This window comes from Durio zibethinus, chromosome 5 (genome assembly GCF_047325235.1).
Source record: "Durio zibethinus cultivar Kanyao isolate XHJ-2024 chromosome 5, ASM4732523v1, whole genome shotgun sequence".
Lineage (NCBI taxonomy): Eukaryota > Viridiplantae > Streptophyta > Magnoliopsida > Malvales > Malvaceae > Durio > Durio zibethinus.
This window is the reverse complement of record NC_143166.1, coordinates 31,107,049-31,244,153: the sequence shown is the minus strand read 5'-3', so window position 1 is coordinate 31,244,153 and position 137,105 is coordinate 31,107,049. Positions and strand designations below refer to the sequence as shown.

At 33.3% G+C, this 137,105-nt stretch overlaps 16 protein-coding genes, 1 long non-coding RNA gene, 1 other non-coding gene and 7 pseudogenes across 45 annotated transcripts in view; 12 read left to right on the top strand and 13 right to left on the bottom strand.

Annotated features, from left to right (window-relative positions):
• The window catches only part of LOC111281795 (4-hydroxy-3-methylbut-2-enyl diphosphate reductase, chloroplastic-like), a 4,424-nt pseudogene extending 900 nt beyond the window's left edge, over positions 1–3,524 (top strand). The window contains exons 1-10 of the transcript XR_016342317.1: positions 1–471; positions 599–795; positions 923–1,102; positions 1,243–1,374; positions 1,527–1,601; positions 1,688–1,793; positions 1,880–1,910; positions 2,140–2,325; positions 2,445–2,531; positions 3,101–3,524. The exon at positions 1–471 is cut by the window's left edge and continues 900 nt beyond it. The product of XR_016342317.1 is annotated as a 4-hydroxy-3-methylbut-2-enyl diphosphate reductase, chloroplastic-like (transcript). The remainder of the gene's footprint in view (positions 472–598; positions 796–922; positions 1,103–1,242; positions 1,375–1,526; positions 1,602–1,687; positions 1,794–1,879; positions 1,911–2,139; positions 2,326–2,444; positions 2,532–3,100) is intronic.
• Positions 3,525–4,381: 857 nt separating this feature from the next.
• LOC111282501 (transcription termination factor MTEF1, chloroplastic-like) lies at positions 4,382–5,439 on the top strand (annotated as a pseudogene).
• Positions 5,440–9,109: 3,670 nt separating this feature from the next.
• On the bottom strand, positions 9,110–11,092 carry LOC111282543 (UPF0496 protein At4g34320 pseudogene; annotated as a pseudogene). Its single transcript, XR_016342316.1, has 2 exons — positions 10,584–11,092; positions 9,110–10,510 (listed from the first exon to the last, which is right to left on the bottom strand). The product of XR_016342316.1 is annotated as a UPF0496 protein At4g34320 pseudogene (transcript).
• A 5,582-nt stretch (positions 11,093–16,674) lies between these two features.
• LOC149518907 (putative lipid-transfer protein DIR1 pseudogene) lies at positions 16,675–17,133 on the top strand (annotated as a pseudogene).
• A 492-nt stretch (positions 17,134–17,625) lies between these two features.
• Positions 17,626–17,760, top strand: LOC149518906 (small nucleolar RNA snoR83). The gene has a single exon (XR_016342534.1). It is a non-coding gene; the product is annotated as a small nucleolar RNA snoR83 (small nucleolar RNA).
• Positions 17,761–18,974: 1,214 nt separating this feature from the next.
• LOC111282103 (NEDD8-conjugating enzyme Ubc12-like) lies at positions 18,975–22,188 on the top strand. 2 transcript variants are annotated; one of them, XM_022870051.2, is made up of 6 exons: positions 18,975–19,114; positions 20,158–20,271; positions 20,702–20,810; positions 21,300–21,378; positions 21,474–21,590; positions 21,668–22,188. In XM_022870051.2, exons 2-6 carry the CDS (start codon positions 20,163–20,165, stop codon positions 21,803–21,805), a joined length of 552 nt encoding a protein of 183 aa, XP_022725786.1. In that variant the 5' UTR covers positions 18,975–19,114; positions 20,158–20,162; the 3' UTR covers positions 21,806–22,188. The 2 variants fall into 2 exon arrangements, with proteins under 2 accessions (XP_022725786.1, XP_022725789.1); XM_022870054.2 differs by lacking the exon at positions 18,975–19,114 and adding an exon at positions 19,189–19,282.
• Positions 22,189–22,267: 79 nt separating this feature from the next.
• LOC111281640 (putative NAD(P)H dehydrogenase (quinone) FQR1-like 2) lies at positions 22,268–24,460 on the bottom strand (annotated as a pseudogene).
• Positions 24,186–27,528, bottom strand: LOC111282102 (deSI-like protein At4g17486). Its single transcript, XM_022870050.2, has 4 exons — positions 27,285–27,528; positions 26,320–26,565; positions 25,290–25,577; positions 24,186–24,749 (listed from the first exon to the last, which is right to left on the bottom strand). The coding sequence occupies exons 2-4, from the start codon at positions 26,522–26,524 to the stop codon at positions 24,508–24,510; spliced, it is 735 nt and encodes a 244-aa protein (XP_022725785.1). The 5' UTR covers positions 26,525–26,565; positions 27,285–27,528; the 3' UTR covers positions 24,186–24,507.
• A 2,184-nt stretch (positions 27,529–29,712) lies between these two features.
• LOC149518905 (uncharacterized) lies at positions 29,713–31,605 on the top strand. Of its 2 annotated transcripts, none has more exons than XR_016342315.1 (3): positions 29,713–30,387; positions 30,505–30,610; positions 31,184–31,605. It is a non-coding gene; the product is annotated as an uncharacterized LOC149518905 (long non-coding RNA). The 2 variants fall into 2 exon arrangements; XR_016342314.1 differs by having other exon boundaries at positions 29,713–30,427; positions 30,559–30,610.
• Positions 31,033–33,894, bottom strand: LOC111282566 (arabinosyltransferase RRA3-like). Its single transcript, XM_022870698.2, has 2 exons — positions 33,531–33,894; positions 31,033–33,055 (listed from the first exon to the last, which is right to left on the bottom strand). Exons 1-2 carry the CDS (start codon positions 33,705–33,707, stop codon positions 31,937–31,939), a joined length of 1,296 nt encoding a protein of 431 aa, XP_022726433.2. The 5' UTR covers positions 33,708–33,894; the 3' UTR covers positions 31,033–31,936.
• A 648-nt stretch (positions 33,895–34,542) lies between these two features.
• Positions 34,543–38,252, bottom strand: LOC111282040 (HVA22-like protein k). Of its 3 annotated transcripts, none has more exons than XM_089761108.1 (9): positions 38,091–38,249; positions 37,712–37,867; positions 37,373–37,431; positions 37,180–37,277; positions 36,609–36,660; positions 36,113–36,176; positions 35,731–35,826; positions 35,323–35,395; positions 34,543–35,051 (listed from the first exon to the last, which is right to left on the bottom strand). In XM_089761108.1, the coding sequence occupies exons 2-9, from the start codon at positions 37,727–37,729 to the stop codon at positions 34,972–34,974; spliced, it is 540 nt and encodes a 179-aa protein (XP_089617234.1). In that variant the 5' UTR covers positions 37,730–37,867; positions 38,091–38,249; the 3' UTR covers positions 34,543–34,971. The 3 variants fall into 3 exon arrangements, with proteins under 3 accessions (XP_089617234.1, XP_022725680.2, XP_022725681.2); XM_022869946.2 differs by lacking the exon at positions 34,543–35,051 and adding an exon at positions 35,102–35,164 and having other exon boundaries at positions 38,091–38,252; XM_022869945.2 differs by lacking the exon at positions 38,091–38,249 and having other exon boundaries at positions 34,543–35,032; positions 37,712–37,879.
• A 4,490-nt stretch (positions 38,253–42,742) lies between these two features.
• On the bottom strand, positions 42,743–46,195 carry LOC111282038 (LOW protein: PPR containing-like protein). Of its 2 annotated transcripts, none has more exons than XM_089761107.1 (3): positions 43,887–46,195; positions 43,216–43,348; positions 42,743–43,124 (listed from the first exon to the last, which is right to left on the bottom strand). In XM_089761107.1, exon 1 carries the CDS (start codon positions 46,024–46,026, stop codon positions 44,002–44,004), a length of 2,025 nt encoding a protein of 674 aa, XP_089617233.1. In that variant the 5' UTR covers positions 46,027–46,195; the 3' UTR covers positions 42,743–43,124; positions 43,216–43,348; positions 43,887–44,001. The 2 variants fall into 2 exon arrangements, with proteins under 2 accessions (XP_089617233.1, XP_022725676.2); XM_022869941.2 differs by having other exon boundaries at positions 43,247–43,348.
• A 124-nt stretch (positions 46,196–46,319) lies between these two features.
• LOC111282039 (pseudouridine kinase) lies at positions 46,320–48,852 on the bottom strand. Its single transcript, XM_022869943.2, has 8 exons — positions 48,684–48,852; positions 48,501–48,603; positions 48,226–48,273; positions 47,787–47,884; positions 47,576–47,690; positions 47,351–47,433; positions 46,654–47,206; positions 46,320–46,534 (listed from the first exon to the last, which is right to left on the bottom strand). Exons 1-8 carry the CDS (start codon positions 48,798–48,800, stop codon positions 46,476–46,478), a joined length of 1,176 nt encoding a protein of 391 aa, XP_022725678.2. The 5' UTR covers positions 48,801–48,852; the 3' UTR covers positions 46,320–46,475.
• Positions 48,853–51,002: 2,150 nt separating this feature from the next.
• LOC111281641 (uncharacterized) lies at positions 51,003–52,536 on the bottom strand. The gene has a single exon (XM_022869323.2). The coding sequence runs from the start codon at positions 52,376–52,378 to the stop codon at positions 51,422–51,424; it is 957 nt and encodes a 318-aa protein (XP_022725058.2). The 5' UTR covers positions 52,379–52,536; the 3' UTR covers positions 51,003–51,421.
• A 3,428-nt stretch (positions 52,537–55,964) lies between these two features.
• On the top strand, positions 55,965–59,829 carry LEW1 (Undecaprenyl pyrophosphate synthetase family protein). The gene is made up of 8 exons (XM_089761106.1): positions 55,965–56,265; positions 56,350–56,401; positions 56,855–57,125; positions 57,231–57,292; positions 58,091–58,289; positions 58,389–58,485; positions 59,032–59,114; positions 59,469–59,829. Exons 2-8 carry the CDS (start codon positions 56,354–56,356, stop codon positions 59,474–59,476), a joined length of 768 nt encoding a protein of 255 aa, XP_089617232.1. The 5' UTR covers positions 55,965–56,265; positions 56,350–56,353; the 3' UTR covers positions 59,477–59,829.
• An 895-nt stretch (positions 59,830–60,724) lies between these two features.
• Positions 60,725–64,476, bottom strand: CLPP6 (CLP protease proteolytic subunit 6). 3 transcript variants are annotated; one of them, XM_022871320.2, is made up of 9 exons: positions 64,294–64,471; positions 64,120–64,181; positions 63,755–63,824; positions 63,181–63,382; positions 62,992–63,057; positions 62,713–62,853; positions 61,658–61,711; positions 61,367–61,459; positions 60,725–60,935 (listed from the first exon to the last, which is right to left on the bottom strand). In XM_022871320.2, the coding sequence occupies exons 1-9, from the start codon at positions 64,377–64,379 to the stop codon at positions 60,888–60,890; spliced, it is 822 nt and encodes a 273-aa protein (XP_022727055.2). In that variant the 5' UTR covers positions 64,380–64,471; the 3' UTR covers positions 60,725–60,887. The 3 variants fall into 3 exon arrangements, 2 of the variants coding, with proteins under 2 accessions (XP_022727055.2, XP_022727056.2); XR_016342313.1 differs by having other exon boundaries at positions 60,880–60,935; positions 61,624–61,711; positions 64,294–64,474; XM_022871321.2 differs by lacking the exon at positions 61,658–61,711 and having other exon boundaries at positions 64,294–64,476.
• A 1,024-nt stretch (positions 64,477–65,500) lies between these two features.
• Positions 65,501–71,263, top strand: LOC111281866 (Phosphoglycerate mutase family protein). Of its 5 annotated transcripts, none has more exons than XM_022869620.2 (10): positions 65,501–65,640; positions 67,155–67,216; positions 67,371–67,478; positions 67,631–67,710; positions 68,495–68,657; positions 69,028–69,102; positions 69,225–69,313; positions 69,888–70,007; positions 70,695–70,739; positions 70,853–71,263. In XM_022869620.2, exons 2-10 carry the CDS (start codon positions 67,157–67,159, stop codon positions 70,959–70,961), a joined length of 849 nt encoding a protein of 282 aa, XP_022725355.2. In that variant the 5' UTR covers positions 65,501–65,640; positions 67,155–67,156; the 3' UTR covers positions 70,962–71,263. The 5 variants fall into 5 exon arrangements, with proteins under 5 accessions (XP_022725355.2, XP_022725358.2, XP_022725357.2 ...); XM_022869623.2 differs by having other exon boundaries at positions 65,575–65,640; positions 67,304–67,478; XM_022869622.2 differs by having other exon boundaries at positions 65,605–65,640; positions 67,294–67,478.
• A 123-nt stretch (positions 71,264–71,386) lies between these two features.
• FAAH (fatty acid amide hydrolase) lies at positions 71,387–78,248 on the bottom strand. Its single transcript, XM_022869615.2, has 20 exons — positions 77,892–78,248; positions 77,663–77,772; positions 77,485–77,545; positions 76,912–77,102; positions 76,704–76,833; positions 76,490–76,567; positions 76,246–76,393; positions 75,958–76,070; positions 75,795–75,870; positions 75,542–75,613; positions 75,273–75,324; positions 74,759–74,839; positions 74,580–74,663; positions 74,350–74,453; positions 74,094–74,186; positions 73,350–73,418; positions 72,931–72,995; positions 72,776–72,837; positions 71,923–72,018; positions 71,387–71,830 (listed from the first exon to the last, which is right to left on the bottom strand). Exons 1-20 carry the CDS (start codon positions 77,968–77,970, stop codon positions 71,768–71,770), a joined length of 1,827 nt encoding a protein of 608 aa, XP_022725350.2. The 5' UTR covers positions 77,971–78,248; the 3' UTR covers positions 71,387–71,767.
• Positions 78,249–81,335: 3,087 nt separating this feature from the next.
• Positions 81,336–83,492, top strand: LOC111283027 (uncharacterized). Its single transcript, XM_022871379.2, has one exon. The coding sequence runs from the start codon at positions 81,887–81,889 to the stop codon at positions 83,336–83,338; it is 1,452 nt and encodes a 483-aa protein (XP_022727114.1). The 5' UTR covers positions 81,336–81,886; the 3' UTR covers positions 83,339–83,492.
• A 6,925-nt stretch (positions 83,493–90,417) lies between these two features.
• LOC111282725 (transcription factor GTE7-like) lies at positions 90,418–93,671 on the top strand. Of its 2 annotated transcripts, XR_002689268.2 has the most exons (4): positions 90,418–92,094; positions 92,202–92,406; positions 92,507–92,658; positions 92,771–93,671. XR_002689268.2 is itself a non-coding variant. In XM_022870962.2 (3 exons), the coding sequence occupies exons 1-3, from the start codon at positions 90,655–90,657 to the stop codon at positions 92,563–92,565; spliced, it is 1,704 nt and encodes a 567-aa protein (XP_022726697.2). In that variant the 5' UTR covers positions 90,418–90,654; the 3' UTR covers positions 92,566–93,671. The 2 variants fall into 2 exon arrangements, 1 of the variants encoding a protein (XP_022726697.2); XM_022870962.2 differs by having other exon boundaries at positions 92,507–93,671.
• Positions 93,672–94,086: 415 nt separating this feature from the next.
• LOC111282726 (uncharacterized) lies at positions 94,087–102,196 on the bottom strand (annotated as a pseudogene). Its single transcript, XR_016341997.1, has 11 exons — positions 101,901–102,196; positions 100,517–100,589; positions 100,402–100,455; positions 99,682–100,283; positions 99,194–99,329; positions 98,989–99,150; positions 98,205–98,429; positions 97,008–98,105; positions 96,344–96,631; positions 95,568–95,972; positions 94,087–95,350 (listed from the first exon to the last, which is right to left on the bottom strand). The product of XR_016341997.1 is annotated as an uncharacterized LOC111282726 (transcript).
• Positions 102,197–103,071: 875 nt separating this feature from the next.
• LOC149518904 (heat shock 70 kDa protein, mitochondrial-like) lies at positions 103,072–106,487 on the bottom strand (annotated as a pseudogene). Its single transcript, XR_016342311.1, has 6 exons — positions 106,058–106,487; positions 105,525–105,586; positions 105,336–105,434; positions 104,796–105,254; positions 104,113–104,717; positions 103,072–103,895 (listed from the first exon to the last, which is right to left on the bottom strand). The product of XR_016342311.1 is annotated as a heat shock 70 kDa protein, mitochondrial-like (transcript).
• A 947-nt stretch (positions 106,488–107,434) lies between these two features.
• LOC111309058 (uncharacterized) lies at positions 107,435–111,312 on the bottom strand. Of its 2 annotated transcripts, XR_016342310.1 has the most exons (6): positions 111,107–111,312; positions 109,917–111,003; positions 109,272–109,351; positions 108,529–108,793; positions 107,977–108,422; positions 107,435–107,770 (listed from the first exon to the last, which is right to left on the bottom strand). XR_016342310.1 is itself a non-coding variant. In XM_089761104.1 (5 exons), exons 2-5 carry the CDS (start codon positions 110,671–110,673, stop codon positions 108,163–108,165), a joined length of 1,362 nt encoding a protein of 453 aa, XP_089617230.1. In that variant the 5' UTR covers positions 110,674–111,003; positions 111,107–111,312; the 3' UTR covers positions 107,435–108,162. The 2 variants fall into 2 exon arrangements, 1 of the variants encoding a protein (XP_089617230.1); XM_089761104.1 differs by having other exon boundaries at positions 107,435–108,422.
• A 4,180-nt stretch (positions 111,313–115,492) lies between these two features.
• On the top strand, positions 115,493–123,155 carry LOC111283135 (oligopeptide transporter 4-like). The gene is made up of 8 exons (XM_089761103.1): positions 115,493–116,163; positions 117,349–117,369; positions 117,573–117,582; positions 117,901–117,923; positions 118,928–119,491; positions 119,825–120,077; positions 121,750–121,932; positions 122,427–123,155. Exons 1-8 carry the CDS (start codon positions 115,586–115,588, stop codon positions 123,036–123,038), a joined length of 2,244 nt encoding a protein of 747 aa, XP_089617229.1. The 5' UTR covers positions 115,493–115,585; the 3' UTR covers positions 123,039–123,155.
• A 758-nt stretch (positions 123,156–123,913) lies between these two features.
• Positions 123,914–133,002, top strand: LOC111283137 (methylmalonate-semialdehyde dehydrogenase [acylating], mitochondrial-like). 11 transcript variants are annotated; one of them, XR_016342309.1, is made up of 21 exons: positions 123,914–124,125; positions 124,598–125,308; positions 125,426–125,520; positions 125,704–125,775; positions 125,878–126,039; positions 126,122–126,200; positions 126,307–126,461; positions 126,791–126,854; positions 127,439–127,518; positions 127,822–127,887; positions 129,046–129,096; positions 129,208–129,359; positions 130,280–130,370; positions 130,593–130,673; positions 130,815–131,063; positions 131,625–131,702; positions 131,824–131,859; positions 131,963–132,006; positions 132,094–132,172; positions 132,484–132,574; positions 132,681–133,002. XR_016342309.1 is itself a non-coding variant. In XM_022871561.2 (21 exons), the coding sequence occupies exons 2-21, from the start codon at positions 124,756–124,758 to the stop codon at positions 132,785–132,787; spliced, it is 2,055 nt and encodes a 684-aa protein (XP_022727296.2). In that variant the 5' UTR covers positions 123,914–124,125; positions 124,598–124,755; the 3' UTR covers positions 132,788–133,002. The 11 variants fall into 11 exon arrangements, 8 of the variants coding, with proteins under 8 accessions (XP_022727296.2, XP_022727290.2, XP_022727288.2 ...); XM_022871561.2 differs by lacking the exon at positions 130,815–131,063 and having other exon boundaries at positions 124,598–124,880; positions 124,962–125,308; XM_089761102.1 differs by lacking the exons at positions 123,914–124,125; positions 130,815–131,063 and adding an exon at positions 124,211–124,352 and having other exon boundaries at positions 124,598–124,880; positions 124,962–125,308.
• Positions 133,003–137,105: the final 4,103 nt, after the last annotated feature.

Genomic DNA, 137,105 nt, shown 5'->3' with positions numbered 1-137,105 from the left:
AAACCAACGATCTCTGTAAAACAAAACGACAAAACAATAAATAACAAAGAAAAATTACGAAAGTAAAAAAAAATGGAAAAAAAAAAGTCAAAATAAAACCACGATAAACACGGGGAGCTGCACTACACTTGTCCAAATATAAACTGCGCATCCCCACTTCTGTCGACTGTCTCAGAAAACGTGCGACTGTTTTCCCATTTTCGCTCTCTAATGGGAACTTCTCTGCAACTACATTGTCTCTGCACCCGTACCGGTTCCGATAATTTTGGCGGAAGAAATGTAGCTCTCCCTTTCCGGAAGCCTATACCGTCAGATGCTCAGGCTATTCCGCTTCTTCCTCTTCCGTACCTGTGGATCCCGATAACTTCGATGCCAAGGCTTTTCGACATAACTTTACGAGGAGCAAGAATTATAATCGGAAAGGATTCGGGCACAAAGAGGAAACTCTCGAGCTCTATCGAGAGTACACCAGTAAGTTTTGCACCAAATAAAATCCCGCTTTTTTTTCCCTCACTTTTTCCTATCTTTATTGAGAGGGTAAAAAAAGGGTTTAATTTGAATTTTGGTAAAAAGTTTTGTCTTTTCACAAAAATTTCAGGTGATATCATAGAGAAATTGAAGAACAATAGAAACGAGTACACATGGGGAAATGTTAAGGTGAAATTGGCAGAGGCATACGGTTTTTGCGGGGTAGTTGAGAAAGCTGTCCAAATTGCTTATGAAGCCAGAAAACAGTTTCCTGATGAGAGAATTTGGATTACCAATGAAATTATCCACAATCCAACTGCTAATAAGGTCTATCCTTTGCTCTTTTCTCTACTGCTAGTTTTTTTTCACTCAGTTTCTATGATATAATGATAAAATGTTGTTGGGTTTGTTGGTTTCTTTACATAAAGATAGTTTTTTTTTTTTTTTAATGCAGCGGTTACAGGAGATGAAAGTTAAATATATTCCTATTGAAGAAGGGAAGAAACAGTTTGATGTAGTGAATAAGGGTGATGTTGTGCTTTTTTCTGCTTTTGGAGCTCCAGTAGATGAGTTGTTGGTTTTGAACGACAAAAATGTGAAAATTGTTGACACAACTTGTCCTTGGGTATCAAAGGTATTTCCTTCCAACAGTAATCTGCTGTCATAACAACTAATTCCTTGCAATTCTTTAATTATTTTTTGTTGCAGCTTTCAGTGTTCCGATCAATGAGTTTTTTATTTCTTTTGATGCTGAAATGAATTCTTTCTATGAAGTTTTGGAACACTGTAGAGAAGCATAAGAAAGGAGACTACACTTCAATCATTCACGGTAAATATTCTCACGAGGAGACAGTCGCAACTTCATCGTTTGCTGGAACATATATCGTTGTGAAGAATTTGACTGAGGTATGTCCTAAAGTGGCTAGTATTCTGTTTTCTTGTGGTATCTTATAAATAAAATATATATATATATATATATATAGGAGGCTGCAACTTTGGCATGTCCTTTATTTTATCGAATAAAAATTGTTTGTTTTCGTGTTGTCTGATTTGTGAAGGCAATATATGTTTGTGATTACATTCTTGGAGGTGAACTTAATGGATCTAGCTCCACCAAGGAGGCATTTCTGGAGGTTTGGTCTTTGTTTCTTATTTTCTTCATATGTAAAATGTAATAAGCATTGTGCAAATGTTCAGATGATTATTGTCTCTTTTGCAGAAATTTAAATATGCTACTTCAAAGGGATTTGATCCAGATCACGACCTAGTAAAAATTGGCATCGCAAATCAAACTACTGTGCTGAAGGGAGAGACAGAGGAAATTGGTTAGTGGCACTTATGCACTTATTATATATCACTTCTTGTTTTCAAGGAATTGCTACTTGACACACATTACATTTTGGTTTAACAGGAAAATTAGTTGAGAGGACAATGATGCAAAAGTATGGAGTGGAAAATGTCAAAGATCACTTCATAAGCTTTAACACAATCTATAATGCAACACAAGTAGAATGAATGTGACAGTTTGGTTTTCACTATAAATTTGTGAATATATTTTCTTATGGAAGACTTTACAGCATATGCTGCTTCTTGTATTCTACCCCTCAACTGATAGCATACTAATTTTTGTGTTAGTCATTGAATTAAAGCTGATTTATCATATTTTTTCAGGAGCGACAAGATGCAATGTATAAGTTGGTGGAGGAAGATCTGGATCTTATGTTAGTAGTTGGTGGGTGGAACTCAAGTAACACCTCACACCTTCAAGAAATTTCAGAGGACCAGGGGATTCCCTCATATTGGATTGACAGCGAACAGAGAATAGGTCCAGGAAACAGAATAGCTCACAAATTGAAAGTAAGTCTGAATGCAAAGTAATCCAGTTCTTGATCAACCTCTAGTTTTCTCAGCCTAGAAAAAAGGGTATTCTCATTGCAATTTTTTATTCTAATTATGTGAATGCTGTGTTGTACCAGCATGGCGAGCTGGTTGAGACAGAAAACTGGCTACCAGAGGGTCCCATCACAATTGGTGTTAAATCTGGTGCCTCCACACCAGATAAGGTAATTCTCTTTCATGTGACAATTTTTGATTCTTTATATCTATTATATACTGCATTCCAAGGCTTTGCTTGGTAGGATAGAAAAGTGAGGAAAAATAAGAAAGATGGTCATTTTTCACTCTTATTTGTCAAAAACAAAATTTTCCAAATTGGAAAGATAAAGATAGAGAAAATGGAAGTGGTCTATGTCAAATGTTGCATATCTACAAGAATGTCCATCAATATTTATTTTTTTATCTCAACTTATAAAAAGTATAATGGTAAAATAATATAACTTTTATTATCTTTTGTTTCATTTTTCAACTTTCAACTTTACCAAGCAATTGATGGAAAAAAAATTTTCTATCAACTTTCTCATCTTTCCAACCAAACACACCAATAGAAAGAGAAAATATTTTTAATTCCATCTTCACTCTTCTCTTCCAATTTTCTATCTTTTCATTTTTCTATCCACTCCACAAAGTAAGGCTTAAATGTTCTATATTTGTCGTATAAACTGATTTTTTTTCTTATAACACCTAAACAGGTTTATATCATGTAAATTTTTTTTTGTCTGATGCCATTAACCAGGTTGTGGAAGAGGCTCTAATCAAGGTGTTTGACATAAAGCGCGAAGAAGCCTTGCAGGTAGCATAAATATAGGTTGCATCAACAGTTGATGCCCATTTGATATTACACTCTTGTCAATGTATGCTTAGAACAGGGGACTTTTTGTCTTAGGATCAGACAGTGTAATCGCATGTACCCTTGTGTTGTAACCATATATGATAAATGTTTTATGGATGTATGTAAGTTTTCAGTACTCCTTTCACAGTCTCACAGATCCTGACCTGGGTGAAGAGTCGTGTATCAGTTCAGTTGTCATGTTTTTCAAATACCCTGCCCGCGCACTTATCACTGAAGGTTTTAGTTGGATTCTGTTTTTCTTCCAAGAGAAATTTAAATTGATGTAAATCCGACGAAGCAACATGGAGTGAACCGAAGTTTCTTTTAAGATACTCCTCTCCCGTTCTAACTTAAGCATTTATAGGGTAAAAGCAGATTTGATAATTTGTATCATCATATCGTATAAAATATTATATTTGTGTTATATTTTATATAAAAATTATGTGTTGTAATTTGTATCGATATAAAAATATAAAATAATTTTTTTTATTTTATTAAATTATTTATGATTTTTTTAAAAATTTTAAGTAATATTAATTTTTTATTTGTATTATTTTTGTATTGTGTTATATTTTAAATTGTTAGATATAAACAAAAATAACTTGACATAATAAATTATGTTGTATTTTAAATTATCATAATGTGATATGATGAAGTGTTACTAAACTTTTAATTTCAATAATCAGAACAAATCATGAAATCTAAAATACCTAAAAAACTTAAGCATTGAAAAAGAGGGTAGTTTTCAATTTCTATCTAAAAAAGTGACAGGTTCGAACCAAAAAGTAAAAGTTTAAATCAAGAGTCCAACTGCGTGATTTACTGATGAAATCCTTTTACAAGAAGTTAGCAACAAGAGATGAAAGTAGTAGGCCAAATCCAAACACTCTTTATCCTATGCCCAGCCTATTGCCTACAATTTCAACTTTCAAGTGTAATTAAATCAGCCGTACTCTTTGAAAACTAAATAGTTTGGTTTTTGATTTTTGACTTAACCCATTTTCTTAATATGAAAGCAATGTTTAAGAACTATGATTGACCTATAATCTCATATATTTATGTAAAAAAACTTAAAAAGAAAAAGAAAGAGAAGAACCTTATCTGTCCAAAGCCCACGTAACAGCCATTGCAGTTGGTTCACCTTTTCTCCCTTTCCTGCCCGCGAACACAAGAAAAACAAGCACAATGCTGCTGCCATCTCTCCAACTCCTAACACCCAAAACCCTGACTCCCCTTTACCTCAAATTCCATACTTCTCACCGTCAACCTCAAAGCCATAGGCATTATAGACTCCAATTCTAAGCCTCAAAACCTCCCATCCCCTCAAACTGTCGACCAGCTTCTCTCCACCATTAAGTTCCTCAAGTCCAAGGGCATCCATGACCAAGACTTTTCGCGCCTCGCCTTTCTTTTACCCCAACTTTGACACCTCCGAAATTCTTGATCATTTGCATGCTTCTGTCCATGAATCAGGGACGGATGCAAGTATTGTCCTGAAGTGTACATGGACATCAAAAATTAAAAAAAAATTTTCTTTTTGAAGGTTTATTACTCCAAAAATTTTTCCTAAACACCCCAAAAAAATTTTTTTTTTTAAAATAATTGATGGTTTAGTTTGTGAATAATTGTAAATATAACAATATATTATTCCACTTTTAGTTTACAATTTTTTCATTTATTATAAATAAATATTTTCAAAAATATTTTGAATCTTTTCGGACGTGGAATACTGTTTGAGGCCTACCCTTGAGAATCTCAGGGGATTAGGGGTGGAGAAACTGAATAAGCCAAACAAACATTAGGCGTTTCTATTGAATACTAGGGTGAAGAAGCTAAGGGTCAAGATTAGGTTCTTGAGGAGCATACAGTTAAGATATGAAGAGGCTGCAAGTTTTTGTGCTAGAATGCCTGAATTGTTTGGGTACAACATTGATGATAACTTGAGGCCAAAGTATGATTTCTTGGTGGAAGAAATGGAGAGGAGTTTACAGGAATTGAAGGAGTTTCCACAGCATTTTGGGTTTACTTTGCATACGAGGATAGCACCAATGCATTGGTATTTGAAACAGATGAATGTTAGGATCAAGTTGAATAGGATGTTGTTTTAAGATAATGAAAAGTTTTACTCAAAATGGAAAGAGAAATTTGGAGTAATCATTATTTCCTCACATCCTTTAATCATACATTCCCTATACCATTTCTTTCTTTTTCTTTCAGTGTTTAGGCATTTTACCAAAATATAAACACACTTTTTTAAGAGGGGGAGGGGTTAAAATGAGAACAAATGAGTAAGAAGAAAATACCAGTGATCCAATGGCAACTAAGCTCGGAACCTTGAATCAACTTCTAGATTTTCCCGTTCAGCAATGCGTGTGAAAAGGGAAAAGGATGGGTAAAGTTCAGGATTTCCATCGCTGAAGATCATTAGTGAACAAAAAGATCATTGCAGTCCATTGCCAACTAAGGAAATACTACATTGTGCACAGGATTAAATTTTTAGGGAAGAGACATCCAATCAGGAAAGATGAATTCAATTCCAAAGTTAGGGAATAATAGTATAAGACAAACCTCCAAAGCTGCTGAAAGAACATGAGATTGGCATTCTTCGTCCTTTCAGTTAGCAGCAGTTCGTAACTGTGAAAGCACACATATGATTACTTACATCAGAGAAAGTGATTCCCTGTCAATAGTCAATGAAAACTAAAAAACATGTAAGTAACAAAGCAACAAAGCAATTATAAAGGAGATAAAACTAACAAAGTCAACAAGAAAAAAAACAATGCGGCAATAACGTAGTAACCTCCCCCCCTCCCCCCCCCTCTCCCTGTCTTCAACGTCAACACCTACAGAAGTGAAAAAGGCTAACTAAAGACAAAAAGAAGTCCGCTAGGAACTTTTAGAACAAACAATATACAAAGTCACAAATCGTTTCACTTAAATAAAACCCATGTGTGCATATTTACATAAACAGAATGCTTACCTCAGTATCAGGGAAGCATAAGCCAACTGCAAATTCTTGTTTGGAGATGCGAGACAACTCGAAATTGCATCAAGAATCTGCAAGATAGCAGAAAATAAAATCATCAGAAAATATTATTATATTTTTTTCTTTTGTTTGATGAAGAAGGGCTGAACCCTAAAGTAAAGAGGAAAACAAAAGCTAGTCTACGCCTAGCAGACCAGAAACACCTGTTAGCAGTACCAAAATCTCAGAAGATAAGACAATACAAAAGCACTATTAAAATGCAAGACATGCCGAGCAAGAAATATACGCAGAGATTATCCTAAGAACTATTTTTTCAGTCAAATGATATCCAAGAGAAGATATCAAGTAGACTACAGCATTATAGATGCAAATATAACGTGCGAAGTAAAGTTCAGAAATATAATTTGCAGGTGCCCTAGAGTCAGAAAATTAGAGATTTATTGCCTTGATGTCTTGTATATTATATAAATCTTTTTCCTTTTATGATACTGTTAACATCCAATGTGCAATGCAAGCCCATCAAACAAGCAACGGACAGCAGTAACAGTTAGTCACACAGGAGAGTAAATAAACAAATCAGACTACAGCTGACAATCCAGTTAGCTGGCAAATCAGTGTTTCACCAAACTTTTGGTTAGCATCAAGAGTATATAATTAGCACCCATTAAGGCCATGCAAATATGAAATTTTATCTGCTTAAACATTTATTGAAAAGAAAAGAAAAACTTAAATTTCTAACCAGAACTGCAAAAACAAATAAACAGAGTGGAAGCTATGCACATTATTTTCACATCCAATGACACTAAAAGGCCACGTCAAGGCTGTAAAAGGAGACTTAACTGCCAAAGAAATTCACATTCAAGTTATAGTCAAAAGACCAGTGTCAAAAACCTTGATGATTTACTAACATTTCAATGTTACTTCTCATTGAAAACTTGTAATTAAACTCAGAATATGCTAAAATAGGAAGCAAACTCACATCACTGCAATGCTTCTGCAGCCAGCCATAGGACCATGAATTCGTGAAAAAATTAGTTACAGCACGGATGCTGGTTAAAAGGTTTGCAAGAAGTGCAGCAGGATCTGTTGTGACTTTCATAATCATTTCCATTACCACATCTGGTTCAGCACACAAATGTGAAGTTAAAACTTAGTTGCATACAACATTTATCTACTACTAGATGTATAGATTTTTAAGGGCAAATTTTACCAGAGCAACTTGAGGCCCAACAGGCCATCTCGTTTATCAACCAATCCATTCGAGGTTTTATCAATAAAATAGGAGCTAACCGGTTCATTGGAGTTTTGTCAATAAAATTGGGCTAGATTCATTTATAAAATTTACAGAGCCAGTGCCAGTTGCAACAATTAATTTTCAAAGAGAAAGGCAGAGTAAATAGCAGAGAAAATCTTTAATCTAGATACCATTCACTCCAACATGCCTGAGAAGCATAATCGCCCCATCAGGGTGCAGGACGATCATCCTCAGAATGTTAATAACTGCTCGGGAAGAAGCACGCAGCTGGAAAGGTTAATAATGAACTTCAAACATATAAGAAAGGAAGACTATAGTCAAAATAAACAAGCATATAACTGTAAAAGATCAGAAAGTATAAGAAAGGATAACCAATAAATTCAGCTTTTAACATAGAGGTGGTGCTTCAATTTAAATAAGAATTATGGTAAAAAAAGCCCTAACTAAAATTCAATAATCATCCAAGCCTCAAAAAAATAATTATTTTCATTCAATTGAGGGTTTAATTGAGTGAAAATATATATTTAAGGGTTCAATTAGATGAAAATAAATGATTAAGAATTCAATTGATTCGAAATATAAAATATAAGGCTTGATTGATTGTAATAAAATATTTAAAACTTAAATAATTATTGAAGTTTTATTTGAAGGCTTTTTGATCCTTTTGCCTTTAAATAAAAATAAAGTGTGACAGCCTCTCCCGCAAAGCAGAATTGAAATTACACCACCATGCCTGAGAAACAAACTCAAGGAGAGACCACAAATTATAAGCTTAAAAGTTTCTCCACACTAACCAGGAAATATCATTGCTAGTGGCCATGATTTCAGCAATTTCAGTAAGAAGGCAATGTCAACATCAGCAAAACTGCTAGAATGGTAATGTGATGTGTCTGTCAGAATTTTAACAATGGCACCAAGTCTAGATATCTCCGGCTCCGTCAGAGACAAGTCCTTTTTTTCCTTCACAAGAATGTGAATTGATCTCTTATACAGGAAACTCAGTATAAGAGAACCACAATGATGTAACAGAATAACAATGATGTAATTGGCAGCGCAGTTGGCATTCCTTGAAATCGATTTCCATGGAACTCATCGGGGTTTTAGAAAGTGAAAAAATTGGTGAAAATCTCAGTGGATACAAGAATGAAGTGTTTTTTAAATGGAAAAAACAGCCGTCAAAGAGTATCGCTTGCTTGCCAAACAATTCCCTCTTTTTTTTTCTTCTCCGTCTCGTTTCTTGACGTGAGATTTTTTTCCTTTTAATTCTCTCGCAAACTGTTTTTTTTTTTTTTTTTTTCATAAATCGCTTCGCCTAACTTCTATCAACGGATAAAACTAGAGCCGTTATAAGTCGGTCAAAGCAATAAAGCAATTTTTTAATTAAAATATTTTAACTAAAAAATTATCAATTTAAAAAAAATTCCGATTTTTACTGCTGATTTTTTTCTTTACCCTAAACTCAGAATTGAACCAATCTATATAAAGTAACTCATTTTCCCTTTCTTATTTCCAGATAATTTTCATTTTTTATATGCTTTTTTAAGAAAAAAAAAAAACTGTAATTCTTGTGGAACTGTCTATCCCCCACTTAACATTTTGAAGACCCCGTCAAAAGTTTGGTTGAAGAGTAAGAGTGTGCTCGCAAGGGAGATTTTCAGGTCAGGTAGGCAGCTTTTCTAGTCATATTACATAGAATAATTACATAGAAATATTCAATAATTACATAGAATAAAAGAACATTTCCAAAATGGAAATCAACAATATCTGTGACCTAAACATATATAAAACGAATGAAGTTAATACTAGTCTTCAATTATTTTCTTAGAACATTAATCTGAACAAACATGTAGTGTCTAAAACAGAATGTTGGAAATTAATCAATTTAGTTAACATGGAAATGAAGAAGGCAAATTTCTAGGACTTATCAACAGTGACCAGCTCAATATTTCAGTTGTTGGGATGTTTTATGATCCTTTGCAGAACCACGGTCCTTGCTCTCCTGATATCCCTGCTACAAATATCAGCTTGTTGCCCCAAATCCTCCACATTTTTCATAAACACTCCCAGCTTCTTTTTTATTTCATTTATCACAATTTTCACAGCTTCTTCGTCTATTGCAAAATCTGCATTCTGCAAGAGGGCTTCAATTTCAATCTCCAATCGATCAATGAGAATCCGGATGTTATCCAAGTCTTTAATAGCCACATAAGTTCCTGCTTGCATGGAGCTAATCACTTCCTTCTGTCCTTTCAATGAATTTTCATAGTTTTTCCAGAGAGAATCAATCCACTTCCCCATTGAACCCAACGGGATAGAAGTTGCTGCAGCAAGAGCTGCAGCTACTGGAGGAGCAGCCATAGCTGCTGCCACAACTGAACAAATCAACACAGCAGCAAATGTGGCAACAAATATCATACTTGATACCTTACGCCAAGCATGAATGTATTTGAGCTTCTTGTCAAGCTTGTTCTTTCGAAGTTGCAATTTCTCGAGCATTGCTGTTTGCTGTCTATAAACAGATTGAAAGATTTGAAAGAAATCCTCAGTGAAAGGATCACCAGCTGCCTTGAAATTCTTCAATTCTTCCAATGTCCTCACAAACCGATTCCCACCAACCTCACTTTCTTCTTCGAATTGTTGTAATGCAACAAGGATAAGCAATTGGCTATCACGAGCACGCTTTAGACACTTCTCTAATGCAGAACAAAAATCAAGAGTTTGCAAACTATTCTCAAAGTACTCTTCGACCAGCTCAAACAATTCTTGATTCTTCCATATATCTTTCTTGCATTCTAAGATAACTTTAACGACCTCTTGATTCATCTCCAAAAGACATTCCGTTACCTCTTTTAGTGAATCAAATGAAAGTGCTCGGACTTCAACACCAACTGCCAGAGTGTTGATGACTTGATTGGTTCGAGCTTGGACATTAGTGTCAAAGGTTTGCAAGTCTCTGTCTAGCTTGCAAGCAGCTTCATAGGAACTCAATTCAGTTGTGTACTGCAGATTGCCGCCAAGATTGATAGCTGATGATGTTTCAGTTGCCTTCTTGCTCGTATGATTTCCCATAGCTCTGTCAGATCAGATCTATAAGCAGAGAAAAATTTTTTTTTAAAAAAAACCCAAATCCAAATTCAATTCAACACCTTTTCCAATCCCTGAGCTTGAAATATGGTCCAGAAAGTTTCAATCTTTTTCTATGACAAAGGCCTCTACTTTACCAAACTAGACCGCCCCACCAAGAAAAAATCATTAGGATTATGAACACTTCTAATTTTTACCGGAAAGAGAATCTATAAAACCCAAACAGAAAACAAGAAAATGAAGGGTTTTGAATATTATCAGAAGAGAAATATTACGGGAAAGAAAATGAGCCAGGAAAGTTGATGGGTTATCTTAAAAAAAAGAAAGCATGCAACAAAAAAGCAATTAACGATGGATATAAGAGAAAAAATAAGTGGAGGTGAATGAAAGATGAAGAAGCTTAAACGAGACTTCAAACCGTTAAGAACCAAGAGATTAGAACAAAAAAAAAAATAGAGCTTTTAAAGAGATTTGGCAATAGCTTGCACGCATGCGAAAAATGAGAATTGAGGCATGGAAAACGTGGGAAGCAATGACGTTTCTTTCTCTCTCTATCTCATCTCTCCCTCTCTCTAGAAACTCTTTCTTTTCACTGTTTTAACGCGCAAAGCAACGGTTACCAAATAAAAGGAAAGAGCTTTGTTATGGCTAAAGCCTACAATTCAAAGAAAGAGAAGCTACAATTTTTTAAAAAAAACATTAAAGCTTTGATCTTTTTGAGGGTTTTTTATAAGGAAAAAAATTTGATAGAACATTTGGAGAGAGAAAGCTCAAGCTCGAAGAAAATGAAGTTGACATCTCATATGGAGAAGACTACAAGTCTTTGCATTTGGAAAAATACGAACTTCTGTTTGCATTTGGTTAACCAAAGGCTGCTGCATATCCTTTTGTCAAATTACTACTATGCCCATTTTTACTTGTCGTGCAATTCTTTTTTTGGCTGACTTTTTTTTATTTTCAAATTATTAAAAATAAAGCATTTTTCATTTGGCTAGGGTTGACAAGATGGCATCATAAATTAGAAAATTGGTAAATGGTATTGGTTTTTTTTTTTTTTTTTCAAACTATGGTGACGGTTCTATTTGTGTTATTGTTTCCTCTTTCAAACAAAAATCCTTTTCGCAAATTTGCTAGAAATTAAATTATTTATAGGATTTTAGGGTCAGGTATTCATCTTTTAAGAGATATACAAAACAAAATTTTGCATTACGTAACACTACTTCAATGGACAATTATGCTATTTGGATTAAAAATAATTTTTTTATTATTTTAAAAAACAATAACAAAGATTTTTACTTGGATTCAATTTGCTTTAGTTTTGTTAATTTCATTTTCATTTTTCTTAAAAAAATTAATATTATAAATAATTCTTAAATTATAATAAAATATTTAATATAATATTTAAATTATTAATTTATTAATTAAAATAATATTTATTTTTAACGTAATTAATTTTAAATGATAATAAATAAAGAATAAATAATTATTCAAATGTTATATTAATTAATAAATTTATAATTTAAATATTATAATATAAAATTTTAAAATTTAGATATTAAATTAAATATTTCATTATAATTCGTTAATAAAATAAGGCAATGGCAATTTTGTGAATTTTTGAGTCAAAAGGAGTGTTTTACAAGGAGAGACTCATTATAGAACGCCGAACAGCCGATGAAGAAGCAAAGCGAGTGGAAAATATGGTGACAGTTGCGCCTGCATTTCGGGGAAATATATTTTAACCGGTTTTAGAGACGACACGTCATTAACAAACACGTGGCGAATATATAGTGGCTGCCGCCAATTCAACATTGTTTCCACGCCACGTCACAAAAGAGATATTCTTGGCGTCACGTGCTTCCCGCTTCTCTTGCTTTGCTTTTCTTCTTAAGCCACGTGTTTTTTTTTTTTCATTTTCGGTTAAAAAAATAAAAAATATTTTTTTTTCTAAATGTTCAATAAAAGATTCAACCTTTACTTCATTATTAAGGCTCAAACTTATAATATTATCTAATGTGAGATTAAATATTTTCTGGAATTTTATAATTGAGGATATTCATTTAAGCAAATTTAATAAAATTAATTGATATGTCATATATTTAACCACGGTCAACATAGATGAATAAAAAATACCCAATAAACGTGAAAAAAAAATTATTTTAATTTATTTGATTTTGCTCAGCTTACGAAAAATTAATTTTAATTAACTTTTTGTTAGATAATTCGTAAGTTGATATACAGAATGAAAGTCTTTTTTTGCCACAAGAAATGAAAGTATTAACCTGCATGATCTTTTTAACTAGAATTGATCAAATTTTGACACGTGTTATTTTTGTATACTAATAATTTGAATTGAATAATTTCATATACTGCGACGTACTACTATATAATATATTTTTAATTTAAGACTAGTGATTAGAAGAAGTCTATATAATGAGTAAAGGCACCCTTATGATTAAAAGCTTAGGTTGTGTGCATAATATAAGATTATATAAAATTAAAATTCTAAAAGTTTATAAACTTTGCTTTTACAAATAATATTGAAAAGCAAAAGCCTCCAAATTGTTTAGTGCACATAATAATAATAAAATGTGTTTGATATTAGAAAGAGTGTACGTAAAAGAGCTTATAAGGGTAAGGACAATTAGACAAACCTTGCAATCAAGCCTAGCCAGTCCAATTGATGATGTATAGAATTCAGCAAATATAAATATATATTTTTAATTTCCTGTAATTCTTTTAGTTGTTATATATATATATATATATATATACTTTAAATGAAATGTATGTACAAACTTAGGATTTACTTTAAATGTTTTATCCATTTTTCTTAAAAGGTTGATTCAAAAGTTCTAATTCAATTTTATAATTAATATGGTCCCATTAATTGATGCACTTTGATAAAGATTTAATTTCATTTTTAATATTATTTTTTAGGGTAAAAGTAATAACTTAATATTATTAAAAAAATAATTACTAAAAAATATGAGCTAGAAACTATCATACTTTTATAAGATTTTTTTTTGTTATATCAGAAAGATAAAACCCTAATTTAAGTAAGAAAAAAGAGGAAAAAATTGATTCGAAACTACACCTTGATGTCTCCTCAAACGTCTTTAATCATTAGATTAAAAGCTTATGGATCATATTTTTATAAGATCGATGAAATATTTAATTTTAAAATTTTTCATTAAATTCACGTGACAGTTTTGTTTTCCATGACGTAAAAGATGCGAGATGTGGGTTAAAATTTTTTTTTTTTTTTTATAAAATCAATTGAGTAGTTAGTTTTAAATTTTTTATTAAATTCACGTGACAGTTTTATTTTCGTGCAAAAAATGTTAGATGTGGGTAAAGAAATTTGTTTTTTTTAATTTATTTTTAGGATATTTATATTTATTACTACATCAAAGGCTCAATACTACGTATAATTTGGTGGTTTCGTAGAGCAAATGGCATCTGATAAGGATGAAAAGAGTTTCGAGTGTCTAAGAGAAAGAGTTACGTAAACTTAAATCCGAAATTGTGATTCTGAGTTGGAAGAAATAACGGATGAGGTTAAAAGAATATACTAAATATAAAGTGGTTGATGTACGTCTGAGCAGAAGCAGAGCACCGGCGCACTTAAATCCAACAGAAAAGCCGGTAACTACCCGGGGCCAAAGCCCCAACTTTTTTCTTGTGCGAGTAACCTCGGCTAAAGAATCTTTGCTATAATTCTTCTGTAACTTCGTTGACTAAGGAACTAGTGTTGAAGGAGAAAACCATAGCACATGTTATAACCATCGATTGGAGCATTGCGGCTTTTAAAGTAATGGTCATCTTTCTCTTATTTATAATTCGTTTATCAAAAGACAAAATCGAGAGAGATCACGTCAGATTTCATAACCAACAATATCTTATAATAAGTGCAGTCCAATAATTTTTCATCAACATCCAACTCATATGCCATTGAAAGAAATTGTTTCTGTTTGGGTTTAATGTCTTGAACAATTTCTGAATTCTCGTAAAATGTTTAATATAGTCTCTAAATTTTAAAAATTTTTAATAAGTTACTTGAATTATAAAATTTAATTAATATAATATTTATCTCTAATGATATTATTTTCAAATGATGACATGTAGTTAACAGATAATTTTTAGATATAATTCATCAACAGTAATTCAACTATAAACTTTATTTATTTAAATTTATGTGAATATTGATTTAGACGATATATGATTTTTTATGGTTCCTAAAATTTAGGAATTTAGTTTTTAAAAACTATTTAAATTTTGTATTTCATATATAGGTAAGAGTAAGGTATGAGATATGTTTTTTAGATTTAAATTAGGATAAAACTTATATATTTTGAAAGACTTGGATAAATGTAAATTTTTTTAATCTTTATTTTTCTATGATGTAAAATAAAAGAGAAATATATTTTATATCAATTTAAAATTACACATTTAAATTTAAAATTATATTTTGACCAAATTATTTACAATTTTATTTAATAGTTAAAATCATAAATCTTAATTTAAATCTACAATCATATTACAAAATAGTACATTTTTTCTTTAAAAAAATATATAAACATATCATGTAATAATTTAATATATAAACATGTAATCACAATTCATATAAGCCACTTTTCTTTTGATAATTTTGGCGTTTGAATACTATCTATGTTGGTTTTGAAATGTTAAATTTAATTATGATTATTGTGAATCTATTTGATTTTTATAAAAAATTTTGAATTCAAAATCATATAAATAATAATCTTTACCTCCATTAATTGGATGGTAAATCCTAATTATTAGGTTAGATTTCTTTTTATTTTCATTTAAATTACAAATTAAAATTTATAAATTTACTACCCAAAAAAATTTAAAGAAAATTAAAGTTTTCAACCTATAAATAATATGTCATATGTGTAAATCTTAGCTTTTACACTAAAATAATATATACTTTTAAGAGTGTATGTAATTATGAATAAGAGACTGATTTTTTTTTTTTAGTTTTATATGTAATTTTACTCTCACAATTCAAAGAAATTTTATTGAAATTAAGTTTCTCGAAACTTGCATAATGCTTATTTGGATTTTTTATAATAATTTATATATAGACAACTTTTGTAATTTTTTACTATAAATTATAGATGATTATGAATATTTTTATTTATATATAACATAAAAATTAGTATAAATTAAACTTTTAAATTATAAAAAATATAATAAAAAATTTTGTGCATGTCGCGGGTAAAAAAACTTAATTAATATAATATTTATCTCTAATGATATTACTTTCAAATGATGATATATGGTTAACAGATGGTTTTTAAATATCATATTAATTAATAAATTTATAATTTAGATATTATATTGAAAATTTTTAAAATTCACAAATTATATTAAAAATTTTGTGGCTGTTGGAGACATTAACCCTTTCCATTTTCTAGGTTCTCTTCCTTCACACATTTGACTGTCTGGAGGTTCTAGTTATTGTAAAAACAATGGCAATATCATTGGGCTGTCTACAATATTTAGTATTATTGACACCTTTGTCTTATGAAGAGCAAAAATATATATGCCATTGATCGAATGTTCGAAATTTGGAATCACATCCTGCTTCCTTTAACTATATAAATAAACTAGATCTAGGATAAAATTCCCAAAACAAACCGACCCTTTGCACCTCCAATGTGTGCCCGTGAACCAATGGCCCGTAGTAATAACGCCAATTTGCCACCTCCTATAGGTCCCAAGCCTTCGCCATTTTCTGCCCCTTCCAAGTCATCAACCCCATGCAAAACTATATCAATAGTTTGATTAGTGACGAGAATTTGATGACTCACATCGTTACTCCATATTCTCAATAGTTAATTCATCTCAAAAGACCAAGCAGTCCCTTTAGAAAGTGGTGCAATGGTTTAATTTGCATATAGTTTGATTCCAAGGGAGTCTAACCAACTAATATACGTTTTCATGTAATGTAAACTACTGATAATTCATATATTATATCATGTTTCATATAAAAGTTATGTTTTAGATTACCATATCAACGATAATTTTCTATATAAAAGCCTAGCCCTATTTCTCTCGCGGAGCCATTCAAAAGGAATTAAGAAATTAGAAGCAAAAGAAAAGAAAAGTGTTGCTAAGATCAGTGTTATGAAGGGATAAGCAAAGCTTGTCATTGTGACAATGGTGGTAGCAGCTTTAGCCCTTGGGTCAGGACCCTTTGTTACAAATGGTCAAAGAATCTGTGGGATGAGCAAAGAGAGTTTTAAGGCATGTGAGCCAAGCGTGAGCGGTGCAAATCCTAATCCTTCTCCGCCTTTACCTGCCTGTTGCATGGCTTTAAACGATGCTGACCTGCGATGCTTTTCCTTCTTCAAGAATTCCAAGTGGTTGAATGCTTACGGGATCGATTTCGATCGCGCTACTGCCCTTCCTGTACAATGCAATTTGGTGAAATCTTTCCATTGCTAGATGTGTGAGAAACACACAATTGCCTTGCATTGATGAATTTTCTTAATTTTCTTTTGTTATTTGATTGTGTTTGCAATTGTTTTTGTTGTGTTGCTAGTGTTTTCCAAACTTTTATCAAGTTGAGATGTAATAAATTGGGTATTGACTGTTGATCTCTTTTAATATCTTTCTTTTTTATCTTTAATTATGTTCTAAGTATATTGATACCAAAACGTAATTCCTTACATCAAATAAATTGTTGACTACTGATATAAAAATATAATGAAGCAACATGTACCCTCCAATCACTAAAATTATAGCACTAATGTGGATTTCATTACTAATAATATTTTAGAAAGGGTTAATTTTTAAAGGGGCCAAAAACATGAAAACAAAAGTTAAAGGGGCAAAAATAGAAAATTAAAGCAAAACGAGGGGCTGAAACAAAAAAACAAACATGAAGTCCAGTGGAGAGAGGACTAGGGTTTTGGTTCACTTCGTCAAAATACACACTATAAATAATAAGATGAACTCCCAGTCTCCAACTAAAGCCGAAACTGTGAAAACTTGTAACAGTTTCGTTTTCTTCTTTTCTCGTTTCTTCTTGCAGTATTTTTGTTTTTAGTTGAATTAGGGGGGCAGGCCTTCATAATCCCAAATGAGCTGAAGGTGAAGGTGCTTATTTGATTCATGGGAGGCCAAAACCAAAATCTGGAGGGTTTCGCTGATGACGCCTTTTCTTTTACTTCAATCGAAGGCGTTTATTAGTAACATCCCCATACATTAATGTCAAATTTCTTTTCCATTCTCTTTATTTTAGTACTTTTGTACTGGGTTTTTTTTTTTTTTAACAAATATAAATGAGTGCATAATCCAAGTAAATTAAGTTGCTATTCTCAAATTGATCTTGATCCGCTTTTACAGTATGGGTAAAAAATTGTCATACATTAATGACTGGCTGGTTCTTTTCAAGTTGGGTAATGCAACAAAAGATGAAAAGATGTATTTTTGCTTCAACTTTAGCAGGAAAAAGAACCCATCTCGATAAAGTTCATGCTCGCTGCTTGCACAGAAAAATACAGAAAAAAATACCCACGATTCTGTTGGTAATTTTTCTTCTTCGGATCTGTGTTTCTATTAGGATACTTGCTAACGATAATAGAAAAGATGGGCCTAAACATCTATGGAATTTTACCCAAAGATAAAGAGGATTTGGGTTTAAAATTGCACGACAGCACAGGTAAAATCCCAAATTAAGTGCTCACTGATCATTCAAATTGGCCCAGTTAAGACATTTGTCGAACAAATTCAAACCCGTCCCTAGTAACCCAATGTTGAAGCTCGTCTTTGAGCTGGCCCATGTTTTTTTTTCTTTTTATTTTCTTTTTTGAAAAATATTTTTTTATATTTAAAATTGTCAAAATTATATCATAAGTAACCAAGAAATTTCAAAAATTTTCTTTATTAAGCAAGTCGGCAGCAATTTTTTTTCTTTTTTTTGGCTTGAAGTTAGTAGCAATTTGATTTGAATAGCAGATTTTTGGACCTGCTTTTGGATGACTTCAGTTTTGGAAGTGAAGAAAAACGGTGCCGGTAAAGTGAAACGCATAGTTTTGGTGAAAAAGTAAAATAAAATGACTGATGTGGACTATCTTTAACCGTAGATTATTTTTTTGGAGAGGATCCTCTCCCAAAAAAGAAATTATTTTGCTAAAAAAAAAAGCGAGAAAAAAGGAAAAACTGACGCCGGATCATCAAATTTACCACTGGATCTTGTGCGGTCAGGCTATCTTTTTTTTATATGTAATTGCCTACATCGCCACAATAAATTTCCATCATTAACCAAAAAGAAAACCAAAGAGGAAAACTCGGCAATTTCTTTCGTGGCGATCTCCTATTGGTGATACTAACCGAAGCGTAGAGTTAAAAATAAGATGCAGAGCAGGGAACCATTTCTTTGTCGAATGCGAAAAAATTGACCCCGTGAGAAAAAGAAAATTTATTTTATTTTTGGATATAATAAACATATTTTTTTACGCTTTGAGATTCCTTTGCAGTTCTGGTTTTATTCGCTACAAAAGTCCTTTGGCTGTATTTTCACCAGGCTAAACGACCAACCCGATCAGCGTTTCAGTTGTTTGTATGTTTATCTATTTGGTGGATTCAAGAGCTTTTATCTGAATTGGAATTTGGATTTGCTTTTCTTTTTGTGTTTGTTTTCCTGGGGTTATTCGTATCTTAATAAACGACTAAAATTTCAATCTTGGTGTTGCTTTTGGTTGGATTGTGGTCTTGATTGCTTGAAACAGTAGAGTTTTGACTTTGTTTATGTTCTTGTTCTTGTTCTTGTTTGATTTTGATGATCACTCTAAACCTTGGATTGTTTTGGGGTTCAGTTCACCTGATCATCTCTTTTTTCTTTTTTTATTTACTGTTGGATCATGCTCATAGGTGGTGGAAAAAATTTTCTTTCATTTTTTTTCCTGAGTTTGTTGAATCATGCTCATAGGTGATGGAAAAAAATTGCTTTTATTTTTTTTCCTGAGTTTGTTGAATTTCTATATAGTTATTGGTTGATATTTTTGAAGGTTGGCCTCAAGTTATCAGTGAAATTCGAAGTTTGTTGGGTTTTAAAAAGATTGAAGATTTGCTAACTGTTAATTACTGGCTATCTCTTTTCTGTTTGTGATTAGATAACCTCTTTTTCTTTTTTTTTTCCTTTTTGCAAATTCACTTTGAATGTTTTGCTTTTGACCAAGCTTTAATTTCCAATTTCCCGATACATTCTTCAAAATGCTTGGTTCTTTTAGCTGTCTAATGTGTATCTTAGAGGTTGGTAGTGTTTGCCAACTGTTTCAATAGCAGTGGTTTCTTCTTTATGGATGTAATTTCTTGAAGATGTATTGTTTGGTGAATTGTGAAATGAAGACTTGTGGTTTCTTGGCTAGATGTCAGTTTAATCTTCGCTAGTCTTTTTTTTTTCTTGGTCTTGGATGCTCTCTTTTGTTATAATTTCTGGATACATTAGTCTGTTAAGTGAATTTTTACTCGAGTGTCTTTTAACGTGTTTATACTGCACAAGAGTGCCTTAATGTGTCTTTAATATGTGTATTCTGCTCAAGTGTGCATTAGGTTTGTCTGTCATGTGCCTTCCTTTCTCATTCTTATGTTATCATAATTTAGGAAAAATGATCAAGCTATTTAAGGTCAAGGAAAAGCAGAGGGAAACTGCAGAAAATGCTAATGGGAAGGCGCCTGTAAAGAAGCAAAGTGCAGGAGAATTACGCCTTCATAAAGGTTTCTTGATTTATATCTTTTGATAATTGTCATGTTTAGTTACTTCTCGAATCAATTTTGACTTGCTTTAAAATAAATGGTTTTGAAGCATTATGTCCTGAGGCTTTGATTCAACCAAAGCAAAAATAAGAATAAAGTGTCAGTCCCAGTCTTCTATGATTGGCTATCAAGAAAAATGAATTGCCATGTTTATAAAATTAGAGTTATTTTTGTTTGCTATGAGAATTTTGTTGGTGGATTCTACAGAGTCTAGAAAGTAGTATAGTCATAATTGGGTTGTTTTAAAGAGTGATCTGTAAAACTTTCTTCTTGTAATTTGTTATGAAAAACACTTACATGTTTGAAAGTTCTACACTATTAAACCAACTTCAACTAGCATAAGTTGCCTGTAAGAGTTCCTATTCTGATTTTTGTGTGCTTTGTTTTGTAGATATTAGCGAACTGAATCTACCAAAAACATGCTGCATATCATTTCCCAATGGCAAAGATGACTTGATGAACTTCGATGTTTCCATTCAGCCTGATGAAGGTTATTATCTGTAAGTGATCTTATGCACATGGCCTCCTTATTTTGTTCAAATGTCAACTGCTATAGCAGCCCTCTTTCTTTCAACACAGCCGTCTTTCCTTATGATATATTTGTACTTTGAGGTCTGAAAATTCTGTAGAATAGAGGATTGGTGTTTTGGACTGAAGATCAATGGCTGCTAAAGTTAGCTTGTGTTGTCAGTTCAGATAGTAAAAATGTTTTTAACAACCCAGGTGGTATTTGATCGTCTTTGCATTTAACACTGTTAATCAATCGGACTGGGCAATCTAATGCAGGCCTTTCTTCATATCTGTACCATGCATTAAACTCTGGTGCTTAAAAATGCATCCAGGTTCCTTACAACCAGGATTCTCAATTGTCTATAAGCTTAATATTTTCTGAACCTTCCACAAATAATGAAAAAAAAAAAAAAACTGAACCAAGCACCATTTCAATTATTTTTGCTCTGAACCAAGCACTTATTTGGTTTTGTTCGCAGAGGTGGCACATTTTTATTCTCTTTCCAAGTTTCCCCCATCTACCCCCATGAGGCACCTAAGGTCAAATGCAAGACAAAGGTACACAAGCATGTCTTGACCATAATGTGGTGACATATCAATCATGTTTCTTAGCTACATGTTAAGGGGTTCTAAACAATACATCTCATTTGCAGGTGTACCACCCTAACATTGATTTGGAAGGAAATGTTTGCCTCAATATTCTAAGAGAAGATTGGAAACCTGTTCTGAACATAAACACTATAATTTATGGATTGTTTCATCTCTTCACGGTATTGATTTTTCTTTCACAAGTGGTTTTGTGACTTGGTTAGTCCATTTTATTTACAGTTTATGATTGTACATGCAGGAACCCAACTATGAGGATCCCCTTAATCATGATGCAGCAGCTGTTTTGAGGGACAACCCCAAAATGTTTGAGTCCAATGTGAGAAGAGCAATGGCTGGTGGATATGTAGGCCACACCTTCTTCCCTCGGTGTATCTAGCTGCAACTTGTATAAAAAGGCATCCATTTGCTTGAAGGTTCAACGGCTGTATATTCGGTTGTAAGACTATCCTGTTGTTAGGAGACATACCTTTGGGACTATGTGAGGCATACTTGGAGTCAGAGGTGTTTGTATGCTGCTGTAACTTTATCATGTGTTTGTGAAATTGGTTGGATCATTATTATTTTCTTTGTTTGAGTGAAACAAGTTCAGGGATGTAGAACTTGAGACCTTTTTTTTATCATGTATTTATTTACTTCATTTTTGCAAGCAAGAACATGTATTTTCCCTCAATGGTAGGGAAATCATGCTTTTATCCTGTGAACTAGCAAGAACATGTATTTTACCTTAATGGTAGGGAAATCATGCTTTTATCCTGTAAACTATTTTTTTCTTGGCCTTTCTCTTGTTTTAAGTAAGTTCTCATTCAATTCCAATGTACTATTCTACTAAATGAATCCGTATACCAGTGCGAATTAGAATTTACTGGTCATCAGTTCTTAACATACACACTAGAATTTATGGATGAGAAATGCATTTTGTAATGTTATACACCAAAAGAAAATTAAAATATCGAATTGAATACAAGCTTCTTCCAACTGCAATTGAACTAAAGCAAAAAGTGCTACCAAAGAACACATCCCACATTATTGTTAATGAATTAATATTACAGTTAGAAAACATTAGAATTTCAATCATATATAAATACAATATTTACAACAAATAAGGGAAGCAAAGCAGTAAAATGGAACTAACGTAAAATCTATTGACAAGTGATATGACGGAGACAAACACAATGTTGTTTGGGCAAGGCCTAGTTGATGAGGCAGTCACCTGGTACAAAAGAACGAGGAGGGGCAAACGTCTTGACCATTGCAGTCATGTACTTTCCCTGATGCTCAGCAAGAGCCTGCTCTGTTTCGCTCGGTACTTCTGTGCCATCACCAGAATAAACGCCTGCACCCCTGGAATAAGCACTAATCTTCATTCATTTTCTGAAGTTCATACCTTTGTTATAAATATCAGAGAGAAGAAAAACCAAAATTAAAATGTTTGAGTGGGGTGGAAATTTATGGTTATGACCATTATCATCCTACTACATACAGTATTATGCCGTATAAGGCATCCTATTGTCAACTAAAATTAAATGGAAGTATCTGTTATTTGGAAACCCCTTGATTTATATCCCCTAAATTTTCAGAATGACAAGACATATCTGTTCTTTTCTTCTTGTTATTCCCCACAGTTTCATCAATTTCTTCTCTAACTATCCAAAAATTTTCATGAACACATTATAATGTTTCCATGATCTATTAAAACTTAATTCATGTAGTTCTGCAAAATAAAACAAATGCATCAATCACACAATCGTCAGATCAGCCTATCTTGTAAAAAAAAAAAAAAACCCAAAAATCAACACCCTGTGTCCCAGTGCTCACAAAGAACCCAGCCGGCACACCTGCAAGCCTCTGCTACTCCCACAAGTGCCCTGTAGAATCGAATATGCTTTCATTTGTGATGCCATGGAACCAAACTTCGTGGGAAAACCAAATAACAACCAGTCAGCCTCTACCAATTCATCAACTGATATGACAGGCAACTCATGCTCCTTCTAAAACACCCTCATCTGTTCCAATACATCCACTGGCAGTGTCTCAAGAACCCTGTACAAAAACCCCTTCAACCCCATTAATGGAATCCACCCCTTTCTTCATTCTTTTAGCCAAACATTCTACATGGCAGTACATTGAGCAAAAACTATGAATACTTTTAGTTTCTTTGCTTCTTGAGATGAACTATGTTAAACTGTGATAGCCTTAGTCTGTGGCTGTAGGAGTTTGGTTCAGGGAATGAACAAGAACATCCCTATCAGGGTTCGGAGGATCTTGATCTGAGGCTTCTAAACTTGATCTTTTCTTGCTGAATATGCAACCACCTCCTTTACCAATTATGATATTTTCTGAATCCCAAAGTCAAAATAGAATCCAGCAAGAATTTTACACCAGCTTTTTTGGGATAACATTTATATCAAAGACTGAATCAGTTTTTATCAATTTTTTTTCTATGACTATATACAGTAACAAAAAACAACAGCAGGAAGAAGGAAAGCAGATGAAAGTGAAAATTGTCAGATAATGTATTGGGAGGTGGCGTTGACCTCTCTGTCTGAGTCGTTTGTCGGTCTGTAGTCTAGAGTCTGAACTGTCCGACATATTGGATGGCATAAAAGTGGGTGGTAAAACTTTGAAAATAAAAATTTCCGCAACTGGCAACTTTAACATGTTTTCCGCCTTTAACATTTGCATTTTGTGAAAAAAAAAAACTATCACTATTTAACCTTTTCTGTGGTTAAAACATTAGAACATGGAGACAGCTCAATGCACCTAAAGAAAGTATGGAACAAATCTGGTGGTTCGGTCTGATCGATTCTGTAACACCAGAATCAATCAGACATGATTACATTAACATCAACAACAAGCAAACTCCATAAGTACAGCTGTACAGGTTGGCAAAAGCAGGGAACAAAAAGACAAGCAAAACCCTCCATTCAAAAAGAACAAACTTGTACAGATTTTACCCTTTCAAGTGACCAGGAAGGCAAAAGGTGGAGAGTATACTCCGATGCTTGAACATTTTGAGGAAAACAATAAACATTCTTTTCGATTGTAGAAAAAAAAAAAGACACGGAAATAATAGCCTTCTCACTGTTGCTTCAATGAGCTGCTTTTAGATCTCTTTAATTCCCATGGTGGTAGGCAGCCCTTATAATGAGAGTGCAAAAAGAGTGAAGACATTGATACTTCCCTCTGAGGCATTGAGATTGATGATAAGCAGCTGAAGGCACTTCTCAGTCTCTTCTTTTCACAGTCAGCTTGGAAGTTGGGGTCATGGCGCACTGCAGAAGCTTTTAGAGCCTCAGGAAGTATGCAGTTGCATAGTGAACCTGCGAGGAGGATAAAAAAAGACATCGTTGAGACTGACTTTTGATGACCTATACAATGATTTTAAAAGACAGGTTGGTAGGTCATATAACTCCAATAAGCATTGTTTTAGATTGCCACATCTTCAATTCTTTCCAGGAAGGTAGGCATTTCTTCTGCTCCAGTTATCACCTAGATCAGGAAATCATCTCTACCAATAATTCTTTAACTTCAGCATAAGGTTTATATTGAAGGCCTACTAAACACCTCATGCTCTAGGACATAGGAATTAGAGAACTGTAAAGCTAATTTGCATTTAATTTGACTAATCAAGCATAAACATGTGCATATACATTCAAGTCTTGTTGAAGTAACTTTCAACGTGTGTCATAGAGCACCAGGAAACAGGGGCAAGGTCGCATAAAGTGATGAAAAAATACAGGTTTCAATCATTCATTATGGCCACATCAACATCATTAGTACTTAATAATCCAAGATATGTTGACCCAAAATATTTTTAAGTTCAATATATCTAGAAATTATAATAAAATGTGTTATAATACCAATTCTTGCAAGTCGATTCACCCATTTTGGTATCTGGTTCCCAGTCAGCTTGTAACATATATCCTCACAGAAATGGTTGCAGTTCTTAAAAATCAGGTGGTATGTGTCACCATTATAACTCGCAGATTGGCGTTCCATGAACTCTCTGACCTGGACAGGGTCCAAGCATGTCGTCCCCATGAAAATCGACTTCCTAAACTTGAAGCCAGGGCACTGTCGAGGTTCAACCTCAAAGACACCACTTGTTGGATAGTCATGAGCTCCAAAGGCATGTTCTACACCGTTAACTGTAAGCATGCACAGGGATAATGAGAAACCATTTGCAACATCCTGAGAACACTGCATTGTTCATGAGAAATTCAAAAATGACAGAAGAAAATATTTTGCAAAACGATTTAGTATTTTGTTTTATGACCAAAAAATTTATTCAATTAAATGTCTTGTGCCATTGGTTTTCTCTTTATTGTAAGACACCTGTCCAATGCATCTAGGAACTTATGCTTGGAGAAGCAGGGCATGTAAGATGGGTGAAAGAAATATAGTGTAAGCCTATGATGTAAGGAGAAAGGAGTTTTTTGTTGTCATATCACAATTAATCTAAGGAAGACGAATACGGACTTCCGAAATTACTACATACCCATCAAAGCATTTATCAGCGGAAAAATTGTGGGCTTGTGGTAATTTTTCTGATATTAAAAATGTGTACCAAATCACTCTGTTTGTCCCTTCCTTCCCTGTCTAACTATATACAACAACCTTACGCTTCCCCCGTGCTGATGTGATAGCATTGTAGCAAAAATAACACTAAATACTTAAGTAGCATCACTATCTCACGCTTTAGAAAAATAAAGGAAAGATCAATCTCTGACATCTTTCAGCATTCAATGATAGCACATCTTTCCAGTTGGAAGTGAATGAGAAGGGAAATTATCAAATTATTACAACAGACTGTCGGAACAATTTCATGCCAAAGAAATGCCCATGTGATTAATGTTCATGAAAATTGATAAAGGAAGAAACTAATCTAACCTTCCACCCCAGTGTGAAAGATACCAAGACCTGCCCAATAAACATAACCATTAGCGTTTGTCAAGTCATACACATTTAGGTAGACAGGAGCATTGCCAGGACTGTAGCCTGCTGACTTTACTTTCGGAAACATGCAAAAGCGAGTAGCTGAATTTCCTCGGAAATGAAGAGGCATAATAGAGTGCCAGCCATCTTTAGGTTGCATTTTCAGTGATATTGGAAAATCAGTCAATACCTAGCTCCAACCTGCAAAATACGGATATTCCATTATACATATATTATGCACAGAGAGTTACAAAAACGCAAAAGGATTTTAATTTTAGAATTCATTCTCATTGTGGAATATTGTTTAGTAAGAGCAAATAATCTTTCTGCTTTATTTTTGCAATCGAAGTCATCTCTTAGTCCTCAGTACTAACTAAAATACTCAGTTGAATGCAGCTACATAAATTGGTCTTAATGAACATATAATCCCCAATCCCATATAAACTAGTTAAATTTCAACCATTACTTTTCCTCGGTGACAGCATGTAAATCAAAATGGAATTTTCATCACTGAAGACAATAAAATGTCTAGCTTTTCTGGTTTTGGACTACAAAGGACTAGAAGAAGCAGATCATTGGGGCACCGAGTAAATGCCCCTTTGCATAGAGACCAAAAGCAACATATAGGCAAATGATTTACCGAAGGAGGCAGATCAGATTCATAAGAAAACCCCCCAAAAAGGACCATAAAAAGAAACCAAGTAATAGACCAACTAATTTTACCCAAACAATGAAAGTTAACTAAAAAGCACCAACGAGTACCTATCTTTGGGACTAAAGATGCAAAAACAAATCAACAACTAGAAAAAAAATGAGAGAATGAACCAAACCCATGTAAGAAAACCTCAAAATCAAGCACATATTGCAGAAAAAAAGAAAAAAAAACTGAAGAATAAGAAGAATGAAAGAAACCAACTTGCCTCAGTGGAGAGAAGCGTCAGGAGACGAGACCCATTAACACAAAGAAAGGTTAAGCCAGAGACAAAATGCAAGGCAAAGACATTCTCAGAGTAAAGAGAGCATCTGAGAATGAAGGAGCGTGTGCTATGACTGAAACCCAGACATTTGGCTATGTTCTCTGCCTTTGTTTTGCTTTTGTTTTTTTTTTTTTTTTTGTTCTGACAAAAATGGAAGCTGGAGCTGGACTACAGAGACTAGTTGTCCTATCTTGGAAGGCTAATGAACAAAGATGAGAATATAAATAAAAAAAAAATTTTGTAGTAAAATATGTTTTTGTTAAAAAAAGGAAAGAAAAAAGGTGAAAGAAGGCTGTGGGACTGGAATGCTGATTGACTCACTTTAGAAAATAAATTAAAAAAGAACAATCAAATCAGTACTCATTATTTATTTATTGCCGTAATTTTTTTTAACAGTTAGTTAACTGTTCCTGCTGTTTAAGTTAATTATTTTTAATTATTAAAGTATCTTGATCTAATAATTTAAAATATAAAATAATAATATAATTTATAAATTTTTTAATAATTATATTTATTTAATAAAATTAAAAAATATATTTTATATATTTACGTTGACACAAATTTAACATATAATTTTTATATTAAATATAATATAAATATATAATTTAAAAAATAAAATTATAATATAATATAAAAAAATTATTTAAAATTTTTTTAATAATTATATATAAATTTAAAAAAATTAAAATATATATTTTATATATTTATGTCAACACAAATTTAATATAAATTTAATATAATTACTATTCATCTTATTCAATAGTAACTATATTCAGATTATTTACTCCCTCTTTTTTATTTTTTTTTTCGTGATATTAAGGAAAATGTTTTTAATATTAGTAAATTTATTTTTATAATATTGATATAAAAAATAAAAAAATTAAGAATAAATTGTAAACATAAAAATATTTTATTTTGAGACATCTAAAAAATAAAAAAGGAGGGAATATTATATGAGCAAAATATCAATGTAGATGAGCAGATTTTATTTATTTATTTATATTTTAAAAAAAAAAAGGCCATTAAAGCAAGTCCAGAATAGGTTTTGATCCGGACCGTAGGCTCATATTAACGGGACGATCTCAACCGTCGATAATTTCTTTAAGTAGGAAAGAGCATGCCTATCTTAACGGTATGCAAAACATAACGTATCACTATCAGCTACGAATCTGAAATTTGCCCTTCCACGCCATAGCTTCAGGCTCAGTTATTTTTCTTTCTTCATTCTCCTTCTCTACTGCCTTAAACCCTAATATAAACTGAAAAAAATTAGGGTTTTCTTTATTGTTAAGTCTTTGATTTATTATTATTCCAATTCTTCTAACGTGGAGTGCGATTGTATTCACTCCAAGATTTACTTTCTTGAAATTTAAATTTTGTTTTCCCGACTAAAGCATCTCAAAAACACCGTCAACAAGTCTTTCATTTATTTTATTTTATAATTTATGATTGATGAGTAGAGTAATATTGTTGAATTTTTAATTTGAGGACTACATGTGAATTTCTCTATGCTTAGTTATTATGATAAAATAATTTACAGACAATGTGCACGCAGATCATGTGATCGATCCACCGAATAATGCAAAGTCTCAAGTTCTATTCTTTTTTTGGCATCTTTCATGTGCAATAATTCAAAATATAATTTTTTTACAAATTTTTTTGGGGTTTCTATACTTCAATTTTTGATTTTTTTTTTTTTTGGTTTCTCAAACAATGAAGCATATTTTTTAACGGCATAATCAATAGGTGAAGGACTATTCAAACAGAGGACTGTTTTTATCTGTTTACTTTGTCACTTTTTCTTGTCTTTTTTATTTAGTTTTGTAAAACGGATATGGAAGATGAGAATTATTTTATTTGTATTGACTATTTTTATAACAGTTTTCAAATTTTGGATAGTTACTAAATTTAATAAAAAACTTGTAATCAAGTTAGGTTATTACTTTGGTAGTTAAGATAGCTGAAATGGAGACAGAAGAAAGAGATTCAACTGCTAAGCCAAACCTTCAAAACAGATGGGTTACAGGGAAGTAAGGTTCTCCTTTGTATCTGTTTTCTTGCATTTGCTGTGACCATATATCATTCAATGCCCTTTACTAAAAAAATCTCAAGATCTATTTTTTGATAATATTTTTTATATTGTAGATAGATTTGACGATTCTATTACCATGTCATATAAATTATTTTATTTGTGTTATATTTTATACGAAAATTACATGTTATAGTTTATATTGATCCGAAAATATAAAATATAATTTTTTTTTTATTAAATTTATTTATAATTTTTTTAAAATTTTAAATCATATTATCTCTGTATCTTTTATTTATATTATTTTCATATCGTATCACTATTATATTTCAATATTTCAAGGTATCAGGTAGGAAGGTTCGGCTGCACCTTTGCCACATAATTGGTTAAATTCTATATAGGTTAAAGACACAGTTATACACTCAAAGACATTAATCTTCTGAATATTACTAATTATTTGTATAAAACAGTGTCTCAGCTTTGAATAACTTGAGTGGGCTTTCAGTACTATAGCAATGAACAGATCCACTACACTCGAGATGTTTTTTATTTGCCAAATTCTCAACAGTATCACTGAGTAAGTCACGCCATAATATTAGTGAGGTTTATTTGTTTTTTTGCAGCCTCACGTAATGCAACCTAACCGAGCTCCACAACCATAGCCTGGTTTATCGTAAGAGACATGCATATTCTAACGCTGTCGGGATAAATCTTCATATTCACGATGATATGTTTTCCCCTATCTTTTTCGTTTTTAGCATAAAGATTTTTTTATTTAGTTTATTGTTTTTGTCCGCTGGAACTGTTTTGGGCTTGAATGTATTCACGTACAAAGCAGTTTAACTCATCAATCGCATCTTTGATAATGCAATATGTTCAGGATTCCACATTGCTAAGTTCTGAAAAAGGAAAAGATATTGCTAGCGAAAAAGAAGCTGGATTGATTGAGACAGTTTAAGGGAAGCCCTGAAATTGTTGGGCATTATGGTGATAGGTCAGGCAGAAGTGAAAAGGAAGGTACAAGTTACAGAAATTATACCCATGATCCTTCAAGAAGGTATTACCATCATCATTTCTTTTCTGGTATTCATCTACCATTTCTTCTTCTTTTTCCTTCCCTCCCCTTTTGGGTAGGTGGTGTAGGAAGGTGTGAGACCAGACTGTGATTGGACAATTATCTTTCAACAGTGCTGCTAGGGGTGATGATGCCTCATCAAATGAAAGTGATGACATTAATCAAGTATGTGACCTGAACATGTGCTATCTTGCTAGTTCTCGTTAGTTGCACAAACAAAAAACCACTTCTCTAAAAAGGCAATGGAAGTGGCCGATTATTATCAAACTCTATAAATAGGTGCTATTGGATAATGCATGCAAATGAGAGTTGTTTAATATTTAATGATTTAATATTGCTAAGCCACTTAATATAATTTTAAGTAAAATTTTGTAAAAATATGAAGTAGCTGGAACTTATTTAATGTATTTGGTAAATTTGTTTAAAATTTTCTATTGTTTGACTGCAAAATCCCCATGCATTAGTTACAAATCTTCTGTACTGTATTCTTTTTTATCTCTTGTTAGATGCACAATCTCTATAAAATAATATTTCTCTTTTGCAAAATGTTCAATAACAATCTATTCAATGTTTAAACTTTAAAATCATACCAAATAGTTTTTATATACAAATTTAGAACTTATAAAATTCAGCATTGGTTCGGACTTCCAGTTAATCAAACAATACATGAGTCAAGTTTGTAAGACTTGTGAATTGGGTGGTTTTAGTAATACAGTCGAAGCTTTCTTTTCCTTCAAGATCTTTCTACAACGAAGAAGCAGAGATTAAACCAGACAAATATGGCAAAATTTGCTACAGTACACTCCAAGTTGAATCGTCTCTAATGAGATCACATTGTTTAGCATTAATGTCTTCCAATCCAAGCGAAAAGCTACGGCGTCGGAGCACTTGAAATCTGTAGCACGGGAAAAAGGAGCATGGAGGTTCGTATATGCTTTTGAGAATTAAAACTCCCTTCCGATTGCTGCTGGCTTTGTGGATCTTGGACGGATCCATAGGGAAGGAATTTTTCATCTTTTCTTTTTTGTTATAACTTGTTAATGATTTTGTTCTTGGATGGGCCAGCTAAAGCAGTCAGCTTTACTACATTAAAGAGAATAATTTGTGCTTTGTACGCTAGAATGACATTACTTTCCCCAATTTCTAAAAAGCTTCAAGAATCGAGTAAGTTTGTATTGACGGGTTTGAATTCTGAATTGCTACAAAACCTTTGCCATGTTGCCAAATGGCAGGGGAAAGAGAAAAAAAAATCCAAAGCAGTACAGAACAAATCTTTACGGCAAAAATAAAGTAAAACTATATTCCTCTGGGTGTTCTTTGCTTTGGGCAGAAGAGCGAGATTCTAAAGCGTTTGGCAGGGAATAAATGGAAGGCACCACTTTCTTTTTCTGTATGTGTAATCATATCTGTCTGATGAATATGCTTTGAACCATTTACTGGATGAACCTTTTGCCCAGGGTAATTGTGAATTTGTGATGAGCAAAGCACAATTTACCAATCTGAACCATCAGGAAAAACCTTCAATCCATCCCGGTTGCCATTAACATAGAATTCCACAATTGCTTTCATTCGTTCAAGCTTATTAGGATGGTAATTTACGTGAATAATGACCGGCTTAAACTTGCTCAGTATAGCATCTTTTCTCACAGTCTTGAAGAGCACTTTACTGTTCATGAAGAGATAGAAATCCATGGTTCTCCGAGCAGCATGAAGCCCCTCATACCCAGGATGTGAAGGGAAAAAGAGTTCCTCATTGAAAACGGCCTGGTCCCATGACTTTGGCTCACGTGCAAGGCGACCAGCCACACGATCCAAAAGCTCAATTGAAGGGATTGTTGGTCTGATATAGAAGAAACCGGAGTTGTAAACCCATATCCGAATTGTATGAGCATATCGAGCCCATCCCATTGGAGGTTCATCAAAGACATCATCGAATCCATAAGCAGTCATGTTGTCATGGCCATCAGTCATGGATTCCACATCTGAATCTCGATAAAGATAATTGAAAGGGTTCTGCAAATACACAATATCAACATCCGAAAGGAGAACACTGTACCCCAGCTGCAAAAACTCTCTCAAGATACGAAATTTCAATCCTGAAACAGCATGGTTTGTCCCTGTCCTCCCAATGGAATCAATTCCTTCGTCGGCGTCTCTCATATACACAGGAACATCATTTGATTCACAAAATTCAGCAATCTTATCATCCAAAGCAACAACCAAATAATTAGGTATACCAACTCTCTTAATGTTTGCGAACCAAACCTCTAATGAGTCCTTCACATTCCAATTTGCAAGTGCCACTATAAGCTCTCTTTGAACAGCAACATGTTTAAGAATTTTGGCCAATCTGGGGTTAACGGATTCATCTAGAATCACTGTGGGGTTGGTTCTCAAGCCTTTAACAGTTCCAAAAGGCCCAGCTTTGTGCCGTTTACCCAATGCCTCGACTTGCTTTTGTGCATGGTCTTTCCCTTGTTCAGCCAATCTAAGCTTTTCGGTGAGCTCCTTAACCTGTTGTCTCAACTCTGCATTTGTCACGGATGCTGCTGCATACTGTGATTTCAACTCATTTAACCTTTCAGACGATTCACACTCGGCAGATAGAACCTAGCAAAGAAACAAGTAAAACACCATTTATTTTGTTCACTGATACCACATTCATGCCTCAAAAATCTCACCCATAAGCACTAGATTAGATGATAAAATCTAACATCAACAAACTCTTTAAAACCCCAAACAAACCATTACCGGATTTAGGAAGATTTTACAACATAAATATCATTTTCAAGACTCAATCACGAACGAGATTTGGGATTCAAGATTTGATCTGAAAGCCCGAACCAAAAGCAAATGCAGAGCACAAAAGACCAATCAGTGATTTCGATTCCCCGATATCTTTTTTTTTTTTTTGAATTAACAATTCCTCTATATTTTAAACACTAAAAAAAGGGTACCACATTGAAGTTAGAAATTTTACAGAATCGGTACTGGGATGATCTCAAAACAAACAAACAAGTTTTTAAAAAGAAAGAGCAGCAGGCAATGGATATGGAATGGTGGGGGTGGGAACGGAGATTCAAACCTGGGTGCGGCGAGAGTGGAATGTAGGGACAGAGGAAGAGAGGATTCCATGAGGATAAAGAAAAGCGAAGAGGCAACCCAATGAAATCCCAATGGTTATTGCCATCAGTATTCTTGATTTCACCACTGAGTGCGATGCGTTTCTCATCAAAGGACCCTCCCTGCGTCCACCCATCATTTTGTTTTTCTGGTGTTTCAACTGAAGAAAAAGGGGAAGTAGGCTGCCGGTTCTAGAATCTGGCCTTCTGGTTGTTGTTCGAGTTTAAAAGAATGGAGCAGTGGAGAAGGAAGATCGCTGTCTTTATTTTTTATTTTATTTTAATGCTAACAGTCAAACAACAATTATTAAAGAACCAGTGCTGGTGGCATTTCCGCATATATGCTGACAAGCCACGAGAGAAATGCCAAACGATGTCGCTTTCCGCACTTTGTCTTCCTGGCCCTTTTCTAGTATTGCTACCAACCTTTGGGTTGAACCTTAAAACAAAAAGCAAAAAAAAATCATTTGGATCGATCCCAAGTTCCCAACTATTCCTTTGGTTTTTTTTAAGAGAAGGATTTCAAATTTTAAAATTCATAATATTTTGCCCGTCTATGGTCTTACATTTTAAGATGGCTCTTTTTGGGGGGAAATTCCTAAACAGACTTTTTAAAAACATTGTATATTATTGTATAATTAAAAACTGAGATCTTATCTTAATTAATTTATATAATTTTTTAACGTTCAAATAAATACAATATTTAAATTTTAATACTTATAATTTTAAATTATGATTTTTTGTAAAAATAATAATAAAATATGCTAACAACCTTCTAATTTGTTACTGAAGTATCAAATTTAATTAGGGAGAATTTCAAATACTAAAAAAAAAACACAAAAACAAAAACAAAAACCATCTCTATCACCTCTTCATGCATATTATGGAAAGACTTGGGTTGAAAAACGCATACAACGTTGCCATGGGGCCTGGAAGGAGGCTGTCAACAGAAAGTTCAATTACAAAAAGACAAAATAAATAAAAAACTGAAAATGCATTTCTAGTTCCTGAGAGCCTGTTTAAGATACAGTGTTGAGGCTGCAATTTAAAGATCCATCTAAAACAAAGGTGGTCAAAATAGGCTGATTACATCAAACTTTCCGCCAGCAAAAGCTGCAAAGGTAAAAATTACAGATACAGCTTCCTATTTTTTGCAAAAAAATATATATCTCCATCATTTAATAGGATTCAAGACTCTTGGGCCCCATTCATATTTCCAACAGAAACTCCTATTGTATGTGCCGAATCGGACGTGAGAGAAATGTTGATACAAACAGATATTAACCAAAAAGAAAAAAAGAGTAGAGAGGATTCCAATAGGGGCAACATCTGCAATTATGCTTGTTACGACAGCTTCAATCTTTAATGTCTGATTGTGTATCTGAACCTACTTGTCTTGAACCTTCAATGGAACGATTTTGCTGTCTTTGCACAGGGTGAGTAAGTTCCCAAACAGTCTGGTTCACTGGTAACATGAAGACAATCTGAGATCTAAGGAAGCTTTTTCCCTTACTGATCTGTTTTTTTTTTTTTTTTTTCTTTTTAATCTTTTAGAATGGATCAAATTTACCACAAGATGAAGTTATAACCTTAAAAACTAACAAAGAGATTCAGAAAAACGCATCATAAAGTAGTAGATTAAAGAAAAATGTAACACAATAACAAATTAAATATACTTTTACAGAAGAACGTGGTACTTCAAACATAGTGCAATCAATAACATGGAACAAAACTAACAACATTCCAACTCAATACCTGATGCCATGAGCTTCACGGAAAGTGCCCTTGCAAACTTGATTTCTGCTTGGCGTGCACTAATGATTTTGCTCTGCAGTTACATTAACCTATTAGACCTCTAGAATTTTGAAAAAACTCATGTTTAAATTCCAACTCTAAAATAGAAACAAGGCAATCACCATCCAGTTTGGCAGCAAAATCAGCCACTAATTAATAGATTGCTTGTTTGTTTAAGGCGATATGAATGGAAGATGATGGGGTACAGTGCCACAAACGAAAGAGAGAAAAGAGGATGGGACCAGTGGCTCAAAAGTGTAAATGATTGGCATAAGCCACAACAAAATATAGCAAGTTTCATTTGAATGATCCCTACAAAACTAAAAATTCATATCCTGTCATAAGAACGGTATAGGAACATATTCTTACCATTTCATTGTACATGAACTCCAATATTTGATCAAGCCTAGCTTGGTGCCTCAGTAGAAATGGACGGAGATGGCTCATATACAAATGCTTGGCTCCCTGTTAAAGAGTAATCAGTTATCAAGAGTACCTTGCTCATCTAAATTTCAACCACATCTTATAGTTGCATATAGAAAAGAATAACAAATAAGAACATTCAATACAGTTTGCAAATAACATAATGAAATATTAGGATCTGCTGACTAATTAACAGTATCCATTTTTTTTATGGACCTAGGAGTGCCATTGTACCCTAAAAGACATGGATACCCTTGAATATTGGAGCATGCAAGATCAAGTAATAAGCATATGCTATCTGTGAAACAGAAGCAAAAATTGAGCTTACATTGGCAGATGGAAGTTGAAGCCAAACTAAAAAAGCAAACTTTGCATGGTAGTAGAGTGGAAACCTGATGAAACAAACAAAATGTGCTTCCTCATATTGGAGCAACACTTAAAAGGAAATCTTTATACCTAAAAATAAGTGAGAAACAGCACTGAAAGAAATAATCAGTAAACAGAAACCTTCATAACTCAGGTCCAATATATAGGAAAAATCATCTACAAAAAGAAAAACTTGACAACAAGCATTCCAAAGTTGGTTGTCAATAAGTTTAATCAACCACACGTGATAAATGAGTCTTATAAAAAGTGTAGCAAGAGAAGTTCACCGTGAAACTTTAAATTGTGATAGTTCACGTATAAACCTGAATATCAACAACTTACTTGTTTGACTTCACAGTGCTAAATGACTATAAAAGAGAACCAAACTATGAACCAAAAAACAAAACAACACCAAAACAGAAACCACTTCTGCAACAGTTTGGTTTAAGAAAAGGTACCAGAATAGGATTTTGTCAGCAAACACTTCTGCAACACTAAAAGATCCATAAACTGCAAGCAAAAATAAAAGCTTCTATGAAGTAAAAACAAAGCTTAATAATGCAATTGCAATAATTTAGTTTGATAGTGTGTGACATGAAGCAGCTATATACACGCTGTTTGAGCAACTTAACCAGTATGAAGTTCATTAGTCTCAGCTTCAGGTCACATTACCACCCACAAAGAGACATTAAATACGAATAACCATCTAACTCTAAAGTCCATATGTGGTATATAAAATAGGTTTTGCATAGCATTTATGTAAAGGTGAAATGGCAGTTTCATTGTGTGCTTTATTGTGGCTGTTTGTTCCCAATTATAACTTGTCCATCAAAAACAAATTCCCCATTATTTCTTTTTACTTAAGAATATATTTTGAAAAGTTTATGAGCTCTTCATAGTCAAAATAAGCTAACAATGGGAAGAAATGCTGTTGCACTTAACTTGTATTGCATTCCACAATAAAGGAAGAGACGATCAAATTCATAATACATGTAAAACATGACCGAAGTTGCAATAGAAATGTCTAACCTGTCCAATAAAGAAGCCATTTTTGCTGCTCATTTTGATCATTGTCTTCGATTGCTTTAAATGTTGAGTAAACAGGTATAACAGTCCCCACTGTGCAACTGTGAAAAAAATTACAACAAATCAGCAACAGACTCATAATCAAGGGTGAAAAGATCTGACAAGTTTCTACCAAGTGATTCAACTCAGAGCTTACCATGCTGTCCGAACAACAATATTGGAACTAATTGGAGAAAAAAGCAACCTTAATCCCACCTAAACCAATTCAAAAACCAATTGTTATTGACTCGACGTAAATTAAACCCTAATTGTTGTTAACAAAGAAAATTTTTTAAGTTAAACTAAAAAGATACTAATATGCATAATTGAATGCAGAAAATGTATAAATTAAACCCTAAATTGATTGAGAAACTACCAATTCAAGTGAACAATGTTGATATTTCGATGCATACAACTTAATAATAACATGGTTAAATAAAATGAATGAAAAACTAATCCTTTTTAAAAAATTGAGAGAAAGAAAGAAATGAGAGACCTCGCTCGTTAGATCCATAAAATTTGAAATTTGCAGATAAAACTGGAATTAACGCACAGTCCAAGAGGAAACTGGAAGTTGACGATGACTCACAAGCAGCGCTCCAATTAGGGCGGGTTTTTGTTCGCCTTAACTCCAATATTATAAGTTTAATATCTGAATCGATATTAAAATATTATTTGATTGGAAATTAATAAAATATTAATTTTTAATATAAATATAAAAATAAATTATATATATATATATATATATCAATCAAAGCGGGTTTCATTAAATTTGATTCCAACTTTTTTAAGAACAGTCAATAATTTAAAAAAAAAATTTAAATTTATAAAATCAAATTGAATCAAAATTTAACGGTACCAATTAGATTATCAACCTTAATAAGAAATTTATTCTTATTTTTTAAAATAAACTCACGACGCTCCGCTGCCGTTGTGTGTTAAACGGGATTTGAGAGTTAAAATGTAAAAACCCGTCTCCTGACCGTTGCTTAAAGTATCAATCTTTTGCGACGGATTGGTTGATTCATCAAGGATAAAATACTTCTTTGTAAAGCATGAGTTCCAATTCCGCTTCCAATAATTTCTTTTGATCAGCTATTTATAAATCTAAAGTAGGTCTTCGTTAAAACTTGTGACATTCTAAATGAGGTAATTTTTTAATTTTTTAGATAAAATATTTGAGTATGAGCATTTTTTTTTAAGTCAAGAATTAATGTTTCACTTGAAAAGTTTAATCTGAAGCTTAAAATTTATTATCCTATGATAATAATAAAAAATAAAAAAACTTTTTTCTTCATAAATGAAATATTTTACATAATAAGACAATGGAGATTATGATTTCATCTCATTTCTGTTAGAATATGATTCATATGTGAGTAAAGAATATCATATAATTAAAAAATCTGAATAAGATATCTTATATATGCATGAAAGATCCAAGAACATAATAGTTTAAATTTTTTGACTCAAGTGATGTCCAACATGTATGTATAGGCTCTCTGATGTGCTCACATGGGCTTCAAATGTGGTTTATCTCTCCAACAAGTAGTATCAGATTGAGAGTTATTTTAAGATATCAATACAGAATCAGCTCAAGATAAGACAGAAGTAAATTTTCATTTGAGATCATGAATGATGATATAGGTTCTATAAAAGCCTATGATAGAAGATTATTTATACTACAAAGATTAGTAGCCCAAAACAAGACAAATGTAAATTTTATTTGAGATCATGAATAGTGATATAGGTTTCATGGAAGCCTATGATGAAAGATCATTTATACTGCAAAGATTTGTATGAACCGATATTGGGTAACTAAAAGAAGTTAAGTAGAAAGACGCTGGCTATAATAAAAAAACGAGTTGATATCAATATGTTTCATCATGTGGCGCAGAAGGTAAATATCCACATTATTTGACTAAACCAATAGATATGAAAGATGAAAACTAAAAAAAGTTAGATAGAAAGACACTAGCTATAATAAAAAAATAGGTTGATATCAGTGTGCTTCATCATGTAACACAGAAGGCAGATGCTCACATTATTTAGAAAAAATACAGATGCCTACATTATTTGAAAAAAAATTAACAGTATTATATGAGAGAAAAATAAGTATGAATAAAGTTATACTTATTAAAAAGCTTACAACTTTACAATATAAGGATGGACGATCTATTACAGAACACTTGATTTTTAATCAGATGACTACAATGAAGCTTAAGATGGATGATGAAATGAAAGTATTGTTTATTATAGGTTTATTACCAGATAGCTAGAATACTCTAGTTGTGATTATTTTTAATTCAGCTCTTAATTATATGATGACATTGAAGATAGTAAAAGACAGTATGCTTAATGAAGATGCAAGGTGAAAAGATGTAGACCTTGATAATCAAGTTCTGGTCACAGAGAACAGGGGTAAAAACATCGACAGAGGTCAAAATTCAAAAATGACATAGTAAGTCTAAACATAGATATAAGTTTAGAGATAAAGTGAAGTGTTTTCATTGTGGTAAAGCAGGTCATATAAAATGACACTGTAAAATCTTGAAGTAAGAGCTGAAAGATGAGAAAGGCAAGAGTTCAGATGATGGTAATGTTGCAACAGTAAATTTAGATAGTGATTCAGTTATTTTGATTTGTACACATGATGATTGTAATCATGTTGGTGATCTCAGCATTAAGTTGATAGTTGACACAAAAGTAACATATTATTGTGTTTCTAATAAAGAGTTGTTATAACTTACAAAGTAAGAGACTTTAGTTACATCAAGATGAGAAATATGAATGTGTCGTAGATTGTTGAGATTAGTAATATTATTATACAAACTAGTACAGGCTGCATGTTGACTTTAAGGGATGTCAAACATATTCTGAATATGAGAATAAACTTACTTGCTATTAATGTCCTTGATAAGAAAATATATAAAAGTCGACAAAAAAATAGACAGTAAAAGCTTCTTAAAGGATTTATGATAGTTACAAGAAAAAAACTATGCTACACAATGTATAAGATATGAATGTAATTAAATGATAACCAGGTAAATATCATTGAAGATGATGCTTCAGCAAATTTGTGCACAAGAGAATGGCACACATGTAATTAGTTTTGGACCAATCAAAGGCCATGGGCCATGATCTTTCTTTTTACATAGAGCTCTAGCTATTTAATAAAAAGAAAGACTAAGGCCCATGGCCTTTGATTAGTCAAAAACCAATTACATAGGACTTGATCCCATTTTTTTAACAAGTTCTGATACCATCTTAAAATAATTCCACCTTTTTTTAACGAATAACTAAGGCTCTGTGTAAAAAGAAAGATCAAGGTCTATGGCCTTTGATTGATCCAAAACCAATTACATGGGGTTGAAGGGAGAAATTGTTAGGAAAATAAGGTCTAGCCCCATGTAATTGATTTTGGACCAATCAAAAGTCATGGGCCTTGGTATTTCTTTTTACACAGAATCCTAACTACTTAATAAAAAGAAAGACCAAGGTCCATGGCCTTTGATTGGTCCAAAACCAATTACATGAAGCTAAACTCCATTTGTTTAACAAGCTTTGATACAACTTGTTGGACTTGAAGCAATAAACACAATAACACAAAAGCAATATATCTTAATAAACTTACAGCAATAGACAATAATCAACAATAAAAAATGTAAGAAAAATAAAGCATGTCAAAATTTATATGAAAAACCTTCTAGTGTAGAGAAAAAAAATCATAGAACATCAGAAAAAACTTCACTATTAAATAATAGATATACAAAGTTCTTCTTTAGTTAAAACAAAAGCTAATTAATAACTAAAGAGAGACAATTGAAGAAATCTCATCAAATAAGTGACTCAACAAATATACACTAGATTTGTTTCTAGAGAGCTTCACACCTGATCTTCACCATTCAAAATGTAAAACTATAATCGTAAACTACTGATAAAATTTAAGCTCAATCGGATTACGGACCGACTTTCATTCAACTAACTCTTTATTATCCCTATTTTTTCTATTTTTTTTTTGCTTTTCTTATTTCTTTTATTGGTTTGTGATACCACCTTAAAACAGTCATACCTCTTTTTATTAAGTAGCTAGGGGTCTATGTAAAAAAAAAAGACCAGCGACCATGGCCTTTGATTAGTCCAAAACCAATTACATGGGGTTGGAGGGAAAGATTGTTAAGAAAATGAGATCCAGCCCCATGTAATTGGTTTTGGACCAATCAAAGGCCATGGGCCTTGGTATTTTTTTTTTACACAGAGCCCTAGCTACTTAATAAAAAAAATGACCAAGGTCCATGACCTTTGATTAGTCCAAAACCAATTACATGAGACTGGATCTCATTTTCTTAACAAGCTTTGATATCACTTGTTAGGCCTGAAGCAATAAAGACAATAACACATAAATAATATATCGCAATAAACCTACAGCAATGACAACAATCAACAATAAAAAATACAAAAAAAATAGAGCATGTCAAGATTTACATGAAAAATCCTTCAGTATAGAGAAAAAAATCATGGACCATCAGAAAAAACTCTACTATCAAATAACGGATATACAAAGTTCTTCTCTAGCTAAAACTAAAGCTAATCAACAATTAAAAAGAGACAATTTGAGAAATCTCACCAAATAGGTGATGCAACAAATACACACTAGATTTATTCTTAGAGAGCTTCAAACTGATCTTCACCGTGTCAAATGTAGAACTCTAATCGTAAACATGTTGATAAAATTTCAGCTTAATCGAATTATGGATTGACTTCTATTTAACCAACTCTCCATTTTCCCTATTCTCTCTATTTTTTTTTTGCTTTTCTTTTTTCTTTTCTTGGTTTGCGACACCACCTTAAAACAGCCCCACCATTTTTTATTAAGTAGCTAGGGCTCTATGTAAAAAAAAAAAACCAACAGCCATGGCCTTTGATTGGTCCAAAATCAATTACATGAGGCTGAAGGGGGACATTGTTAGGAAAATGGGATTCAGCCCCATGTAATTGGTTTTGAACCAATCAAAAGCCATGGGCCTTAGTTTTTCTTTTTACACAGAACTTTAGCTACTTAATAAAAAGATGTGGGGTTGTTTTAAGGTAGTCTCGCAAACCAAGAAAAGAAAGAAGAAAAGCCAAAAAAATAGAGAGAAAAAAAAAAGGATAGTTAGTTGAACGAAAGTCGATTCGTAATCCGATTGAGCTAAAATTTTGTCAGCAAGTTTATGATTCAGAGTTCTACATTCTGAACGGTGAATATTGAATTTAAAGCTCTCTAGGAGCAAATTCAGTATGTATTTATTAAGTCATTTATTTGATAAGATTTTTCTAATTCTCTCTCTTTAGTTTTAGCTATGGAAGAACTTTGTATATCCATTATTTAATAGTAAAATTTTTCTAATTGTTCATGATTTTTTCTTCTATGCTATAAGATTTTTCACGTAAATCTTAATCTGCTTTATTTTTTCTATATTTTTTATTATTAATTATTGTCTATTGCTGTAGGTTTATTGTGATATATTAACAATTCCAAGCATACTAATGTACAATATGCGCTGATAAATTAATAGGCAAAACTTAATAGAAATCCTGAATCCAACAATTTCCTTATAACTAATGATGATTATACTTTTATGGTTTAACAAATTTTGAAGAAAAATTGGAAAGGCATGCATTGAAGATCAATATGCTGTTTGTGCTCTTTCTGAAGATGGGAATTATGCCAAAGGTATAAGTATGATCCTGGCCAGGAGAGCAATCAAAGCAGCTGGGAATCATGCTGCTTTGTAAGGGAAAGCCATTGCAGGCAGTAGTGGTAGCATTAGACATCTTTGGGGTCGATGGCATCCTTCCAAAAATTTCATACGTTTGCACTCTCAGCTTCGGTTTCAATTGCTTTGCTGTTTAATAACTGGTCTTCTCCACTGTTTCATACGATCATTGACAGACAGATTAGATTATATGTGAAACATACAGAAGTGGGTCAGAAAAAGATGGCATTTATGGTGTGTATACCTTGTGAAGAAATAAGCTAATGAATGCATACCAGAATGGGGCACTGGGACCAAATTGAACGTATCATGACTTCCTCAGTAATCCTTGCTTCTATCATTGAGCTCCAGAAGACTAATAAAGTTGTCACATGCACCTTCGAATAGAAAAATAACAACAAATGAGGCTAGCTTTTTCAGTATGAAAACAAAGAAACAACAGAAGTTCCAGTTTTGTAGGCCAAGATACAAATATTAACAATGAAGCATTCCATGTGCTTCCAAAGGCTGAAGTAGGCTTCTACATTATATGTAAGATATTTGTTAGGGGGTGAGCACAAAAGTAGTATATGCCCGAGTTGGAAGCAAAATAAAATACCAAAGCAACCTTGAGTTGGAAGGAAAAGCAAGCAAAACAAGAAGATAAGAAAGACAACGGGAAAGGATGATAATTGTGCCAATAATTTGGCTGAAAATTTATTACCAATGGACATGTTTTTCAAGGAAAAAGGATGAAGTTGTAGTACTGTTGTGTAAGGAAGACACCAAACGATGCAAAATGTGTTTATAGGATTGCCTTTAATAATCTACACGTAAAACATAATAAACGAGAGAGAAATGAAGACTTGTTATTGTACAATAAGTTAATAGGACGTATAAGGACACCCTGCTCACTATAATGGAACTGCAGCATACCTCCTGCATATCCATGGCACTGAATGGGCATGAAAACCCAGATGTCACCCTGGATTTCTGACTCCAAATAATCTGATTTTTGCAATGACATGTTGGACCGTAGAACATAGTCTTCTCAAAGGAATGCCTCGCCAGTTTCATGTAGTTCTCTGGTCAAGCAGTCTAATGTTGCAAAAATAGCCTCTGCTTTTGAGTGGGATCTATCACCGGAGATAAAAGTATTAACTTCATTTTCCACAAATACCCAACTGCAACCAGCAAACTTCTTGACCTTCCCTCTCATCTCCTTCCTTATCCTCCTCATCTCTGCCCAGTTTCCTTCTGCAGCATAAATATTGGCCAACTGCACATACCGAGCTCCATTATCTCCTTCAATTCTTAGTAGTTTCTCTTCTGCTTCTCTGGCCAATTCTGCATTTTTATTTAATCTACAAGCATTCAGAAATGCCCCCATAATAGCAGCATCATGTTCTATGGGAATAACTTTCATAAATGCCACAGCTTTTTCTAATTGGTTAGCCCTCCCATACAGATCAATCATACAAGCATAGTGGTCAATCTCAGGCAACATCTTATAAAATTCTGTCATGGAATTAAAGTATTTTTCCCCCAGTTCTACTAAACCACAGTGACGGCAAGCTGATAGAAGTGCAACAAAGGTAACAACATCAGGCTTGATTCCTTGCTGCACCATCTCCTCAAACAGCTGAAAAACTTTACTTTCATGTCCATGGTGAGCATAGCCAGCCATCATTACATTATAAATGACTGAATCCTTAACATTAACCTTTTGAAAAATCTTTTCTGCATATGCTATATTCCCACATTTTGAGTACATATCTATCATAGCACTAAACAACATCTCATCCATTTCAATTCCCACTCTCAGCATATAACCATGAGTCTGCTTTCCTGGATCCAGAGTCGCTTGTAAGGCACAAGCACCAAGCACATTCATAAGTATCAAACCATCAGGAATAGTTGCTTCCTTATCCCAAAACTCACTCAAGAGTTGAAACACAGCATCACAATTCTGTGATTTGAGATAACCAGAAAATAATGCCGTCCACACAACAGAATTCTTCTCAGCCAACGAATCAAAAAGCCTCCGCGCTTCTACCATATTACCTTGAGATGAATAGCCCACGATCATTGAAGTAACTGAAAAGGAGTTGCTTCTCCCACTACCCAAATACATTAACTCTGCATACTTCATTTTACCACACTTGCAATAAACATCAACAATGCCACTACTTACAAAAGGATTCAAACTCAAACCATTCTTCAAAACCCACCCATGAACTTCCTTTCCAGCTTTCAAATTCTTCAATGTGGAGCAAGCACTTAGAACAGTTGTAAAAGTATGCTCATTCCATCTAAACCCATTTTCTCCCATCATAACAAACAGCTTCAGTGACTCTTCCAAATAGCCGTGTTGTTGATAACCTGAAATCAAAGTATTCCAAGATACAGCATCATTCAACTCAGGCTCTTTCCAAAAGAGTTCCAAAGCCATTTCCATCTCACCTTGTTTACAAAATGCTGCCATCATTGCATTCTTCGAAACCAAATCAACCAATCCACCACCACCTTTATAAACTTGAAACGCTTCTTTAAAACACCCACATTTAGAATACATGTCAATGAGAGAACTCACAGCAAATCCAGTTTTATCATTCCCTGTTTTCACCATAAAACAATGTAACTGAGCACCATAACTCAATTTAGTCAACTTCGCACTCAAATTTAGAATTGTGGTTACAGTAAATTCGTCGATTTTAATCTTAACATCTTGTGCCGTTCGCATGTCGTAAAATAATTCCAGCGCGTGAGTTTCATACCCATCGGCACTTACATAACCAGACAACATTGAATTGTAAGTGACCAAGTCTTTCCGTGGTGCATCGTCGAATAAAACACGCGCTTGTGTTAGGTTTTGGGATTTTATGTAGGCGGAGATGATTGTATTCCAAGAGAAAACGTTTCGTTCGGGCATTTCATCGAACAGTTTTTGAGCTTCATGGATACCGCCGTGTTTGGAGTAGAGATGAATGAGTTGATTGAACGTGAGAATCGGTGGTGTAAAGCCAGCTTTTATGGCTTGGACGTGGAATATTAAACCATCCCTCAACGACCTCATTCACGTAAACAACGGAAGGAAATCGTCTTCGAAGTCTTCAACCGACAACGTGGTTCAGAGAGGAAATTGGCAACTAAACCTAGCATTTACGTTGGTGCACCGTGCACGGGCTAGCACCCGTTGCCTTAAACCCCGATAGGCCAACACTAAGAGGGTCTTTTATCCTCTTTCCTTTTCTTTTAATGGGCAAAATGGCCCAATTACCCATAGCCTCAGTTTTTTCATAATATCCCTTCAAACTTTTGTAACAGTTAAATTCATATTTAATTATATTTGGTGAAAACTGGATGCAATTATATCAATAAATTTGGGATTCAAATTCTCCCTTTTCTTTTGAACAAAAAAAAAATTATGCCAACAAAATATAAGTTTTTTTGTGTACAACAGTAAAAGATGCAACCATATGGCTCTAAATTGGGATGTCTACCCAAACTTGCCTCACTTATGCATTATAGCTTAGATTGATTTGGCAAAACTTTGGCAGCTGAATATACCATCCTAGCATCACCTGCATAATGAAATTGCCATTTAATTACTACTTCCACATCATTCATATGATATCAAAGTTGCAAATTCATGCTTAAACGATACACAAATCAGCGACAGTTTGAAATCAAGGATATATACCAGCAATTGTTGCCAAACAAAATTGAGAAGGTACGTTGCTGTCCACCTCAACAGAAGCTTTAGCTGCAGCAATGCCAATTGCCGCACTCTGCATCACATCTAAACCTGCACAAAGAGAAGCAAGCATTCCACCAACCAAGCAATCACCAGCTCCTGTAAGCCTTACTACTGAGGCAGGGAGTGCAGGAAAATGCACAGCCAAAAAATATGGGCTTCTCTCAAGAACATTAACATCAGAATACCAATTTGAAGGATGGCTTGATGTCACAGTTTCAAACAACCGTCCACTGAGTCCAAGTCGCTTTGTCTTCTCTAGACCAATTCTCCAGGAGCTTGGTTCCCCTTTAGAGCATAAAAGTACTCCATCTGAACCGATAGTCACAACAAGAATTTTGACACCCTTCTCAAGCAAAAGCCAGATTGCTGGTTTTAGCATCTGGAACAAAGTATTCATAGAACAGTTATTCCTTTCAATTGGACGAAACATATTGTCAGAAGACAAAGCAATTGCCATGGCAATTAATTCATCTTCATTCGGTGAAGCAAAAGTTACCTGCAGAAAACCTTACATCTAAATTAGTAGCCAATAGATAGGAAGAGAAAGAGAACTGAAAGGAAAGCGCTCAAGGTAGTACAGTTGTAACTTACACAAAGTATCAAGGATTAATATAAAAGTGCGAAAACTGAGCACACTCACATACTTGACAACTGGAGCAATTCTTTTAGATTTTGCAATTGATACAGGCTCAAACCACACTGGAACATTTGACTCTGCTGCTACTGCAGGAAAAACCAATAAGAAAATATTTGAGAACAAACAAAATAAAATTGAGATGAATAGAAGCTCTAATAGTTTGCAGAAAGCATAAGACAACCCCAGAGGGAGAGAAAAGAAAAATCTGAAGTGATGTTTTAAAAGTACTTTGGCATGAAGCTTCTAAAGCAGGAGGACTCAAATTTGCATCAACCATCAATATAGGGGCAGAATGTATCTTATGCTTGAATTGTTGAATCCACTCAGGTGTGAGAAACATTTCCTGCAGTAAGTCATAATAACAGTACATCTCAAACTTATACAAGTTACTACTTTTAGTCACATATAAGACAAAAAAATTTCTTCAAACACTACTTACAACTGCTTCCACACTGGCAACACCAGCCGCCACCTCTCCAGTAGCATCAAGGATATGACAGACAGTAGGAGTCTTAATATCCTGGTGCCTTCTAATGCCTGCTTGAAAACAAAAATCATGTAAGAATAAAAGCAGGCTTTTTGATACATCCTGAAACAGAATAAAACAGTTGAATATATTAAACATTTTATTAACGTTTCTGTTTGATTGCCCAGAGGAAGCCCTAAGATAAAACTTGTAAGATGTCACAAGAAACCCAACTAAAGTGGCTTATCAAATCACCACTGCTTCTTCACAAAATAGAAAAAGTTCCATCAAACAGACTGTAAGCATTTATTACAACAACAGGATTAAGATGATTATGTAATATCAGCACTATCACTTTAACAATGGCCATCATAAATCAAGAACTCAAGATTTTCAATAGGAAAGGGCTGACCTTCTGTAGGTAGCTTTGCAGATTTCCAATGCTCCAACAACAATTTTCCTAATTATAATAATAAATCAAAGAAAAATTATTTTGGGTGTTGGCCAAACGTAAGATTGCATGAAATTCAGATAATTAACATCAATTCACATTAAAAATTTCACATATTCAGGATCATCAGGTTGGATAGTTACAAACTTATTCCTAGTAAACCAAAATAAGCATGCCTTACTAAAAAGTCATAGGTTGTCAAGATGCTGCATTAGAGAAAGGTCAAAGCAAATGACCTGCCATGTCAAATCCCAAAGCACTAATCATAAAAGGCTCAGCTCCAAGATTCGACATGCACTCGGCAATGTTCCTTGCCACGCCTCCTCGTACATAATGTATCTAAACAAAATATTCCCTACTTCAAATACCCAAAAAAGAAAGGGAAAAAAAAACAAAGAAAGGTGAGACGATAAAGAGACCTTGCCAGGACAAGTGGTTCTTGGATGAGGAGGAATTGAAGAAGTGGCTTGAATGTCCAAAACCATGCCCCCTATGACTACTGGCTCTGCCTTCCCATCTTTCCTTTGCTTCTCCATTTTCAACCTTCTTTTTCAGTCTACTTAGTCTCCCACCCAACAGTGTTATGATCATCAGAACGCCATTTTACCTCCGAAATATTTGTTGGGTTCCCAATTATTGTCCAAGAAAACAGATCCAAAGACCATGATTGCCAAGAGATCAACTTGCCAAATTTGGGTAACTTCCCCTCATTCAAGGCCTAGTAAATATTGGGCCTACTAAATTCCTCAAGAAATGGGCGTTTCTAAAGCAATACAGATTTTATTCTTATTGGGCCTTAATTATAAAAGCATACGGAAATCAATCTAATCCAGAAAGTCACCGAATTAAAATTTGAGAAAATAAATATTCATGGTTGCTTCAATCTCTAATATCTTCAATACAATCAAGAACCCGACCCTGTCACAATTAAAACCGAATTGAAGCTGTCCATCTCCTCCAGATAAGCCACGGAACTTCAGGTTTACATTCAGAGTTCCAATAATCGAACATTTTCTTGGTGAGAATCAGTTCATAAATAAAATTGCTATTTCAAATGGCAACTATCCCTGCTGCTCATTCTGACAATTAATTTCATTAAAAACCCAACCAAAAATTTCAACATTAAATATATATTTATCCAAAAATACATTTAATAAAAAATGAAAAACAAAGAGAAAACAAGACAAGCATTTAATGATAAAAAAATAAACATTTAAATAAACACAAATTCTACCAAAATAATAAATAATTAAATTAACTATTATTATCAATATAAAAATTCCGTACACTGCAGGGATAAAAACTAGTATTAAATATAATAAACAAAAAGATAAACAGTCTAAAAGTTAGTTATCCAAAGAATACAAATATTTTTTTAAAAAAAAAATTTAATAAGTAAATTTGAATTGTGCTTTTTGAATAAAGAGATTGCATATTTTATTTTTAAAATTAATAATTTTTTGACCACAATTTCACTATTTTATCACTTTTGAGTAAAAAGATATATATCATTATTGAATCAAGTATTTTTATTTTTAAAATTTGTATTATCTATACCCAGATCATTTTCTTATCTCCCACTTTCAAATTGGAACAAATCCCAAATTAGATATCTCTTTACATAAGCACGTGTTACATCTTTTGAGGGAACATTCTAACCAGTGCTAGCTAATCATGCATGCACGCAGCATGGTTGGACAAAGCGAGGAATCTATCCATCTCTAATTCTACAGGACATGATTTCTTCGGATTTTGAGATGCCTGTAGATATCATGTGCAAAAGTACTCTACTTTTATTAGTGCATGCACTTAAGATTAGGATATGTATACCATCTGAAACGAAGGGGTTTTCCCTTTCTTTTGGAAGCCATAGGTATTTGATCATTGTTAGACATGCTTGGTTTCTTTTCCAGGCTAAAGAGATTGATCAAAGCACTAAAGAGGTGATTGTCTTCTTTTTTTCAAAGAGATGCTAAAGTATATCTGCAATAATCAAGTGCTTCCCGCCCACTTTTTTGTTTCTTTGCCTTTTAATAGCAAAGATATCAGTGGGATCTGGAAGCCACACAGCCTTAGAGACCGGAAAACTCTTTTGGAACTCCGGACCAAAAATGGCTGCCACTATTTATATATAGAAAGTAAGACCACAAAACTGAGTTCGTACTTCCAACTCCAAGAAGCAGTGTCTGGTACATTCCAACATGATCATTATACATGATGAATGATGATCATTGGCCAGTATCAAAGACAAAGAGGGTCCCTCAAGAAACACAACACAAACCCAGTGCCCCAAAATCACGCAATAGAAATGAGATAGCATTAACAAGATAAGTAGTATACAATTGGCTAATGAATTTATACAGAAAGGAAAAACAACTAATCCAGCACAGTTAATCAGATATGTGTGATTTGAACAAACACTTTCCTCTTTATGTGTTGCATCTGTGAATTAGGAACACAGGAGGATTGCCCCCCAGAAAAAAATCTAAAACGTTACTATATAATGCTCATTTTCATTCACCCAACTCCTTAATTTGTTACTGTTTGACACATGTCCACTCAATCAAAAAACAAACGGATAATAAGGGAAAAAGGAACACTACTAATAGTAGTACTACATTATTAAAGCTTCATGCTTACCAGGCAAGTGAACACGCACAGAGCTACAAACATATATAGTATATAATGAAAATCTGCATAATATATATATATATATATGGAGACCTACATTGTTAGTAATTTGGTTGTAAATACTGAGAATTTTTTGGCAGGTTAATGGATCATGCAGCATCATTTATGAACCAAACCACTTAAGGAAACATGCTGGAAGAATTTTAAGGTAAAAGATATGGCATAAACACTTGTCTTGCCATATATACCAGCATTAATGGAACAGGAAAAACATCTATCAGTTACCATTCACATACACTAAAAAAAAAAAAAAACTTTTGCCAATAATAAAACAGTACTGTAGTTTATGTATAAGCAGCACAAATAGTTATGATAAGATACGTAAATTGCTAAAACCCAAGACTGCCTAGATCCTAAACACAGGATTGTACCAAGTTAAACTGTCCTAAAGTCACCGAAAGCTACCGCAATTTACATCCTCCTGAAATCAATCAAATCATGAATGCTGATACTCAGATGATCAAGCTTATCTGTTAAAAGGGCCATTGGGATCTAGTTGCTTGCAAAGACCAAGATAAGTCAGGTAAAGAACGCGATCTTTGGCACCAGTACGATGGTTTTTGGTGTGCTTGCAAAAATACTTCAACTGCTCAAGAGTACAGCATCCCAGCATTTGTCCGAGAAGCAAAAAGAGCCAGTTGATTGATTTCTTCTTGTCAGAAATCACTGGCTTGACACTGTTTTCCTGATCACAAAACTTGCATTTGGGTAGCACTGGATTCATCCAAACAGGTGGAGCCCTGTCATGCATGGCATTCTTTTTCTCCGCTATAAAAGTCCCAATTTCAGCGAACTTGCCTTTCAAATCATAAGCAATCTCGTACTGTCTCTCACATCTCTTGCATTGAACATCACCAGTGATTGTAAATATTTGTTTTGACAACAAATAGTTAACGCTATGAACGGTGGCTCGATGGGTTGTGGCCCATGGAAACGGTTGAGTGACCGTCTCGCTTTTCCCTTCTCGTGGGGCCTGTGTAGGGTTCCTCCGAACACGTATAGGGCGTGAAGGACCAGCGCCAGTGCCAGTGCCTGTGCCAGGGACAACCGACAAAGACGATGACGAGACAGGCTCTTGGGGGTACACAAGAGTGGCAGAAGACGAGGCTCCGGAGACAAAAGGAACGCTGTAAAGAGGATGGGAGGCGGATAACTGGAGAGGGAATTGAGTCGGGGGTTGGGAAAGCAATGTTTGCATTGACAAAGATTGGGAAACTATTTGTTGGGGTTGTTCTTGTTGCTGTGGAAGCGTCGCTGGTGGAGTCGGAGGAAGTGCCTTATTGGTCGTCGTCTTTGAACCATATGACAAAGATAATGCCAGCAAATCGTTGTCTTCTTCATCGAATTCCTCAAACCTTTTCGTAACTTGATATTCTTGACAATTACTCTTTCTCTTTTTGTTGATTTCCTGTTCTTCGTTCATAATTATAACTAGGTCACACGGTTCACAAACAGAAAGAAGGAGATTTTTGAAAGACTGATAGTGTTTGAAATTAAGAAAATGAAAATGTAGAAATGTGGGAGAGAAATAGGGGAGAAGTTATAAAGAATTTGATTGGGATTAGAGTTCTTCTCGTTAAGAAAAAGACTACTCAAATTCTTTTTGTTAGTTATCTGATCATTGTGGCTGCCTGCCTAGGGTTAAGTTCCTCGCGCGTGGTTTTGCTGTAATCCGGACACTATCACCTGCATCCGATTCACTCAAACACTATCATTTCGGCGTTTACTCCAATTAGATTGTGGCACATTCACGAAAAAATTTTTGATTTTAATAAAAATAAAAATTTTCTGTTTTTTTTTTTAAATAAAAAAAAAAGTTATGTGATGAGAGTGGGTAGTTTTTTTCCTATTGCATTTGTACTAAGAAAGTAGAAAATATAAATATCTCAAATTTTATATTGTTATTGTTACTTTATTTTAAATAAATTAAATTAATGCCACGAGTGAAAATGCACACAAAATCCAGTGAAACAATTTATTTATAATATATAGATAAACATTTTGTGAGACTCAATCATTAATTTTTGTATCATTGGTTCAAATATTGTAGACATTAATTATTCAAGTGATTTAAAAAAATAATTTCAAAAATAGTCGTAATAATAATTTTATACTAAAAATATATATAATAAATATTTTTTAAAATTTTAAACACTTTTTAAGATAAGAATTTAAATTTCTATTACTAATCTCCAATTTTATCTTTGACCAAAAAAAAAAAATCTCTGATTTAAATTTTGCTTTTCTTTATCATCAAACCCAATTTATCAGTAAGTTTCTATTTGACAGTTGTATATACCCGACACCGGCGTCCAAAATGCGTGTTTAAAGATGAAACAAAACCAAATGTCTCGGTAACATTGTTTACTCAACAATCTGTTTTATAGGTTTGAAACTATAATTGTAAGAATAATCCATGCCAAGTTTTTATTTTTTTTTTCTTTCTAGAATAGTTTTATTTGAAGAAAAAAAATTGAAAATTTGTCTTAAAAATAGTATAAAAATAAATAGATAGATAGATATATAAGAAAAACAAGAACATCTCGGACATAGTGACTTTATTAATTGAAGTTAATTATTGCTTTACTATAATTAGATGAATTGGTGTTAATGATTTTTCATGTTCATAGAGGAATAACTGAAGAAAATATCTAAAATTAGTCGATAATCTTCAATTGCAACGCTTGAATGCAATTGGGATGCGTAAACTCAATTAATTTATTAAACATATTTTAATTTAATTAATTATGTAATTGACTTCTCGAAAAAAAAAAATACTTTGTAAAATTAATGGCCAACATAAAAGATTTAATTAATTAAACTTTTTGATCAATATCACTTGTTAAGATTTTCAATGTATTTTTATTGTCATTGTTGTCCATGGGAAATTAGATTTTAAAAATAAAATGAAAAATATTGATCGGAGGTTTTAGGCCATGGGTGAAAGAAAATAAAAAAGAAAAGCAAATGATCAAGTTGATATTTTATGCTCAAGTATTATTAATTACCGGTGTCAATTTTATTATTATTATTATTATTAGAGAAGGTAATTTAATTCAAAATTGGTTGGTTTTGATTTCACCTGATTTTTTAGGGTCGATTTTTTTATTTTTAAGTCGGATATTAGATCGGATCGAATGATATAAATAAAAATTTAGAATTTGATCGAGGTCGGGTTTTGCCTTACCCGATTTAATATATATAAATTATTTTTTAATTATTTATTTAATTTTATATTTATATTAACAAATAATATTTTATTAATTTTGAATCAAATCGGATCGAATACAATTTTATATAATATCGAGACGAGTTCGGATATAAAAATAAAAAAAAATTATCAAATCAAATCGGGTTCAGATTTTATATATTTAAAGTTGAGTTGAATTCGGGATGAGCAAAAATCCGTCCTGACCCAACCCGTTACCATCACTAATTATTATTATTAATGAGATGCATAATTAATAATCACTTATCCAATTTTTCAGATGCTAAATTTAAATAATTAATCTAGCAAAGAGTGATAATTAAGGTATTGCATAAATATTTTATTAAAAACAATGAATATTAGAGAAAAATGTTTTTTTTTGTATTATTTATTAATTAACCAATTATCAGTCTCAATTTGGTTTTCTATGCATGGCCAGTATTTAATACATATGGAAAGGCCAAACCCTAATATTGCTGAACCCTAATAATGCCTATCACGAATGCTCAAAGCAAGGCATAATTTTTTTTTTTTAACAATAACAAATTTTATAAAATTTTATGATAAATATGTGTTTTTAAAACTTTTCTAGAATAATATTTTTATTGATGAGTTTTTTTTTTCTTTTTTATTTATTTTTGTTTGCATTTGTGACTCGGAATTAGGATAGTTGAATTTCATATCAATAGTTAAATTTTCAAAAATATATATATATTTTTAAAAAACATGATATTAACAAATTTTCATAAGAATAGTTCATTCTTAAATTTTCAAGATTTTTCTGGCCAAAATAAATTATCAAAATTTTTAATTATAACTACAAAAAGATTATTATACATTGAATCATCACCTCACAACGTATGAAACTTAAATTTAATTATCAGATAAACTTAAAATAGAGTCTATCAATTCATAGATAAATAAACTAATTCATAAATAATATATTACAATAAAATAAATAATTATATGGAAGGAAATACAAATATTTAGGACAAAAATAACGTAATAAACTATATTTTTAGATGGATTTTTTTTTGCTTAAATATTTAAAAAGATAAAAAAAAGTCGTTGAGTAGGTTGGATCAATGGATATTGATATGATATTGAAATTGGTATTTAAAAATTATGAATTTAAAAAAATTTATGTGTGTAATATTATATTCATTTAAGTTAATATAAAAGTAAAAGTTTAATAATAAATTAAGAATTTAAAAAATATATAAAATTTTTTTAAATAAAATTAAATAATTATCTATGCCTTTATTGTTTTATTATAATAATTTGAGACTACAAATATTTATTTTTATATAATTAAATTTGTAAGCATATATTTTCATTCAATTGATGAAAATAAATATTAAGGGTTAATCAATTTTATTAGTCTAATAAGAACTCAATTAAAAAAATAAATATTTAAAATTTTAATTAATTACAATAAAATGATAAAATTTTGAAAGATTATTTTAATTCAATAATCAATTATTATATCATAATCAAATTACAATTATTAAATAATTAATTAATAACTAAAACCACACAAAATAAAACTTAAACCTAAAATCTCAAATTTTTATTTTTTTTATCAATAACCTAAAATCTCATTAGCATTTTAAAAAATATTTTATTTTAATTTCAAGAATTATTTTATATTTACACCTTTTAATTTCGTTTTAAGTGGAATGAGTACTTGTAAAGAGCATTGGACTTCCTTCAATCACGGGACACGGGACACGGGACATGGGACACATGCTCGATGAGAGACCAGGGAAACCCGTTTAAAAAAAAAAAAAAAAAGGAAAATCAAAACCACAACAAAAACGTCTTTCAGTTCTCTCTCACTCCTCTTTTCTAAGTCTTTCAACTAATAGGTCAGGCTAGCTGACGTCTTCTCTCTTGCTTTGGCTCACTGAATTACGTTTATAACTTGTTCCTTTTCCATTCTCTTTAATCTCCAAAAGTTCGCTTTTTCTCTGTTGATTGTGCTTCTGCATTTGGGTTTTCCCTGTTTCTCTTGAACTTCTTTGGAATTTCTCGAACCCCTTTTGCTTCAAGCTACGATTCCAGTCCAAGAGAGCTATCGCCAACTTGCTTGTGTTTAAAATGTTAGGACGTTTTCTTAAGCGATTCCTGTCAAACAATATGCTTTTTCTTTGATTACTAATGGGTTTCTTTTTTTTTTTTCAAAGATTAATGGATTTCAAGAAGGAAACGCGGATGTTGTATCGCTGGATCGCTCGAGTACGTAATATTGGTTTCTTTTCTTTTCTATTTTTACTAGCATTACTTTTGATGGGCTTTTTTCACCCTTCAAATTTCAGTAAATTATCTATATACTAAAATCATACATGGGTTTTTTTACAAAGGACGCGGCAGCCTGGAATGGGATTGGAATATCGGTTACAAGTGTTATCTAGACCTACTGGATCCCACCTCTCAAGTTTTGGGATTTAAATATAAATACTTTTTCTTTGAATTGAGAACCGTTATCAATTGTTTACTGCTTTTGTTGGATAGATTTTAGCAAATATGTTCCTGGTTTTAGTGGAATTTAGTGTTTAACAAGGGACTTTAAAGTGTATTAGAGATGATTATTCTGTCAAATTATCATGGCTGAAGTGGTGATGAATTTTTTGTCATTTATTTTTCCTGAATTGAATTAGATGTTCATTTTGGGTTTAAGGTTTTGTGCAGATTGGAAATCTTCTACTTCGGTTATTGTGGCATCTCTTACATGTTATTATTAACTTATGCCACTTTACACTGGGTATAGCTAATGCGCTTGAAAGCCATCTTATCTCTTGGGGAATACTGGGGAGATACAAATCCCTCCATGTAGCCAAGCTCCGGTATCTAGCTATTGTGGTAGAAAGTGAAGAAGCTTACCAAATTTCAAACATTATTGAGCTTTTGCAATGGCTGGCAGCTGTTGGTGTCAAATATGTTTGCCTGTATGATAGGGAAGGTAAGAATTCTGGATTCTCACCTTTGCTAGATTAATCAGGTGAAGATGCATCCGCAGTTTTTGTATTTAACATAATAGTGTTTTTGTACCATTTTGTTGTTCTAGGAATATTGAAGAAATCAAAGGACTTCATCTTGGAAAAGTTGGATGGTGCAATATTATTTAAGGTACTACCCTCTCTGCTCATGGTCAAATTAATCTGTTTCATAGTTCACCATGACTTATTAACATCATTTACTCAATATAAATCGGCTAAATGGCTGATCAGTTGCCAAAAACAAACTGTCATGTTGTGTAATAGCAAATTGATCATTGATACTCACAGGTTCTTTATGGTACTATGCAACAAAAAATTGTTATATGGTACTAAGGTCAACTTAGTGGTTGGCACAATCTTGAACCTCCTATAAAAAACCTGATACAAATTTGTGACTTCTATATTTGGTCTTGTTCTTGACTGCTTTTTGTACTCTTAGGTTTCTTTCTGAAAACTTAGTTTAGGGAGCTATTCCATGTACCATATGTTTCCTGAGCTCCAATTCTGTGCAAAGTTATTGGATTATTTTGTGACATACAATGATACAAATGGAATGTTCCAAAGGTGCTGAACTACTAGCAAACCTTGGATCTATCTTGTGCAGGAAGCTCATGAAAATAATGTACTATGCAACAAAAAATTGTTATATGGTACTAAGGTCAACTTAGTGGTTGGCACAATCTTGAACCTCCTATAAAAAACCTGATACAAATTTGTGACTTCTATATTTGGTCTTGTTCTTGACTGCTTTTTGTACTCTTAGGTTTCTTTCTGAAAACTTAGTTTAGGGAGCTATTCCATGTACCATATGTTTCCTGAGCTCCAATTCTGTGCAAAGTTATTGGATTATTTTGTGACATACAATGATACAAATGGAATGTTCCAAAGGTGCTGAACTACTAGCAAACCTTGGATCTATCTTGTGCAGGAAGCTCATGAAAATAATGTGCTACTAGACCAAACACATATGACTCTGGAGTTTGCTTCGTTTTCTGATGGGAAAGAAACAATGGCCAAAGCAGCTAATGTACTTTTTAAGAAGTACTTAAAATCAGGTGCTACTGACAAAATTCAGGAAGAGCAAATCTTCACTGAATCTCAAATGGCCGAGGCACTCAAAACTGTTGGTTTGTGTTGCATGTCTGATCTACTTGGTGGTTGTTACAACTAGTTTTCTTTACCATGTCAATACTTGACTTTTGGAAGTTGATCTACTTTTCTGTCAGGTAGTGGAGGGCCAGAACCTGATCTTTTATTAATATATGGACCAGCCAGGTGCCACTTAGGTTTCCCTGCATGGAGACTTCGATATACTGAGATTGTGTGAGTATTCTCTTGATGTAAATTCTTTAGAATCAGAGAAAATACCTTGTTGTTTTGTTCTCCATAATGCTTATTATGGGATTCTGTCTGACGAAAGATTTACAACTTTCTAAATTGTATCTTCTTTTATATATCAATTTTTTTTATTATTATAAATGAAGAAATGCAGATATGGTGGATATTATTTTTACCATTTTTGCACAGAGCAAGAATATTTCATGTGTAGCCTCCTCTTTTCCTTAATTTCACGATTTGATTGGAAAAGTAAAGATTAGCATTGAGGAAAGATGTAAAAAGTCCATTCAGTTTATTGTTGATTCTAGATTTTTAAGGATTTTCTGTTTTTACCATGCAGGATAAGTGGTCTTAGAACTAATTACTTAGCTACTGCTGTCTTATCTCGAGTGCTGATATAGTGGTTGCATAGATTCTACTTTGTTAAGAGCTGAGTTTTACAGTCATTGCATAACTTTTGGCCTTCTTTTTTCGTGGGAATAAATCTGTCTTCTAACACCAAATAATATGTTTCTTCTTGTTTTAAAACAGACATATGGGGTCTTTGAAGTCCATGAAATATGGGTTACTAATTAAGGCTATTTACAGATTCACAACGGTGCGGCAAAACTATGGTAAGTTATTTGTTCTTTTCACTTGCACTGGCTGTTTATTCTAGTAAATGATAAATGTAAATGGTGTCCCAAACTAGAATTAAGTTTAATCACTTCAAACGTTTCAAGTTTTCTTCTCTCTCTGTTCTCATGTAATATGCTTTATGTTTTTGAATGTTCAAGAGATATGTTCAAGAAGGAGCTGAAATTCTATTTATTTAGCTGATAACTGAGCTATTCAAAATCCATATATTATTGTTGTTTTCTTGGGACTAGTAAGAGGTTCTTGCTAATGTTTTTGGTAAATTGAGTATGTAAAAGAAAATGACAATTGCATTTTGGTGATTTTGCACTGAATCTTCATTCTTTCAACAGGTTCATGAGGCACTGCACCGGGCGTTCATTTTCCTGGACAAGTTGTGTCATAGTATACAGTAAATGTCACGGTTTCAAGTTCGGTCTGGGGTACTTGGATCTGATTTATTTCAAATGGCTGATAATTTTCCAGATAACAATAAAGCATCTCTCAAAACAACTGGGCAGTGATTTAATCATCTGTCTGAGTTCTTGACCTGCAGAAATTAGTTGCCTGAATTCTTGACCTACAGAAAGTATTATCATGCACGTGTTTGTTAATTACAAAATAACTCTTTTATTATATGTTATTCCGACAGCCAGATCAGGTAATTATTGTTTATAGAGCAACATCCAGGTGAAAAGCTGCTTCTATTTGGTATATGGAAAAGTGTTAATTTGAAAAAATTGTGGCTATAGAAGAAACCTTCAGTCATGGAGGTTCGTAGGGCAAAAAGAAAACTTGCCCATATATGATGATATTTCGAAATAGGGTTTCCTTGATAACCCTCAGCCATTGAAATATTGACAGAATTCATGTAACTCTCATGCTCTGTTTGTTGCATGGAATATCGACAATGAGAAAATGTTTTTTGAAAAAGTAAAGACTCTTTTGTTCGAATGAGTTAAAAATTATTTTTTTGATTAATTTTTTAAAAATTTGTTTTTAAAATAATATTATGTAACATTAAAATGTTAAAAATTATTTATTATTAAAATATATTGAAATGATTTATTATTAAAATTATTAAAATTAAACATTTTATATTTTAATAATAATATTTAATATTATTAAAATAATAAAATATTATTTAATATATAAATATTTATTATTGAAATATTAAAAATATTTTTATTGAATAATATATAAAATAGAAAGATTAAAATTAAAATATCAAAAAGATTTTAATGTTAATATATTATTTTTTTAATTAAAATTAAATAGATTTATTTTTTATTAATATAATAATATTTGATCAGATCCAAATTAAATTTAAGCTTAAGATATATTATTCAAAATTTTACTTGATTAGAATTATATAAATATTTTTTTAAAAAATTAAATAAAAATATTTTTAATAATATAATAATATTTAAGATTGGATCAAATTAAGTCTAACTTAAAAATTCATAGTGAAAGTTCAACTTAAGTAAAATTATGTTTACGAGCTTATAAACAATTCTATTTATAAACAGTTTTATTTTTAAAAAAAAAAATGATCTCATTTTTTATTGCCTAATCAATTTTTAACCAAATAAATATTAAAAAAAAAAAATTGAAACAAAGTCTCAATAGCATGAGAATAATTTCTTTTAATAAAGCATTTTTACTACTCTTTTAGACACAAAGACAATCATAACTTTAAATAATTAAATTTATAAACACCAATTCGGAACATGATTACTATCGCCAAGGACTTTGCTAATCCCAATCTGAGTTCAATATTCTGTTTCCAAGACACCATCAATGAGCCCAAAATCAATAGCCTGTGAGAGAAACATAGGGAGACACCACACCGGTTAGTATTTTCTTTCAATTTGTTGAAATCTATATATGCCGTGACATTTTGAGCACAGAACATATCACTATATAGGCCCTTAAAAGCATAAACCAATTTGAAACTTCCCGTCCTACTCGTAAGAAGCATGAATGAAAGGGGACAGGAAGGGGCGGATAATTTTTTGGAGATTGGAAAATAAGAAAACTCGAAAAAAAATTTCTCCTAGATACCCAATTTTTTGTTTTTTGGACACCCTTGTCACAATAAAATTAACAAATCTGTCGACAGACACTTAAAAAAAAGAAAAAATTCATGAATTCGTCATTAGGGACGGGCATCAGACCGAATGTTTCCAGCAAGTATTGTCACCGTGAACCACTACCTCATGTTCTTAACAAAACCAGAAAGCAACATTACCTCAGCAACAGATAAGTATCGGTCCCTATCTGTGTATATTTGCACTAGTTCAAGAGGTTGCCCGGTGAAAGCCGCATACATTTTGTCAATTTTCTGCAACATAAGTATGAAGGAAAAAAGATCAAATTAATTAAAGGCTAAATGTTTAGCAGAGTATTTCCGTGCTCGGTAAGTATTCTGTATTAACCATAGCAAAAGCCAAGAAAATTTAGAAAGCATAAACGGAGATTGATCCCCTTGATTTATTGGTAGCTTACTCATAAAATTGTAACATATAAGAAAGGAAATTACATGGCGCAATTGAACTGCTTCGTCCACTTGGTTTATGACGTCTAGAACATTACCCTTCAAAAAGAAAGAATGCATGACCCAATCAATTTCAAAAAGTACATGAGATGATATTTCATGTTTGTTACACCTAGTTCAAGAACTTAAAAATAATTTAATAGCATCCCTAATTTTGTCACAAGAACATGAGTTTATCTTCTACAGCAAAACGTGCAACTAAATACCAACAGGGAAAACTAACAAACTAAATTAAAGAGGAATCTGGATCGTAATAGAAATCTGGATACCAAAGTAATGATCTTTACAGAACCAACCACCTTTGGCTAACTATATGTAGATGTTGAATTATGATGCAATGCCACACTTGTTGTCGAATGTCTCATAGACACACAAGTAAAAGAGAAGCAAGAAAACATTCATTTTTTAATATAATAATTCAAAGCTTTAATGGAATAAATAAACATGAATATGCAATGATCATATCATCATTCCCCAAGTACCCACAACTGACAGTTGAGAAATCCACAATTTTCATTTTAAGTTGTATAAAGAAATCAATACTACATACTTTTCTAAGCATATAACAACAATTATTCGGCTAGTGCAACAAAACCTATTTGAAACTTCTATTATTTATAGAAATTATATTATCCTATTTCAAAAATTCCATTGCACTCTTTTTAATATTATTGTTTAGAGAGAAAGTTCAGTATCATCTAAAATATCAATCTATAACAAGCACAATTCAATATTTCAAATTTAAGGTTTTATTCTAGATCCAATGAGTGCCAGAAGATCCAGAAGTAAATTTCTCCAGGTCCCATTAGTTTTGAAAAATTAGCACATAATCAAGAATCAAATTTTCAATACCTAAAAAAGATTCAATGCTTGAGTTAGAGTTTTTCCACAAATAAAAACTTCTGTCATACTAATAATCTTGCCTCGAACGAGACAAACAAGATATGTACTAACTATTTCAAATCTTCTCATCCCCTTTTACAAACTTTTCTTTTGTAAATGTAGCAACTAGCAATGCAAACCGAGAAGTTAAATCATACCCCACATCCACTATGAGGTTGGCCTATCATAATACGTGCATTTGGCATTGCATAACGCATCCCCTTCTCTCCACCAGCAAGAAGAAGTGCTGCTTGGCTTGCAGCTACTCCAAAACAAACCGTGCCAACCTTTGGCTTTATCTGAAATAATGACCAATTGGTGCTTGCAAAATAAGAAGCTCGAATAAAGCATGTAGCATGGTTTTCATCCATACTAATATGTCATAGCATGCAGCAATAAGTACAAAAGAATGAGCCCAAAAAAGTTTGAAATTTTACCCAAGACATGCAGTCATAAATTGCCAAGACAGAATAGGTGCTTCCACCGGGGGAGTTCAAATACAACTGACAAGGTATAGGTCATAGTTATAAACCACGAGCAGGTTCCAAAATTCTGGATTTAAAGTGCTATGTACCAGATGGAAAAATACAAAAATGCAGAGAGAATAAGTAAAAATATGACCACACCAGAATATCTGCATCCTCATCAATAGCTGCCAGCGTCATAAGCTGTGATATAACTCTTTGAGCAACCTGTGAATTGACTGGTTGCCCAATAAATATGATTCGATTCCTGAATAACACAGTTGAAAGGTCCAAAGGCCCTCCTGGAGTCATTACTGCTGGCATTACGAGTGGATTCGCCGTTTGGGCTACTATTACACCATAGCTGCACATAAAAGGTATTATGATGTATATGTCAAACACACAGGAACCAACGGTATGTTTCCTAGAGGGGAGCAAAAATTGTCTCATACAATAAGTAACCTATTAGGAGGTAGCAAAACCTAACTATTAGATCAAGGATTTTCCTTCCACACTCAACCTTTCCATCCTAACACAGTACAGAGGATACCTTCAAACTTCATAACTAAACCATCAAGGAATTTACCCTTTTAAAAAAGTGATGACTAAAAGTCAACAACTAAAGATCGCCAGCGGTTTATGCTTGACAAACTTCGAACACATCATTTATATGCATTCATAGCATAAGACACGAAGCAGTAATATGAAATTGAAGCCAAAGGATAGAATAAGAAACCTTCGATTGCTATCATGGAAGCCCTTCTCGTTGACCTTCAGAGATAGCCCAGAAGTTCTACTAGATAACCCTGGACCCATAATTATTCAATTTACATGTACATAACCAGACAGCACATGTAATTAAAAATATCCAAAAAGAAAAAAAGGAAGAAAATAGCTCTCAAAGGACATTGGCAAGCTCAATAGAAACAGAAACATGTAAAACTTCAGAAATTGAGAATTTGGTTAATTGAATAAGTTTAACCACAGATAGGCAAGTTTGAATCAAATCAATGGGGTGTAACCCAAATTAAAAAAAAAAAAAAAAAAAGATAAAAAGCCAACAAGAAATTGCTAATTAAATTTCAAGAACCGGAAAATTACCCTTTGTAGAAGAATCCCCATATGGGTTTGGCAATGCGGAGACTATCAACCTCGTCGAGTTTCTGAAAGTTACAAGATTTCAAAGAAAGAACAATGAGAGCAAGTAAAAAGAAAAAAACACTTTGAAATTCAGCAAAAGAAGCAGGTGAAAAATGTTAAAAAAAAAACATGTACCTCGAAGAAAGGGACGAAATAGAAGTGGGTCTGGTTCGAGTAGAGAGATAGAGACTCGGAGCAGATGAACTAACCGAAGCCATCATTATTGGAAATAGATAAGATACCAAGCTAAAGTAGGAAATTTGAGAGAAAAAATAGAGAGACAGACAGATTTTTTTAGGGCAACGAAAATTTCAGGTGACTTTGTTTTTGGGTTACTCTCCGGCCCACTTAGTTCTTTGTAACGTTTCCATTGGCAAAAAGGCCGGATTTTTCTGAAACGGACCACCTCGGAGGCCCATTTTCTGTCAAAATTTTATTTGTATCGATTACAAATTACAAAAAAAAAAAAAAACTTTTTATTTAATTTTTTCTATGCATATGAGAATTGAGACATTGATATGTAGAAATTCAACTGGCATCATTATAGTTTGAGGGTTTAATGCAATTGGCACTCTACCTTAAACAATTCCATTTGGAAATGTATTTTCCTGAAAGAAAGCATTTTTCTTTTCATTATTGTGATATGAAAGAAACCAGCATGGTTTCTTATAAACCATTATCCGCCAGTGAAATATGGTTAATGCTATCAACTATCAACAATTATTTCTACTTGAAGGGATTTTTTTTCTTCCTTTTCGGCTTGTGGCTGAGAATCTTTGACGAATCGATAATGGGCTGTTTTTCCATTGGAAATCAACCAATATCCAATCTGTTTCGTCGTCGTCATCATCATTATTCTTTTGCAATTATGTAAAATTTAGCTGTAAAATATAAGAAATTCTTTTCAAATACTATTAAAAATATTTTTTAAAATAATTTTGTATTTTTCTAAAATACTTTTTTACTGAAGAAATCACATTTGTAAAATTATTTTTTAGATAATAAATTTTACGATTTATATTTTATAAAATATTAATATTTATATATTTATATTATATTTTAATAAAAATTATGTATTATAATTTAAATTAATATAAAATATAAAATATAATTTTTATTTTATTAAATTTATATATAATTATTATTATTTTAAACTATATTATTTTGATATTTTATTTATATTATATTATTTTATCGTGTTTTATATAATTAGATATATCTGACAGACCCGTTAAAAAAAAAAAAATCAACAAAAGGAAAGATGTTAGATCTACCGGACAGACAGCAAAGATCAAACTTAAACTCCAAAATAGTTACTAAGGCCAGCACCATGTGATGTCTGTTGGCATAAACTACACGTCATCAACTCAATTCTCCAACATTAATCTTCTTCGTTTCCTGTGTTATTATTACAGTTAGATCCCAGTCAACCTCTTTACCACTTCGGTGCTCACCTCTTCACCTCCTCTCTCTCCCGATCTGGTAAATTGTCAAATCCCTGAAACCCTATAAGCATTTTCCTTTTTTTATTTTAATGTTTGGCAACTTGGGTGATTTATCTTTTTCCAGTGGATCATCTTGCTGTTAGTTATAATGTTGGGTTTTCCAGTTTAAATTAGTACGCAAAAGTCCACTTTTTTATGGTTTACTTTTGGGTTTTAGCTTATGATTTTTCTTGTTTGTTTCAGTGTGGATTCATTTGATTTGGTCTATAGATTGTCTAAAGATACGGATTTGATGACCTTTTATTCGGGGGAGGGTGGGGTTAAGGGGAAAATATGGTTTGTGAATTGGTGAAAAACCGTGGTCTTTTTTTGAAGGGTACAACCTTGAAATGCTTTTTGTAGCTTTTAGCCTCTGGGTTTGTTGATTCTGTTGTAAAGTCATTACCTTTTTGAATGATCCACAACCCAGTAGTCATTGAACTTAAACCTTGAATTACTTTTGATGGCTTTTAGCTTCTGGATTTGTTGATTCTGGTGCAAAGTCATTAGCTTTTAAGTTATCCACAATCCAGTAGTCATTGAACTTACTAGAGATGGGACCTCAAGTTTTTAACTATTTCTCTATTTGTTTCTGTTTTCTTTCTATTCATAATAAGAAGCAAAGCTAAGAAATTTGGGTTATTTCAGCGTGGCAAGTGGCCTGCTAATTACTGTTTGGAAGTCTGACAATGTGTCACACATACACGTATTGCGTACATGTTTGGGCAGTTATAGATGATAAGCTGAAGCAACATTAATTCCTAAGAGATTAGGTCCTCCTCCTCACGCTTCTCTTATTGGTGGCTCTCAATGAGTAAATACCGTTACTTAGAAGTGAAGAGGGGATCTTAGCCAATTTATTTTAAAACCCTAAAAACCTCCCCATCAAAGGTTTACTAGGCCAAAGGCCTACACAATTGCCAAACCAAATTGACCCAGTAAGATGTGCAAAGCCCACACTTAGATGATCACATTAAATTATTTAGGCTTTCATGCATGTCTTGTATTAGGACTAAATTTATTAGCCTGCTTTATTAAACTATAAAATCACCAATTAATAGTAGCCCACTTACTGGAAAATTCTAACATGTGTCACCCACACATTAAGGTGTTAATTTGGAGGCTAAGAATAGAGAACAATAAGTTTGGGGAGAAAATTGTGCTTAAAACATGTAAAAGTTAGTTTGGCTCATTGTTTTCGAGCTTGGTTATTGTAAAATTTTAATGGAGTTTCGGTTGAGCCCCTAATAAAGTGGTATTTCACCATGTTAGTTCCTGTTGTTATGGTGCTGGATTGCTTCCTTACACTATACATGATTGTTGGGTTAGTTCTGCTTTTAAACTTGCATATTCTTTGCTGTTGTTCCTGAATATTTTGATATGCTGACATAATTATGCTATTGACCAGATGCAGTGTTAAAATCCTTGTTCTGATACTTTTACAGCATTTGATTTTCTTTTATGCTCTTTTTTTCTTTGTATTTAAACTAATGGTATTGTCTTTGGCTGCAGATATGGATACCAGTGCCGGCCCAAGTTTGTTCCCTTTGCACCGCTGCAAAACTCTTCACCTGGTTTGTATCAAATTTATTTTTCAATTCAAATGGTACATCCATTGCAGATTTGAAGCTGCTATACATTTGGTTTGAAGGATATTCAAGATTGCCTTCTTTCTTGGCTTTTGCTCGCAAATCAAGGCATTGTGGTCTTATAAAACGATACATCCAGGTGAGGCATGCTCAGGGGATTCACAATGTAGTGGGAGATAAAAACTATAAAGCTTACATGTCTCCGGAATATTTCGATGCACACATTACTCCTCTCGGCTGGCAACAGGCAAGTAGCTGCCATTATGTTGTCATATATATCTGTAGGCACGTTTTAAATCTAACCTCATTCAGATTATGCTCATATTTATAGTCAAAAGCAAGAAACTTGTTCTTATGAGAGGAATCTTGTATGAACCCTTATTATTGGTAATGTTGCAGGTTGATAATTTGCGTAAGCATGTCCATGAATGTGGCCTTGCTAAGAGGATTGATTTAGTCATTGTGTCCCCTTTGTTAAGGTAGTGGTGCCAGCATTTCATACTCCTTTCAATAATCTTTCCCCGATATATATCTTCTTATGCCAGTCTTTTGAATTGAGTAATTCGATGGGCATGAAGCTAGATCTTTTATGAATCATGTAGGTTTCTGATGTGCTGAATTCATCAATATATGTTTAGTTGAAGAGTGGAAAGCTAGGAATCTAATGTAGATTCTGCACATCCTTTTTGGGCCTGAAGTTTGCTTAAATTTTAGGTTCTGGGTATCATATTATGTTGTCTATGGCTTTTAAATTATTTTGGATCTATCCTTTTGTGACAGATAGCCAATACTCATCTGTTCGTTGGAAACTTTCATTCAGTTAAGTCAAGGAGAATACAATGGAGGAATTCTAATGGTGCCTCTAAGTTTCATATTAAGATGTAGTGTTAATCTGTGGTAATTGTGGACACAAAATTTAATTCTGAATTCTTTTCTCGTTCTTTGCACTTGAGGGTGATGCTGAGATTATTACACTGGCCCTGCATTCATGGGCAATTTATTCATTTAGTCTTATTTAAGTGATTTGGTATTCAATGAAGCCGTTGCTTTTTTTTTTTTTTCCTTTTATCAAAGCAGATGTTAGTCGGTTATAAGTTGTTTCAACTAGACATTGAAGTTATTTATCAGAATTTGAGTTGGTAAAAGCTTTAATATCTGTAAAGTTCCATATAATTTGGTTAACATATTTTGTTGAATGTAGAATCATAAATTTTTATAGCATTGCTCCATTTAGAAGTTGAGTGTGGTCACTTTATGTTGTAGGACATTGCAAACAGCTGTTGGGGTATTTGGTGGTGAAGGTTATACAGATAGGATGGATATAGTACCGCTTATGGTAGCAAATGCTGCAAAAAGTAACCGTGCTGCAATTTCAAGTCTGAACTGCCCACCAATCATTGCTGTAGAACTTTGTCGAGAACATTTGGTTGGTCTTATTTCAATTTTTAACTGTAATGATTCCCTATCAATGCCTTTTTAGTGGATACACTCATACACTATTTAATGGAGAAACTATTAACCTTAAGATTTCTGGAATGGGAAATAGTTAACAAGGAAAGATAGTTAGCATGCATTGATCTTATCAATTTATTAGGCTTATGTTTCTCCTAATGCACTAGTTTTGATTGCCCAATTTCAGATTTCTGATACCTATTATTAGGTGCGAGAATGTTCATTTTATTTTCTCTGTTTATGCTTTGACATTGTTCTTTGCTTCAATAGTCACGTGTCAATGATAAATATCATATCCAATAGTTACATGGTCTCTTCTTTTTCTTTTTTTTGTTTGCTTGCAGGGAGTCCATCCTTGTGATAAGAGACAAAATATCAGTGACTATCAGCTTCTTTTTCCTGCAGTTGATTTCTCACTGGCAAGTAATTTGATTTCTAAGATGCACATGGAAATGCATTACTGTTTCAACTTTTCATATCTGAACCAAATGTGGCTAGATTTACGAAGGTATATATTGAATGTGTTTTGACTTGTATTCAGATAGAAAGCGATGACGACACATGGTGGAAAGCTGACATTAGGGAGACAAAAGAGGAAGTCGCGGCCAGGGGACTGAAGTTCCTGAACTGGTGCATACCTTATCTACTATTCATTGGCTATATCACTCCTTCAAATCTATAGATCTTTAAAAATGATCATAAGAAGGCCCTAACTGTATGGTTCATAGAAACTACTGCATCTAATTTGTGCACTGTTTGATATCATCTTAGATTTCAGAATAGCATAACTAGAATTAATGTATCTTATTTTGGGAAGGAAAGGGGACTAACATTAAAAAATGTTGCTGTTGCACTATATGAGAATTTTCTTGCAATGTAAGTATCTGATACAGCTAATATGGGGACTCTGTCAAAAATAAATTTCAAAACTTTTGCATCAAGGAAATCTTTCTGACTGATCCCATCTTCTGTTATTTTACTTGATTTATTTATTTATTTATTTTTTTGCAATTTTTTTTAACTTCTAACAAAGATATTTCTTTGAAGTACTTATTGTTTATAAGTAACTTTTTTTTTAATTTCTGTATTTTTCCATGTCTTCTAAGGAGACAATGCCATCCATTGAGGCTGCTATGAACATATAGATGTTTAATTTGATGTAGACATACAAAGGATTCTTAGGCTTCTTTATTTCACTTTGCAGGTTGTGGACACGGAAAGAGAAGGAGATAGCGATTGTTACCCATAGTGGGTTCTTGTTTCATACATTAAGTGCATTCGGAAATGATTGCCACCCATTGGTGAAGAAAGAGATATGCAAACAGTAAGTATCCTTAAGTGCCTTTTATTTTAGATGGTGAATCCTGTCAACTCTAGGCAAATTTAGACATGACTGTTAGCTTGGTAGCTTCTGTGCACTCTTGATCTATGTACTACATGTAGTTTATTCTCTACTTCCGATTCTTTCAATAGATGTCCCTGTCATCTCAGTCGAGCTTGAAACCTGCTATATATAAATATGGTTCAGAAAGATAAACAAAGGTTCATACCGTGTCTGCATGCTTAACGTTGCATGTCTCCATCTGCAAATTACTTCATAAACATCTTTTTTTATAGCATGGCTACTAGTTGCATTCAAGCTTTGGCACCTAATTTTGCACCTAGGTCACATTTGATGCAACAATGCCAGAGTTTGAAGTACTTTTAAGCTTTGAGTGTTTGATCAATGCTCATTCCACCTGAAAGCATTTTAAGGTAGTAAAAATTTCTTGACCTGATGGCTCTTTCAACCAAAACTAGAGTGTTGGTGCTTTTCACCAGAAAAGAAAGTGCCTAAAGATTTTTAACGAGTTAAAAGGAGTATGGCAACCAAACAGGGTTAATCTTTCGTCTAGTGTCTCATTGTGATTAAGTTGTGTATTAAAATGCTTCCTTAAAATTTGAAGTTCCTTGATAATTAGAATTACATTGAGGTGTTACCTCTCTTAACTATTCTACCTTGTACTCACAGCTTTGCAAATTGCGAGCTTCGCTCCATGGTCATCGTTGATAGAAGGTAAGCTGATATAAAACACAAACTCATTGCTGTTTCGGGTTGTTTTAAATTCATATGATACCCAATTTGGCTTGTTCGTGCTTCTTAGTGACTTTTTTTTTGTCTCTCTCTAGTATGATGGGATTAGACCCCTCAACAACTAATTATCCAGGAAAGATTCCGTCAGGCCTGGATCTCCCTAGTGATGTTGTGGATAAGAAGGCAGAAGAAAAGAGGACCTGATACAAATTCCTTTGTCTAAACATCATGTTTAACTCCTGTGATTTTCCTTTTTCGGCCACCCAATGCTTGCGATTTAGTAGCAGCATTGTTGGAAACTCGTAATCAGACATGGCTTATGTTATTATACTTTAAAGATTCTCTTGGCATATTCTGACTTAAGCATGTGGGTGAGGAAATTCAACAGTAGTATTTGAGATGTACTAGACTGTAAGAGATCTTTTAAGAACGAGTTGTTGAAATTCATATCGTTTGCAAAGAGGTTATAGGGCCTCAGATATTGACATACATGTTTTACTACAAAACTTTTGATGTAGACTTTGCTTTTAGTTTTACCTTAATCTGTTACCGATCAATTATAACCTTCTCTGCGTTTTTACGGTGCTCACTACACAGTGAATTTCCAGATGATGATAATGAGAAAAGTCTTATCGGAAACTCTTGGTGAACACAGTGAAATTCAATATGATGTAATAAGACAAGCATAGGGGAAACACTTTCCCAAGTCAAATTGAGGTTTGGACAACTATTTGCTTCCAGAAATCCTTTTCATGCAGCTTCGTGGGCGAGTACAAGGAATGGTGAAAATGAAAGAAATAACAGCATGTAGTTTTTGGACAAACTGCAGTAGAATCTAATGGAGCATCAGTTTGTTTGAAGTGTGGTTTGTCAGAATGATAACAGATAGCTTATTCAAATATGAAATAAGCAACGTGTTCCAATACACGTCATCATGCGAAATTCTTGAAGAGCCAACACAGGGATCTGCAATAAAACATGGGTCACGCATCTTGAGCTGTAAAAAGCTTTTATTTGGTCTTTAAAACGTCATAGAAGGAGGCAGGCTTCTTCACGGATTTAGCACAAAGTTCCTGAAAACATGAGAGGATTGTTTTATATTAGCGATGCACCTCATACATAGTTCTGAGCATTCTCTTTCGAGCAAATATAAACTTGTTTGTACCTCTACTGCAGAAGCCAAACGTAAAATTGTAGCTTCACCCCATGGACGGCCTATTAGTTGCAGACCTATTGGAAGTCCTTGTTTGTCATAACCAACCTGAAATCAGCATAACGAGAATGAAAACGAGCCAAACAATTCTCAAGCCAAGTTAGGCAGCGCCCAAAAACTAAATACAAGAGTAGTAATGGTTTAACTACGGCAATAGTTCAAGTATTCCTCAAGGTGAAATGTAATAAAAGCCACCCTGTTAACCGCTTTATTTTTCTAGATCCAGCCTGAACACAATTTATCGAGTATGAAGACAATACACCCACAATGTAGTTCTGTAATGGCTAGTTTGACCTTCACTTAACTACAGCTTGCCTCGCTCCATTTCTTATTTAATTCTTTTGCTAGGTTTCCTTCTTTTTTTTCCCTTTCTTCCAGCAAACATCATTGTTCACTTTTCCAATATACAAGTCAAAGTCTAAACCGTTATGTAGCAAGGCATGACCGTATCCAACAAACTCCAAAAGATCTATTTTGGGAACTCAGGTAAGAAGGCAATGCACAGTCACTGAAGGTTGGAATTCAAAAGGCCAAAGACCTTTTGCAATCATTCCTTTGCTCAAGTATAGCAATGGAAATCACACCAAGGTTTCCTATTTCTTGTCTCAAATATGTTGAGTTCAAGTTAGATGTTCAAATTCTTAGCAGAGGAGGCAGCAGGAAAAACAGAGGTTCCTGAAAGTACATGAAACTGGTTCTTCTCCATTTGAGAAATAATACATTTGAGCTTTGATCCTTTTCTCTCTTATTAATCAATACATTTAATATTACTTCATTAGGGAGGAAAGAAATGCATATCACTTACAGGGACAGTAATGGCAGGAAGACCAAGAAGATTACCAGCAATAATGAACCGCATGAGATAACCTGAAACAGAGTGAGCCACACATCAGATGATGGTAAGTCTAGAAGATGCAAGAGTAAACATATATGTCACTCTGTATAATGATGATGACAAACCTGCAACCTGCATGTCTGTCTCTCCATCTTTCAGAGCACTAGGTGGTATTTTTGGCGCTGTCATGCTGTTGTACACAAAAGCAGATTCTCATATATAAATTATGCATGGGAGTAAGAATCATTCTAAGCAGCAGAGCTTGAGCAAAGAATTAGTTCCTGCAGCATGTACAAGGAATGGCTTCTGGTAGTTTTACCATTTCCCATCTTTTCTAATGACTTGGTAATTCCTCCCAGCCTTACATTATAATTAACCATTTAAGCCAAGAATGAAATGTTTTAGTCAAACAGAAGAATTGTTTAAAGGTCAAACTCTTCAAAGAAGAGGCTTGAATCAGTTCATGAACAGAATTTGTTGCAAATGGCAATGAGCCTACTGATAAGAATCTCATTAATTTAGTTAAATGGTTAAACTTACATACCCAGTTGTTGGGGTAACTATGACATCAACCTTCTTGAAGATCTCCATGTGATGATGCATTATCCTTCGTCTGAAAGGCTGAAACAAGTCAGGTCAAGTAGAAAGTAGCGAATGCATTTTAAGTCAGGGGGGAAAGCTTTCATCAAATGACGATTCTATATAATATACTTGTGAATTTTCAAAGAATGTGCCAAACACACTGCCCTTTCTCTTCACTGTTTCCTTTTTTTTTTTTTTTATTAAACTCCCAATGTAAGTAAAGACAATGATTTCAGTTATCATCTGATTTGAATCAAAGACATGCAATGCTGCCCCTTTGTCTCTTCCCTCGATTAACTTCAGCATTCTTCTTTTGTTTGATCATACATTACCCATTCCTTTGTTCCCATTACTTTTTCCTATTAATTTCACTTTCCTTTTTTATAAATACTGATCAACAGAATTCACAATTCCATGCTAAGAATTAGAAATTCTATCATCCAGCATGCTATGGCAGTTCTTCAAGAGCAGATTAAAAGTGGGAACCAGAGTTCAAATATCTCTAAAATCTTAAAGATATTATAGGCAAACAAAGAAAAAGCTGTTTCCCCTTTAAGGATCATAAATTTTGAGGATTCTCCATGCGTTGAATCAAATTTTTGTAATTTTGAGATGCTTGCAATCCATTTCAGATATATGGTAGCTACTATAGATCCCAAGATCAAGCAGCAAAGTTGCAAATTATACTGTTGTCATTTTGCCTTACCTAAGACATTGTGCAGCAACATAGTCTGATGCAGAAAATGTTCGAAAAAGTGCCATACTAGTACGAGTATCATATGTCAATTTCACACCTTTCCTACAGAATTTAGAAAGGGAATGAGGCATTTATCTGTCAATATCTAATAAAGCATTGAAGGTAGAGAACTACTAATTCAAAAATACTTGTATATTTTTAATCGTTAGTGTTAATAAATCCCCAGTTTTATTTAGGCTAAATATTATAAAGCAAAGAAGCATACCCATCTTTAAGATCGGGATTTAGAAAGCATACTGTTTCAGATCCAATTGAAACAATATGAGCAGTGCGCATCTCATGCAGTTCTGGTATTACTATCTCTATTGTCTTGAAACATAACAACACCAGTTCAGTATGACATGAGTATGTTAATGCTAAAGTTGCAAAAAAAAAAAAAAAAGGGAACAGACAGCAAAATAACAATTAAGCAAATAACAATGGTGACCAACTTACTTCACATCCATGGCTTTTCGACAGAAGGTTGAGAACATCTTCACAGACATTCGAGATATCAGTTGAATGTACATCGTTAAACCACTGCAGGGGAAAACTGCATACTGAGAAACATTTCTTAAAAGAAAGAATATTACTCAAATTCAATCCACTTCCAGTGAAAAAGGAAAGATAACTACCTCTGTATACTTCCCCAGTCGCAACGATCCCAAAGAGTTTTCATTCTCAAGTGCAGACAAAATTGGCAAACAAGGGGGAGACTACAAAAAAACAATACAATAATGATTAATTAATAGATGCAAAGCACCAAAAGTAGAGTGCGGTCATATACTCAAAGGTACAAGTTTAGGTTTTTTAATTTTGCAGAGTTATTAAGGCTCCATTTGATTAATGCTTTTACTATTGCCTTTTGTTTTCTATTCATTTTTTATTTTAATATTTTGCTTTCTATTTATTTTTGCAAAAAAAAAAAAAAAAATAGTAAAAGCATGAAACAAATGAAGCCTAAGCAAGCAAAAACATACAAGAGTCACTAGCTTAATTCAACTAGATACTTGAAAAGACATATATGGTTCCATAACATGAAAATGTGCACGTGGTCCATAACAAACAGTAGGGAGAATTTAAGGAACAGTATTTCAGTAAAAAAAATTCAGAAGTTTGGACAAGTACTACTAAGGTTCTCAAAATTACCGGTTTCAAACTGATTCTGTCCTCAGGAGAGGAACCCAAAATTGCTGCATACCTGGCAAAGCCTCAGCACCCTTAGCAAAATTAGGAAAATACAACTTTACCAATATTTTCCAACATTACCAGAAAGTTCAACTGCTCAGTTTACCAGCAAAATATGCATGGTCTAACAGCTTAGTCATTACCTTAACTTGGTACGAAAGTAACATTCTTTCTTTGGAAAAAAAAAAAAAGTTAACCGTAAAACCCATTGACTATCACCAGATTCTTACACTAGTATGACATCTTCCACTGTTGATGCTATTGGTCCAATGATTTCCACAGTCCCAGAACCACATAGCGATCTGTGGAGATAAAGCATTGTAAATACAATAAAGTGAGTGCTGAACATCTTTAAAAAGGTTTGCTTGAGCATCATAGAATTTTGGTTTACAATTGCCATGAAAACCAACAATGATAAGTTCTTATGTTTACAGAAAACAAAAATTAGCAATCCGTTATGCAGCCTACAGAACAAGAGCTTACCCTCTCATGCTCGTCCGCCCATAAGTTGTTTTCAAGCCCACTACACCACAAAGGGATGAAGGAATGCGGACAGAACCTGCCTTTGTTTTCAGTAAACCACAGAACATCAATATATTGTAAATGAAATAAACAAGACTCCAACTAAGGTAATAACTTTTACAACCTCCACCATCTGTTCCCAGGGCAGCAGAACATAGTCCAGAAGCTACAAGTGCTGCAGGACCAGAGGAGGATCCACCTGTATATCTTTCAGGTGCATGAGGGTTTCTGGTTGTTCTGTACCTCAATACATTGATAAATTAAAAAAACAAATGAGATAAGTTCTAGAAGTTTGTATGGATTAATTACGCTAGCCATGAAAGGTACTTGCAATTAACAATCAATAAAAACATTACTGAAATAACATATCTAAATATGCATCTGTTATACATCTGCCAAACAACAAATTTACCCATAATTTGGATTGTTTCCAGTTGTGCCCATGCCCAACTCGTGCATGTTGGCCTTCCCAATAAAAATCGCACCACAACTCCGCAATCTTGAGACACAAACTGCATCCTTCTCAACAGAGCGAACCTCATGCATCCATGTTGTTGCCCCTGTCATAAAAAAAATTTCCAATCTGTCTTTCCTGCCACTACCAAAAAAAATTCAAGAAAACATTATTTTAGAAAATAAGTGGTGAGGTTATTTACCCTTAGATGGATGAGGATAGCAATCTATATCATCCTTGATTGCCAAGAATATTCCATCCAAGATTGACAACGGATTTCCTGCATGACTTGCAGCAACAGTTCCTTTTCAGTGATTTTCATTTATAAGATTTTTGTAGGTGGAGAACCTTATATTAACCATAATATGTGGACGAAAAGGCTCAAATAGCATCATGAACAGATAATACCACAATACCTTCCTCAAACCTTTGTGTTGAAGCTGCAGCTTGCTTCCTTATTTCCTCAGCATCAAACGAAACCAATAATGGTGTTGGGGGCTTATGATAGTTACACTCCTCAATAACTGAGATGATTTGTTCTGCAACCTATAACCAAAAAGTGGGAATTTCCATTGTAATTGATTTAGAGCAAAAGCAACTCTCTGGCATTTAATGGTGACTTACCATAGAAGGTGTCACAAGTTTAGATCGATAAGCATAAGCATAATCACGAATCTTCCAGTATCGGAATGATGGAAGCGAATCCCCACTCCAGCAACTAGCAGGATCATAATGAGGAAGACACTTTAAGGCTGATTCAACTCGGTCTTCAGGTTTTCCTTCTTCATCCACAATGACAACAGAAGGTTCTGCTTCTGGTTTGATATCATACAAATGATCAGCTAGGTTTGTAAAGTACAGAAACTAATGATACCTATGAAAGCCATTGATATGCTTCTCGCTCAATTCATATTTCTCATTCTCAAACTTATCACAATAAACCCTACAAAAATATTACCATAAAAAAAATGCCAATGGCTATCTTGGAGCATCCAATTTCAAAATTTGTTACTACCAACTGACCACATGGTGAAATGCAAAACTTTCACAAATTACTTTTAACATATAGAATTAGAATTCATAATTTACTAATTTAGACGTTAAAACATCGTACACCCATCATCAAAGAACAAAAGTTTCTTCTGAAAATACAATTAAACAAAAATATATATTGAAAAAAGTGGCAATAAACTAAACCTTGGGGAGGAAATTCAGGTTTAAACATGGGTGCTTCTGGTATCACAGTGTTCTGCAACATCTGCGTGCACCAAACATGAAAGTAACCATTAAATTCTCTTGATAATACCCAAATTTCAAACTGAGTAATAACTACTAAGGATATTCAAACAAAAAAAAAAAAAGCACAAAAGCGGACCTCAACTATTTTGTTCTGCTTTTTCAAGAGAGATATGATCAAAGAACCGATAACTGGAGCTTCAATTATCCTCACAAACAACTTGAGTATCAAACCCGTCAAATGAGGAGCTGCACCCGGAACAACCAAAAACAAAAGAAATGATCAAATTCTAAGTCAAAGGGTCAGATCTATTACAGTTTCCGTAAAGAAAAACACATTCAGACACATAATTCATGAAAACTGATACCTTTGATTACTTCGTGCTCGTATTTCACGGTCGACAAGTCCAGTTTCTCGGCTGGCACCATAACCCGCTTCTTCCCCATCTTAGCTAATGAGTTTTGTCTTGTTTCTTTGCGTGAATGTAGCAATGAGAGTTTTGATTATTGGGTGAGTTTGGACCAAAGTCTTTTTTATTTGTATGACTGATGGCATTTGCGAGGTCAGAGTCGAGAGTTAATGAGTTACAATAGCGCAGTGGAAGTGGTTGGAGCTATTTGTTGCGCTAGAGTGAAGAGTTACTGAGTTACAATAATTCGGTGGATGTGGTTGGAGCCATTTGATGCGCTATGAAGGACGCCTGTTTGGTTTCGTTGGCAAGCGTGCATCGGGCTTTCCTCGAGGAGTTGTGTTTTATTCAAAGTCTTCGGTTGCGGTTGGGGTCCAAATGCACCCAAATCAAATCCCATTTTCCTGGCAGTTGGGCTGCCCCATGCGTGTCACCTTAAAATAACTTATATTATTCTACTATTTGGCCCATTTTATATTTGCCGATGAAAGATTCAATTTGGAGTTTTCTCAAAGTATATCTGGTTATTTATATATTTATATAGTATAAAATATTAAATTTATATATTAATATTATATTTTATATAAAAATTATGTAATAAAATTTATATTCATATAAAAATATAAAATATTTTTTAAATTTTATTAAATTTATATATAATTATTATTAAAATTTTAAATTATGTTACTTTTTTATTTTATTTTATATCATATTTATATTACTAATAGGGGTTGAGAAAAAAGATGGAAAAATAAGAAGCTAAGGGAAAGTAGGGAGGGTTTGTCAAATTTGTTAGAGATTTTGACTACAAATGAAAGCCTTTCTTTTGAGTCAAGGCAAGTTTTTATAAATTAAAATATAATATTAAAAATATATAAAAATATATTATTATTTAAAATTTAATAAAAATATAATATAAATATAATAAAAATTAAAAAATATATTTTATATTAACACAAAATTAAAAAATATAATATAAATATATAAATTATTAATATTTTATATAATAAAATATACAAATCACTAAATCTGCTAAAAAAAAAAGACAATAATAGAAATGAATGACTGGTACCGTATCTAATAGTAGAAGAAGACAGATAAAGAAACACTCGTACTAGTACTATATTACACGTGTTTCTGTGTGTTTTACCAACTTCGTTGAAATGATTGAAGAGTTGTTGAGGTTTTTTTTTTTTTTTTTTTTTTTTTTCATTTCTGATTGTGCCGTGTTGGATGGGTAGCAACGGTATTTGGTTTGCACATAATTAAGTCAAATGACAACTGTCTTAAAAGGGCGGGGGGGGGGTGGGTGTGAACATCATTCATTCAGACCAACAAGTCGATATTCATCCTATCAAAATAATTGGTTGGCCGTGGTGGTTTACTTTTGGCTCCGACTCATTAAAAGTTGAGTGGGAAATAAGATGAGTTTTGATAAATTTGAAAATAGAAATTATTGTAAAATTAATTACTATAATTATAAGATTAAATATTATAATAATGATATTAAAATTGATGATAAAATATATTTTTTGATAAAAAATAATGATGACAACAAAAAGAAAATAAAAATAATTATTATAGATTTTTCTCTAAAAATTTATTGGCAAATTATTTAATATTTTAATATTATTTATAAGGTTAAAATCTTAAAATGTGTATTCAATCAAAATATTAATATGTATTATTTATTTATTTATTGATTACACTAAATCAATTAAATTATTTTAAAATTTTTAAATAGAAAACAAAATGAAGAATAAAAAAATGAAAAGTTAAATAACATAAAAATTACTCAAACTTTGAGGCCAAAAAAAAAAATCTTAAACAAAAATGAAACGAGAAATGCAATAAAAAAATTAAATTAATCTGAATAATAAGGAATTTAGTTTATTTTAAATAAAATTTTGATTTTAAATATTGTAAATGAAAAAAATAAACTTATGAAAGCTTCTCTTTATAAGATCTAATCTAATTTAATTTTAAATTAATTGAGATATAAAATAATTACTAAACACGAAATTTCGGATTGAACATTTTAATTCTAGGGAATAATTGGAGGGTACTGTACTTTGCTAATGTTATCCAAACACGTTAACAATGTCGTTTAGACTAAAAAACAGAGAGAAACCGCGCCTTGTTGGAATTGAACTGTGGAATCCCAATCTCTCTTGCGATATATTTTTTTTTTAATAGAGGAGATTTGTAATAAATTTAAAAAAAAAAGGATTCCACCACTGTTTATGAAATGATAACTATAAGAGAAAAAAATTCAAATTTCATTGATTTGGTGCAAGGAAAAAAATGATTTGGGTGATTTTGAAATCTTAAGATATGATTTAAAGTTTTAATCAAAAGTAGTGTCTAACAGCTCAAGAGAATGAAAAACATTTTCGTACACGTCATAGTTGTGATTTACAACGGATCCTTTAATTATAGAAGGTAATTGTAATATGATGAAATCCTTCACGCTATTCGCTGACAAAATAGCCTTCAACCTCCAAGACAAATTTCCAAATCATTTCTAAAGTTCCACCATTTTGATGACTCCGGTGATCAGCACTCTTCCACGATTGCTATCACTGTATGTCTCTTTCTTTTGGTCTGGTTAAGCCATTCCTATCTCTGCTGAACCAAATACAAAAAATGAGTGATTTTAAACGGAAATCATTAGCCCACAATCGCCTTTGGATGTGTCGGACTTTGGAGATTGCAATTTTTTTTCCTTCGCACAGAATTGGAAAAAAGGGTGATACTATGGTGAAAGACTTACTCATTGTCATCTGTGTGACAACACACATGCTTAAGGATAATGACTGAAGGTTTAATTGTATTAAAGAAATAATTGGAGTTTTTCATGATTTCAGGGAAGAAAATTAGAATAAAAAAATTAATATCCAATAATTAGTGAAAGTGTCGTTTAATTATTAAGTTAAAGTCATGATTAAGATAAAAACTATATATTATGATTTAAAAAAATAATAATAAATTAGGTTAGAGTTACCGATTGATTTATCAATAAATTCTAGGTCTTAAAAATGAAAAATAAATAGTACTAGTAATGGGAATGAATTTCTTAGGGAGAGAGTAAAAGAATAGTGGAATCTCAATATAACGCATCAGGTGCTTCACGATATCTGCAATTTTTTGCTTTTCCCACGCGGGCCGCCCTATTTCTCCCATGACTTCACGACGCGTTCTTCTGCTTAACAAATACTACTACTCCACTAATATATAAAAAATGTAATGAAATTCCATTTTAAAGCATATGCACTACAGGGTAGACGAAAGGTAAAACTGATTATCTGGGGGTGGTCACGACATTTTACCACCTATTTTAAAAGCCATGTAAAGATTCTGAGCAGCTGTTTGAATTAAGTTTTTGATAAATTTTCATGACAAATTTCAAGAATAGCAGTTATATTTGGTTACAATAAATTTTAATACGCAGGATACAAATACAAATAATCGTAGAGATAGTTGAAGGTGAAAGTCCGATTTGGTGAAATGGTGGGACGCGCCAAAGTGTAGTTAAGAATCCTAAGTGTCTGGCACTTGGCAGCTCGCAATTGGCAGATGAAAGAGCGAATTGATTGTCCAATCCCAGTCAACACAGCACTCTCTTATCCCTTCTCTCTCTATCAATGCACCCCAGAGGCTTGGTCCCTCGAGTACCCCTCTGAACCCACTCGACCCGAACCCACCCTCTTTTCCATTTTATCTTCCTCACACCTCACCACCTGTCACTATATCGAACCCTAAATCACCCTTGCCATTTCATACTGCACAGAACACAACTTCCATGCACTTGTCAGTCACCATATCCCAACCCCTTCCCATTCGGCAGAGGATTTTAATCTTCTCAATTTCTTCGTGGACTAAACCATAAACACTCTCCTCTCAAAGCCTCTCTGTAAAAATTTTCATTCTTTTTTTTTTTTAATTTAAAAAAAATGGAGAATTACTCTTATAACTCGTATCCGGACTCCGGCGACTCTTCGCCACGGTCCCGAGAAATCGACCTCGAAAATCCACCGTCATGGGAGGACCAACCGCAACATGCACAAAACTACAAGGCCAAGTTTATATGCAGCTACGGAGGCAAGATCCACCCTCGACCTCATGACAACCTGCTATCTTACATCGGCGGAGAGACCAAGATCCTAGCCGTTGAACGCACCATCAAATTCTCCTCAATGATCTCCAAGCTCTCCGCTCTCTGCGGCGGTGGCGACGTTAACGTTTCATTCAAGTACCAGCTCCCCGGCGAAGAGCTCGACGCCCTTATTTCTGTCACTAACGACGATGATCTCGAGCACATGATGCACGAGTACGATCGCCTTTATCAAGCTTCGGCTAAGCCAGCCAGGATGCGGCTCTTCCTATTTCCGGTGACGGGCTCCGAGAATTCCAGGAGCGAAGGGACGAAATCGGACCGTGATCAGTTCTTGGAGGCTTTGAATTACGGTCCGACCCCAGGACGCGAGAAAAACGCTCCGATTCCACCAAACAATGTAGATTTCTTGTTTGGACTTGAAAAGGGAATAGCTCCACCTCCGCCGGTGAAAATCCTCGATACCGTGGCGGAACCGGTGACCCCGCCGCCTCCTCCGATACCGGAAGTCGTGGGTACAGATCATGTTTTTAATCCGGTTGAAATTCAGAGACAGTTACAAGAATTGCAGAGGCTTCATATTCGGGATCAAGAACAGCTGGCTTTGTATGCGAAGAAGAATGAAGACGCTGCTTCTTTGCCTTATACAAGGGAATACTACACCCAGAAGTTACCTGAAAAAGCGCCACCGGTGACTGTACCGGTAAATTTACAACAGCATATGCAGGCTACAGCTGGATTCTGGTCGGATAAACAAATTTCTTCCGGAGGTTTCCCAGCAACCGTAACTACAGCCCCAGGCCCACTACCGCAGGCGGAACATCCTGTTTACATGATCCCAGCACCGGGACAGGTTCCGGCCACCGTATACCACGCACCTTCACCAGTTCCAGTTCCAACTCCAGCACCTGCACCAGCAGCACCACAAATGGTTCGACAGGTAACTGGACAAGCCGGTCAAGGCTACTACACCAACATACAGAGAATGCCACATGAAGTCTACCGGGAGCAACCTGTTTACAACATGGTGGCGCAACCTCCGCCGACTCAACACCAGCCTATATCAGCCATGCCGCATCCGCAGCAGGTTATGAGGCCGCCTAGCGGAGGGGTATCAGATAGTGCATACGCCCAGATGGCAGCGTACGACGGGCAGGTTTATTATACTGCGCCGGGTGGTGTTGTTGTGCCACCTCAGTATCAAGGCTTTGGCGTGGCGGTTACTGGTGAAATGAAAGGGGGTGTCGAGGGTAAAGTGGTAAATAAAGTCTCACAAGGTTCAGTTAATTAATTATTAAAGAAATTGTGATGTATCAAGTAAGTATAGTTTTAAAATTTTGGCTCTTATTTTATTGTGTTTTTTATGCTATATGAGATTATGGGTTTGTGAATATTATTTTGCTTTGTTTAGCTGCTTAAATTATGATTTGGATTACCTTTCTAGACGATTATTGGATCTCGAATATATTCATAAAAATTTATCTTCTTACAAATTTTCAACATATTGATTTTCGATTCAATCTAATCTTTTATGATCAAATTTATTTTTTAAAATCGAATTTAAGATCAAATCGAGAATCAAGATTGGGTTATATGCAAAATCACTCCCCAATCTAACATATATATATATATATATATTATTTTGTTATTATTATTTAATTTTATATTTATATATGTTTTTGATATATTTTATATTTAAAAAATAATACTTTTTAATTTCGAATGATTATGAATGCAAATATATATAATTTATATTAGATAAAAATATAAAAATAATATTTTAATATTAAATCAAATTGAGATTCGAAGTAAACAAAATTCATCCCGACTCGATCTATTATCGTCTCTTTTCACTTTGCATGTGAATTCACTTTGAATGTGAAATTGATTTGGGTTTTATTTTCTAAATGGAAAAAAATCCTTGGCTGCTAGACCTGAAAATTTTACCACAACCGCTGCTCCAATTCCCCCCAGGGTTTAAACAGTTGCAGTTGTTCTCTTCTTTCTCAATCCTCCCCAGTATCTTCGACATTCTTTTTCATGGTGATCCGTGATGAATCTTCGTTTTCCCACTTTCTTCTGCTTAATAGCGACGGTTGAGGTTGCTTGACTATTTTGGTTTAAGAATATAAAACTTTTGTCTTGTCTCCTTCGTTTACAGGAGCCCAAGTGAATTGGATGCTTTAGCAATATGAATAAATCAAAGATTCGAGAAACTGATTTGAATGATTTTAACCATCTCCATTTCCTCTTTCCTGAATGATCTTTTAGCATATTAGGTAAAGCTAAAGGAAAAACGAAGGTTGAAATTTGCAGCCTAGAATCTAAGCATTTTCCTGCTGACTAATCTTCGAGAAGTGACTTCCACGAAAGAAGTTGCGCGCCAGACAATGTGATACAATGACAGAGGAAGGAAAGAAGGCAAATGGAGTTTGGGGTTTTGACTGTGTGATTAGAATTGAATTTATTTTTATCTACAAGTTCATATGTTTTGCTAAAAGTGCGCCTACGTGAGATTTTTAATCGAGTTGGGATTAGTTACATGTTAAACTCATTCAACAAAACACCCCCCCCCAAAAAAAAAAGATAAAGAAAAGCATGAAAGAGACTACAACTACTACTTTTTATTATTAGTGTAATAAAATGAACAAATTCCACTTACAGATGAACATTTTCTGAGTGACCAAACACAGCAAACATGCAATAATAATAACACGGATAGACCCCACCTCCGCTAATTTTGTTTGAATTGAAGCAAAAGGGAGAGAATGTCATTTTCTTATCCCAATTCTCATATAATAATTATATTAAATATCACCAGCTCTATACTAACCTGGGACTTTTCCGACATTATCTTGGAGTTTTGGTTTTTGATTGAAGATGCCCCTGCTTGACTAATATTTTTGTTTGAGCATTTGTACTATTATAATATAATTATTTAATAAAAAAATGTTTATCTGTTTGGTTTAGGTTGGGGTTGGATTTTTTTTGGCAATAAATAAATAAATATATAATATATATACATATATATATATATATATAGAGAGAGAGAGAGAGAGAGGTTCATTTGAGGACTTCACAGACAAGATGGAAATTGCATCTGCAGGCCTAGCAGTCAGCTTGGTTAATGGTGAATTTGAGGCCCAACATTGTTATAGTTTTAAGTCTATAATTTTGGTCAAAGCGAATAAACAGTGTAAAGAAGAATGGTTTGTTACAGGGAGTTTGGGCTTGGTCAGGCTCAAACCATGATCACTAATTCGGATAATTTTCCTTTCTTTCGTTGCTTTTCGTCCAAACTATTTTGTTTAGAGAATTGTAATTTTACTTTTTATATATTTTTTATTAAATCCTCGAATAAACAAAAGATATGCAAGAGCCAATAATTATGTGATCTTTTATGAGAATATTATATTTTTAATTTTAATAATTAGACTCTACATGTCCTAACAAAATATACATTTTAGAATAAAAATATAATGAGCTTTATGTTTTGTTTCTGAAATTATTCGTCGGTTCAAAGAAAGCAGCGTAAAAAAAAAAAGGGTCCTTTTAACGGCCGCATCGATGAAGGTTCTAAAATTCTGTAGCAGAAAGAAACACATACCCACCTCCCTTATTACTGTTCGAGTCAAACCCCTTCCTAAATGACTTTGATCCCTCCTTTAGGCACGTCAATTCAATTCGTTTTCGATAAATTTTGATTTGATTTGATTTGTTTTGATCTGATTCGATTTTATGAGATTAATTTTTTTTTTTTAATTTGAGTTTCAGGTCTGATTGAATAAGATTAGAAAACAATTAAGTTCGAATTAGATTCGAATTTTATGTAAACTCGACTCAACTGACCTGATATTATATAAAAAATTATTTTTTAATTAATTAATTAATTAAATATATATTTATATAATGATATTTTTAGATATTTTATATTAAAAAATAATATTTTATATTCTAAAATATATATTTTATTAATTTCGAATCGAATATGATGCGATTTATATAGTATCGAATCAAGATCGAATTTAGATATAAAAAAATAAAAAATTTCGGATAAAATCATATTCGAATTTATTAATTCATAAAATCAAATCGAATTCAGGATGAACAAAACCTGCATACGACAAAAAGTTTCTTTTACGATGTGAGGTTTTCATTGGTTTAATCAACAAATTAATGTTAACGATTGCACGAAAAAAAAGTGAAATTAAACCTCATATTCAATATTTTATAAAGAAAAAAAAAAGCTGTTTTATTCCTATATTTTTTTATAATCCTTTTCACTTTTTTAATAAAAAATTGAATTTAAATGTTAAATTTTTTTAATAATATTTTTAAAAAATAATTATATAAACTAATTGAATTAAATTTTAAATTTAAATAATCCTTCAACATTCTTAATTTAAAAATAATACAACAGCCAGGATTTATCAAGGAATAAAATTAAACACCAAAATGGGCATAAAAACATCAAGTTGGCTGCATGAGCAAAAAACAAAAGGAAAGGAACAAGGTTTTTGATATTCTATCAATGTGTTCAATTCAGCCTTCAACATTGTTTTTTTTTTTTTTTTCACTATTACTATCTAAGCAAATTATTGATTAATCTAAATGCCTCAAGTTCTTATTCAATATTGGTATAATTGGACAGCTGACACAAGTTGAAAAACTTCTTTGAAATTCATAACAAAAAAAATGAGATTAAGATTTGAAGTCAAACGAAATAAGATTATAAATGTAGCATAGAAAGTTCTTTCTATTTGATTTATGGGATATTGTTTAGACTCTATCCACAAACATATAGGATTAATTCAAAGAACTCATGGAAAGCAGTACATAAAAAAAAAAAAAAAAGATTTAAGGTAAAGCTTTTACATTAAAATATGGAAGATTTTTTAAAAAATAAATAAAATTTGACTTAATAAAATTCAACAATGCCAGCAAGCTTTAGTTTAATGGTAAAAAAGAAGTCATAAAACCTTAAAGTTTTAAGTTTAAATCTTATTGTGTATGAATTTAATAATTTAATTAAGTTTTAATTTATCAATTGATTATTTGGTAATATAATAATTAATTGTATAAATATAATACAATTTTCAAGATAAATTTTCTTTAACCTCTTTTACTTTAAATACCCCTAATTTTGCTTAATAATGTATCCCTATATAATGTTTTTTCCTTTTTTTATCCCTAGATAACAAGTTCTTAACCAAAGAAAAATAGAGGAAAATTAAAAAAAAAAAAAAAAGAAAAGTCTTGGTCTTCTCAGCAATTATACCATAAGTACTCTCTTTTTGACAAAGTATTCCCCACGCGCTCTCGACTGTCCAGTTCATCACCTCCAAACTCCAATTTATCAATTTCCGACGAAGTCACGCGCTGTAACACTGGTAATTCCGATTGAATTCCGATATGTATTACAGCGTCAGAAAATAGAAGCGAAATGACGAATCTATCCTTAAAAACGTTTCATCCCGCCAAAATCAACCTTGCATCCCGCCATTTGCCCTTGGTCTCAATTTGTTGACTCCCAATTTTTTGTCGTTTTGCATTTTTTTTTTAATACGAGTCAGATTATTCTCTAAAATTTTGTCCGGATACGATTTTAAAGATGTTTTTGTTTTAATTTAAATTTTATTAATTAAATAATTTCATTAAAAGAAAAAACAAATAAAAATTTATTATTAAACAAAAACATAAGTCATTGATTGGGTTAACTTCAATATGCTTTTCACACATAAAGCTGCTTTTGAATACGTCAATCTTTACGTAAACCAATAACTTTTTTTCGTTTTCACTGCCCTCTCTTGCATACTTTAACCTCAAATCTTTTTATAATTCATTGATTTGATCGTCTAACGGTATATTTCAAAGAGGAAACTTTGAACCCTTAATTTTCTATGTTTTTGTATTTTTCGATTAGGTTAATATTATGAGTTACTTCTAAATTATAATAAAATATTTAATATAATATATAAATTTAAAAAAAATTAATATAATTTTTAAATTATAAATTTATTAATTAATATAATTAATTTAAAATAATAATACGTGATGAATAAATAATTTTTTAGATATTATATTAGTTAATACATTTATATTTTATATGTTTTATTAAAAATATTTAAATATATTGACTCGAATAACTTGTGAACACTTAATCAAATTTTTATATTTTAATATATTTTAATTATTTTAATTGATAAAATATTTTAAATTTGAATATAAATAATTAAGTTTTTATCGAATATAATAATCAAACTTATTAGTATATGTTAATTGAGCCTAATCAAGTGAATTCGAGTAATTCAAGTTTTATCTTAAGTCAAGTTCGAGCTAAAAAATAAAATTATATTAAGTTCAAGTCAAGTTTTGAGTTTCGAATTTGAAATCGAGCTTTAGTTCGAGTTTAATGCTGTATCGACTTGAACTCGAGTATGTTGATTTATTGATTGAGTAAAGTTCAAGTATTCTTATACTCGACTCGAGTAGCTCGCGACTCTAATCAAAATTTTATATTTTAATATATTTTAATTAATAAAATATCTTGAATTCAAGTTCGAGTTCAAATATAAATAATTGAGTTTTTATCGAATATAATAATCGAGCTTATTTTTACATGTTACTAAAATCTAATAAACGAGTTTAAGTAACTCGATTTCTATTTCGCGTCGAGCTAGAGCTAAAAAAAATAAAACTCAATCGAGTTTGAACCTCTAATTTAAAATTGAGCTCAAATTTAATACTATATCGATTTGAATTCGATCAATTACACTTTTACGTTGAACTTAAACTTTAAAACTTAATAATCACAATTTTCCATCTTATATATATTTTTATAAAAAAAATTATAACTCTTAAAATAATTATATAAATCAATTAAATTAAAACATTATTGTTAATTATTACCAATAAAAATAAAAATAAAAAAATAATTATATGAAACAATTCGCTATCTCAATATATCACTTTCATTCAAATCATATAATGTAAATCATATTATTTTAAAAAGTTAATAATTTATTACATATCATATGTATAAATCTATTAAAAATAAATATTTATATATGTGATGTTTAATTAATAATTGATTTTTATAATAATATAAATACATGTCATAATCTGAATAAAAATAACATATATTAACATGAAATAATAATTTTTTATAATATTTTTTTCATAAAAATCAACTCAATTTTTTCAAGATTTAGTTATTAGAACCATGCCGAGAAATCAGTAATTTTGGTATTTAAAAAAAAAGAAAATTATTAAATTAAACAAGGAAATAAAAGAATAGCAGTACATATTTTCGGTGATCGAAAGTAAAAAGTAAAAACTTACCTGAGGAGCGTGGCCTGGCATTTGCTAAATGCTTTACTTCAAAGTGATATGTATTTCTGAGATGCTTAATTAAAGAATTTCTGCATTTTGTAAAAATGATATATTTTAACAATTTGTTTAGTATTATTTAAATAAAAATTAATGTCAAATTAGTAGAGCCAATGTCAAGAAAAATATATATTTATTTATGATTGTATTAGAGAAAAATGTGGGTAGAAACTAGAAACTTAGAATAGATATATCGGAAATGAACCTGAAACTTCAAACGGACTTTCATTTCAACGGAGGATGATTGGATACCCATCATCAAAGTCGAAACTGCTTTTTACCCCCGGATTATCCACTAATTACCACAGTTAGTTATTACTAATTGTTTGTTTCCATAATTAAAAAAGTTGCTATGAGATGATGATAAACAGTTGTTGGATGAAAAGGAATAATTGTAATTCGATGGTTATTGTGATGACGATATTACCCTTGCCACACGTTTGGAACACACTTGCCGTGTGGCTTTCGGCTTAAATCTGACGACCCAGTTGGCTTTCCGTCCACGTCATCATCCGCCCTAAATTCACGTCACATGCATCCAAATTTTTTTTAAAATTTTTTATTTACTTAACTCATTTATATATTTAAAAATTTTCAAATGCGTAATTTCAAAAAATTTGGTATTAATTTTAAAAATATATTACGCATCTAAATTTTTTTAAACTCACTCTCTTAAAAAAAAGTTTGATCAGCATGCATCATCGTATCATACTCATCACATACATCACTCGAAATTCACCCCAAACCCAAACCCAAGTTTAAGATCCCTATCCACGGTCTTCCTGCTTTACACGTATCCCAACTCCCCCATCCCAACCGTCCATGCCCGGTCACCTGGTCATCCTTCTGGTCAACATCCAAATCTCTAATAACCCTTGGATCCAGAATAGGACACCATCTAACGCTCACAATACTGCCCGAAATTCAATTGGGCAGATCTCATAGCCTTTAAGAAGCGAGCCTAGCCTTCTCTTGTTACTCGCTCATCAAGGGTGCCGGACAACCCGAAGCCCTAGTCTTTCACGTGCAATATTTTATTTTCGAAAGAAAATCGTTTCAAGGCTTATCCTGTCCTAAATTTTTGGTTACATTTGTTAAGGCGGCGCGTGGTGGTTATTTAAGTGGCGCGTGGGGACCACGCTTTTCTATTTCATGGTTTTAATTTGTCAATCTGAATCGGGAAGCCCTCGCGGGAACCCTCCCGGTTCCCGATAATTTATGGCTTCGGCCGTTTTAGCGAATCGAAGTGAGGCGAATTGGCCACCGCAGCCGAAACGCAGTGTCGCTGAATTCATGGGCAAAGTTCCCTTCACAGCAACAAAACCAAACCCTAAGCCTAAATTCAACAAGAAACGCCAATTCCACCATCAATTGGCCCCACCTGATGACGGTGCTGGTCACGTGGTCGATGATTCCCCAGCCGTGACCCAATCCGCGGCTTCTGACGATGCGTCATCAATTAATCGGAAACTAAACGATTTCAATTCCGGCGCTTATGTTAGCTTCTGCATCAGCTTGTATTCGAGGAAAGAGTTGATTGATCTGAAGAATCAGTTGATTGCCGAGTTGGAGCAGATTCGTGAATTGAAGAATCGAATTGAGTCAAATGATTTTCACATTAGATCCAGCTCCAACAAGAAACCCTTACCCAAGAAAAACATTTCCGGTAATAAACGGCCTTTGCCCCCTAATTTCAGCAAAGAATTGAAGAGATCGAACCCTCAAGAGAACGGAAAAGCATCAACGGCTCATTTGTTAAAAAATTGTTCCCAAATCTTGAACAAACTGATGAAGCATAAGCATGGGTACATCTTCAATTCGCCGGTGGATGTCGTTGGGTTGGGGCTTCATGATTATTATGATATAATCAAGAATCCGATGGATCTTGGCACTGTTAAATCGAGGATGGCAAATAATTTTTATGGATCTCCGTTGGATTTTGCGGCTGATGTAAGGCTGACTTTCAGTAACGCCATGTTGTATAACCCTAAGGGCCATGAGGTATATGTGTTGGCTGAGCAGTTGCTTGCGAGATTTGAGGAATTGTTCCGGCCGCTGAGTTTGAAATTGGAAGAGAAAGAAGAGCCACAAGAAAGGGGTTATTATGAGGAAGAGTTGCAGGCGAGTTCTTGTGATCATGGCGTAGCTGATAGGTTGAAGAAAGATAAGGAAAGAGATGGGGAGAGGGTTATTGTTGATAGGGATGATTCAATTAATATGGTGGCAAGATCTGATAAAATTGGAGGGGTTTCGGGCTTCGTTTCAAACCCAAATGTACCACCGCCTCAGATGCAGTTGCAGGTGCCATCAAGGGTGGCTTCACCGGTAAGGACACCATCAATGAAGCCACTGAAGCAGCCAAAGCCAAAAGCTAAGGATCCGAGCAAGAGGGAAATGAGTATGGAGGAGAAGCAAAAGTTGGGGATTGGATTGCAGAGCTTGCCACAGGAGAAGATGGATAATGTGGTTCAGATTATCAGGAAGAGGAATGGGCATTTGAGGCAGGATGGGGATGAGATTGAACTTGATATTGAGGCAATGGATACAGAGACTCTGTGGGAGTTGGACCGGTTTGTCACTAATTACAAGAAGATGGTCAGCAAGATTAGGCGGCAAGCATTGATGGCAAATAATGTGGCATCTAACGACAACAATAGGGTAAGCACATTGTGATTTCTTGATGGGTAATTGATAATTTAATTACTTCGTTGTATGAATTTGATGAATTTATATTTGTACTGATTGGAAAATGATGGAAAATACAGGAAGAGGTAACTGTGGAGAAGATTGAGGTTCCAATGGAGATGAAGAAGCCCAAGAAAGGGGATGCTGGTGACGAAGATGTAGATATTGGGGATGAAATGCCAATGAGCAGTTTTCCACCTGTGGAAATTGAGAAGGACAAGGATCGTGCTAGTAGCAGTTCTAGCAGCTCCAGCAGTTCAAGCAGTGATTCATCGTCTTCAAGCGGTATCACTTGACTCTATTCTGAATTTTAGAATGATGGTTTCTAGAGAAAAGAAAATTTTCTGTGGTGAAAAGTTCTTATTTAGTAATGTTTTTATTGCAGATTCAGATTCTGGGAGTTCTTCAGGAAGTGATTCTGATGCTGATGATGCACTGTCTTAAGGCCTTGGATTGAAAGATGAGTTATTTGATTTTGAAGGTTAAGAGCTGAGATTTTGGGGCAGTCCAGGAGTAGTATGGGGGGCTATAGATGAGGTAGATTTTGCTAACATCGCTAACAAATTGAAAGTTCGATGTGGGTCTCAGTCGTATTGAATGCTGAAGATATGAACCTTTTTTTTTTGTTTCCTTTTCTGTTGTTGTACAGGGTAGGTTCTTTAAGTGTGTTGTATGAATCGTAATGGTTGCTCTCTTTGGAGGAAAGAAATTGATGAAATTGGAAATGGGGCACCTTGGCCGGAAGAATGAACGCAGATTTTAGCGGGTTGGGAAATGTAGTGAAAATTATTTGTTAGAGATTTGGTAGTAGATAGGTAGGAGGGAGAAAATAGTGGGGGTAGGAAAATACTTTGTAAGCATTAACCCTAATACTTGATTTTCAGCATCAATAGAGGCATTTACAATATAATCTTTGCTTCATGGTTGATTGTTGGTAGGCATGGTATGGCAACAGAAGAAGACTCGAATGCAACTTTTTTAGAGTGCATATTGTTTCCTTGGTAAACCAGAGATTATAGCTGGAATGCTTCACTTGGCCTTATAGAGGAAAAGAAGTAGCCTTGTATAAAATTTTGATTATATTTTGAAAGGAATTGATGAGAGGCGGCAACCGTCTGGCTTGGCCTAGATTCGAGAGATGGGAACATGACAAACACATAATGGTGCCGCCTCAAAGCAACCCATTTGTGTGCGCTTTGCTAATGGGAAAAGATAATTGCCCGATACCCGTGGTGCCGACTAGCTCAAGGTTGCCCTGCGTAATTGAAAGGTCCAACTCATATCAAGAACTGGTAGGCTTTTATTTGCTTTATCACCGGTTATCACACTTTGTCATCAGGGAGTGGTGCTAGTTTCCGTACTGTACCTTTCTGTATCATCAGGCTGCTTAAGAGAGATGAAAATTGACTCCCAAATTGAAGCCTTTTCAAAGTGACAATTTAGAAACCCAATTTTCTTGTCTTTTTGGCAAACAAAAGTTGCAGCTATCATTTCAGCCTTACGATGGATTTGATATTATATGATATCTACCAGCCTTAATGTTTGTTGTATATGCAAGTTTCCGTCTTTCACATAGCTTACTAATATCATATAAAATTCACTAGCATATGAACAAAATTGATAATTCAGCAAAGAAAAACTGAAAATATCTACTTTGAAAAAGGAATGATGTTGGGTGGCACTAACACCTGGTTGACATGGTCAACACATACACACAAGGTTTGAGACGCTGACAGTAAATTTATCTTTAAAAAAAAAAAAAAGATGCTTAACAGTGACAGCGATGGTGAGTGGGGACAGTGGTTGTTGGGAGGAAGCTTCATATACGCGTGCAGTTCTCAACACTTCTGATAAAAGAAATAAAAGCCTTACTAATTTTCAAGTTAAAACGCAGTTTCTTTAGTCACCAGAAGCAGCTTACCAAAGATAATACTACATATGCACATGATTCTGGGACATCGACGATGACTTGAACAAATTTTCTTTTATCAGGTAGTAATGCATTGTCGATAACATCAGGGGGAGAAAACCAGCTACATGGCAAATATAAACAGGCTGCTAAACAAAATCTCTGATAAATTTATGGGTAATTTAAGCCTGAATGTCAATAATTTCTCACCCCACCGTGACCCCTTAGAAGAAAACAAAGCATAGGACCTAGAAAATAACAACTAAAAAATTTTTTGAATCTCACCTAGGGAGACTTCAGCAACAATTAGAAGAGACCACTAGAGTTCCTCCAATAAAGCAATCTTTTTGAAGCCATACTGGTTGTAATGAGGAAAGCCACGGGACAGCATGCAAGCACTGTAGGCAAGGCATCCGAAATCAGGTTCCCTTCATAAGCTGTTTACACAAATATCTGTTATCTTATAGCTGGATCTCATTCAAGCTCTTCAACCTAAGAAAAAGGGGACCAAGTTGAGATTCACAAGCATAATAAGCATCTGGTCCCAAACATCTCAAAAAAGCCTTGGTTAAGTCTAGCGTTGATATCATCTGGAAGATCTTATCACAAAATTTATGCACTTCAGTTTTTCTAGACTTCTTTTCAGGCATCCTTGTAAATAACGTCTATATTAGATCACTAAGACTCTGCAAATAGCTTTTCAAGCTTTTCTTCGATGCATCCCGGTAACTTTCCTTGGAATTCAAAGGAACCTGTGACTTCAATATTTCAATCACCAAATCAAGAGCCTCAACCCATCTAAATTCTGATTTTGCACTGCCGTATTTGTCCAAAAGCAAGCCAAAGAGTTGACAACCAATCCTAGGATTTCTTCTAAATATTTCTTTCAAAAGTCCAGATTTTATTTGGAACATCTTACTGTCAAAATACCCCACTAACATAGTTTGTAAGAGATCAAATACTCCCTGCAATTCAGCATTTGAGAAGTTTCTTGCCTCAATGATCTTCAATATCCAGTATGTTGAATTCTGAGCAACCAAAACAAACATTTTGTATCTGTTAAAGAGGCTGATCGCTTCTTCTTGAATAGGGTACTAGCCGATTTTTTTCTCTTGAATGGTTTTGATGCTAACTTTAAGTTTTTCTCCAATAGAGATTCAAGAGTAGACAGTTGCATAGTTACATCCTCAGGCAACTTCTTTTCTTTGAATACCTTCCTTTGAAGAATTCCCCATATAGCTGTCCAAGTTGTTCACTACCTTCTGTAGTATGTGGATTGACAAATGACTGAGCCAAGTTTGAGTATACTGTCAGGACTTGCTTACCAAAATGAGATCATAAAATACAAAATTCTTAGAATGCTGTAAAATTGGAAGGTAAAAGAAACACTTCTTCAATGAAGTTGTCAAGATCACAAAAATCAACATTTCTAACCTTCCACAACATTAACAAATAGACAAAATCAATTGTAAATGCCACATTTAAATTGGCAGCAATAGTCATCATAGGTGGCATTTGACATATCGTGAAAGATAACTCAAAGCAATAAATGCTTGCCTCGATTTTCATGCAAGTAGATTTCCAAAAGTGAAAGAACTCGAAGTTTGAACAGGGTAACTTGGGATTGAGCAGTTTCACCACCAGCCTGATTCTTTTTCTCTTTAAGGATCTGGGCCAGATAAGTGTCCATGTGGAACATTGCATTGTCATCCATTCCTCCACCAGAATCATTAGAATCTTCAGGAAATTCTTGACCAGCCCCCTCACTGCCAATTACTGCCTCAGAGTCCTCTGATTGTTCGTCACTCTCAGCTGTTTCACTTGTCTCAGCTTCATCTATATCCTCATCTTCTTCAATACCAAGAAGGTCATCATCACCAGCATCATCGTCTTCACTGCCCACTTCCTGATGTCTAGCAGGTGTTAGATCTTTCTTAATTATCTGCAACATGAACAGCAGCAGTCCATCATCAGTGACATCACCACAGAAAAATTTGAAAACATATACACAATACATGCCAAATAAATTATCATATTATTTTGGGAAAGACACCTATAATAAGTTAGGTAAGATAAAAAAATCCAGGTTCTTAAAATAAAATGCATGAGTTTTTCAGGAAAACTGCAGCTGGACAGTGAAGAGTAATTATAAATATAATCAAGAAAACATTTAATTAAGAAAGAATATTCTGAACAGTATCAGTAAGTGGCAGATACAAATATTGAAAATGAAAAAGTTAAGGAATTGCAAAACCAGAACAAAGGTAGGGAAAATAAGACATGCATGATCTTGAACAAGTCATTGTTGCAAACCTGCTCAATAGCAGACTGCGTAGGGGCTGATGACTGTGGCAGCAAGGAAAGTAAAGTATCCACAAGAACATCCATTAGTTCTGGGGCAGCATCACTTTCCAATTCATCTTCTCCACATGAGCCAAGATCATCAGGATCAGCAAAAGCTTTCTTACAACATATGATAAGCTTAGAGAGTGCATCATAGAATTCCCCAGGTCGGAGGAGCACTTGGAGTAGCAATAGGATAAGCAAGTACCTCAATGAATGCAATTTATTTGCATCACTGCTGAGACCACAGTTCCTTTGCTGCCATTATTTAAGAATTCAAAAGCTGTATATTATTGCAAAAGTAAATAGCAAAGAAGGATAAAGACAAGGTCATTACTAAAGTTACAAGTTCACAGACACAAGATCAATACAAGGAAACATTCCTATTGTTATTCATCATAGATAAAGCCGTTGTCCACAACATCAATAAACAATGAACTCATAGATAAGTGTTAAAGAAATATATGAGGCAGTAAAACCAAACTTCCCCCAACCTTTCAATTGCAAGCCACCTCAACAAGCACGCGCAACATAGATTGTTCAAGAACTTAGATTTAGTAAAGAAAATCACCCCAAAATCAAAAACATATGAAAAGCATTGATTATTATTAGTAAAGGAAGAGATCAGGCTTACCTCTTTATGAAGTTTACTCTCCATTTCTTGCAAATTTTTGACTGCCTCTTCATCCTCATCATTCAAAGTTCAAAAGAGAGAAATGTTGCGTAATGTGCTAAAGAACCGCATAAAGTAGCAACCAAGGTCATTTGGCTCGAGTCCATTAGCCAAACACCGTGGCTCCTCAATGTTTTGAGCATTTGCCAGAAGTGATTGGAGTTGTTCTATGCACATTCTGCAAAGAGCAGTAGAGGTGGTTGCTTTTGGCCATCTAAATTTCTCCTGTAATTCAAATGAAGTAACTTCAAATATACCTTGAACAGCAAGAAACTTCAATATTTCCCTTTGCAGTCGGAATTTTGCTTCAGGGTCCAACTTTAAATGATTTAAAACACTAGGAAGAGATTCTATGAGCCAGCCCTTCAAAAAATCAGTATTCCCCACAATTCCAATAGAATCCTTGTCCTCGGTTGAGCCTATCTCAGAATTCTCATCAGTTGTTTGACTCTGATCTGAAGGTTCCTCAGAAGCATGGCCTTCATCCAGAAACAAGTTAATCAAGTTCTGAACAAACAGCATGCAATCAGTTTCTGTTTTGAACCCTGCCATCAAATCTTTAACTGTTTTTGTCATGGTAATGCAATCAAATTTTCCATTGCTGTGCTTCTGAAAGGCCACAATAACAGCTATTCTTCTGACATCATCATTCCTAACCCAATCTGATAATTCTTTAAGAAGATGCTGTGGAACCTTACAGCCAGGAATCTTTTGGGGAAAGTATATCTATCAAGCACTGAACAAGTTTGTAGGACAAAACAATCGGTATGAAAGATGAAGGTAACCTTGGCAGGAGGAGAAGCAGAATATCAAGTGCTAAGTGTTTATGATCATGAGATGACAGAAGGAGGGATTGTTCAATAACAACCTCACAGAAGCTTTGAACGTTCTTTGCAATTTCTTCTCCATATGAGCTAAACTTGCTACCCTTTTTGTGCTTTTTTAAGGAATTAGAAACTGATGCTGCATCTTTGGCCTGCAAAATGGTGTGAGGTAGGAGAATATTTACCAGAATAGGCCACAAACTATCAACCCGAGGTTGACAAAATGTTGATTCCTGCCATATTACAGACCCAAAAAATAAATGTTTAGAATATATTTAGACTTTATTTTTCTCAATAATTACCCATGCAGTGTATAGATGCATTAAAAGATACTTCAAGCAGTTATCAATAGAAGATAGGTAATCAGCGGAGAAAAATTTGCTTGGGCTGAATGGATTTGGCAAAAGTTTGCTGAATGATGCTCTGTCAACGGACTTTTGTCACGAATTTTTAAAGCTAAAAGCAAAGCATCAGGATTTCCAACATCAATGGCCTCTTGAAACCACTGAGGAATTTCCGGAGCTTCAAGAATATGACCCAACAGTGCTTCAGCAGGCAGCTGTAACATATAGAAGTGTTACATAAAGACTGATACATCTACTCCACATGTTAAACACATTCATAATATGCAACCAGAACACTTGACTACTGACATGAATCTTGCCAAGACATACATATATATGAGAATACTCGAACTGCCTGCATGATGATTGCCAACCAAGAGACATGTACAGTTTTTGGAAATTACAAAGATAAATTAAACGAGAAAAACAAGTCAAAACATAAAAAACAAAAGCAAGGATTTTTAAAGCATTTGTTACACCATCCAATCAAAAGAAAATTAAAGAAAAGAAAATTAACTAAATCTGAAGCAGTTACCTTGTTATACCATCCAATATAATATTAAAGAAATTCTTTGTAATGATACAATTAGAAGCCACTGCAGCTATTCACTAGTATTAATATCCACAATAACAAAAATACATTAAAGCTGTTGAAATCTAATAAGTGAAAATGTTAAGTTAGCATAGGTTTAGAATTATTAAAGTTTCCCCCACATTCTGGCAGCTTAAAGTAAGAACATTTTGAAGAAAAAAGCCTACATTATAAAAAATTACCTTTTCAACAAATTCTAAAATGATTGAAACTGCAGGCTCCTGCAAATATCCTTTTTTTGCAGCAAGGGAGATGAGAGCACTCATAAATTCCTTGATGTGAAGAATCTCTTTATCAGAAAACCACTCTTTAATGAATCTGCCAGATTGGACAAGTATAAGAAGCTAGTTGTTGAACATTATGCGAGCAGATGACAACTTGACATACAAGGGGGAAAGCATGCCTACCTGATGATGAGACTTCCAACAAACTAACTATTAAGTTTCAACAAGAAGTCCACTTTAATGCTAGGTATTGTAGCCACCAAAGCTGTCAAACCCAATGCAAAACCTTGTCTAGCACACTGCAAAACCAGTTCCAAAACATATATTGCCAATAATTAGCCAATATAGGTTATCTTATGAACGACTAAGTATATTGAGCAAGATCACACATGCACTTCCGGTGCTGGATGTCAAAATAGATTCAATTGATAGCACAGGTGACAATCTAAGTTGATGCTCTAAGTGTCCTAGAGAAGGAAGTTTTAGATAATTTATTTTTCATACAAATGTAAAGCATAGCATATGAAAACACATTAAAAAAAAGAGGAGCATAAGACTGCCATGGCAAAATGCAAGATTCAAAGTTCTAAAACCTCAAAAATCAACTGCATGAATTTGTGTGATACAAAGAATAAAGATAGCATATCAAACCTCTCTTGACGAAAAAACACCACGTATCAGCCTACACACAGCATATCTCAAAGAAGGTGCATAGTTATCCAAGCCATCATCCTTTTGGGCTTACAGTTTCAAATCACCCTCAACCAAGTCCTTATTCTTGAGCCAATCATATGCCTTCTGCACCTCCTGCAACTCTGTCACAATTGTTTCCACTGCTGCTTCTCTCATGGGAGAATCCGCCGAAACCAAGTCCTTAAAAACACTGATATAGAACTTAGGCAAAGCACTAGTTGATGAAGATGCCACAGGTTACCAGCATCATTCCGTTTTGATTCAACATTCATTTGTTTTAGGTGAGATTTATCATCTAAAACCAAATGCCGCCTCTCCTTGTCTATTTGTTTTCTCTTCTTTTTTCCCTCCATTGATTTAATTGAACTAGGAACAGAAGAAGGGGCAGCAATCCCATCTTCCACCTCTGCATATTTTCTGTTATCCATCTTAATTTTCTTATAGGAAGGCATCCAAACCGTATTATCTGTAGCTAAATCAATTTGACCCTCTAACACTTCCACTTCAGAGTTGTGCTTCCTTTCTTGCTGCCTATCAAAAACCCAATTTCTGAAAAACGTCTGCAATAAATAACTATGCGTCTAATCAACTTTCCCAACAAAAAGAAAAACATAAAACAAGCACGGCTATAATCTTTATAACTAACAATGCTATAAGTAAAACGGATTAAAATTAAACCATAAAAGCATGAAATTTAAAACAAGCAAGGCTATAATCTTTATAACTACAATGCTATAAGTAAAGCGGATTAAAATTAAACAACAAAAGCATGAAATTTAAAACTCTAAACTACTTGTAGAAGTGATACCAAATCTATAGACAAATTATAAAGAAAAGTGTTACCTTTCAGTTTTTGAAGCTGCTTACTAAAGAAATATTGAGCCTGAAGAATAGAACTTGTATAGGTTTAGGGTTCCGAGATTTTAGGGTAAGAGAGGAGAGAGAAAGAGAGTTGTCGATTAGGACATTTTAGGATTTTGGATTATATCAACAAAGATTGGTGGGAGTTTTTAGGGTTTAATGAAAGGGTGGTTATTATAAATAAGGTTAAATAAATGAGATATTATATACTTTTTTCGTTTACTATATATAGAAAGAAAATTTTTTTATTTAATAATCAATCTTTTATTTCATTGTATATTTTGATATTTTAAATAAACAATGTTAATCGAATTACATTTGTATGATATTAATATCTAATAAAATCATAATATATAACATAAATATTTAGTTATCATCATTTTATTTTTTTATTTTTTATTTAAAAGAAATCAATTTTTATTTTTTTTATTTTTTTAAAAATCTTTTACTTATGTAATAATAGTTTATATAGTGATAATTAAATATTTATGATATATGATATGATTTTTTTAAATATTCATATCACAATATATATCATAGCAATATAAAATATCAAAATGTTTGATAAAATAAAAATTAAAATATCAAAATAAATATTTTATTTATTTAAATATCAAACTCATGATAATATATCTATAGGACAAGGAGCATTTTACATATTAACCCTTATAAATTACATACAAATTTTTTTGTTTAAAAGGGTGGGCGCCTTTTTAGAGATGAGAAAAAAAGGAAGTGGGGAATATTACATGGAACATTATGTATTTCTCGTATTTTTCAATGTACCCCTAATTTTCGTTTATATTGAGATTAAGGCAGAAAGTTTCTTGACAGTTTTGCATATTTGCCTTCTGAATTTGCAACCGTGGTATGGGAAAATTGCCAAATGGGCCTCCATCTATTTTAATTTTCCAATTAATACCTTTTTTTTTTCGCCAGAATAAGGAAACCCAATTATACCTTTTCTAGCTTCAACTTAACAAAATATAAAATTAACGTTTGAATAAAATTAAAAACTTATATTTAAATAATTAAAAAACTTAATAATTATAAATAGCAAAAAATTTATAATTTATCTTCAATTGGGAAAGGATTTATAAAATTATATTGGATGCATTAATTATTCATGTATTATAAATTGTCACTTCTTTAACAAATAAAATTAAAATTTTTAAAAAATTTTAACATAAGTAAATATTTAAATTTTAAAATTATTGTTAATTTGACATGCACCGACGATATATAACATTTATATATTAACAACATATTAAATATACAAACATTGGTTATTAATCACTATTTCTTAAAGAAATTACTTTTCCATGTTTGAATCAAGTATACGTAAGTAGAATATTAATTGAAGACAGAGAGCCTGACAATGGTCACCAACTTGGGATTCACAACCATGGACTTGTTCTTGTCCCAAGCATTGAATAAAATACATGGATAATTCAAGCCCAGATGTCATCTGGAAGATCCATTGACAAAATTTAAGCACACCTTGGCTGCTTTGCTGCCTTTTTTCACCAACTCCTTTATTAGATGACTCAGACTCCGGAAATGGCATATCAAGATTCTCTTCGCTGCGATTCTGTCTCCCTGGTCTCACCATAATTCATAGGAGTTTGTGAAGCCCTGGTTTCACATTTTTCGAAAAGCAAGCCTAGGAGTTTGTGACCAATCCTTGGATGTCTGCGAAATGTTTCTTTCAGAAACACGGATTTCAGGTGTAACTTAAATTTTCTTGTCAAAACACACCATCATCGCAGCCCACAAGATATCAACAACTCTCTGCAAATACAACATCTTAAAAGTTTCTCTTCTCCCATCAATGATCTTGAATTGAATCTTGAGCAATTGAAACAATTAAGCATTTTGTGTCGGTTTGAAGAGGCTGACGGCTTCTTCTTGGATGGGGAACTAGCGTATTCCTTCAACTTGAATGGTTTGAGGGCAACTCTAAGTTTCTCACCAGTTTAGATAATTGCATAGCTTCATGCTAAGGCAACTTCTTTATTTCGAGTATCTTCTTCTGAGGTATTCACCACATACGCTGTCTAAGTTGCCCACCGCCTTCTGTAGTATGTTGATTGACAAATGCCCAAACTAAGTTAGAGTAAACTGATAAGACCTGGGGCTTGCCTCTGGAAACGAAAAGCAATGAAAGAACACGAGTTTGAAACAGAGCTATCTACTCTTTACTATAAGAAACAATAAACACATGATGAAATGTTCATGCAAGTAAATTTCCAGTAATGGAAGAACAGAGAGTTTGAAACAGAGCTACTGTAAGCTTAAGAAAGGCAGAGGCTTGAAATTGTCGTAGTTATCATTTTCCCTCAACAAGTTTATAGAAACCTGAACCACCCCCAGCTTGTCATAGAAACCGAAGCATTCGTCATATTATCTCTTTAATCGTTGCAAAGTATTACATACTATGTATTATATATGCAGTCAAATGTTACACTAATAAGTATGCAGAAGCAATAGTAAATCAAAGGGATCTCGTTATTTTTTCACTTTTAGAAAATTTTGAGTTATCTCAAGTTGAAAGGTCTCTGAACTCAAATTCCTAACAGGCTAATACATTCAACCTTTTTCGTTTTAGAAACAAAACTGGTAAACACCATATGCATCTAACAAAAGGATCATCTTTAGTGGCGTTTAATGCCATTCAGGAAAAGAAAAGATACCAACTAAGAGAATCACTTCCTCATCACTCACTTTTTCACCTCCTCATATTCTGCCTCTTGGGCCTGGTCACCACTTTGAGCAACTCTGGAAGAGCCTCCTTGGCCACCACCAGAAACGCCAGCCATGTGTTTCCCACTTTATTCGCTACATCAATCTTGGCCTTAATCTCATCAACATTCTCTCCTTCCATTGTCTTTCTCAATTCCGTAATAGTATACTCATTTTCTTTTGCAATTTCATTAGGAATCTTATCCCTGTACTCGTTCAAGCATAAATAGTGGTGTCTGCATTGTTTTTTATATCAATCAGTGCTTTTCTTTGTTTGACCTTCTGGGCATACAACTCAGCTTCCTTGTCATCTTCTTAATCTCATTCTCTGAGTGACCACCAGATGAACAGATGGTAATTGGCTGTTCTTTCCCAGTGGCCTTATTCGGTGATGATACCATTGGCATCGATGTCGAATGTCACCTCAATCTGAGGCATGCCTCTAGGAGCAGGGGATGCCTCCCAAGGGCTTGTTGTCAGCAGCCACTTCACGTTCACCTTGAAGTACTTGATACCTTGAAGTACTTGATACGTACTTGAGTCTCGTTATCAGCTGCAGTAGAGAACACCTGAAAATCGAGGAACCCCCAATCAAACATGAAACAAAAAGATAAAAATATTCATAGAAGATATTATTGGAAGCAATTAGACTACAGTTATGTGCAAAAAAAAAAAAAAAGAACCAACAAAATGTCGTCAACTTATTATGTCCCAAGGACTATTTAAGCTTATTTGATACTGAATGTCTACTAAAGAAAATGCAAACAATTAGCACCAAAGACAAACCTTACTCTTCTTTGTTGGAATGGTTGTGTTCCGGTTAATTAGCCTTGTGAATATCCGCCTAGTGTCTCAACACCCAGTGACAAATGAGTGACATCAAGCAAATGCAATTTTAACATCCCCACGAAATATACCACCCAGAATTACTGCTCCCATAGCAACTATCTCGTCAGGATTCATTCCTTTGCTTGGATTTTTTCCAAAGATCTCTAAAACTACTTCTTGTAGTTTAGGTACATGTGTCATCTCTCCAACAAGAATAACTTCATCAACATCCTTTGTAAAAATGCCAGCGTCCTTCAAACAATTCTTACAAGGAGCCTTGGTCCAATCAAGTGATTTACCAAAAATTCAAACTTTGATCTAGTCAATGTGACATTCAAGTGTTTAGCCCCAGATGCATCAGCTGTTATAAATGGAAGATTAATTTCAGTCTGTGATATTGATGAGAGTTCAATTTTAGCCTTCTCAGCAGTTTCCCACAGTCTCTCCATCCTTTGAAAGATCAATTCCCTCAGTTTTTTTATATTCACTCACCAAGAAATCCAGCAAGGCAATGTCAAAATCCTCTCCTCCCAAGAAAGTATATCACCATTTGTTGCTTTGACCTGGATATGGTAATTATTAATACAATTGACCTAATCATCGCTAAAAGAAACTCTCTTAGAATAGAAAAAGATGCATACCTCAAAAAAACCATTAGAAATCTCCAAAATTGAAATATCAAATGTACCACAGCCAAGATCAAAGACTGAAATGAGACCTTCCTTATTGTTCAGCAGTAGGCTCATTAATCATTCTTTGAATGTCAAGGCCTGCAATTTGACCTGCATCCTTAGTTGCTTGTAACTGCTTTAGAAACACCCTTTCCAAATTAAGCCTCTGCAGTTTCTTTCATCTTGGTCAAAATAAATGCCCTGCCCATTTGCTTTAACACACGCATCTCCATTGGAAGCCTTGGCAATTTTGAAAGGAACCATTCCCACTTCGGGGGATCATCATATTGTCTACCAATCAGACGCTTGGTTCCAAAAGGTGTATTAATTGGATTGGTCACATCTTGACGTTTTGCAGGGGTGCCTACAATTAACTCTCACTTTTGGTTGAGGGCAACAACCGATGGTGTGGTCCGTACATTTGGCATTCTGAAAAGAGTAACAGACTCCTTCAGAGATGATCACGAACTAACTTCACCTTCCAAAGCTAACAACAAAAGTGTTAAGAACATCCACGCACTAGTCTAATTCTTACCTTTCCCTCCATGACAACAGAAGTTGGTTGTACCCAAATCAATACCAATTATATCGTTGCGAGCAGGTTTTGAACTATATCAAAGGAAAAGAAAAATGTTACATCGAGCAATCATAAATTTACAACAAATACACAACAATTAGAATAAGCCAAACCGTGGTTACCTAAAAGCTCTAGAAAAACTTTTCCAATTAATTCCGGCTGAGCTCTTGCCATTGCTAGTAAGCTGCACAACAACCAATTAAGAAAGAGGCACCATCCATTTCATTCAGGTGAGAGTATTATTGAAGTACTTAGCAAACGAACTGCAATAACCATTTTTAGATAACCAAATCTCAAGCAAAATTCAACCCCAGTAACTAAAGCTAAAACTAATTTGATCTAAAGAGCCACTTGGCTGACAACAGTGCTTTGATTGTAGTTGGAGGGCTAAGTTACACGAAATCAATCAATCAATCAATCAATTAATATATATCCACTTGAATGAAAAAAAAAAAAAAAAAGGAACATATCTATTACTTTTAGTAAGCTCCAGATCAAAAGATACAAAAGGAGAATATCTAGATAAATTTCCCTTTTCCTCAACTTTCGCGACAACCAAACAAAAGATAACATCAGATAACACTAATCAATCAATCAAATCACAAAAATCAAACATGAAAGGTTCAAAAGGGACAGAGAAGAGTTGGAAACTTACGCATCTATAGGCCGAGAGAGACACAGAGTCGGCGTCACGTCGAAATGAACGAATAAAAGCTGCCGTAGCCATAGTTATAGCTTAGAAAGATCAGGAAAGGATCGATGAGAACGAAATGAGAGGTACTTTGGGTGAATATAAAAGGAGGTTTTAAGGTTTTGTTTTGCAAATTTTTCAAGATTTTTTTTTTTTTTTATGAGATGGTATTATTGGGATTTTAAACAAGCCGCCTTCTTAGCTTTTTTTCTTCAGTTCACAGTTAATGACATGGGACGTCAACAAAACCCGATCTAATGGTTAATATGAAATCACGCCATTTTTTAAATTCCAAATTTTGGTTCTTTATTAGATTTGAATATGAGATTTATTTGGTTTTGCATTGGTACTAGAACTAAGAGAATAAGCCGACTCCTCTCACCTAAAAACACCTCTTTTTAGATTTTTTATGATTTTAAAATAAATTTAACCATTATTGTATTATTTATTTTATATTAAATATAAAATAAAATATAAAAATTATTATATCATAATTTATATTCAATAAATTAAATATAAAATATATTTTTTATTTTTCAAAACTTATATATAATTTTTATTAATTTTAAATTGTATTATTTTTATATATTTTTTAATTTTTATTTTGTTTTTAAAAGTTCAAGTTAACTTTAAAAGCAATATCCGTTATTTTATCTATATCCAAATTCATTTAATATTTTATAATATTTAATTTCATTTAAATATAAATTTAATATTATTTTTAAATTTAAATTTGTTAAAATATTCATTTATTTAAAATTTTTATCAAAATATGAAATAAATAATTATTTAATTTAAAATTCAAGTTCATTCTTAATTAATAATAAAGAAAAGTTATTTTTTCAAATATAAAATTTTTTATAAATATAAAATTTTACATATTTTATATGTAAACAGATAATAAATTTAAATACAAATTTGAATATTTATTATTATACATATTCAAATATTTATTATTATTCATTAAAATTTTAAAAAATTCAAATATTAAATATCCAATAGATACTACCCCTATTTGCTTCAAATCTATCATAGATAGTGAATTTTTTATCCAAATCCGTTAATTATCTTTGTATAACTATTTAAATCTAACGTAAACTAATGAATTGAATAATGATGGATATCCATTTATTTACTATCCCCATTTCTACGATCATGGTATGGTAATGTGTTAACACTAATACCCCTTGGCATTTTTGTGGCATTTTTGTGAAGAAGTAACCCTTACTATTGATAATGGCTTCTAATCAATAGAGCTATGATCATGGTATGGTAATGTGTTAACCCTTGGCATTTTTGTGAAGAAGTAACCCTTACCGTTGATAATGGCTTCAATCAATAGAACTAATAGCATATGGCGCTGAAAGTGTGTTTTCAAGAAAAAAAAAAAATCTACAGGAATTCAGGTAAAACATGAAACCAGATAAATAGACAACGTTTGATGTTATAAGACATTTGACCAGGGAGTTGATGATGATTAATCCAACTCCCATGTCCTGAAACTGAGTCAAGGATGGACGCCAACGACACCTTTCACTTAATTTTTAACACGTCTCCAGCAATTTCTGTTATTATCTTGGGTTTCAAAGGCAGAAATTCAAGCCAAATTCCAGCTTTCACAACTTAATAAACTTGACTTCCGGATTCCTCAATAAAGCTGATGTTGAGACTTGGAAGCTGGAGAACGACATCGTTGAAAAACCATAAACATAAAAAGAACTTAGAAGGTCAATGCACTGAGTCACAATGACCATAAAGTTTAGATCACAATAAAACTCAAAATGATTAACAAAGTTTAATAGAACAACCTGTGCAGTTAAACCTTCAAAAGAAAAACAGAATGATATATTGTACAATGGCATGGGCAAAAGAATAAGACTCACCAAAGCGCCTTCATCACCTTAAGTGATGAACAAAGTATTCGTACTTTTGGGCCAGTCAAATGATGCTATTGACAACTCTATACAGGCATCCAATAGTACACTTTGCATATGTGATTGAGGAAGCAGCAAAAACCAATTAAGGTTGATTGAGTGAAAATACCATGACACCGACTTCCTTTAACTCTGTCAAATCCTGAGGTAGCCACCTCTTTCTTGAATTCCAGTGGTTCTTTTCAGGAATGATCTCCTGTTATGAGACCAACTTCTTCTCAAGGACCTCCTCCTACGCCAGGCAGTCAATCGGGTATAAAGAGCAGGGAAAATAAAGCATAGCAACACTAGAAGCAGCATTGCTACACAGACAAACATCACGTTGCGGAAACCATCTTTTAGTGCAGGGTCCTTTTGCACAGTCCATGGAACTCCACCCACGTTCATTCCAAACACTGAATATTTAACAAAAAACAGAGATTTCAATGCTGCCACCTACTATCTATCCACAAATCAGAGCTCCTATAATAAGGGATAGGTAGACAAAAATCAAAGTATTACCTCCAGTGATGACAGATAAAGGAAGGAATATTATAGAAAGGAAAGAGAGATAATAGAGTTTTCTGTTAATTTGCTCAGACTGCCAGCTATCTAAACCAGCCTGAATTGCAGTAACACGATTTGCTAGAAACCCTACATTCTCTTTTAGCCTCCTCAAGCGACCAATCAGCTCTTCCAGGGAGCTAATGTCTTCACTTGCAAACCAATGTTTAGAAGAACATTTTTCCTTGACTCGAGGAAATACTTGCTCCCCATGGGCAATTACCTGCATTTTGGAGAATACATATAAGCAAAGAGGGTTTAATTCTCCCGGTATTAATTGCACAGCAATAAACCAAAACTCAAAATAAAAAGAGAGTTTCAACCAAATCACATAGCTATAGATGACTCAGAAGATATGAGTGCCAGCACAAGCCTTCATTGGATTTTCAGTAACCTTCAAAACTTAATGGCTATGACAAAACTAAAGCAATTTCAACCTATTAGCATGTAGTTTGACAAGGAGCTGACATCCATCACATCCCCAGAAAGGGTTAAACTTCCATGCTGAAAGGACCTCATTGAGCCCTGCCTAACAAGTCTTTGTGCCTTACTGCTTTTTAACTATGGCTCCTCAATGGAGGTTTTGAGTTGTTAAAATAATTCCTCTAAGGCAAATTCTAAGTTAAGAATTACCCACCAAGCAACTTGCGCATTTTCTGCACTCTTGCCCATTTAGAAAACAAGTGGGAAAGAGAAATTACCTGCAGCAGACGTTGCAAATTTAGATGCATTTTGGGGAATCTTCTATCATCTAGCATCTCTTTCTTTGAAGCAAATCCACCTGAGATTAAGCAGAATACTTATGACTTCATCTACAGAAAAAAAAAACCGTGCCACTGCAAAAAGTGTGCAATATAAACATGGGAATGAGCTAAGAAGGCAGAAGAAGACACAATGAGAAATACCTATGTTTCTCACATCTCAAGTGGAGTGTGAATATACAGAAAAGCATCCTTGCCAATGCAATTAGAAATAAGTGCTAAATGCTTTAATGCCTCTGATGTCCTAACTTTTGCTCAAAGAGGTTATAGTAAGTTCCAAGGATGGCTTGAAGGATAACTAAATGGTGTTGATCCTAAGTATTCAGGCAGCATAATGCTCTAAAATTCATATAAAATTGTACCAAGCCACTTGCATTAGCAGTTCAAATTGGATCTATGCTCACAATCTCATTCTATATCGATGAAAATCCTTAAACAAATTATGCTCATATAAACTTTGAATAAGGAATTCAAAATTGTTTCAGTCCATAGCACAGAAAGCTATAAACCAATTTAACATACAAGGAATTAAGCAAGTGTTTATCGCCTATAGGGAGCTGAATAAAATGTGTTGGATGAAATTACCTCTATCCAATTCAAGCTCCACAGAATCCAACTCCATCTCAAGTTTAGTAACAACATCTTGAAGGTGATCCACATGCGTGTCAATGATGTGAACTACAAGGTTTGAGACAGACTTTGGAACAGGATTATCAGCCTCCTCAGAGTGATTCATTGTCAATAAGAACTCAAGAACATGTTCTCTAATAACAATCCCACTTCCTTCCTTCCTCTCTCCTCTATGATAAGATGGACTTTCAATACTAGGAATCTCAGAGAGAAGAGATTCACCGACTGGTGAGAAACCTAATCTGGGAACACGTCCCAAAGACACAGTAATCACTGAATTCTCAGTAACCCTTGCAGCTAGTCTAAATGTAAAATTACTTGAGGGAGGGCCAGGTGAATTAACCCTAAAGACAAGCGCTCTATCAACATGTCCACAAAATGGCCCATTGCTAACAAGTGAGAGAATGTCTTGAAGCTTTAAAGGTGGGCAAAGAACATCTATAAGGTATTTTGCAGATTGTGAGAGTTTCTGTTTCCCTTTTGGAAGTTCCACATGGTACCAACAAAACTCCTTGCCACCACCTTCAGCAAGATCCCACTCCTTATTGTAATAATTTCCAAGACCGTCAAAAATATATGCTTTCTGTCTCACCATACCAGGAAAATGTGTTTTCTGAATATGATTTTCCTCGAGAGGAATATTAGCAGAGGAGACTCTAACCAATTCCTCCATTTCTCCATCTCCAGCAGCCTCTTCCTGAGCTAAATCCATAACCTTTTATTTAACTGCCTTTGACCAATCAAGTTAACATAATACAATGAGTTGCATCAAGATTGTACAACTCAGAAATTTCTAGTTCTTCTATTCAATCCAATAAGGTTTCAGATCATTCAAAGAAAAACCGCTTCTTGGAGGTGAAATGTAAAATTTCAACGCAAAATCCCACCTTTTATCAATCCAAGTTCAAATGAAAGGGGTTATAGCAGAGAGTGAAATTGAATGGCTTCAAAGCAAAGCAGAACCAACTCTAGAGATCCAAAATATAGAAACCCAGATCAGAATTATTCACCAAAACTTGCAACAAAGCCGAATGGTGTTCCCCTGCAAGCCATCAAGATTCCAATTTTACCATTGACGAATCCCATTAACACAATATCATGCAATTTTGCAACAATAGACAGAAACTCCAAGATAATTTGCTTACCTCAATAAAAAAAATTCTTGAAAAAGAGGAATTCTCGGCCTAAACAAGAGAACCCAGATCAGAATTAGCAAAGCCTGTTCAAACCTACCCAGCAAAACATCAAGAAAGATCCAAGAGTCTTCTCTGTGGTTTTATTCAAAGTAAAAGTTGTTTAACCAACCAGACCTGACACAATATTGAATAAGTCAAATTAAGATTATTTTGGCAAAAGCAAACCGTCCGCGGACGTGCTAAGATAAGGAAAAGGAAGACGTGCGTTGTTATGGCAGTAGTTTCTCGGAAACTTCTGGTTTTACTATAATTAAATCTCCAGCCACAGTTTTTAAGATTTTGTTTAGCAATGCTATATACATAAAAAAAAAAAAATGGTTTACCTATTATTATATTTTCAAGTCCATGTTGGATATAATATCAAAGGTGGTGTAAAAGGAAAGAAAGATAACCTCGAAAAGAAGAAAACATAAAGATGGTAAATGATAGTAAACAATCGATATTTGTTATTATTCAAATCTGATTATTTTAGATTTATATATTTATAAATGGATAATTGTCAAATTTTGATAAAAATTTTATTTTTTGTCAAATTTAAATAATATTTTTAAATATTTGATATTTGAATTTATTTAAATTCATATCTGATATTTAAATTTATATACGAATTTATTATCTTTTTACATATACAAAAGAAGCAAAATTTTATGTTAGCGAAAGGATTCAATCTTTAACAAACAATCTTTAATTAAAAATGAAATGAAAATTTAAATTTAATTATTATTTCTTAATATTTTGATAAAAATTTAAACAATCAAATATTTTAATAAATTTAAATATTTAATGAATAATATTTATTTAATTAGAGTAAGATTACACTTAAATTTAATTTGATAATTAATGGATTGAAATTAATATATTTTTTACGAATCATTAGTCGAAAGAGATAAAATAGATTAAAAAAAAGTTCATCGCTTTGTCAGATGTGGAAAAGTACAACTTTTAGAATCTAGACAAAATCTATCCAACTAAATATAAGGTTACATTTGGTTAGAGATAATGTTTTTTATTTTTTATTTTTTAAAAATGTATTTAATAAATAAAAATAAAATTAATTTTTTAAAATAAAAAATAAATAAAATATTCAATGATATTATTATCAATATCATCTAATTATAAATATAATATACTAATTAATTAATTAATTAATTATATTAAAACGCATTCAAATATTGTAACTTGTAAAACATTAAAAAATATGTAATGTACGTTCTTTGTTTTCATAATTAAAAATATTTTTTAATTTTTTATATTTCAATTTATTTTTATTTTTATTTTTTAAAAATTATTTTGATTTTTAATTATCAAAACGTTTTCACTTATATTTTTTATTTTTCAATAAAATAGAAATAAAATATATTTTAATTTCTAAAACCTAATATTACCTAATTTTGCAGAGTTTTGAATATATGGAAAATGTCCATGTGGCATTTTTTTTAACTATTTTCATTTTCTTTGTTTTCATTTTTCATTTTTTAATTTAATTTGTAGAGTTTCCAGCATAAGAAGGTGTCAATATGGCATTTTTTGTTTTTTAATTGGTTTTTGTTTTTATTTTTTAATTAGTTTTTCCCATTTCTTTTTTTTTTTTACTTTAATTTTTTATTACCCATCCTTCCTTTTTATATTTTAACTTTTTAAATTTTTTCTTCTTTTTTAAAGTTTTTAACTTTAATTTTTTTAAATTAGAATGGGCTTAATTTACGTTAATCTAATAGTTGCATTTTTAAAAAATTCAAGATTTTATCAAGATTTTTTTAAAAAAATCAAGATTAGATCGAAAATAAATTTAAAATATTTTATTCTATTATATAGATATATAAAAAATATATATTTTATTATCAATTCTTCTATTTATCTATCTATTTATAATATTAAAAGTGTACATTTTGAAAGAATGAGTATGTATCCACGTGGCACTTTATCATTCATCCAATAATCTATTTTTATTTTATTTTTTATTAAATCTATTTTTTATTTTTAAATTTTTATTTAGTTGTTTCAAATTATTTAGTTTTTTAGATAAATTTTATTTAAAAAGTCAATGATATGATGATAAAATAATAGGTGTTTGATTAATTTTTCTTTCGTATGGATCAAATATAAATGTATTTTTTAAAAAAATTCAACATTGATTCGAGATTAGTTTTAAAAATAAAGTCAGATTGAAAATAGATTTAAGATGTTTTATCTTTTTTTTGTGTTCACGTGACCCTTTTTTTTTTTTTTAACTTTTGATTTTTTTATTAGATAATTTTTATAATAAAAAATTTAATTGAGACAAAAGATAATAAAACAACTAGTATTTGATAGGTTTCATTCATTTTGATTTAATTGATATGTTTTCTTTTAATTCAAGATAAGTGGTTTAAGGTTTTTTTTTTTTTAAATCAAATTTGGTAAAAGCAAAGTTTATTGTGTTACACTTCAACGCTAGTGTATATATATAAAATATTTTTATTATTTATTTAATTTTATATTTATATAAAATTGATAAAAAATAATATTTAATATATTAATTTAATAAATTCATGTGTCATCTCATTTGATTTTTCTTATCATTTTTTTTTTGTTTTTTAAAATTTTTTATTGGATAAATTTTATAAAAAAAGTTAATTAATATAAAGATAATAAAACAACTTATATTTTATAGGTTTTAATTTAACACGATCTAATGGATTTGTATTTTTTTCAAAATAGAGTTTGGATTAAGTTTTAATTTTTTTAACAATTTAGGTCAAGTTAATATTAGATTTGAGGTGCTTTACTACGATATTCGTTAGTATATGTAAAAAATATATATATTATTATTTATTTAATTTATATTTATACAAAATATTTATATAATTAATTATAATTTATGTTAAAAAATAACTATACTTATATTTGTCTATATCTTGTCATCATTATATCTTCACATAAATTGTTTTTTTTCATATTTAAAATATAATTTTTAAAAAAAAGTTCCGAAGGATTTAATTCTAGTTATTACCAATGTTTCAGAATGGAGAGCAGCTATGTTGCTTGCACTCCGGACCCAGTTCACAGGTCAAGCCTACACACTTAAGGAAATACTAAATGAACATATGGGCCGTTCTTCCCGGACCCAGTTCACAGGTCAATCAGATTACGACCCCCAGACATTATGACGGGTCATCTGAGCCCATCAACGGTAAGTTTAATGCTGAGCCGAGCCGAAGGGCCGTAAGTTTTAGTTGTTTTTCTGTTTTGTTTTGGTTCGTATTAGTTGACTTTTCTGTATGATGGGCCCAATTAGATGGCATATGAAATCCACCAAATCAAACGGCGTCAACGAGGGGTTGGATGACATGGGATTTGGATTGAATCGAAGGAAAAATTTCTCCCAAGCAACGTGAACGAGGGGTTGGAGGGTAACACGTGGTGCAACTTGTGGCCCTTGATATGAGAAAATGATGGATCGATGGCCTAGAAATATGACGGGATTGCAGAAGGACAATTAGACGAAAACAGCTGTCCTGCATCGCATGAATGTGATACTTGATAGAAAATATTACTCCATGGAATCCGCCCGTTTGATTTCTGCATCTTTGAATTAATGGAAACAATCCTTATCTTAATTTTATTAATTAATAAAGTATTTTAGCCATTGACATTGATATTCTAGTCTTTTCTCTTTGTTGTTGAATGAGATATAAACGAATAAAATGTTTCATAAATAATTTTTAAATATGTTTCGTTTTTATTTATAAAATTTTATAAATGATTATAATTAATATTTTAAAATTATTAATTAAATGAATAGATCTCATGTATAATAAAATTTATTAATATTCAATTCATTTTAATGAATAAAACATTTAATAAATAATTTATGAGTAGATTTAAAATTTTTTTATTAAATTTAATCGACATTATAAAGAAAATAAAAATTCGTTTAAATGAATAGATTATAAATATAAAAAAATTTATTTATATTCTATTATAGCTTTTGTTTTCCTTTATTAAGGTGAAATAGGGACCGGATATGCCGGAATTAATTAACTCCCCTTAGAGGCTTAAAGAGAAATATCTAATCATTCATGAGAAAACCCATGGCATTACTAGTAAAAAATTGTTATTACCTTCCCTGCATAAAACAATCCGAAATCTTTAAAATTTAAATTATTTATTTATTTTAGATAAGAGAGATTAGAATCGCTTAAATAACACAAGTTTTAACCTTGCTACCCAGATAGATCCTACAAAATATGCCATACAAGAGCATTCGATGGTCTGTCCAATGATAAAAAACTATATAATAAATCAAAAATATTATAAAAACAAAAACTATATAATATTAATTCTCTCGCACCATTTCAAGGAAATTCCATTACCTCAAGCAATAAATAGCATCCTAATTCCTTCCTACTGAACCTATCTCCCAACCACCTAACTTACCAATTCGCCATGGCCTCTCTCGAAGTGCAAGCCACCCCTAATCCCACCACCTTAGAGCCTGAAAGACATGTCATCAACGGTGCAAATGCGGACGACGTCGACGAGCTCTCCCCTATAGAAGAAGTCAGGCTAACGGTTAGCAACACTGATGATCCGACCCTCCCAGTATGGACATTCCGAATGTGGTTTTTGGGGCTGTTATCATGTGCTTTCCTCTCTTTTCTCAACCAATTCTTTGCCTACAGGAAAGAGCCACCTATCATATCCCAAATTACAGTCCAAGTAGCCATACTTCCTTCAGGCCAGTTTATGGCTGCCGTGCTTCCCAGGACAAAGTTCAAGCTTCCTGGTCTAGGATCCAGAAAGTTTTCATTGAACTCGGGGCCTTTCAACATGAAAGAGCATGTACTTATTTCCATCTTCGCAAATGCAGGCAGTGCATTTGGGGGTGGCTCTGCTTATGCAGTTGGTATTGTTACTATCATTAAAGTCTTTTATGGTCGAAGTATATCATTCCTGGCTGGTTGGCTGCTGATCATCACAACTCAGGTAATCAATCATCCTCTATATACTCTCAAATTTCTCGGGTGTTTTTTTTTTTTTTAAAAAAAGGTCATTTTTGAAGTATGAGAGCAGAACAAAGCACTACCAACTAAAAATTTAAGGACCTTTCTCTATATTGAATTTTCACACACCAATAATTCACTGCTGTTTCTTCCAGGAAAAAGAAAAAGCCACAACACTTTCCGAGAGCAATTATATAATTGCACATTCGTCAGACAAACTGCCAAAAAGGATTCCCATTGCATTTTCCTCGTCGTACCGTTAATTGCACATCTGCAGACTTTTTTTTTTCCTTTTATTACCCAACAACAACCAGAATGATTCTCTTTCCCTACTTTAAGGTACTCCAATTTTTTTAATTGTCTTTTCATCTTCTCCTTTTATAATAAAAGAAATGATAACCCATCTTGTATAATATAAAATATACATTATATAAGCATATAAAATACTAGTATTTGTTCTCTTTATGCTTTAGCCCACTTATCGAAGTCTCAATTTCAATAAAGGATGACGAGAGGAAGCCATCAACAGACAAGTGGAAAGCAAAGGAGTACCGAGAGTCATTAGCATGTTACTTATGTTGAGGGAGCCATATAGCGCGCAATTGCTCGCAGAAGGGCAAGCTGGCTGCTGTAGACAGGGAGTCTGACGAGGAGCCAGAGTCAGGGGCAGCAAAGCTTGGGTCGTTGGTGCTCAATGTTGTCCAAAGTAAGGGGAGTCGCAAGCCAAAGGGCTTGATGTTTGCGGATCTGATGGTTGCGGGTCAGAAGGTGAGCGCATTGGTGGACACAGGTGCCTCATATCTTTTTATTTCAGGTGATGGAGCCCGAAAGCTCGGACTAAAGGTGCAGAAAAGGACTGGTACCATTAAGACGGTGAACTCCAAGGAAGTTCCAGCCATTGGAGTAGCACGGGGAGTGGAGTTGCAGCTTGGAGACTGGAAAGGCAAGGAGACCATTGAGGTAATACCCCTTGATGACTATGAGTTTGTGATTGGGTTGGATTTCCTTGTTCGGATTAACGCCCTCCTTGTGCTTTTTGCCGATTGTGTTTGCATCTTGGATGCACGGTGCCAATGCCTAGTACCATTGAGGAGAGGGTTTGGAGTTGGGTCACGGGTGGTGTCAGCCATCCAATTTGCCAAGGCGGTAAGCAGACAAGAAGACACCTTCTTGGCAGCCCTGAAATATGATGAGCCAAGGGAGAAGGAGACCGAGTCACCCTTGGAGGTGCTAAAGGTGCTGAAGACCTTTAGTGATGTGATGCCCGCAAAGCTGCCTAGCAAGCTACCACCTAAGAGGGAGGTGGACCACAAGATCGAGCTGGTGTCCGAGGCCAAGCCACCAGCCAGAGCCCCTTACTGAATGTCTCCACCAGAGTTGGAGGAGTTGAGGAAGTAGCTCAAGGAGTTAGTTGATGCTGGCTTCATCAGGCCATCGAAAGTACCCTATGGTGCACCGGTTCTATTCCAGCGCAAGCATGATGGGTCGTTGCGGCTGTGCATAGACTACCGGGCTTTGAACAAGCTGACCATCAAGAACAAGTACCCCATCCCACTCATTGCAGACTTGTTCGATCAACTTGGGAGCACAAGGTGGTTCACCAAGCTGGATTTGAGGTCAGGCTACTATCAAGTCAGGATCGCAGAGGGAGATGAGCAAAAGACAGCCTATGTCACTCGGTATGGTTCGTATGAGTTCTTGGTGATGCCTTTCGGACTCACGAATGCCCCAGCAACATTCTGCACCCTTATGAACAAGGTACTTCAGTCATTCCTTGATCGGTTTGTTGTGGTTTATTTGGATGACATTGTGATCTACAGCCAGACTTTGGGAGAGCATGTAGACCACTTGAGACAGGTGTTCGAGGTGTTGCGGGCGCACAAGCTGTTTGTCAAAAGGGAGAAGTGCTCATTCGCCCAGCAGGAGATCCCGTTCCTTGGCCACATAGTGGGAGGTGGCAGGATACGCATGGATGAAGGCAAGATAGACGCCATCCTGGAGTGGCAACCGCCAGCCAAGGTCACTGAGTTGAGATCATTCCTTGGGCTGGTTAACTACTACAGGCGCTTCATCAAGGGTCACTCAGCAATAGCCACGCCATTGACTGACTTGTTCAAGAAAGGGTGAGCATGGGAGCGGAGCGCAGGGTGCCAGGAAGCCTTTGACAGGTTGAAGCGGGCTGTGACCGAAGAGCCAGTCTTGGCCTTGCCAGACCATGCCAAGCCGTATGAGGTGCATACGGACGCATCAGACTTTGCCATAGGGGGCGTGTTGATGCAAGAGGGACGTCCAGTCGCGTTTGAGAGCAGGAAGCTGAACGAGACTGAACGCAAGTACACGGTCCAAGAGAAGGAGATGACTGCAGTGGTGCACTGCTTGCGCACTTGACGCCATTACCTGTTGGGGTCGAGGTTCGTGGTGAGGACGGACAATGTGGCGACCAGCTACTTCCAGACGCAGAAGAAGCTGTCCCCCAAGCAGGCGAGATGGCAAGATAGACGTCGTGGGAATCCCAATTGGGTTAGGTCCAATACTTCTAACCCTCTACTGGTTGCATCAGCTCCATTAAAACATCATGATATGTAGCAGTTTCATACTGTCATACATGTCTGGTGGATCATATATAGAAATTTAACAATCAATATGACCCACTATGTTTAAACCCAATCCTGCTAAAAATGAAAGCAGACATGCTCATTAATCAGATGTTAAACCTGGGCGCTGACATACGGTGAAGCAAAATAATAGTATCTTGAATACTAACCTCTTTGATCTGAATTTGCAGGGCTTTGCATGAGAAAGATGATCGGAGAATGACAAGGGCAAAGTTCTTCTTCATTGTACTGATTTGCAGCTTCTCCTGGTTCGTCGTCCCAGGATACCTCTTCTCAACCCTTACCAGCATCTCATGGGTCTGCTGGATTTTCTCCAAGTCAGTTGCCGCCCAGCAAATCGGTTCAGGTCTGAGAGGACTTGGACTAGGAGCCTTGACGCTTGATTGGTCTGCTGTGGCATCCTTCTTGTTCAGTCCACTCATCAGCCCTTTCTTTGCCATTGTCAATGTTTTTGTAGGCTATGTATTGACAATTTACATAGCAATTCCTATAGCTTATTGGAGCTTAGACTTTTGCAATGCTAGCAGATTTCCCATCTTCTCCTCACAGTTGTTTACAGCACAAGGTAAAAAGTACAACATAAAAGCAATAGTTAATGACAAGTTTGAACTCGATTTAGCTAAGTATGAAGAGCAGGGACGAATTAATCTAAGCATGCTCTTCGCTCTCAGTTACGGGTTTGGTTTTGCCGCCATTGCATCGACGCTGACACATGTGGCCCTCTTCTATGGAAGGTAAATTCATACTGACCATTCTTAGAAGCTTCTTCGTATGGGACTAATTTTAAGTTTACATAACTGAACTTAATGAGGAAGAATCCTGACCACTTTTGATAAAATGAACATAAAAAATTTCCAACAAAGATAATTTCATGCTCAGCATTCACTCACCTCCCTTATTCCCATGCTAGAAATACTGAAGTGAAGGAATCTAGGTCAGAAGCACAGATGTTTTTACATGTAAAATCATTCAAAAGACAAAATAACAATAAAAGCCATTCTTTTTGTTGTTCTGTTTTGAAACTTAAATTTTAACGAAAGTCATTATTGTGAATCTATTATCAACAGGGAGATATATGGCCGGTATCGTGCTTCTTACAAGGGAAAGGAGGATATTCATACAAGGTTGATGAAAAATTACAAGGGCATACCTTCCTGGTGGTTTTACATTTTGCTTGCTGCAACATTTGTAGTATCACTTGTGCTCTGCATCTTCTTGAATGACCAAGTTCAGATGCCATGGTGGGGACTCCTGTTTGCTAGTGCCATGGCCTTTGTCTTCACCCTTCCTGTTAGTATCGTAACTGCCACAACCAACCAGGTAATAATCAATTCATTTAGAAAAGAAATAAAATAAAATCCCCTCCAACCCCCAGAAAGAAAAAATGTCAAATTTAAGCTGAGAAAATTTAATAGCATCAAATCTCTGGGGATATTTTAACTCAACATTTCCAAGATAACATCCCCACACTTTATGATGAAATCTGGAATTTTAGTAAAATTTACCTTGTCTTTAGGTATGCTATCTTTATATATAAATCTTGCAAACTTTGACTTACCATTTCATTTTGCTGGGGTGATGACCAGCTTTTCACCTTTTCATATTCTTTTTATTTTTCCTTAATTTTTTCATCTCCAACAAAAATTAAAAAAATAAGATAATAAAACTAAATTATTTATTGCTTAATGCTATGACAAAAAAAAATTAATTTTATATATAAATCTTGCAAACTTTCACTTACCTTTTGACTTTGTTAGGCCGCTTACCAACTTTTCACCTTTTTCATATTTTTGTCTTTTATTTTTCTCATCTACAACAAAAATTATAAACTATGTTATTATTACTTAATGCCATGAAAAAAATAATTAATAAAAATGTTAATTTTTTAATTAATAAAAATATAATTATTTTTTCAATTTATAATATTTATCAAAAAAATATTTTATGTAATTTAACATAAACATAAAATTACTTGATAATATATAAATGTCACAATAATATATTAATTTAATAAAAACCATCCTATATATTAATTTTACTTATTTTGGTGCCATGTGGCATTCAATGAATTTTCTTCCTTTTTAATAATTTTTATTTTTTATATTTTTAAAATTTTGATAATTTTACTCATTTGAGTGCCACGTGTCACTCACTAAATTTTGTTTTCATTTTTTTTGTTTTTGTTTTTTTTCCTTTTCTATTTTTTTCTTCTTTTCATTTTTAATAAATAATTTAACATTTTATTTTTAAATTTTTTTTTGTATGAGGTTCATTTGATTTTTTTTATTAAAAGAACTTTTTTCGACCATTTTATTTTTTTAAATTATATAATTTTGTAAAAAAAAAAATCAATAAAGTTATTAATGTAACATCCGAATTTATCTTTTTTAATTTTTAATTTTTGTGTTTTTAAATTTATATATTAAATTTTGTAAAAAAAAAATCAATAAAGATGTCATGTGTACCCCATTTGGCTTCATTTTCATGGATATTATACTATTAAATTTATTTTTGTCTAAATTGAATTAAATGCGGATTATATATATAATGAATTGAGATCATATATAGAAATAATAACCCAATATCGGGATGAGCAGACACCTGGCCATATACTTAGATCTGTTCGTCATCTTAAGCGTGTGGCTCTCTTTCCTTTTTCTTCTTTTGCCTGGCATTTTTTTTTTGTTTTAACTTTATTTTTTTAATTATTTATTTTAATATCTTTTAATTATGTTTGTAAAGATAAATTTAAAAAAGTAGATTTGAATTTAATTCATTCTATAAGTTGGGAGAATGAAATATATATATTATTCATAAATTAATTGATAAATTTTCACCGATTGTTAATTATTAAAAAATTATAAATGTAACTATATTTATTGATTTATTAAATTAATCATCAACATTATTAATTATAAATAAAAATTTTGGATCTACATCAACGTGCGAACATGTTGCTAGTATTATTAATGATTTCGGTCATCCTGCACAGACACCAGGCTTGAACGTTATCACAGAGTATGTCATGGGTCTCATATATCCAGGAAGACCTATTGCAATTGTATGCTTCAAAACCTATGGCTATATAAGCATGGCTCAAGCAGTCTCCTTTCTCAATGATTTCAAGCTAGGACACTATATGAAAATACCTCCAAGATCCATGTTCTTAGTTCAGGTACGTTTTCTTCTATCTATGAATTATCAACATATATCCTCATGAAACAAGAGAAAAAAAGGGTCTTGTAAAACCACCAAAATTCTGTTGATAAACTATTAAGGGATTATTACATGGTTAAATTAAGAAAAAATAAATAAAACAAACAGGTTTTGATCAAACTAGATATATTAAACTTAAATCATATCAAACAAAAGGCCAGTGATAGTTGTTGTCAAACATTTATAAAAAAAGCATCACTAGGAAGCTTTCAAAAGATTTTGGTGTCTATGCTGTCACAGATACATGTGTGTGAAGGTCAATAATTATTTAAAAGAAGCAGTATCCAAACCAGAAAACAAATTATAACAGAATGAAAACTTTCTAACCTAACAGATAATATGGCTTTCATTGGAACTTTGTTCTTTCCTGAATGGTTTTCCATTGTTTCCTTTAAATGAACAGCAGCTGATACAATTTTACTTCTCTTGCAATTTGCATCTGCCTATCTATAGTGCATAGGAACAGTTCTGGCTGGAACAATCAACATTGCAGTGGCATGGTGGTTGCTTAACTCTATTGAGAACATATGCCAGGATGATCTCCTCCCTGCTGACAGTCCCTGGACATGCCCCGGTGACCAACTCTTCTTTGATGCATCAGTTATATGGGGTTTGATGGGCCCCAAACGGACCTTTGGATCTCTAGGCAACTATGGAGCGATGAATTGGTTCTTCGTAGGAGGTGCATTAGGACCCGTCATTGTTTGGCTCTTACACAAGACATTCCCCAAGCAATCTTGGATTCCCTTAATTAACCTTCCTGTCCTTCTAGGAGCAACAGGGATGATGCCACCAGCAACACCATTAAACTACAATGCCTGGATTATAGTTGGAACAATTTTCAACTTTTTCATCTTTCGTTACCGAAAGCAGTGGTGGCAAAGGTACAATTACATCCTATCAGCAGCTCTAGACGCTGGGGTAGCTTACATGGCTATACTATTGTACTTTTCAGTTGGAACAGGAAATAGCTTGACATGGTGGGGCACAGAAGGTGAGCATTGTGAATTAGCAACTTGTCCAACAGCAAAGGGAATAGCGGTTGAAGGTTGTCCAGTGAACTAATGAATGTACTCTTCTGTTAAATCTTTCAAAAGTTGCACACCATAGAATTATCAAGGACTGGAAAAGTATGGTGAAACAAAACTAAAGGCATCAATAGAATTTTCTATATTTTTCTAGTGTTGAATTTGTTCAATTTATCAAATAAATCTTTTCTGCCAAAAGAGGATTCATATAATAAAATGGAACTACATCGTTTTGAAATAATGAGAGAAGAAAAAGTGGACTATTGATCTGTTCAAGCACATTAGTCTGGCCCAAATCTATTTTTTCTTGAAACCAATTGTGTATTTTAAGCCTAAAGATAAGTTTATTTTATTAATTTCTTTATATATAATTTATTTCACAATTAATTTGCTATCATTGAAATATTTTGATGATAAAAGATAATATATTATTTACACTGCAAATATTAATATATGTCAAATTATATAATAAAATATAATATTCAAATAAAGTGAAATGCAATCAATTTACATAACAAATATGTTTATCATATAAATTATATCTTACTAATAATTAATTTAAATTTATTTAATTTTCATAACTTTGATTTTATTTTTACTATTAAAATTATATTATTAACGAAATATAATTATATTAATATATGTTATTGTAAAAAATAAATATTTTTAAAAGTTAAAAATCATTTAAATAAAGAAATTTTAATCTCGTAGCAATAAAAAGAATTTAAAAATCATACTTGAAAATAATTATTTGTATTTTATTACTATAAATAATATGATTATATTGTTATATTTAAATATTAAAAAATATCCTAGAGCAAATGCGGAAAGAAAGAAACTACTTTTTACTCAGAGCCAAACACAAAATTGTGTCGTGTTTGTTTAAAATGGATTTTCATCCGTTTAAACCACGCGATCAACCCACCGCCATTGTGACTAAGCCAAACACATACCTCTGTTTCTTGAGTCGGACCCGTCAAGAAAAACCTTCGATTCTCCCTCTACGCTGAGCAATATTCCACTGCGAGAAAGAGCATATTAAAACCCCCAAAAAAGAAAATTCCTTTTTATTTTAAGTCACTAGACGTCCAGCGCCGTCGATTCGGGCCCGATCGCCTTTTCTGGTAAGTCTCCGCAACTTTTCTTCCTCTTTCTGTCTTTCTCTTACTAAAATTGTATTTTCCGTTTGGTTCCGAGAGAATGAAAAAAATTAAATGCTGAGTATGATTTAGTAGAGAATCCGTTGCGGTCGGGTAATCATGAGGATTTGGTTAGGGTTTTCCCTTTTTATATCTATAAACAGAGGCAGTTCAGAAGTCTGGTGCATTAGGTCAAGCATGTGGATGTCTAGGTATTTTGTTTGCGTGACATTTCAAGTCAATATTCATTTGAATGAATCATATATGAAAGCTTAATTTTTGAAATACAAGAAAAATTGCTTTTGAGCTGTATATGATAATGTTATGAACTAAAAACATTTCGGATGATGCATGTAATTTCGTAAACATCGATGTCTATGTTTCATGCATAGACAAGTAAGTGCGTTTTTATATAATTATGAATATTTTTGCGCTTAATCGTGTTCTGTTTTTACAGCAGGGGAATTTTGGTTTTATAATCCGCTTTGTCTCAATGGAGAGTGAAGTCCTAGAGGAGGATGATCAAATATATAATTGCTGATTGGCGGCGGTGAGAGGATCTTTAAAGTGTGACATTTATTATGCTTTATTCTAGGTAGTATCTTTCATTTATTAATGATGGATATAGAATATAGCACAGAATTGAATGAACAACCACAGATGCTTCCTCCTCCACCTGGAACCTTTGTAGATAGAGAAGAACTTATTCAGCATATTGGTGAATTTGCTGTATCACAAGGGTATGTGGTTACTATTAAGCAATCTAAGAGGGATAAAGTGGTAGTCCTTGGCTGTGACAGAGGAGGTGTCTATCGTAACAGGAGGAAACCTGTCGATGAGTCTGCTGCTGAATGTATTCGCAGAAGAAAGACTGGTTCTCGGCTTACAAATTGTCCTTTTGAAGTTGTGGGTAAAAAGGATGATGGTTTGTGGGTACTTACTGTTAAAAATGGTACACACAACCATGAACCCTTGAAGGACATTGCAGAACATCCATCTGCTCGTCGTTTTTCAGAGAAAGAAGTCTTGTTAATAAAAGAAATGACAGAAGCTGGATTAAAACCTCGACAAATTCTAAAGAGACTGAGACAAAGCAATCCTGATCTTTTATCGACACCAAAGCATGTTTATAATGTCAAAGCCAAGCTCCGGCAAGGAAATATGTCAGGTGTGTGTTTTTTTTTTCTTGCATCACTGACAAGCGCCCTCTTTTTTGTTATTTTTTTGTTTTCCAGTTTCTTTACATTATTTTGTTATTTTGAGTGATATCATGTTTGTGTTGCAGTAAGAAACTACAAGTCATTGAGACCTCAGAAATCTGCTGTAAGAAACAATTATCTGTCAGTTATGGAGCCATCCTGGAGGCAACGTAACCCACCGGTAAGCTTTAGATGTTATTGAATATGACCCAGGTCACAAAGTTGTAGCCCATCTACTTGGAATGAGGGAAACTTTTAGTGCTTATGTAAATTATCTGTCTCACTCTTTCTATCTCCCTCCCTCCTTGTTGGTTTTTTCTCTGAAGTTACTTTGGAATTAAACTCTCTTGCTGCTGCATGCCAGAGGGTTCCCAATCTCATTGGGGGTAGATTTGTTGATTCACAGTCATTCGCATCTATTGATGTTATAAACCCTGTAAGTGCCCTTAAATTTTTCCATTTTGGTTATTCATGATTATCAAGCTAGCAATAGATGTTTGGATTTTCCATTTTATAATCAATTTACAATTCTTGATAGGCAACACAGGAAGTGGTTTCTCAAGTTCCTTTGACTACAAATGAGGAGTTCAGAGCAGCAGTTTTTGCAGCAAAACGGGCTTTTCCATCATGGCGAAGCACTCCAATTACCATCCGACAGCGTATAATGTTCAAGTTTCAAGAGCTCATTCAGAGAGACATTGTAAATCTTTAGAATTCTATTTGTCCTGTTCTTGATTGATATATATCTTTTATTGATGGAAAAAATAAAATTCTGGCCCTAGGATAAGCTTGCTATGAACATTACCAATGAACATGGGAAGGCATTGAAGGATGCATATGGTGATGTCTTGTGTGGATTAGGTCAGTATCTCTTGTATTTTACAATTGTCTTTCTCATCTAGAGTTTTATGGGAATAATCTTTTTAGTAATGGTTTGCTTTATAAAGTCTTTCATTTTCCCTCGTAGAGGTGGTTGAACATGCTTGTGGAATGGCGACTTTGCAAATTGGGGAATTTGTTTCCAATGTATCAAATGGAGTTGATTTGTATAGCATTAGAGAGCCTCTTGGTGTTTGTGCTGGCATTTGTCCCTTTGACTTTCCAGCTATGATCCCCTTATGGGTAAGCGTAGTTTGCTCACTCGAAGTTTACAGTGCGGCTATCTAATATCATTTTTCTTACTTAGTGTGACACTAAGTAATAAAATTACATATATTAGTCACGATCTTGTGTTAAAATAATGAAACTGAGGTCAGAGTTTGATGTATCTTGATAATTGAATTGGCTCTTTATGTTGATGATTAGTTTTCTTAATCTGTTACCAGAACAGTAGAACACCGGCCTCCCTGGGTTTTACATGCTTATCAAGGAAATCTGGAAGAAACATTTTAATTTAGTTGTTTAAGTTATGATCCTCTCATTCATTTTCCCCTCAAATTTTGTACATGCAGATGTTATCTATTGCAGTTACTTGTGGTAATACTTTTATACTAAAGCCATCAGAGAAGGATCCAGGTGATGGTTATTTCGCACTATATGCCACCACGAAATTATAGTAACTCTATCTTCCTTCTTAATAATGTGAAAATCATATCCCAGAAATGTGAAGCTTGCTGCCAAGTAAGGAATACATTTAAACATGTATTTTTATGGATAGACATGTCATGGATATAGCAGGAGCCATTTCTTTTAAGCATTGGTGAAGCTTATGTGGTGTTATTGTATTGAGATAACTTCTATGCACATTTGGATGCATTTAATGGTGACTTGACTCATCACTACATGGCCAAATTAGAAAAATGACTTGTTGCTATGAATCTAAAAAGTGTTCTAAAGCTACCTCATACTTAGAAGGTGAAAATGATATGAGCTTTGAAATGCATTTGGAGAGTGAGAGCAAATGTGAGGGAGCTTTAACATGAGTTTTTCTCATTTCTCAATCTAAACTGAAGCAATTTGGACCATTCTACAGCTTTAGTTAAATATTTATAGATGAGAAAATAAAACATCCATTTTAAGCAATTCTGACTTGATGGTTCTGTGCTTATATAAGGCATTTATGCTCAGTGTATAACTGATATGTTTTAATGTTCTTTCAGGGGCTGCCGTGATGCTTGCTGAGCTAGCAGTGGAGGCTGGCCTGCCTAATGGTGTTTTAAATATTGTTCATGGCACCAATGTGAGTTTGGAGTTTGGACTTACAGTTGTTTATTGGTTCATTTCGTTTATTAATAGCCTTACTTAAAATGTTTTAGAGGATAAACATGTGACCTTCTTTTGCTACCAACAAAATTTTTTTCTACTTAATATATTGTAAAAGAAGCTGTTTATGTTGGGTCTATGACGTTAATTTTGCTATCACATTAGTCATTTCCATGATCCAGTCTGTATTTTGATTCTTTGGTGTTGTACTATATGCTTTTTCTCTGTTTTCATTTCCTTTTTCCTGGGTCCTGTTACATTTCTCTTTGATTTTGGACAGGAAATCATTAATGCTATTTGTGATGATGATGACATCAAAGCTATATCTTTTGTTGGTCCAAATACTGTAAGTTATTCAGTCCAGAGTTGCTATTACAGTTATGCTGGCCATCCCTATCTTTTTCTGTTTTCTTTCTTGATCATCTAGGCAAGATGCTTCTGTACTATAAATACATTAATTGTACAGTGCAAGGTAGGTTTGACTTGGTTGATTAAGGATTCATGTGTAAAGTTGTGAAAGGTTGACAACTACTACCGTTACAGACATGACATCTATCCTTAAGATGGGTCTGTATCTTGATTAAAGTTTTGCTTCTGGACGTCTGAACAGTAGTAACCTGAAGGCTCTTGAGTATGTGGGAATTAAGTATAGAAAATTGTGTTAGATCATGAAAGGATGGTTTAAATGTTTAGGACAGTGGAGAATTTTAGAATTAATTTTATAGATTTGGTGAATATGGCAAAAGGAATAGATTCAATCCAACTGTATTTAATATGGAAATCAAACTACCAAGATATATATGGAAATGATGCAAAAATTGGAACTCATATTGGTCCATTGACTTGGAATTTGAAATGCTTCAGTTGTTGCAACTAATGTGAATGAGTTTCTTTGCATAGGAAAGCTTTCTTCTTTTCTCTACATATACCCACACATAGCTTTTTTGAAATTTATTGAAATGGTATTATTAGATTTTCCCAAAATGTATGAATAACAAAGTTGAGGCATGCATCTTCTAACCTTTCTATTAAAGACCAGGCTAAGTATAGCCGTACCAGCGTAACTCAAATTTATCCAAGAGAAGGTAGAATGGCTATATAATTGGCTTGCCTTGCTCAGTTGAACACCTGAAAACGGTAAATGGATGCAACTTATATATTGATATATAGTGGCCAAACAGTTGTGCTTCAATTTGTGTCCAAAATCATGGAAGTATTACTGTTGAAATAATTCCTCTTACGTGAATAGGCCATTTGAAATCTGTCCTGGTATTGTGTTTGTTTTGTAATGCTTCAATTTTCATATTTTCGAAAGACGAGATGACTTTTAACTTGTACCTGACAGGACCAAACATGGTTGTTTGTCTGTTGCTACCTTTGTTTCTGTTTATAATTATTGATCTCTCATAGAGCTTCTGGCTGTTTATTAGTATGGTACTTCCTGGAGGATATTTTACTAATTTTACTGTTTTGCTTTTTTTTTTTTTTTTTTTACTTTTACAAGGCTGGTACTTATGTGTATTCTAGAGCTTCAGTAAAAGGGAAACGTGTTCAGGTATGTCTTGGAAACAAATCTGCTATTTTTCTATAAACAATCTGGTTACTGTCTTGTCCTAGCAATTATTTGAGTTCTATGTAAATTTTGCTGTTTGATTGTTGTCCTTAGTGCAATATTGGAGCCAAAAATCATGCAGTTGTAATGCCTGATGCGAGCATGGATACTACACTAAATGCTCTAGTTACAGCTGGCTTTGGCGGCGCCGGACAGAAGTGCATGGCACTCAATACAGTTATTTTTGTTGGAGGCTTGAATCCATGGTACCACTGTTTTTCTTGCTTATATTTGTATCATTTGGTCTGTTTTCGTTGAGCTATGTTTAGTGATTTTTTATTTATGGGTCTTAAGCTGCATTTTCATGCAGCTATTAATTTTTGATAGAGTTAATTCTTTTCCTGGCATGAGCCATGTTATGAGCTATATCTCTTAGTTGTTCTTAATATTCATCTCCCAATATGTTATCTGATTCCTATGAGTTGGATGTACTGCATTATCATTGGCCTTATTTTCTTTTACGTTTGTAATTTTATTTATTATCATATCAAGGAGAGGTTTTTGATTTTCCAAAGTTCTGTTTATTTCATTTATTTTTCACATGGACCATTGCTTGTAAAACCAGTTTCTGTGGATGTGTATATATGCTCATTTATTCAGGGTTTTGATCTGAAAGGGCTCAGTCCCCAGCTTTGGCATGCACTGAATAATGATGTGGTCATGATCTTTTAATTATTTAAATAATTTCCATAATAGACCTCATTGTCAAACTTAGTTGTGTTGTTTTCTTAAAAAGAGGGAAAATGGCCTACACCATTTCAGAGTTATGTTTTCTGGTATCTGCAGCCAAGAATCCTACTTCTCATGGCCCTGAATAAAAGTATGCTTGGAGTAAGTGGTTCAGCTTTCCTAATTGGACAAGCTAAAATTATGTAATTGACTCGGACTTCAAAGTTTAAACCTCATTCAGGCTAATGTGTTAGCTGGTTGTGTGAAAGCTATTGTAGTTGCTTTTCAATGGGCAAGACTTGTTATAGACTTATCAAGAAAAGAAGCGTCTAAAATTTTTTTTGAACTGTCAACCTTTCTCCCTTCCCTTGTCGTTTTCTATTTGATGTTAGATTGAAGTTATGTGATTGACTTGAGATGTGTTGGTGTAAGAGATGTTTGCATTAACTTTTGCTAGGGAAGATAAACTAGTGGAGCGTGCCAAAGCACTTAAAGTACAACCTGGAACAGAACCTGATACAGACCTTGGTCCAGTGATTGGCAAGCAGGTAAAAGATGATCCATAGTCTACTAAATCTTCATTTTGTACATCAAGCTGAGATGGTGAATTGGAAGTGAATTCTTTCACATTTTTTGTGCTGTTTGAGGTGAAACAATTTACAATTTTTTTGTTTGGATGAATATGTGACTTGCTTGTTGAACACAATGTAATTTTGCCTGTTGTGCTCCACTATGAAATCACATTCTTTAACGGTTGTCATGGTTGGCAGGCAAAGGAACTTGTATGCAGGTTGATCCAATCAAGCATTGAAAGTGGTGCAAAACTAGTAGTTGATGGGAGAAATATTTTGGTATTTGATTTGATTTTGAGTTCTATTTATTTGATCTATGCTCTGCTTGAATTATCTATTATTGATTTTCTTTTCCTTGGCTCGGTAGCTTTCATTGAAAAGAGAAATATTACTTTGTCCTTGATTTCAATGATCCTATAGGTTGAAGTTTTCTGGTGCTTTCGTGTATTTATGAGCTGATATCCATGACACAAATTTCAAATAAGGGCAGATAGCCTGGTTGTTGGGAGTTTAAAAATGTTGGATGTCATTGGGGTCATCAGAATTTAGTTGTGGAAGTTTGATCTCTTCTTTTTGGTACTTTAAGGAGGCCCACGCAAGTGGAGCCATGCCATAAGCGCCCCCTCCCCCCCCCCTCCTTTGCCCTGTTTCTTAGATTAACATCCAAAGGTAAGAAAGAGGCTTTTAATTAAAGTTCACCATACTCATTCACCAGGCTTAAAGCTCTGGCCATGCCATTGCTGAAAATAAATTAGGGCATTACTCTCTTCCATCCCATGTCTGTGTTGTTAAAATTAGTTGTGAACACTAGCTGTTGACCTTACCATGGCTGAAGGCTGATGTCTTTGCACTCTATAACCAGTCAAAGTTGCAATCAAGTTAAAAAAAAAAAAAAAAACTGAGCACCAGAAGATGAAAGTTTTACACCTTATTAAAGTTGTCATCTTGTAGTCTCAATTATTTCTTAGAATGTTTTAATTTGAAAGTGTGTAAAATTATGCTACAAGAGAATGACCCAGTACTGCCATGTAACTTGTCTTAAATAACACACCGGAATCCATTGATAAATATACAACATGGTGGCACTCTCCTTGTGTTGTGTTTATGGTGATTTTTGGTATAATGATGGAGCAAATTTTATGGAGCATGTTTAGAAATGCAGTTTTACTTTGAAGTTTGAGAAAGTTCAAGCTATCCTCATTCAAATTGTTACCTTATGGATGACTGTAGGTTCCAGGGTACGAGCATGGGAACTTCATTGGGCCCACAATCTTGTCTAATGTCAAGGCCAGCATGGAATGTTACAAGGTATAATACATTCCTCACAAAAATAGTCCTTTTGTAAGATATGGTTTCTCCCATGGAAGTAGAGATTTGAACTCTAGAACCTATCAAAATACTTAATGACACAATTTCTTGGTTTAAACAGGAGGAAATTTGTGGCCCAGTTCTCCTGTGTATGGAGGTTTGCTACTTATTGCTGTTTCCAGTTGGCTAATGCCCAATTGGGAAGTTTGTTGTGTACTTAAAAACATGCTGACATAGGTATTTTTTTTATTGTTGCACAGGTTGACAGCTTAGAAGAGGCTATAGACATTGTTAATAGGAATAAGTAATGCCCGAATACCAATGTCCCTTGATTCCCTTGTCTTACAAACTCTGTAGCTTTATTTTTGCCTTATGCGTGTTCCTCTCACAGATACGGCAATGGAGCTTCTATATTTACTACATCAGTTGTAGCAGCAAGGAAATTTCAAACGGAGGTTGAGGTTGGGCAGGTAAAGCAGATCCTTAAACTGTTCCTTTGTGATGCATTGGACAGCATGAAGACGGTTAATATAACCCGTGTTTGTTTATTATGTTGGTCCCGTCCCTTGTTCCCCTTTGCTTTTTTGTCAAAACCGAAATTTGTATAGGGACGAGATCTTTTTGTTTTGGTTGAAAATCCTATTTCAGTTTAACATAATGTTTTATTCATTTCCGAAATTGTAACCATCTCCTCCTAGTCCTAGCCCTGGTCCCCCTTTTTTTTTTTTTTTGCTGCTTGTTATGAAAATTTGTTGATTCTCTAATGGGTGTTTTCACTCAGGTTGGCATCAATGTTCCAATCTCGTCCACACTGCCCTTTTCTTCTTTTACCGGCTCCAAGCCATCCTTTGCGGGTGATCTCAATTTTGATGGTATTTACATATATCCCATACAAAAATAAATAGAATTGATTAAATAAGATAAATGATTGACTTTTGTTTTTTTTTAGAAACTAATTCTGTATCATGTGGCCCTCAGGCAAGGCAGGAATTCAATTCTACACACAGATTAAAACAGTTACTCAACAATGGAAGGATGTAGCAGGCAGTGATATAGCGACTTTGCAAGTTCCAAATTCGTATTAATAGTGGACTTAACAGCATATTAATTTAATAGTTTCCCTCCCTATTTTCCTCTTCTTTTCTCTACTAAAGAAATAAGGTTTTAATGTGTAATGGAAATTGAGTTGTCCCATTTTTTTTAATACTAACAATTATCATCCTAGATGCGTGGTTGTACAAACTTGAATTTGTAAAAAGAAAATTAAGTGGTAGATGAACCGAAACCAATATTTATTCGAGACCTTTATCTTCTTCAGGGTTTGCACTTTGCTTAGATTGTTTGTAGTTTCTTCGTTTCATTTTCTGCTCTTTGATCTATTGCTGATTTGTTTGTTTGTCGAGGCTTGGGACAACCTCCCTACTCCCTAGTCAAAGTTGCTGAGCTGAGGGCCGAATTGAGAGACGAGACGTTCATTAAGTGTCAAATCAGGCAGTTTTTTATTAAAAAAAAGTTGGAAGATAAAGAATAGGATGGACGATACTTTATTGCACTAGCTCGCAGACGTGTAAATAAATAAAATTTTGGATAAATTATATGTAAATATGTTTGATTTTTATTTATTTTTATTTATTTATTAAGTTAATATAAAAAGATTTTGAATGATATTTTTATATTTATTTATTAAACGAATCGAAATTTATTTGGATTATTAATTTTTGTGAATAAATTTATTTAAAATTTGATTTAAATTTATTTTTTATTATTTAAATTTTATTTATTTATAATTAGTTTATAATAATAATATTAATAAAATTATATTTTTATTTCTTACTTTAATCTTATTTTAAACTTTGTTTATGTATGAATTCATTTATATTTGTTTGTTTATATTTATTTGATTATAATTTATTTATTTTTTATGAATATATATTTTTACATATTCATTGAATATCTATAAATTAATTTATTTAATTTAATTAAATGATCAAAAAATTAAACATAAACAATTTATTATTTAAATAAATGTATAAAAATAAATAAAATAAAATGTGAATAATTTATTATTTAAAGAAATGTATATAAATAAATAAAATAATTTTTGAATTGAACATGGATATTTTAAAAAATAAATTAATTAATTAAAATAATATATTTTATCACGTGCAATTTGTTTATAGTCCTATTCGCTGACATAATTTTGATAATGGCAAGCAAGAGATTGGTATTGGTGAAATAAGATCGCTAGAATACATTTCATACTAATAATAAATGATCTGATCAAATCTCATCCTATTACCAAAACATCATGTTTTACCTCTTTTGGTTGTCTCGATTCTAAGACAATTGCTTTCACTATTCTACTAATTTTATCATACCAGAGTATAAAATCTCTTGTCAGAGTTATTTGCTGGTGCTGAGCTATGACTTGAGTGTATTTTTATAAATGTAAAAAAAAAAAAAAAGACAATTAGAGATAAAGATAGTAGATATTTTTGGTATTTATACTTCGACTCATAAGTCAGGAAAAAAGTGAAAAAGTAAGAAAAAAAAGAGATGAATGTGATGAGCTTGACTTTATGGTGCCTAAGTTTTCATATTTATAAGTAAGCTAAAGGCAACCATAAGAGGACAAGTATGATAGGGCCAAGCTGAGGTGGCATTGACTATGTCAGGTTGGCACAAATCATCAAGATATCCCTGGTTGTCTATTAAAGACTTTGAGTAGGGAAAAGATCACCATACCCTTTTAACCATCATACGTTCCTAACACTTTGTCCCCCCATCAAGTGGTCTGAGTATCAGATGCTAAATTTATTATTAACGTCCCCAATGTAAAGCAGATCAACTACATATTTCGTTGCAAATCGATGTTGTAGGGAGATGTCGATTTTGAATGACGACTAGCTTTGAGCCATGATCTGACCTTACAGTTATTCGATTTTACGCGTGTGTTTTAAATTGAATGCATAATCGATTTAAAAAAAGTCGTGATGATAGTTGTCTGGAGTGATTTGAGATTATTGCCAGAGTTCATTTGGTCATGGTGAAACTTGTATTTTCTTTCGAGAATTTGGACTTGAGCCTTTATTTTGGACCTGAAAGTGAATTAAGCTCTATGTTTATCCCTGATGGCCTTTCGGTTTAGATGGCCCGCCCTGAGGTTCGTCCCTTTAGGTCAATCTGATAGCATTAAATGAAGAGAGGGGTAGTTTGAGCGAGAAGAAAAAGATAAAAAGATGTCTACACATCCGTGCTTTGACATATGATGCAGATCGTGTCATCCATCTGGCATGCACTGCATCTATATAAAAGGCTAGTAAAGCTTTAACTTTTCACCTTTTGCTTTCTTTGCTTTCAATTCGACCTAAAATTTTTGATCTTAATAGCTTTTTTTAGTCTTCAAAGTTTTTCCTACATCTACTTTGGTACGAATTTCTAACCATGTCTTTTAGTACGAGTTCTGAAGGGGCTAAAAGTTATAAGATAGAGCTAAAAATAGGTTAGTATGAGTAATAGGATGACTACTAATCCCTTCTATTATTAAGGGCTGTAACTATGCCAAGACAGCTTATTGATTCAACCCGATGTCCGAGGAAATGTAGCAGCACAATGAAAGAATGCTCGAGAAAAAGGTAAGTAAGTTTTGAGCATGAAAGAGTTATGTGCTCAAATCAACTTCAAACTTCAAAATCCATTTACTTTTCTCATCTTTCAAGTCGATCAATCTTCTATGGCTGACTTTTCTTCCTTTTTGGTTGTTTTCCTTTCTGGGGTTTGATCTTCTCTACCTTTTACCACTTTTACTCTCCCTCTTAATCAATTTTTCTTGACATCTCATCTTCTCATAAGGGATTTTCACCTCATCTTTCTTTTTTCAGGATCGAGTTGTTTTCATCCACTGTTCTTTCTCAGGATTTATCTCTTACCTAAGAGTTAGATTCTTCTGATGATGGGATTTTTGAAGAAAAAAAGAGAAAAAGAGTACTTCAGTAGAAGAAAGTGATGACGAAGAAGAGAGTCCTGTAGAGTAAGATAAACTCACCGAGGTCCTTATATATATTTCATGTGACCTCGACGTGATCTTCAAAGATGTGATGAGCGAGCTAAAGGGTAGAGCAAATCCAAAAGACTATCTTAACATGTGTTCAGCTTATCATGTTCAAGCTTTATGTATCGTATTCTTTTTTTTTTCAGAAAGGGGTACAATATAATAATACTAAACTCTTCAGACAAGATCACTAATAGACTAAAGCCATATCGACTCTACATATATTAGGATTTATTTATGGTTGGTCTGAGGTTTCCACTTCATCCTTTATTCATTTCAATTTTTAATTCTTATAATTTGATTATTCTCAGCTCACTCTGGTACATAGTCACTTTTATTATTCTTTGTCGACAATTGAATATTATTCCTTCTATCCTTTAATTCAGGGAGTTCTTATTTCTTAAAAAACATCTTAGTGATAGTAGGTAATTTTATATCATAGCTTGGCCAAATAAAAAACTTATCGTCGATTGTCCGAGCTCAATAAAGGATTGAAAGCTGCCCTTCCTATGCCTTGATAAACAAAAGACTAATAAAGATGGTGAGCTCGAGGTTAAGGCTTAGGAAATAAGGAATACACTCGACTTCTTTGTGGATGTAACGGTGGTTTTTTTCATACTCGATCTATCAGATCGAGATAAAATTTTAGATTTTACACATAAGGAGAGCTCATCATCAATGCTCATAAGTTGATCTCCTCAGAAGCAATAAACATGATAAAGTATTAGGGTAGGTTTGAGGTAATCTTATAAGATTTTATTTTAAGTTAATTTTTCATCTAATTGTTAGTTCGATTTTATAGATATGATTGAAGCCAAGAAGGACTTTGATGTCTCGTTATACTAACATGCTTCGAGGCCCAAAAAAGGGAAAAAAAGATTCAGCTTAGAACCCTATTATGTGAGAGAAACAAAGTGATCAGTACAACTATACCCCGTACTCTTCCTGGTCAAAAGTTAAAAGCTAGGTTTGGTCAAAACCTATATTTTACATTAGTATCGATACTACCCCTTCCAGCCAAAAGACCATAGGTGAAGATCTTATCCTCTGCTCCTGAGAACCCTTAAGCTAGGGTGCTAAGGTATAGCTCAGAGAGAATATATGTAGGGTTAGAGTTTGCTCCAACAGATGATCTTATCTCTAACCTTAATGTTGCCAAGAGGTTCTACAAGGTCATAGTTCTTCCTTTTAATGAGTATATCCTTATCTCAGTTTAGTTTCTTGCTACTATTTTTGTTTTTATTTTTTTAAGCTAAGGTCTTTTCGTGTAATCTAAAAAAAGTTCCCATCTTAGCCTATGAAAAATAATAATCAGACATTCCATCATGCTTATATTGTTATGAAACATATGT

Coding starts and splice junctions, on each gene's coding strand:
- LOC111282103 (XM_022870051.2), top strand. CDS start 20,163: ATGATCAAGCTATTTAAGGTCAAGGAAAAGCAGAGGGAAACTGCAGAA. Junction 20,272..20,701: donor AGAATTACGCCTTCATAAAG/GTTTCTTGATTT, acceptor TTTGTTTTGTAG/ATATTAGCGAACTGAATCTA. Junction 20,811..21,299: donor CCTGATGAAGGTTATTATCT/GTAAGTGATCTT, acceptor TTTTGTTCGCAG/AGGTGGCACATTTTTATTCT.
- LOC111282102 (XM_022870050.2), bottom strand. CDS start 26,524: ATGCAACCTAAAGATGGCTGGCACTCTATTATGCCTCTTCATTTCCGA. Junction 25,578..26,319: donor CTTTCACACTGGGGTGGAAG/GTTAGATTAGTT, acceptor GCATGCTTACAG/TTAACGGTGTAGAACATGCC. Junction 24,750..25,289: donor GAATCGACTTGCAAGAATTG/GTATTATAACAC, acceptor TCCTCCTCGCAG/GTTCACTATGCAACTGCATA.
- LOC111282566 (XM_022870698.2), bottom strand. CDS start 33,707: ATGATGGGTGGACGCAGGGAGGGTCCTTTGATGAGAAACGCATCGCAC. Junction 33,056..33,530: donor TCCACTCTCGCCGCACCCAG/GTTTGAATCTCC, acceptor TTTCTTTGCTAG/GTTCTATCTGCCGAGTGTGA.
- LOC111282040 (XM_022869945.2), bottom strand. Junction 35,396..35,730: donor AGTTCATGTACAATGAAATG/GTAAGAATATGT, acceptor ATGTAACTGCAG/AGCAAAATCATTAGTGCACG. Junction 35,033..35,322: donor CGTGAAGCTCATGGCATCAG/GTATTGAGTTGG, acceptor TCATGTTACCAG/TGAACCAGACTGTTTGGGAA.
- LOC111282038 (XM_089761107.1), bottom strand. CDS start 46,026: ATGAGGTCGTTGAGGGATGGTTTAATATTCCACGTCCAAGCCATAAAA.
- LOC111282039 (XM_022869943.2), bottom strand. CDS start 48,800: ATGGAGAAGCAAAGGAAAGATGGGAAGGCAGAGCCAGTAGTCATAGGG. Junction 47,434..47,575: donor TTTAGAAGCTTCATGCCAAA/GTACTTTTAAAA, acceptor TTTTTCCTGCAG/TAGCAGCAGAGTCAAATGTT. Junction 47,207..47,350: donor TTGCTCCAGTTGTCAAGTAT/GTGAGTGTGCTC, acceptor GGTTTTCTGCAG/GTAACTTTTGCTTCACCGAA.
- LOC111281641 (XM_022869323.2), bottom strand. CDS start 52,378: ATGAACGAAGAACAGGAAATCAACAAAAAGAGAAAGAGTAATTGTCAA.
- LEW1 (XM_089761106.1), top strand. CDS start 56,354: ATGGATTTCAAGAAGGAAACGCGGATGTTGTATCGCTGGATCGCTCGA. Junction 56,402..56,854: donor TGTATCGCTGGATCGCTCGA/GTACGTAATATT, acceptor GGTTTTGTGCAG/ATTGGAAATCTTCTACTTCG. Junction 58,486..59,031: donor CTTCGATATACTGAGATTGT/GTGAGTATTCTC, acceptor GTTTTAAAACAG/ACATATGGGGTCTTTGAAGT.
- CLPP6 (XM_022871320.2), bottom strand. CDS start 64,379: ATGATGGCTTCGGTTAGTTCATCTGCTCCGAGTCTCTATCTCTCTACT. Junction 63,058..63,180: donor ATGAGGATGCAGATATTCTG/GTGTGGTCATAT, acceptor ATACCTTGTCAG/TTGTATTTGAACTCCCCCGG. Junction 62,854..62,991: donor TTTATGACTGCATGTCTTGG/GTAAAATTTCAA, acceptor TCATTATTTCAG/ATAAAGCCAAAGGTTGGCAC.
- LOC111281866 (XM_022869620.2), top strand. CDS start 67,157: ATGGATACCAGTGCCGGCCCAAGTTTGTTCCCTTTGCACCGCTGCAAA. Junction 69,103..69,224: donor CTGCAGTTGATTTCTCACTG/GCAAGTAATTTG, acceptor ACTTGTATTCAG/ATAGAAAGCGATGACGACAC. Junction 70,740..70,852: donor ATGGTCATCGTTGATAGAAG/GTAAGCTGATAT, acceptor GTCTCTCTCTAG/TATGATGGGATTAGACCCCT.
- FAAH (XM_022869615.2), bottom strand. CDS start 77,970: ATGGGGAAGAAGCGGGTTATGGTGCCAGCCGAGAAACTGGACTTGTCG. Junction 77,773..77,891: donor CGAGCACGAAGTAATCAAAG/GTATCAGTTTTC, acceptor TTCCGGGTGCAG/CTCCTCATTTGACGGGTTTG. Junction 74,840..75,272: donor ACAGAATCAGTTTGAAACCG/GTAATTTTGAGA, acceptor GTTTTTTTGTAG/TCTCCCCCTTGTTTGCCAAT.
- LOC111283027 (XM_022871379.2), top strand. CDS start 81,887: ATGGAGAATTACTCTTATAACTCGTATCCGGACTCCGGCGACTCTTCG.
- LOC111282725 (XM_022870962.2), top strand. CDS start 90,655: ATGGCTTCGGCCGTTTTAGCGAATCGAAGTGAGGCGAATTGGCCACCG. Junction 92,095..92,201: donor CATCTAACGACAACAATAGG/GTAAGCACATTG, acceptor TGGAAAATACAG/GAAGAGGTAACTGTGGAGAA. Junction 92,407..92,506: donor TGATTCATCGTCTTCAAGCG/GTATCACTTGAC, acceptor TTTTTATTGCAG/ATTCAGATTCTGGGAGTTCT.
- LOC111309058 (XM_089761104.1), bottom strand. CDS start 110,673: ATGGATTTAGCTCAGGAAGAGGCTGCTGGAGATGGAGAAATGGAGGAA. Junction 109,352..109,916: donor GGAGCTTGAATTGGATAGAG/GTAATTTCATCC, acceptor GCTTAATCTCAG/GTGGATTTGCTTCAAAGAAA. Junction 108,794..109,271: donor ATTTGCAACGTCTGCTGCAG/GTAATTTCTCTT, acceptor TCCAAAATGCAG/GTAATTGCCCATGGGGAGCA.
- LOC111283135 (XM_089761103.1), top strand. CDS start 115,586: ATGGCCTCTCTCGAAGTGCAAGCCACCCCTAATCCCACCACCTTAGAG. Junction 117,924..118,927: donor CTTCAGTCATTCCTTGATCG/GTTTGTTGTGGT, acceptor CTGAATTTGCAG/GGCTTTGCATGAGAAAGATG. Junction 121,933..122,426: donor GATCCATGTTCTTAGTTCAG/GTACGTTTTCTT, acceptor GCCTATCTATAG/TGCATAGGAACAGTTCTGGC.
- LOC111283137 (XM_022871555.2), top strand. CDS start 124,756: ATGATGGATATAGAATATAGCACAGAATTGAATGAACAACCACAGATG. Junction 130,371..130,592: donor GTCCAGTGATTGGCAAGCAG/GTAAAAGATGAT, acceptor CATGGTTGGCAG/GCAAAGGAACTTGTATGCAG. Junction 131,703..131,823: donor CCAGCATGGAATGTTACAAG/GTATAATACATT, acceptor TGGTTTAAACAG/GAGGAAATTTGTGGCCCAGT.